Raw genomic sequence first — 144,179 nt, forward strand, 5'->3', positions numbered from 1 at the left:
TTACATAATAAATATGGGCGAAGGATTACGATTACATAATAAATATGGGCGAAGGATTACGATTACATAATAAATATGGGCGAAGGACCACGTTTGTATAATAAATATGGGCGAAGGATTACGATTACATAATAAATATGGGCGAAGGACCACGATTGTAAGATAAATATGGGCGAAGGATTACGATTACATAATAAATATGGGCGAAGGATTACGATTACATAATAAATATGGGTGAAGGATTACGATTACATAATAAATATGGGCGAAGGATTACGATTGTATGATAAATATGGGCGAAGGACCACGATTACATAATAAATATGGGCGAAGGATTACGATTACATAATAAATATGGGCGAAGGATTACGATTACATAATAAATATGGGCGAAGGATTACGATTACATAATAAATATGGGCGAAGGATTACGATAGTGTGATAAATATGGGCGAAGGACCACGATTACATAATAAATATGGGCGAAGGATTACGATTACATAATAAATATGGGCGAAGGATTACGATTACATAATAAATATGGGCGAAGGACCACGATTACATAATAAATATGGGCGAAGGACCACGATTACATAATAAATATGGGCGAAGGATTACGATTATATAATAAATATGGGCGAAGTACCACGATTACATAATAAATATGGGCGAAAGATTGCGATTACATAATAAATATGGGTGAAGGATTACGATTACATAATAAATATGGGCGAAGGATTACGATTGTATGATAAATATGGGCGAAGGACCACGATTACATAATAAATATGGGCGAAGGATTACGATTACATAATAAATATGGGCGAAGGATTACGATTACATAATAAATATGGGCGAAGGATTACGATTACATAATAAATATGGGCGAAGGATTACGATAGTGTGATAAATATGGGCGAAGGACCACGATTACATAATAAATATGGGCGAAGGATTACGATTACATAATAAATATGGGCGAAGGATTACGATTACATAATAAATATGGGCGAAGGACCACGATTACATAATAAATATGGGCGAAGGACCACGATTACATAATAATTATGGGCGAAGGATTGCGATTACATAATAAATATGGGCGAAGGATTACGATTACATAATAAATATGGGCGAAGGATCACGATTGTATGATAAATATCTGCGAAGGACCACGATTACATAATAAATATGGGCGAAGGATTACGATTACATAATAAATATGGGCGAAGGATTAGGATTACATAATCAATATGGGCGAAGGATCACGATTGTATGATAAATATGGGCGAAGGACCACGATTACATAATAAATATGGGCGAAGGATTACGATTACATAATAAATATGGGTGAAGGACCACGATTACATAATAAATATGGGCGAAGGACCACGATTGTATGATAAATATTGGAGAAGGATCCCGATTACATAATAAATATGGGCGAAGGACCATTTTTGTATAATAAATATGGGCGAAGGATTACGATTACATAATAAAAATGGGCGAAGGACCACGATTGTATAATAAATATGAGCGAAGGATTACGATTACATAATAAATATGGGCAAAGGACTACGATTACATAATAAATATGGGCGAAGGACCACGATTACATAATAAATATGGGCGAATGATTACGATTGTATGATAAATATGGGTGAAGGATTACGATTACATAATAAATATGGGCGAAGGATTACGATTACATAATAAATATGGGCGAAGGATTACGATTACATAATAAATATGGGCGAAGGACCACGTTTGTATAATAAATATGGGCGAAGGATTACGATTACATAATAAATATGGGCGAAGGACCACGATTGTAAGATAAATATGGGCGAAGGATTACGATTACATAATAAATATGGGCGAAGGATTACGATTACATAATAAATATGGGCGAAGTACCACGATTACATAATAAATATGAGCGAAGGATTGCGATTACAAAATAAATATGGGTGAAGGATTACGATTACATAATAAATATGGGCGAAGGATTACGATTGTATGATAAATATGGGCGAAGGACCACGATTACATAATAAATATGGGCGAAGGATTACGATTACATAATAAATATGGGCGAAGGATTACGATTACATAATAAATATGGGCGAAGGATTACGATTACATAATAAATATGGGCGAAGGATTACGATAGTGTGATAAATATGGGCGAAGGACCACGATTACATAATAAATATGGGCGAAGGATTACGATTACATAATAAATATGGGCGAAGGATTACGATTACATAATAAATATGGGCGAAGGACCACGATTACATAATAAATATGGGCGAAGGACCACGATTACATAATAAATATGGGCGAAGGATTACGATTACATAATAAATATGGGCGAAGGACCACGATTACATAATAAATATGGGCGAAGGACCACGATTACATAATAAATATGGGCGAAGGACCACGATTACATAATAAATATGGGCGAAGGATTACGATTACATAATAAATATGGGCGAAGGATTACGATTACATAATAAATATGGGCGAAGGATTACGATTACATAATAAATATGGGCGAAGGTCCACGATTACATAATAAATATGGGCGAAGGATTACGATTGTATGATAAATATGGGCGAAGGATTACGATTACATAATAAATATGGGCGAAGGACCACGATTACATAATAAATATGGGCGAAGGATCACGATTGTATGATAAATATGGGCGAAGGATTACGATTACATAATAAATATGGGCGAAGGATCACGATTGTATGATAAATATGGGCGAAGGATTACGATTGTATGATAAATATGGGCGAAGGATTACGATTACATAATAAATATGGGCGAAGGATCACGATTGTATGATAAATATGGGCGAAGGATTACGATTACATAATAAATATGGGTGAAGGATTACGATTACATAATAAATATGGGTGAAGGATTACGATTACATAATAAATATGGGCGAAGGATCACGATTGTATGATAAATATGGACGAAGGATTACGATTACATAATAAATATTGGCGAAGGATTACGATTACATAATAAATATGGTCAAAGGATTACGATTGCATAATAAATATGGGCGAATGATTACAATTACATAATAAATATGTCCGAAGGATTACGATTACATAATAAATATGGGCGAAGGATTACGATTATATAATAAATATGGGCGAAGGATTACGATTGCATAATAAATATGGGCGAATGATTACAATTACATAATAAATATGTCCGAAGGATTACGATTACATAATAAATATGGGCGAAGGATTACGATTATATAATAAATATGGGCGAAGGATTACGATTGTATGATAAATATGGACGAAGGATTACGATTACATAATAAATATTGGCGAAGGATTACGATTACATAATAAATATGGGCGAAGGACCACGATTGTATGATAAATATTGGAGAAGGATCCCGATTACATAATAAATATGGGCGAAGGACCACGTTTGTATAATAAATATGGGCGAAGGATTACGATTACATAATAAAAATGGGCGAAGGACCACGATTGTATAATAAATATGAGCGAAGGATTACGATTACATAATAAATATGGGCAAAGGACTACGAATACATAATAAATATGGGCGAAGGACCACGATTACATAATAAATATGGGCGAAGGATTACGATTGTATGATAAATATGGGTGAAGGATTACGATTACATAATAAATATGGGCGAAGGATTACGATTACATAATAAATATGGGCGAAGGATTACGATTACATAATAAATATGGGCGAAGGACCACGTTTGTATAATAAATATGGGCGAAGGATTACGATTACATAATAAATATGGGCGAAGGACCACGATTGTAAGATAAATATGGGCGAAGGATTACGATTACATAATAAATATGGGCGAAGGATTACGATTACATAATAAATATGGGCGAAGTACCACGATTACATAATAAATATGGGCGAAGGATTGCGATTACATAATAAATATGGGTGAAGGATTACGATTACATAATAAATATGGGCGAAGGATTACGATTGTATGATAAATATGGGCGAAGGACCATGATTACATAATAAATATGGGCGAAGGATTACGATTACGTAATAAATATGGGCGAAGGATTACGATAGTGTGATAAATATGGGCGAAGGATTACGATAGTGTGATAAATATGGGCGAAGGACCACGATTACATAATAAATATGGGCGAAGGATTACGATTACATAATAAATATGGGCGAAGGATTACGATTACATAATAAATATGGGCGAAGGACCACGATTACATAATAAATATGGGCGAAGGACCACGATTACATAATAATTATGGGCGAAGGATTGTGATTACATAATAAATATGGGCGAAGGATTACGATTACATAATAAATATGGGCGAAGGATCACGATTGTATGATAAATATGTGCGAAGGACCACGATTACATAATAAATATGGGCGAAGGATTACGATTACATAATAAATATGGGCGAAGGATTACGATTACATATAAATATGGGCAAAGGATCACGATTGTATGATAAATATGGGCGAAGGACCACGATTACATAATAAATATGGGCGAAGGATTACGATTACATAATAAATATGGGCGAAGGACCACGATTACATAATAAATATGGGCGAAGGACCACGATTGTATGATAAATATTGGAGAAGGATCCCGATTACATAATAAATATGGGCGAAGGACCACGTTTGTATAATAAATATGGGCGAAGGATTACGATTACATAATAAAAATGGGCGAAGGACCACGATTGTATAATAAATATAAATATGAGCAAAGGATTACGATTACATAATAAATATGGGCAAAGGATTACGATTACATAATAAATATGGGCGAAGGACCACGATTACATAATAAATATGGGCGAATGATTACGATTACATAATAAATATGGGCGAAGGATTACGATTACATAATAAATATGGGCGAAGGATTACGATTACATAATAAATATGGGCGAAGGATTACGATTGTATGATAAATATGGGCGAAGGATTACGATTACATAATAAATATGGGCGAAGGATTACGATTACATAATAAATATGGGCGAAGGACCACGATTGTATAATAAATATGGGCGAAGGATTACGATTACATAATAAATATGGGCGAAGGATTACGATTACATAATAAATATGGGCGAAGGACTACGATTACATAATAAATATGGGCGAAGGATTACGATTACATAATAAATATGGGCGAAGGACCACGATTACATGATAAATATGGGCGAAGGATTACGATTACATAATAAATATGGGCGAAGGATTACGATTACATAATAAATATGGGCGAAGGATTACGATTACATAATAAATATGGGCGAAGGATTACGATTGTATAATAAATATGGGCGAAGGATCACGATTACATAATAAATATGGGTGAAGGATTACGATTACATAATAAATATGGGCGAAGGATTACGATTACATAATAAATATGGGCGAAGGATTACGATTACGTAATAAATATGGGCGAAGGATTACGATTGCATAATAAATATGGTCGAATGATTACGATTACATAATAAATATGGTCGAAGGATTACGATTGCATAATAAATATGGGCGAAGGATTACGATTGCATAATAAATATGGTCGAAGGGTTACGATCACATAATAAATATGGGCGAAGGACTACGATTACATAATAAATATGGTCAAAGGATTACGATTGCATAATAAATATGGGCGAATGATTACAATTACATAATAAATATGTCCGAAGGATTACGATTACATAATAAATATGGGCGAAGGATTACGATTATATAATAAATATGGGTGAAGGATTACGATTGCATAATAAATATGAGCGAATGATTGCAATTACATAATAAATATGTCCGAAGGATTACGATTACATAATAAATATGGGCGAAGGATTACGATTATATAATAAATATGGGCGAAGGATTACGATTGTATGATAAATATGGACGAAGGATTACGATTACATAATAAATATGGGCGAAGGATTACGATTACATAATAAATATGGGCGAAGGACCACGATTACATAATAAATATGGGCGAAGGACCACGATTACATAATAATTATGGGCGAAGGATTGTGATTACATAATAAATATGGGCGAAGGATTACGATTACATAATAAATATGGGCGAAGGATCACGATTGTATGATAAATATGTGCGAAGGACCACGATTACATAATAAATATGGGCGAAGGATTACGATTACATAATAAATATGGGCGAATGATTACGATTACATAATAAATATGGGCAAAGGATCACGATTGTATGATAAATATGGGCGAAGGACCACGATTACATAATAAATATGGGCGAAGGATTACGATTACATAATAAATATGGGCGAAGGACCACGATTACATAATAAATATGGGCGAAGGACCACGATTGTATGATAAATATTGGAGAAGGATCCCGATTACATAATAAATATGGGCGAAGGACCACGTTTGTATAATAAATATGGGCGAAGGATTACGATTACATAATAAAAATGGGCGAAGGACCACGGTTGTATAATAAATATAAATATGAGCAAAGGATTACGATTACATAATAAATATGGGCAAAGGATTACGATTACATAATAAATATGGGCGAAGGACCACGATTACATAATAAATATGGGCGAATGATTACGATTACATAATAAATATGGGCGAAGGATTACGATTACATAATAAATATGGGCGAAGGATTACGATTACATAATAAATATGGGCGAAGGATTACGATTGTATGATAAATATGGGCGAAGGATTACGATTACATAATAAATATGGGCGAAGGATTACGATTACATAATAAATATGGGCGAAGGACCACGATTGTATAATAAATATGGGCGAAGGATTACGATTACATAATAAATATGGGCGAAGGATTACGATTACATAATAAATATGGGCGAAGGACTACGATTACATAATAAATATGGGCGAAGGATTACGATTACATAATACATATGGGCGAAGGACCACGATTGTATGATAAATATGGGCGAAGGATTACGATTACATAATAAATATGGGCGAAGGATTACGATTACATAATAAATATGGGCGAAGGACCACGATTACATAATAAATATGGGCGAAGGATTGCGATTACATAATAAATATGGGCGAAGGATTACGATTACATAATAAATATGGTCGAAGGATTACGATTGTATGATTAATGTGGGCGAAGGACCACGATTACATGATAAATATGGGCGAAGGATTACGATTACATAATAAATATGGGCGAAGGATTACGATTACATAATAAATATGGGCGAAGGATTACGATTACATAATAAATATGGGCGAAGGATTACGATTGTATAATAAATATGGGCGAAGGATCACGATTACATAATAAATATGGGTGAAGGATTACGATTACATAATAAATATGGGCGAAGGATTACGATTACATAATAAATATGGGCGAAGGATTACGATTACGTAATAAATATGGGCGAAGGATTACGATTGCATAATAAATATGGTCGAATGATTACGATTACATAATAAATATGGTCGAAGGATTACGATTGCATAATAAATATGGGCGAAGGATTACGATTGCATAATAAATATGGTCGAAGGGTTACGATCACATAATAAATATGGGCGAAGGACTACGATTACATAATAAATGTGGTCAAAGGATTACGATTGCATAATAAATATGGGCGAATGATTACAATTACATAATAAATATGTCCGAAGGATTACGATTACATAATAAATATGGGCGAAGGATTACGATTATATAATAAATATGGGCGAAGGATTACGATTGCATAATAAATATGAGCGAATGATTGCAATTACATAATAAATATGTCCGAAGGATTACGATTACATAATAAATATGGGCGAAGGATTACGATTATATAATAAATATGGGCGAAGGATTACGATTGTATGATAAATATGGACGAAGGATTACGATTACATAATAAATATGGGCGAAGGATTACGATTACATAATAAATATGGGCGAAGGACCACGATTGTATGATAAATATTGGAGAAGGATCCCGATTACATAATAAATATGGGCGAAGGACCACGTTTGTATAATAAATATGGGCGAAGGATTATGATTACATAATAAAAATGGGCGAAGGACCACGATTGTATAATAAATATGAGCGAAGGATTACGATTACATAATAAATATGGGCGAAGGATTACGATTACATAATAAATATGGGCGAAGGACCACGATTACATAATAAATATGGGCGAAGGACCACGATTACATAATAATTATGGGCGAAGGATTGCGATTACATAATAAATATGGGCGAAGGATTACGATTACATAATAAATATGGGCAAAGGATTACGATTACATAATAAATATGGGCGAAGGACCACGATTACATAATAAATATGGGCGAATGATTACGATTACATAATAAATATGGGCGAAGGATTACGATTACATAATAAATATGGGCGAAGGATTACGATTACATAATAAATATGGGCGAAGGATTACGATTGTATGATAAATATGGGCGAAGGATTACGATTACATAATAAATATGGGCGAAGGATTACGATTACATAATAAATATGGGCGAAGGACCACGATTGTATAATAAATATGGGCGAAGGATTACGATTACATAATAAATATGGGCGAAGGATTACGATTACATAATAAATATGGGCGAAGGACTACGATTACATAATAAATATGGGCGAAGGATTACGATTACATAATAAATATGGGCGAAGGACCACGATTGTATGATAAATATGGGCGAAGGATTACGATTACATAATAAATATGGGCGAAGGATTACGATTACATAATAAATATGGGCGAAGGACCACGATTACATAATAAATATGGGCGAAGGATTGCGAGTACATAATAAATATGGGCGAAGGATTACGATTACATAATAAATATGGGCGAAGGATTACGATTGTATGATTAATGTGGGCGAAGGACCACGATTACATGATAAATATGGGCGAAGGATTACGATTACATAATAAATATGGGCGAAGGATTACGATTACATAATAAATATGGGCGAAGGATTACGATTACATAATAAATATGGGCGAAGGATTACGATTGTATAATAAATATGGGCGAAGGATCACGATTACATAATAAATATGGGTGAAGGATTACGATTACATAATAAATATGGGCGAAGGATTACGATTACATAATAAATATGGGCGAAGGATTACGATTACGTAATAAATATGGGCGAAGGATTACGATTGCATAATAAATATGGTCGAATGATTACGATTACATAATAAATATGGTCGAAGGATTACGATTGCATAATAAATATGGGCGAAGGATTACGATTGCATAATAAATATGGTCGAAGGGTTACGATCACATAATAAATATGGGCGAAGGACTACGATTACATAATAAATATGGTCAAAGGATTACGATTGCATAATAAATATGGGCGAATGATTACAATTACATAATAAATATGTCCGAAGGATTACGATTACATAATAAATATGGGCGAAGGATTACGATTATATAATAAATATGGGCGAAGGATTACGATTGCATAATAAATATGAGCGAATGATTGCAATTACATAATAAATATGTCCGAAGGATTACGATTACATAATAAATATGGGCGAAGGATTACGATTATATAATAAATATGGGCGAAGGATTACGATTGTATGATAAATATGGACGAAGGATTACGATTACATAATAAATATGGGCGAAGGATTACGATTACATAATAAATATGGGCGAAGGACCACGATTGTATGATAAATATTGGAGAAGGATCCCGATTACATAATAAATATGGGCGAAGGACCACGTTTGTATAATAAATATGGGCGAAGGATTATGATTACATAATAAAAATGGGCGAAGGACCACGATTGTATAATAAATATGAGCGAAGGATTACGCTTACATAATAAATATGGGCGAAGGATTACGATTACATAATAAATATGGGCGAAGGACCACGATTACATAATAAATATGGGCGAAGGACCACGATTACATAATAATTATGGGCGAAGGATTGCGATTACATAATAAATATGGGCGAAGGATTACGATTACATAATAAATATGGGTGAAGGATCACGATTGTATGATAAATATGTGCGAAGGACCACGATTACATAATAAATATGGGCGAAGGATTACGATTACATAATAAATATGGGTGAAGGATTACGATTACATAATAAATATGGGCAAAGGATCACGATTGTATGATAAATATGGGCGAAGGACCACGATTACATAATAAATATGGGCGAAGGATTACGATTACATAATAAATATGGGCGAAGGACCACGATTACATAATAAATATGGGCGAAGGACCACGATTGTATGATAAATATTGGAGAAGGATCCCGATTACATAATAAATATGGGCGAAGGACCACGTTTGTATAATAAATATGGGCGAAGGATTACGATTACATAATAAAAATGGGCGAAGGACCACGATTGTATAATAAATATAAATATGAGCAAAGGATTACGATTACATAATAAATATGGGCAAAGGATTACGATTACATAATAAATATGGGCGAAGGACCACGATTACATAATAAATATGGGCGAATGATTACGATTACATAATAAATATGGGCGAAGGATTACGATTACATAATAAATATGGGCGAAGGATTACGATTACATAATAAATATGGGCGAAGGATTACGATTGTATGATAAATATGGGCGAAGGATTACGATTACATAATAAATATGGGCGAAGGATTACGATTACATAATAAATATGGGCGAAGGACCACGATTGTATAATAAATATGGGCGAAGGATTACGATTACATAATAAATATGGGCGAAGGATTACGATTACATAATAAATATGGGCGAAGGACTACGATTACATAATAAATATGGGCGAAGGATTACGATTACATAATAAATATGGGCGAAGGACCACGATTGTATGATAAATATGGGCGAAGGATTACGATTACATTATAAATATGGGCGAAGGATTACGATTACATAATAAATATGGGCGAAGGACCACGATTACATAATAAATATGGGCGAAGGATTGCGATTACATAATAAATATGGGCGAAGGATTACGATTACATAATAAATATGGGCGAAGGATTACGATTACATAATAAATATGGGCGAAGGATTACGATTACATAATAAATATGGGCGAAGGATTACGATTACATAATAAATATGGGCGAAGGATTACGATTGTATAATAAATATGGGCGAAGGATCACGATTACATAATAAATATGGGTGAAGGATTACGATTACATAAAAATATGGGCGAAGGATTACGATTACATAATAAATATGGGCGAAGGATTACGATTACGTAATAAATATGGGCGAAGGATTACGATTGCATGATAAATATGGTCGAATGATTACGATTACATAATAAATATGGTCGAAGGACTACGATTGCATAATAAATATGGGCGAAGGATTACGATTGCATAATAAATATGGTCGAAGGGTTACGATCACATAATAAATATGGGCGAAGGACTACGATTACATAATAAATATGGTCAAAGGATTACGATTGCATAATAAATATGGGCGAATGATTACAATTACATAATAAATATGTCCGAAGGATTACGATTACATAATAAATATGGGCGAAGGATTACGATTATATAATAAATATGGGCGAAGGATTACGACTGCATAATAAATATGAGCGAATGATTGCAATTACATAATAAATATGTCCAAAGGATTACGATTACATAATAAATATGGGCGAAGGATTACGATTATATAATAAATATGGGCGAAGGATTACGATTGTATGATAAATATGGACGAAGGATTACGATTACATAATAAATATGGGCGAAGGATTACGATTACATAATAAATATGGGCGAAGGACCACGATTGTATGATAAATATTGGAGAAGGATCCCGATTACATAATAAATATGGGCGAAGGACCACGTTTGTATAATAAATATGGGCGAAGGATTATGATTACATAATAAAAATGGGCGAAGGACCACGATTGTATAATAAATATGAGCGAAGGATTACGATTACATAATAAATATGGGCAAAGGACTACGATTACATAATAAATATGGGCGAAGGACCACGATTACATAATAAATATGGGCGAAGGATTACGATTGTATGATAAATATGGGTGAAGGATTACGATTACATAATAAATATGGGCGAAGGATTACGATTACATAATAAATATGGGCGAAGGATTACGATTACATAATAAATATGGGCGAAGGACCACGTTTCTATAATAAATATGGGCGAAGGATTACGATTACATAATAAATATGGGCGAAGGACCACGATTGTAAGATAAATATGGGCGAAGGATTACGATTACATAATAAATATGGGCGAAGGATTACGATTACATAATAAATATGGGCGAAGTACCACGATTACATAATAAATATGGGCTAAGGATTGCGATTACATAATAAATATGGGTGAAGGATTACGATTACATAATAAATATGGGCGAAGGATTACGATTGTATGATAAATATGGGCGAAGGACCACGATTACATAATAAATATGGGCGAAGGATTACGATTACATAATAAATATGGGCGAAGGATTACGATTACATAATAAATATGGGCGAAGGATTACGATTACATAATAAATATGGGCGAAGGATTACGATAGTGTGATAAATATGGGCGAAGGACCACGATTACATAATAAATATGGGCGAAGGATTACGATTACATAATAAATATGGGCGAAGGACCACGATTACATAATAATTATGGGCGAAGGATTGCGATTACATAATAAATATGGGCGAAGGATTACGATTACATAATAAATATGGGCGAAGGATCACGATTGTATGATAAATATGTGCGAAGGACCACGATTACATAATAAATATGGGCGAAGGATTACGATTACATAATAAATATGGGCGAAGGATTACGATTACATAATAAATATGGGCGAAGTACCACGATTACATAATAAATATGGGCGAAGGACCACGATTACATAATAATTATGGGCGAAGGATTGCGATTACATAATAAATATGGGCGAAGGATTACGATTACATAATAAATATGGGCGAAGGATCACGATTGTATGATAAATATGTGCGAAGGACCACGATTACATAATAAATATGGGCGAAGGATTACGATTACATAATAAATATGGGCGAAGGATTACGATTACATAATAAATATGGGCGAAGGATCACGATTGTATGATAAATATGGGCGAAGGACCACGATTACATAATAAATATGGGCGAAGGATTACGATTACATAATAAATATGGGCGAAGGACCACGATTACATAATAAATATGGGCGAAGGACCACGATTGTATGATAAATATTGGAGAAGGATCCCGATTACATAATAAATATGGGCGAAGGACCATGTTTGTATAATAAATATGGGCGAAGGATTACGATTACATAATAAAAATGGGCGAAGGACCACGATTGTATAATAAATATGAGCGAAGGATTACGATTACATAATAAATATGGGAAAAGGACTACGATTACATAATAAATATGGGCGAAGGACCACGATTACATAATAAATATGGGCGAAGGATTACGATTGTATGATAAATATGGGTGAAGGATTACGATTACATAATAAATATGGGCGAAGGATTACGATTACATAATAAATATGGGCGAAGGATTACGATTACATAATAAATATGGGCGAAGGACCACGTTTGTATAATAAATATGGGCGAAGGATTACGATTACATAATAAATATGGGCGAAGGACCACGATTGTAAGATAAATATGGGCGAAGGATTACGATTACATAATAAATATGGGCGAAGGATTACGATTACATAATAAATATGGGAGAAGTACCACGATTACATAATAAATATGGGCGAAGGATTGCGATTACATAATAAGTATGGGTGAAGGATTACGATTACATAATAAATATGGGCGAAGGATTACGATTGTATGATAAATATGGGCGAAGGACCACGATTACATAATAAATATGGGCGAAGGATTACGATTACATAATAAATATGGGCGAAGGATTACGATTACATAATAAATATGGGCGAAGGATTACGATTACATAATAAATATGGGCGAAGGATTACGATAGTGTGATAAATATGGGCGAAGGACCACGATTACATAATAAATATGGGCGAAGGATTACGATTACATAATAAATATGGGTGAAGGATTACGATTACATAATAAATATGGGCGAAGGACCACGATTACATAATAAATATGGGCGAAGGACCACGATTACATAATAAATATGGGCGAAGGATTACGATTACATAATAAATATGGGCGAAGGACCACGATTACATAATAAATATGGGCGAAGGACCACGATTACATAATAAATATGGGCGAAGGATTACGATTACATAATAAATATGGGCGAAGGATTACGATTACATAATAAATATGGGCGAAGGATTACGATTACATAATAAATATGGGCGAAGGATCACGATTGTATGATAAATATGGGCGAAGGTCCACGATTACATAATAAATATGGGCGAAGGATTACGATTGTATGATAAATATGGGCGAAGGATTACGATTACATAATAAATATTGTCGAAGGATTACGATTACATAATAAATATGGGCGAAGGACCACGATTACATAATAAATATGGGCGAAGGATTACGATTGTATGATAAATATGGGCGAAGGATTACGATTGTATAATAAATATGGGTGAAGGATTACGATAACATAATAAATATGGGCGAAGGATCACGATTGTATGATAAATATGGGCGAAGGATTACGATTACATAATAAATATGGGCGAAGGATCACGATTGTATGATAAATATGGGCGAAGGATTACGAGTGTATGATAAATATGGGCGAAGGATTACGATTACATAATAAATATGGGCGAAGGATCACGATTGTATGATAAATATGGGCGAAGGATTACGATTACATAATAAATATGGGTGAAGGATTACGATTACATAATAAATATGGGTGAAGGATTACGATTACATAATAAATATGGGCGAAGGATCACGATTGTATGATAAATATGGGCGAAGGATTACGATTACATAATAAATATGGGCGAAGGATTACGATTACATAATAAATATGGGCGAAGGACCAAGATTGTATGATAAATATGGGCGAAGGATTACGATTACATAATAAATATGGGCGAAGGATTACGATTACATAATAAATATGGGCGAAGGCCCACGATTGTATGATAAATATGGGCGAAGGATTACAATTACATAATAAATATGGGCGAAGGACCACGATTGTATGATAAATATGGGCGAAGGATTACGATTACATAATAAATATGAGCGAAGGATTACGATTACATAATAAATATGGGCGAAGGATTACGATTGCATAATAAATATGGGCGAAGGACCACGATTGCATAATAAATATGGGCGAAAGACCACGATTGCATAACAAATATGGGCGAAAGACCATGATTGCATAATAAATATGGGCAAAGAACCACGATGATATAATAAATATGAGCAATTCAAAGAACCACGATTACATAATAAATATGGGCGAAGGACCACGATTGCATAATAAATATGGGCGAAAGACCACGATTGCATAACAAATATGGGTGAAAGACCATGATTGCATAATAAATATGGGCAAAGAACCACGATTGCATAATAAATGTGGGCGATGGGCCACGATTACATAATACAAATGGACAAAGCTTTCCTATAATTTATTTCCAGAAAGGGATTAAGGACACTCGCATAGATTATCATTGGATGTTTTGAATGGGAAAACATGTATCCTTCATTTTAGATTTGTCAGTTGTTCGTGGTACTTTTTTACGAATATATTTAAAATAAAACTCTTGTGTTGATCTTACTGCACTGCATACGATCAATTCTTTGGAATTTGAATCAAACCAAGGACCCGGTATTAAGACGGGGTCCAGCAGATTATAATTTCTCGAGTACCTGTCATGTTTCATCTGTCGTAGACGTAGCAGATTCTTTTGTTTCTCCGATTCGTAAACTCGTGTAAAGAGTTCGATGACCTTACGATTAAATGTGTGGAATGATTGCTCATATTTTTCTGCGAAATTTTCTAAACTAGTTTGTCTTTCTTCTATTTCATTTTACACTCTGTCGACTCTTTCGCTTGTATTCGTCTGGTCATTCACTATTTTATATAGGTTAGAATCAATACGCAGGATCGCTTTTTTCATAAAACGTTGGAAGTCCTGATCACTACTATCCCAACTCGCAGTGTCCTTGGCGGTATCCACATAATGCGTAATCGATCTCTGAGTCGAGGGTTTCGGTGTATTCATCGTGTTGTCCTTTTTTGTGTATGCATGCCCTAGTTTCGATTGGCCTCGCTCTTTCGCGTAAAGGTATCACAAAATACCCCGACACTTGTTTAACTTGCAAACTCTACTATATTACTGTAAAACGGAATGTCTCCCGGAGAAGCATGACCTACACGTCGATGATCATGCGCAATGTAGGCATGAAAGTCAAATTATATTTATGTAAAATAATAAGTCTTCCAAAATGACAAGATGAGTATTTTTCAATATTCGAGGTGAATTCACTCCATTATACAAACATTCAGAATACAAGGGAATACTCTCGCGAATAGGGTTTGCTTTTAATGTTTGTATACTTGGAATGGGTTATTGTTTGCGAATGTTGCTAGGAATCCTAAGGCTTTTCTTAAATTCATGTTTGAGCATGATACCAATGCTTTGAGTACACCATCGGGTAGGCAATGAGGTATAAATGCGAAGTAGCGTGACACCGATCACAGCGACCAACATTTTAGCAATCCAACTTTATATATCCTCGCTTTTCGGTGATCTTCGTTAGAAATACCAGTAAATCGGCAAACGATTCTCAGACACTCTCCGAAAAAGTTCCGACATGTATCTTTCTGACTTTGAAATCTTGGCATCACGGAGCAAAGGGCAAAATCGTTTTTAAAATCAGAATGAAAATTAAAAATGTTCAAAACTGAAGTGAAAACACAATATTAGTTTCATTTTTAAAAGTAAAGTGAGTTATAAATAAAAACAAGTTTACAAATGTAAATTGTTTAAAGTGATTTTAATGTTTGCTTATGCATTTAAGTTTAATATCGATTTTAATTTTGAAGCCGGAATAAAATAAGTGTTGATTATGGATAAAAAATATATGAAAAAAAAAATACAAAAAAACATGACCCTCCTCGGTTGCCATATTCCAAACTCTAAATGCAATTCGGTGTTCATATATACAAAACATTTTCTAACATACACTCCCTTCTGGAAAATGAAATCACGTCTTTAAATCTGCTACAAATGGGTCAGTGTTCAAGTCCAACAGTTTTTTTCTGCCGGCGATGTAACCATTTTCTATCATCTACACCAGTCGTTTTTAGGACTTGCAGCGTTCCTGGTGTGTTAACAACATACGTTCTTGTGAAACTGGATTTTAATAGTATAATGTACCGCATCCACATATTACCTTATACGAAAGTGGTGTCTGTTAGTTGCGCCATCAAAAGGCAAATATAGGAATGTTCAGCCAATCAGAATGCTTCTTGAGTCTTTCCTCTTGCGGAGGGAACATACAAAATATATTTTGATGTCCGTGTATGCATATTTTACCTCTATGCTGTATGCAAGAAAGTTCTCATCGGACATAAGGCTGTGTAAACATTTTTGAGTTTTCTCTCAGCTTATTTGTATGGACAGGCGACCTTGTTGTAGTAAATGTACAGTATACAACGACACAGCCAATGCCTGTCTCTGAACACACTCGTGACAGTTACTAGCATGCACTCATCAATTGGTCACACAGGAACAGTTGTTTAATGCCAAGTTGAATTCGGGAGCCACCGATCATCGGTCCGGCGCAACAACCACGTACGATCACCAAGTACGATCACCGTACCAGCGCTGATCGCAGTCGGGGAGACGTTTCCGGGATGTTGAATATGAGCTAAGTGGGGATATACTTCAGTCAGTGAGGATATAGTCGTCGCCACCAGTATGTGTAACAAAATCTGTTTTGTTGATTACTCCAAGTAGATACGACCATAAACATATGAAACACTATTCAAACAAACGATTCTGAATAGAATTACCGCACGGGTTTTAGAAGAGATGGATGAACGGATAACAAAACCGTGCGATCGGGCGATGTGAAACCCCGTGTAATTAATTTTTCCACGTTTTATAATTACACAGCAATGAAAAACAGAAATAATAAAAATATCAAGGATACAGAATAATATTTGCAATACCTCATTATACGTTTCTTTGCATATAAATAATTCCCGTTCTCTGTATTTTTCTAAGCGTATAGGTGAGCATATTACTTCCATGAAGCCCCTGTTATATTTCCCAACTTTTCGTTTATTCTTTTTTTTATCTCAGGCACGCAACATTCTTCATTTTGAATTGGTTTATTCTACAAAGGAGCATGCAGTGGAAATGTTTGTATTCATTGATGTGTATCACGTGCGTGAAATGTATTATTAACGACAGGGTAAACTTAAAGCGGGGAAGTCGTCACCTGCGCATGCGTCAGATGGCCATAGCGTGTCATTGTTTACAAACATGCGTCCACCCATGAGCCTTTGCGTTTTAGCGTGTGTTGTTCAAGTTATCATCGTTTGGAACTCAACCCGCTTTTAAGTTAGTTGCATGTGTAATGTAATTCATAACACGCATTGGACTATTATAAAACTGCTGGTATCCTAATTTATTGCGCATGCTTTTCTGTGACTTTTGACCGAATAACATGATATATTGGCAGCCAGCTGGCAATATATAAAAAAAACATAAAAATAGCGAAACATAAAAATAGACAAAATAGATACATAACATAAAAAGTTTGATGAATTTAAATGAGTATTCAATTACAACTTGTTGACATCTCATTGATATAAATGCTCTCATATTTTTCAATAAAATACTACACTGTTTTATTTTATTCGGTGCAATGACATTTTATTTTTGTACTCTCTCGGCTACACTCCTACCAGTACTTCGCTGACAGAAACAAATTCTTCTCACCATATCACGGGATCCTTTATGGGGTAGTAAAACAAAATGGCAGCAAAGTTAGCATGTGTGAAATGCACGTACAACACGTCTCGTGTAGGAATCTGCCTTGAAACGACTGACGATTGTAAAGCTGAAATTAATACGTGTTATTGAACTATTTTTATTTTGAGATAGATAGATATAGCGTTACAGCATCAAACAAAATAATCTTACTAGTTGTATGTAAATTTGGGTCGTCCTACGCTGTCCTAATAATTTTGAAAGCTATTTTACTGTTAACTCCGAGTTAGTATTCACTAAAAAAACGTATCTCGTATTCAAAGAATGTTATTTCTGTAAATCAACTGTATTGAGAGACACTAAGTGTGATATAATGTTCAAGAATGGAACTGTAGTGTAATCACATCTCATTCATATAATGTAGTCTAGTAGATAAATATGGCGGCATATATTAGTTAATTTTGTTACTTGAGTTCAGGCTATAATTATTGGATTTACCAAAAGAAATTTACTTGGGACCATTCGTAAAGCTAGGCTGACCTTTATGTTTGCCTTGTCTTTCTGTATGTGTGTTTGTAGGGTGAATGTTTTTGATTATAAAGCCACTCATTTAATTGATTAATTTATTTCAAATTCAGACATAGATAAACATAATAAATGGGTATTTTACACGTGTTTAATATTACATATGCGGTCTATGTGCCCTTCTTATGACAAAACATGTTCACATTTGAAAGATGATCTTTCCGGCAATTGTGGGAAATCCGTTAAAACAGCAATTATAGAAACTAATAATCTAATTTGGTGTCGAAGGAATTTCCAGCTGGAAATATCAGGGCATTCTATCCACAACTTATTACAGTTAATAAATTCAATTGTCCGAGTCGTCGACGTGACTATTTACTTTCTATATACACGTGGTATTTTAAGGACTCCCTAATGGGTCTGATATATTTCTGTTGTGAATAACTATCAAGTATTGCCATGACAATTAAATATTTTAAGATCTAAAAATGTCACAACAATGTACTTTGAAATCCGATAGTTGGTGAATTTCAGGTAAATTCAGTACACAAAACTTTCAACAATGTGATTGATCACATCGTTTTGTGATCATACATTAGTTGCAGGAAAACAAATGTATCATTACGTTGCTGAAATGTACACTAGTATTTTGTTTATTTCAGCTAAATACAAAAAAATCGTCAAGCAATATTCATATTCATCAATATTTATACAGACATACTAATTCGGGCAATCGATGATCCTATACAACATTATCATGGTAAACACCCATAAACACAATACTCTGTAAAATCAGTGAATGAATGATACAGGTACCTCAAAGTGTATAGGCAATAAGTGATGTCATGTGTAACCACATAACCATATAAATGTTCAAATATCAAACTAAACCGGCATCATTCAGAGCATCGTTCAATTAACTGAAATGAAAGACGACTGGAAACGTGGTGAGCTTAAACGACTTCATTTCTATAGTGTATTCTTTAGTTTGCTACCCTGGAAAATCAAATTTTATTAATATATTTTACATCCACATATTTAATTCAAGGATTGCCTACAGGAACAATTCCTATTCATAGGGTTCATGAAAAAACAATAAGAACTTAAATATACAAAATGGATTTTACCGATATAAATAATATAGCCATCAACTTATATTTAAAGTACTGAAAACCAAGTATTAAATTTCCAATTACAATGTACTAAAAATATCAATTTCCGAAAATGACAAAAAGCCAAAAATCAATAGTGAACAAAAAGTATTACAATGTTTTTTGGGTGTGGGTGTGCTAGCGTTCACCCTTTATAAGACTGAACACATGGGGTGCCAATTTTCTATTTGTGAACATATCTGTAGAGTAATGTATAATTTCACCACAATCATTACACACCTAACATGTTTCAACATCAATTAAGTGTATAGCAAGGTATAATTTACTTGACTGCGGAACAACGTCATTTCTATCAAACATTTTGAAATATGAAGTTAATGTATTGTGACATGTATAACTTTTCATTGCAATGCCTTTTCCTAATAAACTACTTCAGCATGACTGTAAGGGTATTCCGTAATGTATGCCTGACATAATGGAATACGAGATGTATGGAACGCCCGGTTCTTTTAAAGCTCACATTGTACTTTTAATGTATGGTGAAATGTGTATGGAAGTTCAGCTAAATGCCTGAGACGCCATTTACACCTTTATGTTCGGCTGATTGTCATTTTGCGGAAGGACATGCAGTGCAAATTGTGGCACATGAAACCTATTATTGACGACGATGCGAAATGTCCGGGCAAAATTTGAAGTTAGTTGCATGTGTACTATAATTGACAACACGCATTTTTCTGTTATAAAAATGCTGGTATAACAAGTTTATTGCTAGTGCTTTTATACTACGCTTGAATGTATGGTTACTGACCGAATGTCATGGTTTATTGACAGATGGCAAATATAGAAAAAAACACAAACTAAAATAACACATAACAAACCAAACATTATTCTGATTTTGTTACAATTTTATGATATCTTCTAGAGTGCAATGCTTTCATTATTTCTCTCATTATTTCTCTCACTACATAAATTGCAGTCAGAGTTAGGGCGTCAATTTGACCCCTCAATTCAATATTTATTTATCAGCGCAGAATTTACATAATGACCTAAGAATTATCATCCATATTTCCGTTGACACAATATTCGGATCCACATCGTAGTGAAAATGGTCCGAATTTGGTTTCTCCTCGCAGCAGTCCTCCAGGCACAGGTTAGTGAAAAATGTACTTGGCTTTCTGTAAAAAAAAATACATGTACACTGTTTTGAGATATTGTGTATTAACAGGCATCACTACAGTAACTCTAGTATTGTTATTTGTGTGGTTTCAAATGAGCATCTATAGAAAAGTCAAGTAAAAATTATTTGAATGAGCTATAATGAAGTACTAAACATGTAACAGTTATTACAATTCTGTTCCGAACTGTCTTACGATGTATAATTACAGCCCGACTTTCCTTGGATACAAACTCTGTTGAGATAAAATTTCCATCCCATATACACACAAGATAAAAGAACATAATGAATACTAATTTAACATGACGGCGATCTCGACTGATACAAAAGTAAATACTGACATCGTCGAAGTTAGACCATGATTTCATACTTTACATTTGTGCGACAAATTGAAGTTATCGACGTTCTTTGGATCGAAGCACAATTCCTATGACAAGTAGAGTTAAATATCTGTATTAAACGGAATTTAATGGTAAACCCGAGTACCATTGTACTTCGAAAGTTTATGTATGACGCCCTATTTTAGCAAGTGGTACGGTTTGGTTAAACTATATTATATACAAACATTTCCTTATACATGTTAACCCCGTGCGTCTTCTGGGGAACTTTTCACAATGTATTCTCATCTCCATCTTCTGGGTACTAATTCATACGTTAATTTGATGCGATGCACATGGGCAGTCTTGTGTCCAATAACGAGCGATTACTGGATGGCAAATTATAGAAAATACAGTAGAATTTCTCTGCGTCCTGTATACTGTTCGATGTAAACAAACATGGAACGTCATAGACCAATCATTTCTAGAAGAGCAAATAACCGAATCATTAATCAAAGCAGTTCTGAACGATAGCAGTGTTTTTTTCTCTCGTTAATGTATTCATTTGTTGAGTTAAACTAGAAACTGATATTGGCAAACACTAGCAATCTGCAGTTATTTTGTCGCCACCTTGAACGATTGGTCGGAAAATTCATAACTGTCGCTTTTTGAAACAAGTAACCATTTGAAAAAAAAAATCGCCTACATTCATGCATTCAGCAGTGTTAAAATCCCCGGTGTAGAGTTGATTGGGAATTTTGAATTGTATAATGAATAATGACATGAACAATTTTAGCAATTTTAGAAACTCGCGTGTCGACGTAAATTTGAGTGATGGCAGTAAAAACATGGTACGGGTACATACCGGAACTCAAACAAAACACTTATAAGTGAGATCGACGTTAAGCAATAGACAAGCGAAACCGAGAGAAACGAGTTTTTGAAGTTGGAATGGACAAAACCAACAGTACAAACATTCCAGTCATACTAAACATTTCGTTTACATAACATAACAAAGGCATTATAAGTGTAGCCATCTATTGTTTAGTAACTGTTTAAGGAGGGGGGCAAAGGGGTAGCTGGTACAGATTTACGGGAAATAAAAAGGGTTGTTTACAATTTACAAGGAAAAAAAGGCGTTTTTACAGTTTACAGTGAAAATTGAATTTTGTAGTGAATTGTGTCGTCTAGTCGTTTTACAGTTTCGAAAATGTAATTTCCCTGGATTATTCTTTACGACTTTTTTTATTTGGATGTAAATTCTTGTACGTACCGAGAAAATGACACGTTTTACAATGTACAAAAAAAATATTTGATTGATTACGTTGTACGTCTAACCTGTGATTACCGAATTACGAATTTATTTTTTCAATTTACGTTGTACGAACAAACAAATATTGCAATTACGTTGAACGAAAATAACCCTTGCCCCCCCTCTTTAAGTGGATTATATACATATTTTGGGGAAAGGGACAGGAATAGTATCCCTACTATTTTAAAGTTAGCATTGAATATTCATCAATAAACTGTGGTGCATATTTTCCCCAAAAAAAATTATTAAATAAATTAATCAAATACAATTTTCTGTGAAAATGTTTACGCTATTCTCTTAGTTGAAACATTCTCTATTTAACTCATAAATTGGCTTTAGTTTGTCGAAAGGAAAACAATACCACTGGGTAGCTATTTTCGGTGCACGTTAGTTGAGCTCACACGCACACGGTTTCTTTCAACTAACAGCCTGCAGAACGTGACGCCATTCATACTATTTCCGCCAGAATAACAGGAATAAGGTAGACTTGTATACACACTCGGTCCGAGGTAATACTAAGGACAGTTGGTGTTTAGTGTCTCGTGCTAGACTTCAGAGTACCAGTCGTTATGCACGAGAAGGTGTCCAAAACCACTCGTCAACGTGGTAGCTCATAATCCATTGCCACCGATCAGAAAGTGGCAACCTAGCTAAATTCTGCCTGCGTTTATTGTCTGATTCAACATGTCATATAGACTGCCCAACCATGCAATTTTATTAATATCTTTCTTAAAGCGCGGTGGTCGTCGCGCAGCGCGTGTTCGAATTTCATGTAAATAATTAATGTATTTTACACGCGTTGTATACGTCGCTATATGCCGCCCTTTAAATCGTGGTCCGACGCGAAATTACCACAACTGGTCGATTCTGCAGCATATCCATTGCTATTACTTATTCATGATATGCAGTGACGTTATGGAACCCGGAAGTGGAACACAACAGAGGAAAGTAGGTGTGCAAAAGATTCAACACGTCAGACCTCGCGTGAGTGAGTTGCGTCGGGGGAGGGGTGGAACGAGAGGGCGCCATCCGATCTGAATAGAACGTTCCAGGGGGGTTCACTTTATATGCTGTTACTACCCCATGTGCGTTCCAAATTTAGCGGGAAAGCGGGGTGTTTTTCACCTTCTGAAGCGGGCCTGCGCGGGAGGCAAATAGGTCCCCTTTAAAATGCTAATGTCTGCAATAGGCCCCCAGAAATAAACTCACAGGGTTGCTGCGCCCGCTGTAGGGCCTCTCTTGCAACAACCACTCTCATACACCGCCCTAGGCCCCGAATTGGCGGACCCATAGCCCCGACTAGGCCGCAAACGTCCGCCTGAACTTTCCCACCGGAACTTACTCGCCACTTCCAACACGAGCATACGGAGAAGGCTTATTGTAATCGAAGAAACGAAACTAAACAGGATAACACACCTAATAAAAATTGAACTGTATTCAGTGAATATGGGTTTTGTATGCTCAATATTTACAAAATATTTGCCGAAAATAATAATATTTAATACGTATATGGCTCGTTTCGCTAATTACAGATAATCACAAATCTGTAATCAGCGAAACAAGGTTCTTACACGTACAAAATTTACAACTGTCGATGGAAACTTGACCAGTATATTTACCTTTCAGTAGTGTATACAATAACATAAAACATTTGCCAAAAATAACGGGATTTTAATTAGTGAATGGTTTGCTTCGCTAATCAGATAATCGAAATCTGTAATCAGCGAAACAAGGGTCTTACACTTACAATATTTACAACTGTCGGACGAAACTTGACCAGTATATTCACCTTTCAGTAGAGTATATAACGAAATAAAACATTTGCCGATAATAACAATATAATCAGTAAATGGTTCGTTTCGCTAGCTACAGATAATCAAAAACCTGTAATCAGCAAAACAAGGGTCTGACATATTCACAACTGTCGGACGGAACTTGACCAGTATTTTTATTTATTTATTTAGTTGTTGCTACCTTTTTACATCAGGGGTTCACTAATAAGTAATTAGGAACTGCAATATAATTATTTGAAAAAGCACATACTAAATAAATGAAAAAAGAAACAGACATTTTAAAACTTAAAGGAAGTAAACAAAAATAAATCTTTTTAAAACTTAAAGAAAATACAAAAAGACAAAAAGAATCTTTCGAGCTTAAAGTTAAATACAGGAAATAAATGTAATCTACATAATCTCTTCTATAATCCATGGCATCAATAAGAAGACTTTTCACAATTCTATCAATATATTTACCTTTCAGTCGTATATATAACACCATAAAACATTTTCCGAAAACAGCGGGATATTAATTAGTAAACGGTTCGTTTCGCTAATTACAGATAATCGAAAATATGCAATCATGCGGCGAAACAGAATCTTATTAAATTATACATACAATAATCACAAATATCGGACGAAATACAAGCTCTAAAATTATGTCTATTGCAAAACAATTCAACCGACAACCAGTTTGACGCCACAATTCCTTGCTGGAGCCCGAGTTCTACGCGTGATTTTATTGCGTTCAAAATTGTTCCATTTCAAACTGCGCATGCACACACACTGTGATTTCTCGAAATGCGTAACTTGCTACATCAGGGTAATGAAAAAACCTGTGGTTCTTTCAACAGTTTGCCGGAGTCTTTAAATTGGTTGTTCGTAACGATAGAATCACATATGCTATCGGAATGCAGTTTGGCACAATTTTACTGAACAAAAACGTAAAACGTAAGTTGCGTGAAACAGATCGGACAAAAGCAGCCTTTCTTATCGGTTGGCAGCTATAGCATATTTATCACCACAAAACGTGGGCGTGGTAATTTCGCGTCAATGCGGAAAATTCTACAAACTGGTTCCAAGGGATTTAGCATATAAATCAATACAATTGCCACGACTAAGTTAGTCTACATGTCATGGTTTACCCACAATGGTCGGCTTGATCCACCTTGCATTAGCATGGCCCAAGCACGTGCTGTATGGGTAATTGATTACATGCACTGGACAAGCATAAACTAGACTACCTGTTGTAAATGTAAAAAAATTCCAAAAAATACTAAATACTACGCCACGACTATCAAGAACGTTCCAATGATTCTGTGCACAAAGTTACGCGTGGAGTAAACAGACAGTGTACATCAATAAATCAAATCAATTTGTGTATATTCTCCTTTTTGATCACAGACTACTTACACAGTCCATTGTTGTGCTTCAAAACAAGCAGCATATTGTGATGTTTTTTTATATTATGATTGGATGGAAAAGATGCGCTTTTTTGGCGTTTAACTTTGGGGAGATATTGAATAATCAAATAACAGAATAATTATGGAATTAATCAAATATTATACGTTGAACAGTGTATTGCACCACGAACGTGAACAAGAAAACTTGTACATGAACTCAAGATTGTTGAGACGCAACTTTTCAAAACCCAATTGTGGATGTGAATAGGAGGTAGGGATATAAATATTTTAGCTAAATGTATTGAAAACTAGATGATCTGACAAATGTTCGATCACAACGTGATATTCTGAATCATATATCAGTTTGTAGCTTCTTTTTCCGTTATGAAAAATTAGAGGCTCGCATAAAACAATCACTTAATTCCGTAAGCAGGACAATGTTATTTGTCAATTAAATAGGGGGTTCTATTAATTACGATCTGTTTTCACCATGTTCTATTTCACAACTTGTAGGTCATAGGGAATGAGGGATACACAACTTTCCATGTGCAAAATGTTACTAGTTATGTCTGTAGTCTTGAAAGTCAAATACATGTATATTTCATCAGCATACATATGTAACTCGATGTTGTTTTGTCTGATGATGTCATCTAGTGGTGAAATGTACATGGTGAATAGAATAGGTCCCGAGTGGTACACAATATTTTAGAATGTGAAAGTTTGATGAGATTACATTTATTGCTATAACTTGTTGTTGGTCACAGGCATACGAGAGCATGTAACGGGGATGTGTGATCGTGAAGTCGCTAACATAACACAATCCCCTAGTTCAAGTAAAAAAAAAACTAAAATAACAAACATTACCGAGTTACATATATTTTTTTCTGAATAAACTATGTGTACTGGAGTCACAGTACAAACCTGCCGGATTCTCCACCACGTGTTGTGAACACAGGCGTTGTGTTTGGGGATCGGGAACGTCTTTCTTGGTTGATGTCACTTACACGTAGAGATACCAGATTCGACCCAAATGAATACACATTAGTTCATTACAAATATTCCAGCTTTATTCACACAAGCTGTCAACTGAGGTAACCCCTCGATAGTGTAGACAATTCTAATAAAACTAACATAAAGCCTTTGTGTCAAAGGTTAGGAAATCTATCTTGTTGAATTACGTTTATTGTTTGCATAGAAATACATTTTGCAAGTTGTCTAACAACAGTCACATTAGTGGTATTCATTAAATGAATATTTTTTTCTATTGTGGTAAAAGTAAGAAATTTCTCTGGGATATATGGTACATGTACAATCCAGGTGTGTTACAGAAAAATAAATTCTTATGAACTTGCAGATTGGTGTAAAATATCCTGAATATATTGTCACGGTTTGCAGGGATTCACTATCCTCGCCTGAAAATGTCACACCTGTCTATATGCTACTGGCGAGTTTTTACAGTTGTGCGACTTTCGTCCCAACTTTTGTTGTGTCATACCAGAGATGGTCTTTTGCAAAATTTCCTCTAATGTCCTCGTCTTCTGCCACTTTTTCAACATTTTGGAAAAATATGTCAAAAATTATTGGTTTATTTTACCACACTAGTGGTTCATCTTTGAGCCCCTTTGCTTGGAAACCCCTGAACGCGAAATGTTCAGTGCATCGCAATTTACATTACATTTTGATATATATAACAATGTAACTAGCCCCCAATTGGCAAACAACAAAAAAACTCTTGAAAATCTATTGAGCAGAAGAGGGCGCACATTCCTCAGTAAATTAACTTACATGTGCTTCTATTGGAGATGCTCTTCTAATAGAGCAAATACGGTAACTGTTTTATTTGGAATAAACAGTGATGACATAAATGGTACATTGGTATAAATATGGGTATAGATTTTGCCACTATCCAGGTATAAAATGGTCACACTTTTGAGCTCTCAGGGGCACCACCCTATCCAGCTATTTGTCAACTGCCCCCCCCCCCGGGACGAACTCCTGTTATATCATCACAGGAGTTGAAACTCACTGTCGGTTCAAAGCTTGGATTTTACTAAACCACAACTAACTAATTCAATGAAAGTCGATAAAAGTACACGATTTTTATATTGCACGCAACAAAAACTATCACCAATTTATAGTTTGGCACAGTTTGTTAAATACTCACCAGTGCGAAAAGTTGTTTTCCCGGGATTCTGCTCGCTAAACCGTACGTAACTTTAATGACAGCCATTTTCCTGTCGAACGAGGACAAAATTACTTGGCTAAATGACGTCACTGTGTTAGAACTAAAACGCCGGGGAATGATTGTCTTCTCCTCTTAGTATTTCGCTATAGATTCTGTGGTATTCTTCACTGTTGTTGTCCATTTTCCATGCATCTGTCACACGCAATGTAATATTACCGTAATTGGTATAGTACAGGTGTGATCGTTCAAATACCAAAATGGCAACAGTAACAGAAAGACTTCCCTGGCGGCGATGATAAAATACGAATACGGAGCCAACAGATGAGGTTTCAACTGGTACTGGTATTATTATACTCTGCAAACATCAAGTACAATAACGCGGTAAAACCCCACTACTCCAATAACTAGATACTTAAACTCCAATACAATTCAACGAGATCTCCGATCTGATCTCAGTGCTGAACAACTCCCCTATATATACCCACACTGTCTATAAATAGACCATTACATCAGCATACATAATGAGTCTGGAATTTACTACATATTTCTAGAATGTTCCATTACCTTCTATTGCCTTCTACAGTGTCCTATTACCTATTCAACCAGCTTCTAAAACTTCCACCCAGACACAGTACGGTTCTAGAACATTCTCAGTCACACGGAAGTGGTAAACAAGTCGTATGCGACAGCATCCTACATGGAAAGACATTTATTTGTGCATTTCTGTAAAAAAAAAAAACTGTGGACAGTATACACATGCAGCTAAAGTAGACGACGAGTAGTTCTCTTTCCGGAAGTATCCCACTTGTTATCGGAAATGCCTTCTCCAGTGACGTCAAAATGACCTGAAGAAAATGGCTGTCATCGAAGTTACGTGTGGTTCGGAGCACTAAACCCCGGGAAAAGAACATCAAACTAATGGTTTTTGTCTCGGTTTTGGTTTCGTTGACAGTTTAATAAACACGATATCGATTGGCATTAGCTCCGATGGTGCCAGTGTGATGTGAGAAAAATACTTGCTTTTGTCGACTTGTATTTGGCGTCGCACGTTTGTGTTATAAAAAGCCATAGCTCTTCTGTGTCCATAAAAATCCTAATGTATGAAAATAACAAATTTAATGACACAAAATATATTAGAAATAACTAAAATACCATCACAAAGACCAAAGACTGACACACAAAGAGCTATGGACTGTTAGCTAATTACAGAGACAATACAAATGTTAGTTTATTGTTTCACATTATGTATTAGTTGTAGTATGGGGGTTTATACAAACAAAAACTACACGCCTAATATTTGTTTTCTAAATTATGCCCCTGTGCTTGGGGCAATACAGAAAAGTAAACGCAGGCATGCAGAATTAAACGTTGTGATAAACGCCCCCTCCCCAACGTTCGAATAAAGCCACACGATCAGAGTTCGGGCCGATTAATGTGTCGCCTCTGCATAAACAGTAAGATGAAAACGCTTCTCGTAGGCGGTTGCAGTTGGACCACGTCATAGAAGGACTGTCAGTTGTTGGTCGAATTTTAGTTTTCATGGTTTTTTGTTTAACAAAAATAAAGGGGGGTGTTTGTAAAGATAAGATACTTTCAGTAGTTCGAGCAAGCAATTTTACAAGTTGGGCATCTCAAATCCCTGTTGACATAACAGTGGTGTGTCCTAACTGCCTGACAAAACGTGTAGCCAAAACATTAACATAGTACTAGTAACTACACTTCAAAGGCATAACGTTTGGTCTGTTTCAGTTGTGTCTATGCAAAAGCGCTATGTGTACATTTTGAGATAGATCCAACCGATTTTTTATCACATGTGCTAACCAGCAAATGTGAACGCCCGGGGTTCTGTTGCTGTGATACTTGGCAAGGTGTAATCAGGCGGGGCATTTTCAAATAGTTTTCATATTTTGAGTAGTGTTCTAGAGCTACATGATGATATGTCAACACATATGTTTTATATACTTGGCATATTAGCCAGATAATCTCTAGTGAAAACATAATGCATAAAACGAATTTTATCAAATATATTGTCGATCCGCTCCGCTAGGATTGCCCTTAAATCACCTTTGTGTGTCTGTCTGTGTGAGTGTAATTTACAGTTTTTTCACGTATTTATTCTTCTGTGATTGTTTTGGTTAGGCCGATTTTGCTCGAATTCGGCAGGCAGGTCACACCTTCACTCTAGCTAGGTGGTAAAATCTGAAAAAGATTCTGGCCCACCATTGCCATAGCAATCAAAAACTGATTTTTGAATAGCTTCGCGCCAAATGTAAATCATTCTACAAATTTAAAGTGCTTGTGAAATGGCTTCTATTTTCACGCCTAAAATTATCCATTGATACATAAATATTATTAATTTTTATGTTTCTAAGCATGAATTATTTTTTTAAGTGAAAAAATGTGTTTTAAACTCAGTCTACAGCAACTTTATTTTTGAGTATTTTAAAACGAGGCTCCTCATTAGCTTCTCATTTGCATACAGGAATTACCCTAGTGACGTCAGAAGTGGAAGTCGCATGGCAGCTTGCATTGCCGATACGTGTAAATAAGGCATATTTCTTGTGCAGTTTTCTCGTCTTTGACTAAATTTAAATTTATGTACTTGTTCGTCGAGGAAGAATGGACCATAATTAACACATAGTATCAATTTTTGTTGCATGAGGTTGAATTATATGCGAAATATGTCCGTTCTGGTGCAGCTGGTCACCGTGATCGTCACCGACACCGGCGCACGTTTGTACACTGTCGCTGGACAAAATAGAATTTGACGTCGGAATTATCTCGTTATTTAGCAGGTTACTAGGCACGTCACTACACTGTTTTATTAAAACTTTCAAAATTAAAATAAAAGAGAACATATTTTGACATTATAAACATTAGACTATAGTGATCACTATAAAATAATTAAAAAAATGACAAATCACAGTTACTAAATAAATGACAGCCGCGTGGAAATAAATTGACATTTTGTTAAAATAGGTGAACGCGTCGGGTCACGGCGAGGACAAGTGCTTTAAAAGCGGCGTTTAATTGGATAACAAAAATAATCGAGATCGACACACATACAGATAAATTCAGAGTGGATTCGAGTTAGCGTGATCCATGGCGTAATTGTCTTAATTATAACATCGTATTAAAACTTTATTTGGTGTAAACACATTGACCAAGCCCGGATTCTTATTTCATAAATTATTACCCAGATCAAGCTGCAAGCATGGAGGTAAAAAAAGAACAGGAGGACGTCTCTCTCTCTTCTGAAATCCGCCTCGGTGATCATGGTCTGATCCGGAATCTATTTCTTTCAAAAGTGTTGCGCCAGGTTTACGTTGTCGGCGTTTCTCTTTACACCTAGTCGTTTTTTTTCATGGACGAGGACAGTTTTTCTAAAAATGTATGTTTATCGTTTAAAAGTATACTGAATGACCAGTGTTATTACGGCTCAGGGGTATGACTTCCTCTCACATTTTGGCATTTGGTGGCGTACTTTCGGCAATCCGGAAACAGTCGACCGTTTCACAATAGGTGGGCGTGGCTACAACAAGAGAAATATCCCAAATTCACTTGGATACGAGTAATCATTTTCAGCCAAAAAAATCAATAATCAATAACTACCCATTTCAGTTGGACACAGATATAAAATGGGAAACGTGAGGGGGGGGGGCATGGCACAGGCGGACATAGGTCATTCTACTCCGCTTGAGTGAGAGCACAAAGTTACCATTTAATTTTTTATATCTTTTTTCATTAACGAGAAATTTTATCTCAACGTTGGGGTAACTATTGCGATCGGCCGATATCGCTCAAACTTGGTAGGCTGGCCATAACTTGACTCAAGCTGGGTAGTATCAATTTTTTAAAACTTTCCCACCAACATTTATGACTTCCTACCAGTCTTGTGGTAGAAGTTGCGCACCACAAGAGATCACCAACGCCGACATTGTTACACTGTACCAACGTAACCCCATCACAACTTTGAATGTACTGTAAATGCTGCGTTCAATAAAATAATCTATAAAATACAATCGCGAAACGGTCAGAAATAAAAAGTTTATCATTTTACTGAAATCTAGTTTGAAGAGTCAACTTGCGCCGCGTGAATATAATAACGATAACAGCAAAAGACGCGCTAATAATAAAGTGAAGTGGCTTCCTAATTGCGAACTTCGTTTGCTGCACATTAATGTCCTACCATGCCGGCAGCGGGGCGGAGCGGATCGCCAATCAGTCTACCGGCTTGTCCTGAAACTATTCTTAAACTGGTTGTGATGAATGTTATTTATTAAAGCGGGGGAGTCGTGACTTGCGTATGCGTCATATGGACATAGCGTGTCATTGTTTACAAAAAAGGGTCTACCCATGAGCCTTTGCGTTTTTAGCGTGTGTTGTTATCGTCGCTTGGGACTCAGTTCCCGCGCGTGCGCAGGTGACGACCCTGCCACTTTAAACGGTTCGCATTTTTATTGATATGTTGTACTATTGTCGTGTCCAGACTAACCCTTATATTTTCTCAATAGGCACATAATAGCGGTCGTTTTCCTAGAGACATTGATGGTAAATATGAATTAATTATTAGAATATGCATTGTTATTGTCGTTGAAGGTAACGACGAGTGACATTTGAAGAAGAAAAAATATCGTAATGCAGTATATTCATATTTCAGGCCTTGTGTTTGTTGGTACTGGCGTCGATGAGAAGTTGTACACCAAAAGTTATTCTGACAAAAAGTGGGACGGTCCTTTTGATACTACATGCTGTATGGTAAGAATCGCATTCATGCAAGACGGTAGCTTACTTGGAGTCGGTGAAGACCAACTACTATATACCAAAACGTCATTTGATTCTGGCAGCTGGGAGGTCGTTGAGGACAGTTGTTGCATTCAGGACGTGACTGTGAAGCACGACGGTACAATCATCGGCATATCGAACGAACCGAAACTGATGAGTCGCACCGATCTTTCCCGCCAATGGACAACCATCCTTAAATTCAATGATGCTATCCGTATTGATGTATTACCAGACGACAATCTGTTAGGTGTTACTGCAGACGGCGAACTCAAACGCCGAGAGGGTGGTATTTTTGGTAATTGGGTATGGGAGAAAACCGTTGGTATGAAGGCCGAAGACATCTCGATTCAACCTGATGGCACCGTGTTAGGCATTGAAAAAGGCGGATGCGGTGTTCACGTCCTTGACTTAGAAACTGGTGTATGGGGTGAGGAATTACCTGAATCTCAATGTGTAACAGCTATTGCGTCACCTGGCAATTTGAGTGAGTATTGAACAAAGTGTTTCATTATCAAATTAACAAATAAGAAGTGAAATGTATGACAAAATAATTGCTAACAGTAGTTACATCATTGTGTAATATTAATCTTACGTTTTTCCCCATCAAGTATTCCCTGTGCTCATGGAAAACACTGTAACAGACGCACCACCGAACGGTACGTACTCATTTAAATATTTAAACATATGTAATGAACACATAGGGTCTTGTGTATAGTCATATCTAGAGCACCATTACCGATAGAAATATTCACACAGTGTATTATTGAACACATTACACACTAGATCTGATCAACATACGTCTTGGCACATATGGCCATGTGCAATATTGCAGATACTTGCATTTAATAAGTGTTTTATTGAAGACCTTGGGCTCATACGTATATCTAGAGCACTGTTACAGATTGGGATATTCTACCAGTGCTTTTTTAAAGACATTGGTCCCATCATCAGATCAACATATTCAATAACCATATATGATTACGTGATCTTATTAAAATGCATAAATAGTGTTCCCAACCTTGTATAATGGTCTTACTGATCTGATGAAGACAACGTGTGAAATTGGTAAACTGCTTATGTAAAAAATTATCTCAAGGTTGCGTTGATCTATTCCACGCCACACTATGCTCACAAGACATATCATCTTCAAATTTCTTAATTTTGAATTGTACTTTCAGCTATTTGTCAAAAGCCACACTTTGATACAGTGACACACTGTGAGATATATGCCACATGTTTTATTAGTAGGTACAATACACATGTGTAATATTAGTTAGGTTATTTAGTTGCAACAATATGCCAGGCCTCATTTACATATTTTAGTCCAATTAAATAAAGTAGTAGTTTTTTAATTAGTAAACATATCTGCCCGAAGCTTCAATTCATGTCTGTATGTTATTTAATGTTTATATACCTGTAAAGTTGGTAGTGAAATGATTGGGACCACCGCCAAATCAAGTGCGTTCGGACTAAGACATTCAAACTCTCAGTTATCGTTCAAAAGATAATGATGGTGCGAAATATGTGTGGGTTTTTTACGAAAATGCTTTGTCACAGAATAATAGTCTGTTAAAGGTACCAAGTATGGAATAATTAGGGGACAAAAAACAAACCTGCGTAGAAATCGGAAGAATAGGTCTTTTGACTATCGAAGACGCATTTCAATGGACTTGATTACAGACAATGCCTTGCGCAAATTTCATCCGGAAATTCCGCATTGTGCTCTCGCAATCGAGGACTTAGTAATTTTTACAAGGTTTGCCACTTTTGTGGTCACGTGGTAATTACGTAAACATTAACTCTCCAGTTTGTGCGAACTTGTCCCTCTATACTTAGGATTTTGGAATATATACGCTAAATTACGGTTATGAATGAGACAATAGACAGAGAATGCTTTAATCAAAAACGTCACCAAACCCTTCTCGTTACCTTAATTAAGTTTATGGCACAAGAGCCTATCTACAGATAGACCAAACTGTTGTCGTTGCGAACATATTGTAAAAATGTCTGAAACTATCCACGTGTATGCAATTTACATATCATAGTGTGGAGATATCTAAAACATCACATGTCTGTAATTTACATATCATAGTGTGGAGATATCTAAAACATTACATGTCTGTAATTTACATATCATAGTGATTGTGGAGATATCTAAAACATCACATGTCTGTAATTTACATATCATAGTATGGAGATATCTAAAACATCACATGGTTGTAATTTACATAGTATAGTGTGGAGATATCTAAAACATTACATGTATGCAATTTACATATCATAGTGCAGAAATATTTACCACATGTCTTTAATTTACATAGCTTAGTGTGGAGATATCTAAAACAACATGTTTGTATAATATCACATGGCTATATTTTACATACCACAGTGTGGGCAAATCTAAATATCACATGGTTGTAATTCACATAGCATAGTGTAGAAATATTTCTGTAATTAGCATAGCATTGTGGAGTTATCTAAAAGATCGTATGTCTTTAATTTACATAGAATAATGCGACGATATATAAAATATTAAATTGCTTTAATTTACAAATGGCACTGTAGTGATATCGAAATATCCCACATCTTTAATTTAAATCAGTGTAGAATTACCTGAAACTTCACAGGGCGGTATTCTACATACATAATGTCGAGATATCTAAATCTCGCATGGTTGTAAATGACATAGCATAGTATAACGATATCTTACACATCATACGTATGTAATTTACTTAATATAGTGAGGAAATATCTAAAATTTCACAGCTATTTAAAACATATTATGCCTTTACATAATAATTTACAAAGCACGAAGCAAAGATATCTTTCTATCGAATGACTGTAATTTATATAGTATAGTTTAGATACATCTAAATGACACATGGATGTAATTCGTCGAGTATATATTTTGCAGATATCTAAAACATCACATGACTGTATGTCATTTACATAGAATTAGTATGAGGTTCTATTACAACACTACGTGTCTGTAATTCACATAGCATAGTGTGGAGATGTCCCATATCACATGACTGTATTATATATATAATATTATAAGTGCTTTATTCACATAGCATAGTGTTAGGTATGTAAAACACAACATGTCTGTAATTTACGTAACATAGTGTGTAGATATTATAATTTGCAAGGCACACTGCAGAGTTATCACAGATGTTCGTGAGTTAATATCAATATCTCCACACTGTGCACGTTGTGATTTTGAGTAAATTTATGTCATTCGATTGTCCAATTTAAGCTAATTAGAATTGTCACATCATGGCCAATAATTTATTTATACGATGTTGGTCAAATATGCAATAAACAAATGCAATGATCTAAAGACACTCTAATATTAATATCTATCACAGTGTCATTTAGAAGTGATCTGCGCTGTGGAGCAGGGTATGTAGCCCCGAACGGTGCTGATCCAGCTGAGTGCGACCCTAACGGAGAATTCCCATGTTGTTCTCCCAATAATTGGTGTGGTAACACTGCCGACCATTGTGAATGCAGCGATTGTGTAAATTATGCAACAAGTAAGAGAATTAATAATTTCTATATTGTCGCCTTGACATAGAAATATGATGACAATTACAGTTATTTTTGATATGCATGTTCAGTTAATGTGATTGTTTCGTTTTGTTAAGTTGTTAGACACACGCTCACTCACTCACTCACTCACTCACTCACTCACTCACTCACTCACTCACTCACTCACTCACTCACTCACTCCTCACTACTCACTCACTCACTCACTCACTCACTCACTCATTCACTCACTCACTCACTCACTCACTCACTCACTCACTCACTCACTCACTCACTCACTCACTCACACACTCACTCACTCACTCACCCAGACACACACTCACACAATTATTTACTCAAAATATATCTTAAACTAACAATATTAAATATTTTCCAATTCCTTGCAAAGTAATAAGTAATTTGAATTTGTAATGATAACATTTCAGAACAATACTGAATATGCACATACCTAAATTATCCATAATTTGACTGCTCGGTGCTCACCCCAGGTCATAAAATAATACTGGGTTCAAAAATCAATACAGCGTCAACAATAAAAAGGAGTCGAAATATATCGCGCGGTATGGATTGAATATTGCAATATATTGCAGCAGTGACAATAACTGGACATCACTGATATCATCGATCAATGTTCATGAGTTGACAATCTATATTTCCACACTATACAATCTATTTAAATTTATGTAGTTCGATGGGCCACATCATAGCCAACAATTTCAATATCACAGATGTTCACGAGTTAATATCAATATCTCCATACTATGCACGTTGTAATTTTGAGTAAATTTATGTCATCCGATCGGCCAATTTAAGCTAATTAGAATTGTCACATCATGGCCAACAATTTATATATACGTTGTTGGTCAAATATACAATAAACAAATGTAATGATCTAAAGGCACACTCTAACACTATTATCTGTTACAGTGTCATTTAGAAATGATCTGCGCTGTGGAGCAGGGTATGTAGCCCCGAACGGTGCTGATCCAGCTGAGTGCGACCCAAACGGAGAATTCCCATGTTGTTCTCCCAATAATTGGTGTGGTAACACTGCCGACCATTGTGAATGCAGCGATTGTGTAAATTATGCAACAAGTAAGAGAATTAATAATTTCTATATTGTTGCCTTGACATAGAAATATGATGACAATTAGTTATTTTTGATATGCATGCTCAGTTAATGTGATTGTTTCGTTTTGTTAAGTTGTTAGACACACGCTCACTCACTCACTCACTCACTCACTCACTCACTCACTCACTCACTCACTCACTCACTCACTCACTCACTCCTCACTACTCACTCACTCACTCACTCACTCACTCACTCATTCACTCACTCACTCACTCACTCACTCACTCACTCACTCACTCACTCACTCACTCACTCACTCACTCACTCACTCACTCACTCACTCACTCACACACTCACTCACTCACTCACCCAGACACACACTCACACAATTATTTACTCAAAATATATCTTAAACTAACAATATTAAATATTTTCCAATTCCTTGCAAAGTAATAAGTAATTTGAATTTGTAATGATAACATTTCAGAACAATACTGAATATGCACATACCTAAATTATCCATAATTTGACTGCTCGGTGCTCACCCCAGGTCATAAAATAATACTGGGTTCAAAAATCAATACAGCGTCAACAATAAAAAGGAGTCGAAATATATCGCGCGGTATGGATTGAATATTGCAATATATTGCAGCAGTGACAATAACTGGACATCACTGATATCATCGATCAATGTTCATGAGTTGACAATCTATATTTCCACACTATACAATCTATTTAAATTTATGTAGTTCGATGGGCCACATCATAGCCAACAATTTCAATATCACAGATGTTCACGAGTTAATATCAATATCTCCATACTATGCACGTTGTAATTTTGAGTAAATTTATGTCATCCGATCGGCCAATTTAAGCTAATTAGAATTGTCACATCATGGCCAACAATTTATATATACGTTGTTGGTCAAATATACAATAAACAAATGTAATGATCTAAAGGCACACTCTAACACTATTATCTGTTACAGTGTCATTTAGAAATGATCTGCGCTGTGGAGCAGGGTATGTAGCCCCGAACGGTGCTGATCCAGCTGAGTGCGACCCAAACGGAGAATTCCCATGTTGTTCTCCCAATAATTGGTGTGGTAACACTGCCGACCATTGTGAATGCAGCGATTGTGTAAATTATGCAACAAGTAAGAGAATTAATAATTTCTATATTGTTGCCTTGACATAGAAATATGATGACAATTAGTTATTTTTGATATGCATGCTCAGTTAATGTGATTGTTTCGTTTTGTTAAGTTGTTAGACACACGCTCACTCACTCACTCACTCACTCACTCACTCCTCACTCACTCACTCACTCACTCACTCACTCACTCACTCACTCACTCACTCACTCACTCACTCACTCACTCACTCACTCACTCACTCACACACTCACACACTCACACAATTATTTACTCAAAATATATCTTAAACTAACAATATTAAATATTTTCCAATTCCTTGCAAAGTAATAAGTAATTTGAATTTGTAATGATAACATTTCAGAACAATACTGAATATGCACATACCTAAATTATCCATAATTTGACTGCTCGGTGCTCACCCCAGGTCATAAAATAATACTGGGTTCAAAAATCAATACAGCGTCAACAATAAAAAGGAGTCGAAATATATGGCGCGGTATGGATTGAATATTGCAATATATTGCAGCAGTGACAATAACTGGACATCACTGATATCATCGATCAATGTTCATGAGTTGACAATCTATATTTCCACACTATACAATCTGTATAAATTTATGTAGTTCGATGGGCCACATCATAGCCAACAATTTCAATATCACAGATGTTCACAAGTTAATATCTCCACACTACATCAATATCTCCACACTATGCACGTTGTAATTTTGAGTAAATTTATGTCATTCGATTGTCCAATTTAAGCTAATTAGAATTGTCACATCATGGCCAACAATTTATATATACGTTGTTGGTCAAATTTACAATAAACAAATGTAATGATCTAAAGGCACACTCTATCACTATTATCTGTTACAGTGTCATTTAGAAGTGATCTGCGCTGTGGAGCAGGGTATGTAGCCCCGAACGGTGCTGATCCAGCTGAGTGCGACCCAAACGGAGAATTCCCATGTTGTTCTCCCAATAATTGGTGTGGTAACACTGCCGACCATTGTGAATGCAGCGATTGTGTAAATTATGCAACAAGTAAGAGAATTAATAATTTCTATATTGTTGCCTTGACATAGAAATATGATGACAATTACAGTTATTTTTGATATGCATGCTCAGTTAATGTGATTGTTTCGTTTTGTTATGAAGTTGTTGGACACACGCTCACTCACTGACTCACTCACTCACTGACTCACGCACACACACACACACACACTCACTCACACACTCACTCACTCACTCACTCACTCACTCACTTACTCGGCAATTCTTTCACCCCATCGACTTGCATCCACCCCACACTCACTCCTCCAGTTAATAGTAGTGTAATATTTAGAGGTCATTTGCGGTTAATACGTGAGACTTTACTCGCTTGTGTTGATAACTGTCACATATCAAACAATTTGCTTTGCCTAATTATTTACTCAAAATATATCTAAAACTAACAAATATTAAATATTTTCCAATTAATTGCAAAATAATAAGTAATTTGAATTTGTAATGATAACATTTCAGAACAATACTGAATATGCACATACCTAAATTATCCATAATTTGACTGCTCGGTGCTCACCCCAGGTCATAAAATAATACTGGGTTCAAAAATTAATACAGCGTCAACAATAAAAAGGAGTCGAAATATATCGCGCGGTATGGATTGAATATTGCAATATATTGCAGCAGTGACAATAACTGGACATCACTGATATCATCCATAAATGTTCATGAGTTGACAATCTATATTTCCACACTATACAATCTATTTAAATTTATGTAGTTCGATGGGCCACATCATAGCCAACAATTTCAATATCACAGATGTTCACGAGTTAATATCAATATCTCCATACTATGCACGTTGTAATTTTGAGTAAATTTTTGTCATCCGATCGGCCAATTTAAGCTAATTAGAATTGTCACATCATGGCCAACAATTTATATATACGTTGTTGGTCAAATATACAATAAACAAATGTAATGATCTAAAGGCACACTCTAACACTATTATCTGTTACAGTGTCATTTAGAAATGATCTGCGCTGTGGAGCAGGGTATGTAGCCCCGAACGGTGCTGATCCAGCTGAGTGCGACCCAAACGGAGAATTCCCATGTTGTTCTCCCAATAATTGGTGTGGTAACACTGCCGACCATTGTGAATGCAGCGATTGTGTAAATTATGCAACAAGTAAGAGAATTAATAATTTCTATATTGTTGCCTTGACATAGAAATATGATGACAATTAGTTATTTTTGATATGCATGCTCAGTTAATGTGATTGTTTCGTTTTGTTAAGTTGTTAGACACACGCTCACTCACTCACTCACTCCTCACTCACTCACTCACTCACTCACTCACTCACTCACTCACTCACTCACTCACTCACTCACTCACTCACTCACTCACTCACTCACACAATTATTTACTCAAAATATATCTTAAACTAACAATATTAAATATTTTCCAATTCCTTGCAAAGTAATAAGTAATTTGAATTTGTAATGATAACATTTCAGAACAATACTGAATATGCACATACCTAAATTATCCATAATTTGACTGCTCGGTGCTCACCCCAGGTCATAAAATAATACTGGGTTCAAAAATCAATACAGCGTCAACAATAAAAAGGAGTCGAAATATATCGCGCGGTATGGATTGAATATTGCAATATATTGCAGCAGTGACAATAACTGGACATCACTGATATCATCGATCAATGTTCATGAGTTGACAATCTATATTTCCACACTATACAATCTGTATAAATTTATGTAGTTCGATGGGCCACATCATAGCCAACAATTTCAATATCACAGATGTTCACGAGTTAATATCAATATCTCCACACTATGCACGTTGTAATTTTGAGTAAATTTATGTCATTCGATTGTCCAATTTAAGCTAATTAGAATTGTCACATCATGGCCAACAATTTATATATACGTTGTTGGTCAAATTTACAATAAACAAATGTAATGATCTAAAGGCACACTCTAACACTATTATCTGTTACAGTGTCATTTAGAAGTGATCTGCGCTGTGGAGCAGGGTATATAGCCCCGAACGGTGCTGATCCAGCTGAGTGCGACCCAAACGGAGAATTCCCATGTTGTTCTCCCAATAATTGGTGTGGTAACACTGCCGACCATTGTGAATGCAGCGATTGTGTAAATTATGCAACAAGTAAGAGAATTAATAATTTCTATATTGTTGCCTTGACATAGAAATATGATGACAATTAGTTATTTTTGATATGCATGCTCAGTTAATGTGATTGTTTCGTTTTGTTAAGTTGTTAGACACACGCTCACTCACTCACTCACTCACTCACTCACTCCTCACTCACTCACTCACTCACTCACTCACTCACTCACTCACTCACTCACTCACTCACTCACTCACTCACTCACTCACTCACTCACTCACTCACACACTCACACACTCACACAATTATTTACTCAAAATATATCTTAAACTAACAATATTAAATATTTTCCAATTCCTTGCAAAGTAATAAGTAATTTGAATTTGTAATGATAACATTTCAGAACAATACTGAATATGCACATACCTAAATTATCCATAATTTGACTGCTCGGTGCTCACCCCAGGTCATAAAATAATACTGGGTTCAAAAATCAATACAGCGTCAACAATAAAAAGGAGTCGAAATATATGGCGCGGTATGGATTGAATATTGCAATATATTGCAGCAGTGACAATAACTGGACATCACTGATATCATCGATCAATGTTCATGAGTTGACAATCTATATTTCCACACTATACAATCTGTATAAATTTATGTAGTTCGATGGGCCACATCATAGCCAACAATTTCAATATCACAGATGTTCACGAGTTAATATCTCCACACTACATCAATATCTCCACACTATGCACGTTGTAATTTTGAGTAAATTTATGTCATTCGATTGTCCAATTTAAGCTAATTAGAATTGTCACATCATGGCCAACAATTTATATATACGTTGTTGGTCAAATTTACAATAAACAAATGTAATGATCTAAAGGCACACTCTATCACTATTATCTGTTACAGTGTCATTTAGAAGTGATCTGCGCTGTGGAGCAGGGTATGTAGCCCCGAACGGTGCTGATCCAGCTGAGTGCGACCCAAACGGAGAATTCCCATGTTGTTCTCCCAATAATTGGTGTGGTAACACTGCCGACCATTGTGAATGCAGCGATTGTGTAAATTATGCAACAAGTAAGAGAATTAATAATTTCTATATTGTTGCCTTGACATAGAAATATGATGACAATTACAGTTATTTTTGATATGCATGCTCAGTTAATGTGATTGTTTCGTTTTGTTATGAAGTTGTTGGACACACGCTCACTCACTGACTCACTCACTCACTGACTCACGCACACACACACACACACACTCACTCACACACTCACTCACTCACTCACTCACTCACTCACTTACTCGGCAATTCTTTCACCCCATCGACTTGCATCCACCCCACACTCACTCCTCCAGTTAATAGTAGTGTAATATTTAGAGGTCATTTGCGGTTAATACGTGAGACTTTACTCGCTTGTGTTGATAACTGTCACATATCAAACAATTTGCTTTGCCGAATTATTTACTCAAAATATATCTAAAACTAACAAATATTAAATATTTTCCAATTAATTGCAAAATAATAAGTAATTTGAATTTGTAATGATAACATTTCAGAACAATACTGAATATGCACATACCTAAATTATCCATAATTTGACTGCTCGGTGCTCACCCCAGGTCATAAAATAATACTGGGTTCAAAAATTAATACAGCGTCAACAATAAAAAGGAGTCGAAATATATCGCGCGGTATGGATTGAATATTGCAATATATTGCAGCAGTGACAATAACTGGACATCACTGATATCATCCATAAATGTTCATGAGTTGACAATCTATATTTCCACACTATACAATCTATTTAAATTTATGTAGTTCGATGGGCCACATCATAGCCAACAATTTCAATATCACAGATGTTCACGAGTTAATATCAATATCTCCATACTATGCACGTTGTAATTTTGAGTAAATTTTTGTCATCCGATCGGCCAATTTAAGCTAATTAGAATTGTCACATCATGGCCAACAATTTATATATACGTTGTTGGTCAAATATACAATAAACAAATGTAATGATCTAAAGGCACACTCTAACACTATTATCTGTTACAGTGTCATTTAGAAATGATCTGCGCTGTGGAGCAGGGTATGTAGCCCCGAACGGTGCTGATCCAGCTGAGTGCGACCCAAACGGAGAATTCCCATGTTGTTCTCCCAATAATTGGTGTGGTAACACTGCCGACCATTGTGAATGCAGCGATTGTGTAAATTATGCAACAAGTAAGAGAATTAATAATTTCTATATTGTTGCCTTGACATAGAAATATGATGACAATTAGTTATTTTTGATATGCATGCTCAGTTAATGTGATTGTTTCGTTTTGTTAAGTTGTTAGACACACGCTCACTCACTCACTCACTCCTCACTCACTCACTCACTCACTCACTCACTCACTCACTCACTCACTCACTCACTCACTCACTCACTCACTCACTCACTCACACAATTATTTACTCAAAATATATCTTAAACTAACAATATTAAATATTTTCCAATTCCTTGCAAAGTAATAAGTAATTTGAATTTGTAATGATAACATTTCAGAACAATACTGAATATGCACATACCTAAATTATCCATAATTTGACTGCTCGGTGCTCACCCCAGGTCATAAAATAATACTGGGTTCAAAAATCAATACAGCGTCAACAATAAAAAGGAGTCGAAATATATCGCGCGGTATGGATTGAATATTGCAATATATTGCAGCAGTGACAATAACTGGACATCACTGATATCATCGATCAATGTTCATGAGTTGACAATCTATATTTCCACACTATACAATCTGTATAAATTTATGTAGTTCGATGGGCCACATCATAGCCAACAATTTCAATATCACAGATGTTCACGAGTTAATATCAATATCTCCACACTATGCACGTTGTAATTTTGAGTAAATTTATGTCATTCGATTGTCCAATTTAAGCTAATTAGAATTGTCACATCATGGCCAACAATTTATATATACGTTGTTGGTCAAATTTACAATAAACAAATGTAATGATCTAAAGGCACACTCTAACACTATTATCTGTTACAGTGTCATTTAGAAGTGATCTGCGCTGTGGAGCAGGGTATATAGCCCCGAACGGTGCTGATCCAGCTGAGTGCGACCCAAACGGAGAATTCCCATGTTGTTCTCCCAATAATTGGTGTGGTAACACTGCCGACCATTGTGAATGCAGCGATTGTGTAAATTATGCAACAAGTAAGAGAATTAATAATTTCTATATTGTTGCCTTGACATAGAAATATGATGACAATTACAGTTATTTTTGATATGCATGCTCAGTTAATGTGATTGTTTCGTTTTGTTATGAAGTTGTTGGACACACGCTCACTCACTGACTCACTCACTCACTGACTCACGCACACACACACACACACACACTCACTCACACACTCACTCACTCACTCACTCACTTACTCGGCAATTCTTTCACCCCATCGACTTGCATCCACCCCACACTCACTCCTCCAGTTAATAGTAGTGTAATATTTAGAGGTCATTTGCGGTTAATACGTGAGACTTTACTCGCTTGTGTTGATAACTGTCAAATATCAAAAAAATGTTTTGCCGAATTATTTACTAAAATATATCTAAAACTAAAATATTTTAAATATTGCAAAGTAATAAGTAATTTGAGTTCGTAATGATAACAATTCAGAACAATACTGAATATGCACATACCTAAATTATCCACAATTTGACGATTCAGTGCTCATCCCAGGCCATAAAATAATACTCGGTTAAAAAATGAATACAGCGTCAAAAATAAAACGGAGTCGAAATAAACAATTTCAATATACACTGTTGGTTAAATATATAAATAAACTAATGCAATAATCTGAAACACTCCAACATTAATATCTGTTACAGTGTCATTTAGAAGTGACCTGCGCTGTGGAGCAGGGTACGTAGCCCCGAACGGTGCTGATCCAGCTGAGTGCGACCCAAACGGAGAATTCCCATGTTGTTCTCCCAATAATTGGTGTGGTAACACTGCCGACCATTGTGAATGCAGCGATTGTGTAAATTATGCAACAAGTAAGAGAATTAATATTGTCACCTCGACATAGAAATGTGATGACAATTGTAGTTATTTTGGATCTGCATGCTCAGTTTTAAGTGAGTGTTTCGTTAAGAAGATGTTAAATATTAAATGTTAAATATTTTCAAATTCCTTGCAAAGTAATAAGTAAATTTGAATTTGTAATAATAAAATGCCAAACAATAATGAACCTGTCCACACCTAAAGTATCCATATTTGTAATATTTGTAATGTTGAGCGTTGACCCTGGGTCAAACAGTAATACTGTGATAAATAATGAATACAGGGTGTTATGTTTTGTTAAGAAGATGGTAAATATTAAATGTTAAATACTTTCAAATTCCTTGCAATGTAATAAGTAAATTTGAATTTACAATAATAAAATTCCAAACAATAATGCACCTGTCCATACCTAAATTATCCATATTAGGGCGTTGACCCTAGGTCAAACTGTAATACTGGGATAAAAAATTAATATATGGATTGAAAATAACTTACACAGTGTCAAAGGACATCGCGTCGTGTGGATCGATTATTGCAACACATTGCAGCAGATACAACAATATGACATCGTGGATATAACAGATGTTCATGAGTTAATATCAATATCTCCACACTATGCACGTTGCAATTTTGAGTAAATTTATGTCATTCGATTGTCCAATTTAAGCTAATTAGAATTGTCACATCATGGCCAATAATTTATTAATACGCTGTTGGTCATATATACAATAAACAAATGTAATGATCTAAAGACACTCTAATATTAATATCTATCACAGTGTCATTTAGAAGTGATCTGCGCTGTGGAGCAGGGTATGTAGCCCCGAACGGTGCTGACCCAGCTGAGTGCGACCCAAACGGAGAATTCCCATGTTGTTCTCCCAATAATTGGTGTGGTAACACTGCCGATCATTGTGAATGCAGCGATTGTGTAAATTATGCAACAAGTAAGAGAATTAATAATTTTATATTGTTGCCTTGACATAGAAATATGATGACAATTACAGTTATTTTTGATATGCATGCTCAGTTAATGTGATTGTTTCATTTTGTTATGAAGTTGTTGGACACACGCTCGCTCACTCACTCACTCACTCACTCACTCCTCACTCACTCACTCACTCACTCACTCACTCACTCACTCACTCACTCACTCACTCACTCACTCACCCCCACACACTCTCACTCACTCAATCGGCAACCCTTTCACCCCATCGACTCGCATCTACCCCACACTCACTCCTCCAGTTAATAGTAGTGTAATATTTAGAGGTCATTTGCGGTTAATACGTGAGACTTTACTCGCTTGTGTTGATAACTGTCACATATCAAACAATTTGCTTTGCCGAATTATTTACTCAAAATATATCTAAAACTAACAAATATTAAATATTTTCCAATTATTTGCAAAGTAATAAGTAATTTGAATTTGTAATGATAACATTTCAGAACAATACTGAATATGCACATACCTAAATTATCCATAATTTGACTGCTCGGTGCTCACCCCAGGTCATAAAATAATACAGGGTTCAAAAATTAATACAGCGTCAACAATAAAAAGGAGTCGAAATATATCGCGCGGTATGGATTGAATATTGCAATATATTGCAGCAGTGACAATAACTGGACATCACTGATATCATCCATAAATGTTCATGAGTTGACAATCTATATTTCCACACTATACAATCTATTTAAATTTATGTAGTTCGATGGGCCACATCATAGCCAACAATTTCAATATCACAGATGTTCACGAGTTAATATCAATATCTCCATACTATGCACGTTGTAATTTTGAGTAAATTTTTGTCATCCGATCGGCCAATTTAAGCTAATTAGAATTGTCACATCATGGCCAACAATTTATATATACGTTGTTGGTCAAATATACAATAAACAAATGTAATGATCTAAAGGCACACTCTAACACTATTATCTGTTACAGTGTCATTTAGAAATGATCTGCGCTGTGGAGCAGGGTATGTAGCCCCGAACGGTGCTGATCCAGCTGAGTGCGACCCAAACGGAGAATTCCCATGTTGTTCTCCCAATAATTGGTGTGGTAACACTGCCGACCATTGTGAATGCAGCGATTGTGTAAATTATGCAACAAGTAAGAGAATTAATAATTTCTATATTGTTGCCTTGACATAGAAATATGATGACAATTAGTTATTTTTGATATGCATGCTCAGTTAATGTGATTGTTTCGTTTTGTTAAGTTGTTAGACACACGCTCACTCACTCACTCACTCCTCACTCACTCACTCACTCACTCACTCACTCACTCACTCACTCACTCACTCACTCACTCACACAATTATTTACTCAAAATATATCTTAAACTAACAATATTAAATATTTTCCAATTCCTTGCAAAGTAATAAGTAATTTGAATTTGTAATGATAACATTTCAGAACAATACTGAATATGCACATACCTAAATTATCCATAATTTGACTGCTCGGTGCTCACCCCAGGTCATAAAATAATACTGGGTTCAAAAATCAATACAGCGTCAACAATAAAAAGGAGTCGAAATATATCGCGCGGTATGGATTGAATATTGCAATATATTGCAGCAGTGACAATAACTGGACATCACTGATATCATCGATCAATGTTCATGAGTTGACAATCTATATTTCCACACTATACAATCTGTATAAATTTATGTAGTTCGATGGGCCACATCATAGCCAACAATTTCAATATCACAGATGTTCACGAGTTAATATCAATATCTCCACACTATGCACGTTGTAATTTTGAGTAAATTTATGTCATTCGATTGTCCAATTTAAGCTAATTAGAATTGTCACATCATGGCCAACAATTTATATATACGTTGTTGGTCAAATTTACAATAAACAAATGTAATGATCTAAAGGCACACTCTAACACTATTATCTGTTACAGTGTCATTTAGAAGTGATCTGCGCTGTGGAGCAGGGTATATAGCCCCGAACGGTGCTGATCCAGCTGAGTGCGACCCAAACGGAGAATTCCCATGTTGTTCTCCCAATAATTGGTGTGGTAACACTGCCGACCATTGTGAATGCAGCGATTGTGTAAATTATGCAACAAGTAAGAGAATTAATAATTTCTATATTGTTGCCTTGACATAGAAATATGATGACAATTACAGTTATTTTTGATATGCATGCTCAGTTAATGTGATTGTTTCGTTTTGTTATGAAGTTGTTGGACACACGCTCACTCACTCACTGACTCACGCACACACACACACACACACACACTCACTCACACACTCACTCACTCACTCACTCACTTACTCGGCAATTCTTTCACCCCATCGACTTGCATCCACCCCACACTCACTCCTCCAGTTAATAGTAGTGTAATATTTAGAGGTCATTTGCGGTTAATACGTGAGACTTTACTCGCTTGTGTTGATAACTGTCAAATATCAAAAAAATGTTTTGCCGAATTATTTACTAAAATATATCTAAAACTAAAATATTTTAAATATTGCAAAGTAATAAGTAATTTGAGTTTGTAATGATAACAATTCAGAACAATACTGAATATGCACATACCTAAATTATCCACAATTTGACGATTCAGTGCTCATCCCAGGCCATAAAATAATACTCGGTTAAAAAATGAATACAGCGTCAAAAATAAAACGGAGTCGAAATAAACAATTTCAATATACACTGTTGGTTAAATATATAAATAAACTAATGCAATAATCTGAAACACTCCAACATTAATATCTGTTACAGTGTCATTTAGAAGTGACCTGCGCTGTGGAGCAGGGTACGTAGCCCCGAACGGTGCTGATCCAGCTGAGTGCGACCCAAACGGAGAATTCCCATGTTGTTCTCCCAATAATTGGTGTGGTAACACTGCCGACCATTGTGAATGCAGCGATTGTGTAAATTATGCAACAAGTAAGAGAATTAATATTGTCACCTCGACATAGAAATGTGATGACAATTGTAGTTATTTTGGATCTGCATGCTCAGTTTTAAGTGAGTGTTTCGTTAAGAAGATGTTAAATATTAAATGTTAAATATTTTCAAATTCCTTGCAAAGTAATAAGTAAATTTGAATTTGTAATAATAAAATGCCAAACAATAATGAACCTGTCCACACCTAAAGTATCCATATTTGTAATATTTGTAATGTTGAGCGTTGACCCTGGGTCAAACAGTAATACTGTGATAAATAATGAATACAGGGTGTTATGTTTTGTTAAGAAGATGGTAAATATTAAATGTTAAATACTTTCAAATTCCTTGCAATGTAATAAGTAAATTTGAATTTACAATAATAAAATTCCAAACAATAATGCACCTGTCCATACCTAAATTATCCATATTAGGGCGTTGACCCTAGGTCAAACTGTAATACTGGGATAAAAAATTAATATATGGATTGAAAATAACTTACACAGTGTCAAAGGACATCGCGTCGTGTGGATCGATTATTGCAACACATTGCAGCAGATACAACAATATGACATCGTGGATATAACAGATGTTCATGAGTTAATATCAATATCTCCACACTATGCACGTTGCAATTTTGAGTAAATTTATGTCATTCGATTGTCCAATTTAAGCTAATTAGAATTGTCACATCATGGCCAATAATTTATTAATACGCTGTTGGTCATATATACAATAAACAAATGTAATGATCTAAAGACACTCTAATATTAATATCTATCACAGTGTCATTTAGAAGTGATCTGCGCTGTGGAGCAGGGTATGTAGCCCCGAACGGTGCTGACCCTGCTGAGTGCGACCCAAACGGAGAATTCCCATGTTGTTCTCCCAATAATTGGTGTGGTAACACTGCCGATCATTGTGAATGCAGCGATTGTGTAAATTATGCAACAAGTAAGAGAATTAATAATTTTATATTGTTGCCTTGACATAGAAATATGATGACAATTACAGTTATTTTTGATATGCATGCTCAGTTAATGTGATTGTTTCATTTTGTTATGAAGTTGTTGGACACACGCTCGCTCACTCACTCACTCACTCACTCACTCACTCACTCACTCACTCACTCACTCACTCACTCACTCACTCACTCACTCACTCACTCACTCACTCACTCACTCACCCCCACACACTCTCACTCACTCAATCGGCAACCCTTTCACCCCATCGACTCGCATCTACCCCACACTCACTCCTCCAGTTAATAGTAGTGTAATATTTAGAGGTCATTTGCGGTTAATACGTGAGACTTTACTCGCTTGTGTTGATAACTGTCACATATCAAACAATTTGCTTTGCCGAATTATTTACTCAAAATATATCTAAAACTAACAAATATTAAATATTTTCCAATTATTTGCAAAGTAATAAGTAATTTGAATTTGTAATGATAACATTTCAGAACAATACTGAATATGCACATACCTAAATTATCCATAATTTGACTGCTCGGTGCTCACCCCAGGTCATAAAATAATACAGGGTTCAAAAATTAATACAGCGTCAACAATAAAAAGGAGTCGAAATATATCGCGCGGTATGGATTGAATATTGCAATATATTGCAGCAGTGACAATAACTGGACATCACTGATATCATCGATCAATGTTCATGAGTTGACAATCTATATTTCCGCACTATACAATCTGTATAAATTTATGTAGTTCGATGGGCCACATCATAGCCAACAATTTCAATATCACAGATGTTCACGAGTTAATATCAATATCTCCACACTATGCACGTTGTAATTTTGAGTAAATTTATGTCATCCGATCGGCCAATTTAAGCTAATTAGAATTGTCACATCATGGCCAACAATTTATATATACGTTGTTGGTCAAATATACAATAAACAAATGTAATGATCTAAAGGCACACTCTAACACTATTATCTGTTACAGTGTCATTTAGAAGTGATCTACGTTGTGGAGAAGGGTATGTAGCTCCGAACGGTGCTGACCCAGCTGAGTGCGACCCAAACGGAGAATTCCCATGTTGTTCTCCCAATAATTGGTGTGGTAACACTGCCGACCATTGTGAATGCAGCGAATGTGTAAATTATGCAACAAGTAAGAGAATTTATATTGTCGCCTCGACATAGAAATATATTTTGACAATTGTTGTTATTTTGGATCTGCATGCTCAGTTAAAGTGAGTGTTTCGTTTTGCTAAGAAGATGTTAAATATTAATTGCTAAATATTTTCAAATTCTTTGCAAAGTAATAAGTAAATTTAAAAATATAATAATAATATTTAGCATTGACCCTAGGCCAAACAGTAATAATGGGTTCAAAAATGAATACTAGGATCGAAAATAACACAGTGTCAAAAGATATCGCGTCGTGTGGATCGACTTTTGCAACACATTGCAGCAGATACAACAATATGACATCGTGGATATAACAGATGTTCATGAGTTAATATCAATATCTCCACACTATGCACGTTGTAATTTTGAGTAAATTGATGTCATTCGATTGTCCAATTTAAGCTAATTAGAATTGTCACATCATGGCCAACAATTTATTAATACGCTGTTGGTTAAATATACAATAAACAAATGTGACGATCTAAAAGCACTCGAATATTAATATCTGTTACAGTGTCATTTAGAAGTGATCTGCGTTGTGGAGCAGGGTACGTAGCCCCGAACGGTGCTGATCCAGCTGAGTGCGACCCAAACGGAGAATTCCCATGTTGTTCTCCCAATAATTGGTGTGGTAACACTGCCGACCATTGTGAATGCAGCGAATGTGTAAATTATGCAACAAGTAAGAGAATTTATATTTTCCCCTCGACATAGAAATATTTTGACAATTGTTGTTATTTTGGATCTGCATGCTCAGTTAAAGTGAGCGTTTCGTTTTGTTAAGAAGATGTTAAATATTAATTGCTAAATATTTTCAAATTCTTTGCAAAGTAATAAGTAAATTTAAAAATATAATAATAATATTTAGCATTGACCCTAGGCCAAACAGTAATAATGAGTTCAGAAATGAATACTAGGATCGAAAATAACACAGTGTCAAAAGATATCGCGTCGTGTGGATCGACTTTTGCAACACATTGCAGCAGATACAACAATATGACATCGTGGATATAACAGATGTTCATGAGTTAATATCAATATCTCCACACTATGCACGTTGTAATTTTGAGTAAATTGATGTCATTCGATTGTCCAATTTAAGCTAATTAGAATTGTCACATCATGGCCAACAATTTATTAATACGCTGTTGGTTAAATATACAATAAACAAATGTGACGATCTAAAAGCATTCGAATATTAATATCTGTTACAGTGTCATTTAGAAGTGATCTGCGTTGTGGAGCAGGGTACGTAGCCCCGAACGGTGCTGATCCAGCTGAGTGCGACCCAAACGGAGAATTCCCATGTTGTTCTCCCAATAATTGGTGTGGTAACACTGCCGACCATTGTGAATGCAGCGATTGTGTAAATTATGCAACAAGTAAGAGAATTTATATTGTCTCCTCGACATAGAAATATGATGACAATTACAGTTATTTTTGATATGCATGCTCAGTTAATGTGATTGTTTCGTTTTGTTAAGAAGTTGTTAGATACACGCTCGCTCACTCACTCACTCACTCACTCACTTACTCACTCACTCACTCACTCGCTCGCTCGCTCACTCGCCCACTCACTCGCTCACTCACTCACTCCACTCACTCACTCACTCACTCACTCACTCACTCACTCACTCACTCACTCACTCACTCACTCACTCACTCACTCACTCACTCACTCACTCACTCACTCACTCACTCACTCACTCACTCACTCACTCACTCACTCACTGAATGCAGCGAATGTTTAAATTATGCAAAAGGTAAGGAAATTCATTATTTAAATGGTTTCTTCATAATACATGATGGTATTCATGTTAATTTACCTACTTTCTCGTTACCGAAAGTGTGGCTTGCTGGCACATTGTTTTTAAATATTATTACTATTCATAATACACGGCTTATTATTAGATATTAAAACATCGTCCTTGTGTTCACTCACTATTATGTGTACATAATAGTTTTTTGGCTGGCTGATGTTTCCTGGAATTTGTTACTTGTGTAACTGCTATTCTGTAGCAAAGATCAGTTTAACTCATTTTTGTTATTTGTTATCAGTTTCATTGATATGTGATCTTAATTTTAGTTACTGTAAACCATATTACTGAACATTTTTTGATATTTTATGGGGTACCCTGAAAATAATTTACAAGACCTGCCGCGCAAACTGAAAACATCAATGGCCAATACTAATTCATTACGGTGATTATTATTTTCTGAATGTCGGTTTCCTTAAGTCTCTAATAATAAATTGGATTATAGATGATAGACAAAAATTCACTGGAGCTGGAATACAAGTCTGTTGTTTTTGCTCGATAATAATTGATGTTATTTGGAATCGTCGGTTTTTGACAATGACATTCCTTATGTATTTTTTGGTCACATAGTTAATTACCCTACTAATATTTGGTAATGGTATTTTTGCGATTGTGCATGTATGTTTTGAAAGTATAGTTGAGAATGGAAAAGGCAGTTAAAAACGGTATTGCAAAAGACGCCCGTCGTAAAATATCTGGTAAATGAATAAATAAGTTGAGTTTCTTGGATACTTGTAGAAAAGAAGAGAATTGATTAATTATTATGAAAATTCGATACAGATTTTAACTATTTAGAATATGAGACGTCCGCATTATTCCAGTTGATTTATGTAATAAGATTCACTAACATATTTTGAATGTTTTGTAATATCAGTAGAACAATTGAAAAATTATTCAGCACTATAGATAATACTTGGTTTAACACTGCGATACTGACTTTCTGGTCTCGACATTGTAAAATTCTTTCGTTTTTTGAAAGAAAAAAACGTGAACAAACTGATTTTGTCAAGATAATTCAGGAATTTATATTAAAAACAATTCATAACGAAATGTATTCCCTATGCACCCATAAATAATTTTCATAATTACACAAGAATATTACAGAAAAAAAGATAATTTGCTATATTCTCTATAGTTTTGCATTTTATTTGTTTTGAATTATGACTGAAAGAAGCTGAGTGAAATTACAAACTATGTAGTGTGTTCAACAACTTATGTATAAGCAATAACTTTAATAAATGTAATTTTCTGCATAAAAACAAAAGAATTTACCAATTTTGAAAACGGAAAGTCTTTATCGCAGTTTTCATGTTAAATGAAATAAAATGTCATCAATTTAATCCGATTATTATTAATTGCTTCCTGTGTAACATTTAGTAATATTTGACTGCTGTCAATCTATTGGTGTAAAAACAGTTTCTAGATGTCATTGGCTATCGATTCAAATACGTTATCGCGTCAGTCTGATTTACCACATGTGTTAAACAAAACTGGCTTGCCTCAAAATATTGCTTTGATTCACAAATTCACAATACACCTGGCGCTGAATTAGGTTTACATATACTGATGGGCAGTGTCAATTCTCGCACACTAGAATATATGTTGAAATTGCTCACAAACTGTTGTCTGCCATTACACTATCACATTGATGATTGTACCATCGTTTTTGCTCAAAGTCGCGATCGAGGGCATGTTATGTCAATCATCTATGATAGCCCTCGCATAATTTATTCCACTTTTCATAGACATTTGAGGATTCCAAACTGATATGTGACTTTTTTGGCCCATTTCTATATTTATATTCTATATCTACATTTTTTTAAATGGTTACAACGTCTACTTTTACTTGGATTGCAGATAACCGTTTTCCAATTTGCTGTGCAAATATATTTGAATCATCTGTAATATATTATCTATAATCGAACATATCTAACAAGTCAAACATATCGTTACCACTCACCACTTATAATGTATGCAACATCATTTGATGTAGCAGATACCAATGGTGAATTTCACGGTATAACTATCAGTGTTATTGTATTTTTTCAGAAGACCCAAGTGATACAAAACCTGACGTACCATCCGATGATCCATGCAAAGCACCAGGTGATGCAACAACACCTAAAGGTACATAATCAATTTAAACTTGATTTTGTATAATGTTGGTGTGGCTTTTTCTGTCACATACCAATATTGAATTGTTATTGTTTACAAAATTAGTTGAAGACTTTGGCACAATACAATAATAGTTACTGTATTTGCACCATATGGCCGAACATCATGAAACTGTTCCGGTGTTTGAGTTACAAGTATCGATTAGTATAACTTGATATTTGATTTAGGTCAAGTTACTTCATATTGAAATGGTTTTCAACTTAGTTTCTACAGACAATAAATCTCTTAGAGGGCATTAATGCATACAGGTCAGAACAGAGACTAATTGGACATAGTATATGGCAAGAGAATAATCAACATACGTCAATGGATAGTCACTCTAGTAGTCTAGTGATTTTAATTTAATATATTATCTCATTGAAATAATAAATAAATAAATAAATAAATAAATAAATAAATAAATAAATAAATAAATAAATAAATAAATAAATAAATAAACAGGACAGTAAAAACAAGAAAAAAACGATCACAACAGTAATGACTGGCAATGTAATAATCATGTTAATTGTAGTGAATATCATCACCACCGACTTTGTTTTTCTTTCGGTTAGCCAGTCAGGTCGTAGTAAAACGTGATCGCGCTCTGCATAGTGTGGAACGTTCCAGAGTCGGCGGGCGTTAGCGCTTTTGGTCACGCATTTGGTATTCAACATTCTATAACGAGACGGGTATGACACATCGCATCCCATCTTTGTTCAAACCGCGCACCTCCTGAGTTGTACGCAGTTTTGTTTTTAACAGTCATACAACAAATATTTTGGTCTTCTTCGATTAGTGAAAAAAGAGGAGATAATAATTGTTTCTATTTTCGAAAATCGTTCGTGAATCAAAGACAACAATTTTATGTAATGATTCCATAATTACAGTGAAACGAGTATTTATATATTAATATCATATTTAATACGTGATTTCATTGAAATAAAAACATAGAAAAATGTCGATGCTTATGAACATTGTCAGTAATTGTATTGGTTCTCGTCAGGATGAATGAAATTATGCATTTGAATAATACATTTATAAGTGTGTTTTAAATGCATTTACGTTTTTGCGCTACATAAAACACATGTTTAATACAACAGTATGCGAAATAAAGATATATATTTAAAATTTCCATATTTTTGCCACCTTAAATACGTTAGAAACACGTAACGTTTGAATTGAAAACATGGCACCACAACAAAAATAATTTGTGTCAATGTTAAATTGTTGTATCAATTTGCCGAGTTTCAAATAAAGTTATAAGTATTTACGAGAAATAGGCACAACATTTGCAGAGGATAAGGTCTTTTCACCCCAAACTGCGTTACTTTGATGCGAATTTCCCATGATTTCCACAACATTATTTTAACACCACAGCAGTTATGCACTTGTCGCTATTGTAGTTTTTGTCTATTGATTATTCATCCGAACTGAACAATATAATGACGTAATTATGATCAATGCTATAGGATCTTCATCGCACTTTACATCGACCCTCCCCCCACCCGGATATTACCGTACATAGAACGAAGTTCCATTCCGTACCTTATAAATCGAAGGAAATAGCCCGATCATCCTAACCACGAACCTATAATAAAATAAGAAACCGGAAATAGGGCTTGTTGAATGTTAACGCCAGAACGCAGGACGCTAATTTATAAGATCTCTTCATGTAAACCATATTCTGGACAATGGGGTAATAAGCACGTAGTTAATGCGTGCGCTAAATTTTACACTGAAAAGATGGAATTAATACTTTGAATACATGGAGTGGGTGATTACACAATAGAAGGTTAAAATGAACAAATAAACTAGAAGGTTAACTATTGAAATTTTTATTTTATTTCGTATTCTTTTGATATTTATAACATACTTGTTTTCCAAAGATATCGTTATTACAAGTACCTGTTTAAGTTACGTTCATGTATAAAAATTGGAACGTTTGTGGCCGTTGGTAATGATAAAATAAATGTCTTATGTAGAAGCCTACTTATAATTTTTGAGAAAGTTGACAAAGTCATGACAAAGTCCATTGATTTGTTATGTAAAATCAGTAAGCTAATGTCACATGGCACCATGAAATACCATTCTTTTGAGTGTTACAGTGACCTATTTTAGGAAACTCGTTCTAGTATTGTTCAAAAATCGCTATTTTTAGAACAATTCCATTTTTTGACATTTTTTAAAACCCAGATTTAGGACAACAATTTAGGACAACAATACGTACCCAACGAGACTCCGGACTGACTAACAATCTAATCTATATGTAAATAGCTGATCAGTCTAATCTCATAGCGGAATAGTGCATTAATTGCAATTTATATTGCGGAGTGTAAAAATATCTAAAGCATCATTTGGCTTCAATAGTGTAGAAATAATGGTCACATTACATCACATGGTTAACATAGCATCGCGTGGAAATATCTAAAAAAAATAACATGGCTTTAATTTACATAGCATGGAGTGGAGTGGACATATTTAAAACATCACATAGTGTAGATATATCTAAAACATCACATAGTGTAGATATAACTAAAACATCACATAGTGTAGATATAACTAAAACATCACATGGTGTGGATATATCTAAAACATCACATAGTGTAGATATATCTAAAACATCACATAGTGTAGATATAACTAAAACATCACATAGTGCAGATATATCTAAAACATCACATAGTGTAGATATGTCTAAAACATCACATAGTGTAGATATAACTAAAACATCACATAGTGTAGATATAACTAAAACATCACATGGTGTGGATATATCTAAAACATCACATAGTGTAGATATATCTAAAACATCACATAGTGTAGACATATCTAAACATCACATAGTGCAGATATATCTAAAACATCACATAGTGTAGATATGTCTAAAACATCACATAGTGTAGATATAACTAAAACATCACATAGTGTAGATATATCTAAAACATCACATAGTGTAGATATATCTAAAACATCACATAGTGTAGATATATCTAAAACTTCACATAGTGTAGATATAACTAAAACATCACATAGTGTAGATATAACTAAAACATCACATAGTGTAGATATAACTAAAACATCACATAGTGTAGATATATCTAAAACATCACATGGTGTAGATATAACTAAAACATCACTTAGTGTAGATATATCTAAAACATCACATAGTGTAGATATAACTAAAACATTACATAGTGTAGATATATCTAAAACATCACATAGTGTAGATATAACTAAAACATCACATAGTGTAGATATATCTAAAACATCACATCGTGTAGATATATCTAAAACATCACATAGTGTAGATATAACTAAAACATCACATAGTGTAGATATATCTAAAACATCACATAGTGTAGATATAACTAAAACATCACATAGTGTAGATATATCTAAAACATCACATAGTGTAGATATAACTAAAACATCACATAGTGTAGATATATCTAAAACATCACATAGTGTAGATATATATAAAACATCACATAGTATAGATATATCTAAAACATCACATAGTGTAGATATATCTAAAACATCACATGGTGTAGATATAACTAAAACATCACATAGTGTAGATATATCTAAACATCACATGGTGTAGATATATCTAAAACATCACATAGTGTAGATATAACTAAAACATCACTTACTGTAGATATATCTAAAACATCACATAGTGTAGATATAACTAAAACATTACATAGTGTAGATATATCTAAAACATCACATAGTGTAGATATATCTAAAACATCACATAGTGTAGATATATATAAAACATCACTTAGTGTAGATATATCTAAAACATCACATAGTGTAGATATATCTAAAACATCACATAGTATAGATATATCTAAAACATCACATGGTGTAGATATAAATAAAACATCACATAGTGTAGATATATCTAAAACATCACATAGTATAGATATATCTAAAACATCACATAGTGTAGATATATCTAAAACATCACATGGTGTAGATATATCAAAAACATCACATGGTGTAGATATATCTAAAACATCACATAGTGTAGATATATCTAAAACATCACATAGTGTAGATATAACTAAAACATCACATAGTGTAGATATAACTAAAACATCACATAGTGTAGATATAACTAAAACATCACATAGTGTAGATATAACTAAAACATCACATGGTGTAGATATATCTAAAACATCACATAGTGTAGATATAACTAAAACATCACATAGTGTAGATATTACTAAAACATCACTTAGTGTAGATATATCTAAAACATCACATAGTGTATATATATCTAAAACATCACGTGGTGTAGATATAACTAAATCATCACATAGTGTAGATATATCTAAAACATCACATAGTGTAGATATAAGTAAAACATCACATAGTGTAGATATATCTAAAACATCACATAGTGTAGATATATCTAAAACATCACATGGTGTAGATATAACTAAAACATTACATAGTGTAGATATATCTAAAACATCACATGATGTAGATATATCTAAAACATCACATGATGTAGATATATCTAAAACATCACATAGTGTAGATATAACTAAAACATCACATGGTATAGATATAACTAAAACATCACATGGTGTAGATATATCTAAAACATCACATAGTGTAGATATAACTAAAACATCACATAGTATAGATATATCTAAAACATCACATAGTGTAGATATATCTAAAACATCACATAGTGTAGATATATCTAAAATATCACATAGTGTAGATATATCTAAAACATCACATAGTGTAGATTTATCTAAAACATCACATAGTGTAGATATATCTAAAACATCACATAGTGTAGATATATCTAAAACATCACATGGTGTAGATATATCTAAAACATCACATAGTGTAGATATATCTAAAACATCACATAGTATAGATATATCTAAAACATCACATGGTGTAGATATAACTAAAACATCACATAGTGTAGATATATCTAAAAAAATCACCTGGTTGTATATATAGCATGATATTTAAATCATCACATGGTTGTAATGTACATAAAATAGTGTAGAAATATATAACATTATCACATGGATGTGTTTTTAGCATAGTGTGTACCCAGTCTTATCCCCTCCCGTTAACATATTTTGTTTGGCATACACTTCACTGTAGTTCATACTGATTTTAAAATTGTTGTTTAGTTTCTCTCATATAGTGGGAAATTATATTGAAATCACCCTTTCTAAGATGATTACTTGGGCAGTCACAAGCATTTATGAGTATGAAGAAAACTGACCACTGAACACTTCAGTAAAATTGTTTGTGTTTATTTGAAAGTTAGAATAAGAACAGCCTGGCTATTAGAGGATAAGCTATTTTTGAGGAGAGCTGCATAAAATGATGGTGTTCATTTGTCTAGATTGAACTGCCTGTATGTTAAAATTTTAGCAATAATAATAACGATTCATCATGTTTAATTCATTTCATATACTATTAATACATAATCTTTAAAATAGTTGTTTTCACTTAATGGGATTGTATGTGATAAAGACCGCTTATACAGTGTAACTGCTAGTTTAATCAGTTAGAATGTGTTAAGTAGCACAAGCTTGATTTAACGCCTACGTCAGTGACTTCGACTTCTCTATCCAGTCCCATCATTAACTTTAACTATACTTTATCCATGAATGAACAGATTATCAATATCAGATATGATGTCATTGCAACCGAAAAGCAGAACCTATTGACAAATCAGAAAATTCTGTTTTAAAGAATTATTAATTCTTTGATCATTCATTCGACAAGCAATAGTATTATCAGTTTCATCAACATTCACTCAGAGAACACCCAATCACACTTATAACATTTTGGTGGGAAAAGAAGGTCCAGACATTTACCTGTCAAATTGCTTCTGACATTTTGTGATGTAATGAAATTGGATAATACAGCCATAGATTCACTGACTGGAGTCACGTGACAATAGTCTGGCAATCATGTTGTTATTTAAACTAGAAAATGTCTTCTAATTGTACATATGATGCTTTAATCCTTTAGGACAATCGAAGAAATAAACTTAATCCTATTTTGTTACGTTTGTGTCTATTTATTATGTTTAATTTTAAAGTACAAAACTATCGATTTAGAGTGCCCTTGAGTACATAATCCATCGACAGGAAAGTCTCAACAAGAGAATTTGAAAGGTCGATACACAAATAGAATACAATCATATTTACTGGATACGTATTCATATTTGTTATTTGTAGAATATCAACTCTTTACTGACAAAGTAAAAGGTGACGATGCTTATGGGGAATGTTATAAAAAGGGTATGATGCTTGCTGTCACCAATGACGAGAATGATTATAATCGCATAGTTGACATGATCAAAGCCCAGGGACAAGATAAGAACAGTTTCTGGTTTGGTATGAGGAAGATCGACGGTGACGTCAAAACCATTTATGGAAATGCTGGTTACCAAGTATTTGCACCTAACGAACCTAGTGGTAATGGCGACTGTATCGATCTTTGGTAAGTGATTCCCGTCTACTTTAGTCAAATATGTGGTAACCTTTTATAAACAAAGAAAGGCATAGCATTCGTCGATGGCTGATATTATATCAGCATTATTTTCCCGTATTATTTTACGGTGGTAACACAAAGTAAAATGATAAGAAAAATCAAACGGCGCGTTGTTGACATTATATTTGACAGCGACGGCATAAATAATAACATGCCGAAGTTAAATTAGATTCATTTTCAAAGTGTACGTACCAAAACATCGCAAAGGCTAATAGAATTTGTTGACGCAGTGATGCTCGCAGATTATTAAACTGGTTTCGCTTACTTTATTCGGAAATGTGACTTTCCTTTTAACCAAACTATCTATATGATTGATGATGTCCATCATTTTACTCCGTTTCCCGGTATAAAACAATTTTCGAAAGATATTGATTTCTTATCAATAATTGTGTGCATATTCCGGGACCATAACCCATGGACAACGGTGCATTATGCATACTCCATTCAAACAGGACTTGCATAATTAAAACCATACTAATGTATTCAGAGAATGGATACACTAGTTCAACCGTGTAGCATGAATTGTATTACAAATGCATATATACCAGTCAGCCAGCCAGTTATTTGATCTTTGTTTGGAATGTCTGCAGGAAAGGGGCTTGTTACTTCCTGACTCGTAATGAAGTAATCTTCAGCGTTTTTTGTGTGTGTTTTTCACTTGTTTGACAAATAACTATGGATGGTTGCACCAAAATGAGACCTGCATTGAAGTATTCCCACTGAAACTTTTTGTGTTTAGCGGAGATATTTGGTGTTTTTTTATTAACTGGATACATGTGGGTGTTGGATGAATTTTGATGTCTGTTATTTTTCATAATTTCAATTTCATAATTGACAATCGCACATTGGCACATTTATATTTAGATAGTCAAGATGACTACCCTCTTGAATAATGTTCTAGTAAAAATAATCTTTCAGAATCTCCTACAAACCAATCCAATTGTCCTTATTAAGTACATAGAGATAATGTTAGAATGGCTAATTGTGTTTACTTGCTGATAACAAACAGTCTTTTATTTTATATCAGTGATTTTTAGGTAAGTGGCTAGTATGCGCGTAATTTTTATAGTAAAATGGCATTATACCAATCCATCTAAACGCACCATATTAATCTTAAAAATACTTCTTCACATCTGAGATCAAACACAAATTAATAGTTTTTAATTTCCTTTGCTTCGGTGTCAAAATAGTGTAATGCTACGTGATATTTTAATGCGTGTGTTGCATGTGACATGTTATTTCAAATAATTTATCAAAGATTCTGTCATACTCAATCACTGTAACATATGAATTGTTCATGAATGTATTTTTTATTCCCTTTAAAGGGAGAAACATGACTTCAAGTACGACGACCTCGGCTGTGGAACAAAGCTAATGTACGTATGTGAGCCCCTAGGTAAGAATATTTATATTTTAACATGATTTTCCGTTTTCAATTTTTTAGAACTATTCGCAGCTCCATTATGCAATAACGATTACTTGATTAAACATGTAGCTTTTAATAACACAATAAGCAGCATTAAATTCAATTTCGTGTCGAATTACTTGTTTTTTCAGTCAAGTAATGCATCCATATCTTACTAGAAGAACCTAGAACACTAAGCCGGGGTATTTGAAACCGAAATTGTCATCTAAGCGTTAGGCCGTCGCTGATTGGCTGCTGAGCTGGAATGCCAATTTTTAGTTTTAAATACCCCAAAAAAGTGTTCTAGGTTCTTCGTGTAATTAGGTGTTCGTATGCAAGGGATTTTTCCACTCAAAAACGACGGATTAGGCCGAAGTTTGTTATCGGTTGGCTTAATATAACCCCAACGGACCGTATTTTTGTGAAAGATTGGTATTTTTGTCCTGATTTGTAGGAATCTGAAAAACGCGTTTCACAACTTGTCTCTTATTTAGTTTTATACATCATTCAAGATGGCGGCCCCATATAGTAAATATCGTATTTATTTTATTATCAGCCAGCTAACTGTGAGTGCATATATAGCCGCACAGAGCACATTGACGACTGTACCCCAATTTTATATCGTTTCTCCTAATATATGATAGACATATTAAAGTAATGGCAATTAAACAAGGCTAATACACCAACAAATCTGTAACTAGGATTGTTTTGTATCAATGAAACACATTTAACTGCCGTGTATATATGAACCATACATTCTAATGAGTGAAATTATCACGCGTTACAGCAGTGCTCCAAATAAAAATATCAGTCACGTGATTTGTGTTATATTTCATTTTCACTCTGTGGCTTGCACTGTTTTCACGATTATCATTGAAACAGAACAGTTGGACAGAGTCAATAAACGTAATTCATTTGAAATGTTTCCATTCGGCAGTACTGGTAGCTTCATTACCCCCCTCCCCATCCTGCTGCGGTAAAAGTCTCTAGTTCTCCACCAAATTATATCACAAAACGGCATGTTACCAAATCGCTGTTTTCTGGTTACACAATTAATACCAACATTAATATAAATTCCAAACCAAGCGAGAGAGAAGTAAGCGAGTACATTTTTGTGTTTTTATGGCACAGTGACTTTGATTGAACACCTGACAAAGTGCATTTGTGTTTGATGGACTAATTGTGACCTTAACAATCCATTATTTATATTTACACAATATTATATGAACGCTAGATTATACAAATGTATACTTTTCGATTTTGAATGTTAAATCACCCCTAAATGTAATTTCTTCACGCATTGCAACAGGAAACGCGTGACTCATGACCGTATCAACTGAAATTATATCATGTCCCATGTTGCTTCAGATAAAATAGTGCCGCATTAATGAATATCTTAAATATTTAACGGGGGGCAAGGGTTATTTTCGTTCAACGTAATTGCACTATTTTTTGGTTCGTACAACGTAAATAGAAAAAATAAATTCCGTAATTCTGTAATCACAGGCTAGACGTACAACGCAATCAATCAAATATTTTTTCGTACACTGTAAAAATGTGTCATTTTTCTCGGTACGTACAAGAATTTACATCCAAATAAAAAAATCGTAAAAAATAATCCAGGGAAAATACATTTTAGAAACTTTAAAACGACTAGATGACACAATTCACTGTCAAGACGTAAAAGGCCCTCTAACCGAATGAAGAGCATTACGAGGGTAACATGCGCATGCGTCTTTACACACGGCGCAGTAATGGCGGTGAATTTGAGTCGGAGAGCTCTTCTGACCATTATATGTTCCATTTTTTAACACTGTAAACTGTAAAAATGTCTTTTTTTCCTTGTAAATTGTAAAAAAAACCTTTTTATTTCCCGTAAAACCGTACCAGCTACCCCCTTTGCCTCCCCTCTTTAACTACTCATTCAAGTAAGCATGAAAAACGTTATATATATTGCAACTCTCAACATATCAATTAGTAATGCTATTCAATTCAGCAATGGTCATGTCACGGATGTGTTATACGTCAATCCGCGTATCACAAATTTCATGCCATTTTCATTTAAAGTTGGCCTTCCGAATTCAATCTTCTCTGTTTCAGTTTTAACGCGGCGTATGAGCTGTTGCGTGTATGAAAGAGAGGTTATTCACCATGGAAAAAAAATATGCATTATATTATATTTTTTATGTTCGATATTCTCACTCGTGAGAATATGGAACTTTAAAACTTGCGATATCATATTTTTGAATTACAGATTGTGACATTGCTGCAATGCTACCCAAATACAAACTAATTACAATGAAGAACCCCCGCGAAGAGTCAATTCAAGCATGCGAATCGGCTGGCATGGTACTTGCTAGAGACGAGTGTGAAATATCACATGCTATCATGACATTCAAGATACGGTCACTTGGGTTCTATGACATGAGTTTTCACATTGATGCAATCAAAAGTGGTTCTAACGTGGTATCAAATGATGGCACTATTCTGGATTATCAACCCTTTGCAAAGGGGCAACCTGATGGAAATGGTGACTGTCTATATTTATGGTGGGTATTTATATACGACCATGTTAGCCACTAGCTGGACGTGCTTCATATTTGTTACTAAATTATTTTTGTGAAAGCACTATTTCATTAGTATAATTTGAATTCGATATGCAACCTCACATTTTTATTTTGCTTACGTGAAATCAATTTGTACTCATGTATCCATAGATATTGAGTGTTGTTTAATGGTCTATATATGGTGACCATTTTGTTATCTATGTCTAAGAGAACCATGTTCTAACCTTAGAATATTTAACCATCTTTGTCGTTAATATAGACAATGACATATATACATGGTTTGTTTTGTTTAAGCATAGAAAACTCCCTTTTACACTAGATATTCGCCAAATTATAACATTGACATTTTTGTTTGTACTATATATATGCGTTTGTTTGCTAAAGTCGACGTTATGGTATTCCATATTTACGAACCTATCGAGTATGCATTTAAATGCGATATGAGTAATAGTTAGTTGTTATCTTCGACAGGAAATCAAAAGGATATCAATGGGACGATGACAAATGTAGTACGAAGATGGGATACGTATGCTACGATGGTAAGTTAGCATTGACGTATCAGAAGTTAAACATGATATTATATTTGGGAAAAAGATATCTTTAATATTAGTCTACCAAACACTCATTCACACAGTAGTGCATATGTAAGAAACATACAACTAATAACTTACGCATCTATTTGTTCACAAAGAATCTGCTGTGAGCACACCTATATTTGACAACCAATACCGCATATTCACTGATAAGAAGAAGTACAGAGAAGCAGCCAAGTCCTGCATGGATCAGGGTATGATGCTAACTGACTTGAGAGATGAGAATGTTCATTATACTATACTTGAAAAAATGCAACAACAAGGTATTACCAATCAAAATATCTGGATTGGCCCCAGAACCGTTGGCAGTCTGCTATTGACAATGAGTGGTTCCATGGCTACATATCAACCATTTGCTAAGGGTGAGCCTAATGGTGATGGACCATGTGTACATCTTTGGTAAGTACATTATTACAGTTTACAGCACCCGGAAAATATGCTAACCTGCGCCAAAATCTCATCATTATCAATATCTTTATCAATCCTCAGAGTCGTAATGTAGGCCTTGTGGTTGCATAGTTATAAGCGGGTAAAATGCTTGTTGATTTGGCCACTTTATCCTTTTATCTAAAATTTGATTGCACGGGTAACATGTGTGTAATGTATAGAGCTGTTGTCTATGTTTCGCCTTGAGTTCTATTGCGCTCATGCATACAACATACTTTGTTCTTAAACTTTTGTCCTGTAAATTTAATTGCTTGAAACGCTGCTAAAGTTTGGAGTTTCTAGCTTCCCCAGTTTGGAGTTATATTGATTCATATATACACTCACGCACACACACACTCATATACATCTACGCAGGCGTGCGTAAATGCTATATTGTTAGACTTAATCAATCAACAGCAGTGACCAGCGTTTTTTTATTTCGGTAATATTACGATATTTATATTTAAGTCACATCTTCATTCAGTGTTATAATTCTGCAATAATAATGGTTATTAATCTGCACATGTATATAATTAACTTACATATTTTCTTTTAATTCTTCAGGAATAATTACAACGGCGAGAAAATAAATGATGTATCGTGTAACAACGCTTACATGTATATCTGTGAAGTGCAAGGTTTGCATTTTCAATCTCAAATATCATTAATATGTAAACAATAATGGACGTTCCGCCAACGCACAATAGCCAAAAACAAGCTAATTGTGCGATATACATGGAGCACAAGGTGTGCTTGAGTCTATTATGGGTTGACGTGTAGTTCATTATTATTATTATTTTGTAGCATGTGTACACCTATACTGTTCCTTAGATCTTCACTGCGAACCTGGCTGAAAAACATCATTGACTTGAATTTAATGTGACTGTGTGAATAAAACAGACACATTAAAAAGAGATACTTTCATTTGTTTATGTAAACTGTGACCCCAGAATGTGATTTTTACACATCGGTCTTTTGCAGATCTCGTTTTGCAAATAAGGTAGTAATACGAACGCAATCAACACCGAGAGAGCTGTGAGGAGTTTTGTCATAAAGCTAGGTTAATACAAAATAGTCATAGATAATGGATTCCCTCAAACATACTTGTACTGATTTAAATATTGCTCCCTCTCTGTGCCAGATGATGCAATGAAAAACATGGTGGGACTACTTGATAGCCTCGATGTGAATGAACAAAAAGTTAAGTGGGACGAATCTGGTCCTGCATGTGCCAACAAAGGTATGCAATTAGCCAAAGACAATAGCCAAGTTGCTCACATGAGTCTACTGAATAAACTACTGCTTGAAGATGTCAATAAGGACATGTGGATCGATGTCCGTAAGCAAGGTTCTGATATTATTTCCAGTGACGGGCAAGTACAGAGTTATACAGCGTTTCACACTGGTCAGCCAGACGGTAACGGAGATTGTATCCATTTGTGGTAAGCATTACCCTTCTTTTTTTTTATTTTACATTTAACACATAATGCACGTTAGTTATTATTATGCTAGTGTTCCCGTGTGATGATTTGTTGAGCGATGCATGATAACGTATTTTTATACCAGGTCAGCTCACAAACACCAATGGGACGATGATAGTTGTACCAGGACTAAAGGCTACATATGTGAAGAAGGTAAGACAACTATTTGCCAGGTTTAGCTTCAATATATATAGTAATGGAATAATGCTGGAATTTCGCAAGTTACAGCGCCTACGTTTACAATACCTGTGTAACACATGACAATCCGCAGTGACAATATATTTGACTAACGTGTAATATATAACACTTAGTCATAGTGTATGCATAATCATTTAACGTGGCAATCCCTGGCGATGATAAATCACATTGTATAGTGTAGGTGTAACTGCAAATTGTATTCTACATTTTCAGAAGAATCAAGTGATAAACCAGCAGGCGTAGAATCCGAGGACCCATGTAAAGCACTGGGAGATGCACCTAAAGGTACTTTATCAATTTAAACTATATTATACATCACATGGCTGTAATTTACATAACATGTATGTATATATCTCAAGTATAATATGGTTATAATTTACATATAGTGTGTATATATCTTAAACATCACATGGTTGTAATTTACATATCATAGTGTTGAGATATCTAAACATCACATGATTGAAGTTACTTATCATAGTATTGAGGTATCAAAAACATCACATGATTGTAATTTACATACCATAGTGTGGAAATATCAAAAACATCACATGGCTGTAATTTACATAGCATAGTGTGGAGATATCTTAAACATCACATGGTTGTAATACAATAGAATAGAATATCTTTAATTGAGGAATGAGCAACAGTGCTCAATCTTTCTCACAGCCACCACCTTAAAAAATTGACAAGGTTGAAACAAATTTGGTTTGGCACAGAGCAAACATTATTGTATTGTTAAATTATTGTTGAATTATCATACAAATGTGTGTAATTCTTTTGCGTTTTAACATTGGCATATTACTGTGTTTCGATTACTGAATAACATTAACTAAAGTCTTTTCGAAATATTTACTTTGTTATTTATAGAATATCAACTCTTTACTGACAAAGTAAAAGGTGACGATGCTTATGGAGAATGTTATAAAAAGGGTATGATGCTTGCTGTTCCCAATGACGAGAATGATTATAATCGCATAGTTGATACGATCAAAGACCAGGGACAAGATAAGAACAGTTTCTGGTTTGGTATGAGGAAGATCGACGGTGACGTCAAAACCATTTATGGAAATGCTGGTTACCAAGTATTTGCACCTAACGAACCTAGTGGTAATGGCGACTGTATCGATCTTTGGTAAGTTATTCCCGTCTACTTCATTCAAATATGTGGTAACTTTTTTATAAAACAAAAAGAATTATACAATTCAAATGAAACTCAAGTCAAAAATACTATATTCGTCGCCACTAAGTGAATATCATTATATTTAGTGACGCCTTCATAATGAGTTTCTGGCAATTGCTGTGAACTGACCTTTTGTTATTTTGTTTATTTGTTTTGCTTTTTTATTTCCACCATGGATAACTTAATTGAATATATCACGTAGCTCTAACTAATGAAACATTACATCTCACCATTATAAGAACTTGGAAATACTTCTCAAAGCATTACTTATCATTTCTTATTGTTAATTCTATTATATTCCATCTCTTTAACTAGTAATTTAGTAGGTATATTTTCATGACTATTTTTTTAAGTTGTGTCGAGGGTAATTCTCTTTTATTGGCGATGGTAATGTGTTCCAAAGAACTATGCTTACATTAAGACGAATTTAGCTGACAATCTTTTTTGCATATGAAAAATTGTTTGACTCATATGTCTGACCCCAAATGTCGATACAATACATAAAATATGTATGAATGAGGCAGTTGTACAGCATCACTAATATTTGCCCTCTTTAATGGCGTGTTATCTGAATGAAAATTATTAATTTTGAAAATTGTGAAGCTTTTGTCAATATTATATGTTACCTTATTGGCCTTGCACCAATTAATAATTAATCACCGAATTCAATTTCACTTGGAAATGGTCGTACAAAAGATCTACGTGATATGAGTCGAAAAATTGGAAAATGCTTGTATCATCTGCAGATAACACAAAACTGAATACAGTTGCCGAATTAAAGATATCGCTCATGTATAGCAGAAACATAATATTTGTCAAACCATTCCCTTTAATAAGAGCCGAGTAATTTTTAAGTGATTTGAGGGAAAATATGGAATGAAATATTAATAATATAAGCAAGTGTTTGAAAACTATATAAAGCAGAATGTATCATAAGTCGAGAATACAGATTGTCAAATCAAAAAGATTTTCTTGGATCAAGTATTTTAATTTCGACATGTACATCTGTAATCGGAAAATGATTTTTGTTACAGCACGTTGAAAGTTCAGATTTTATATTTGTAGAGAGTTTTGGGCCAATGTTCTCGGAAATACTGAACTTTTATATTTATTCGTTTCTTGGTCTTGTTATACAAAAAAAAAACATGTGAACGGTTGCACCAAATTAAACCTGTATTAAATAGTCCCATCGTAACGTGTAAAGTTGGGATATTTTTTTTTCCTAGTTTGCATATTTTAATACGCTGTACGATGAAGATCAGTCACACTCAATCAATGTGAAGTTTGAATTGTTTACAAAATTGTATAATTGTATATAATATATCTTATTTTTCTTCCAAAGGGAGAAACATGACTTCAAGTACGACGACCTCGGCTGTGGAACGAAGCTAATGTACGTATGTGAGCCCCTGGGTAAGAATATTAATATGATCTTTCAGTAATTGATACAAATTTATACATACCACTGTAAATGTTAATCAAAGTTCAGTTATGAATATCAATTAACGCCTAAATATAATTCCATTCACGCAAGAAACGCCATATGACTCGTAATCGTATCACCTAAGTTTATGTAATGTCAGTTGCCTTAGATAAAATAATGTCAGTTCTCGCGTCACAACTTTCATGCCGAGTTTCATTTGAAGTCAGCCTTCTCAATTCAAGGCTTGTTTTAGTTTTATCGTTTTATATGGACTGCTGTATATATGTTAAAAAGATTATCCGCGGTAAAGAAACATCCATATCAAAACACAATGAAACACAAAGTACAATAAAACAAATGTTTTAATGTTGTGGGAGATTAAATTCAATCATATGTTATTTTTTTAATTACAGATTGTGACATTGCTGCAATGCTACCCAAATACAAACTAATTACAATGAAGAACCCCCGCGAAGAATCAATTCAAGCATGCGAATCGGCTGGCATGGTACTTGCTAGAGACGAGTGTGAAATATCACATGCTATCATGACATTCAAGATACGGTCTCTTGGGTTCTTTGACATGAGTTTTCACATTGATGCAATCAAAAGTGGTTCTAACGTGGTATCAAATGATGGCACTATTCTGGATTATCAACCCTTTGCAAAGGGGCAACCTGATGGAAATGGTGACTGTCTATATTTATGGTGGGTGTTTATATACGACCATGTTAGCCACTAGCTGGACGTGTTTCATATATTTTACTTTTGTGAAAGCACTATTTCATTAGTATAATTTGAATTCGATATGCAACCTCACGTTTTCATTTTGAGTAATAGTTAGTTGTTATCTTCGACAGGAAATCAAAAGGATATCAATGGGACGATGACAAATGTAGTACGAAGATGGGATACGTATGCTACGATGGTAAGTTAGCATTGACGTATCAGAAGTTAAACATGATATTATACTTGGGAAAAAGATATCTTTAATATTAGTCTACCAAACACTCATTCACACAGTAGTGCATATGTAAGAAACATACAACTAATAACTTACGCATCCATTTTTTCACAAAGAATCTGCTGTGAGCACACCTATATTTGACAACCAATACCGCATATTCACTGATAAGAAGAAGTACAGAGAAGCAGCCAAGTCCTGCATGGATCAGGGTATGATGCTAACTGACTTGAGAGATGAGAATGTTCATTATACTATACTAGAAAAGATGCAACAACAAGGTATTACCAATCAAAATATCTGGATTGGCCCCAGAACCGTTGGCAGTCTGCTATTGACAATGAGTGGTTCCATGGCTACATATCAACCATTTGCTAAGGGTGAGCCTAATGGTGATGGACCATGTGTACATCTTTGGTAAGTACATTATTACAGTTTACAGCACCCGGAAAATATGCTAACCTGAGCCAAAATTTCATCATTATCAATATATCTTTATCAATCCTCAGAGTCGTAATGTAGGCCTTGTGGTTGCATAGTTATAAGCGGGTAAAATGCTTGTTGATTTGGCCACTTTATCCTTTTATCTAAAATTTGATTGCACGGGTAACATGTGTGTAATGTATAGAGCTGTTGTCTATGTTTCGCCTTGAGTTCTATTGCGCTCATGCATACAATATACTTTGTTCTTAAACTTTTGTCCTGTAAATTTAATTGCTTGAAACGCTGCTAAAGTTTGGAGTTTCTAGCTTCCCCAGTTTGGATTTATATTGATTCATATATACACTCACGCACACACACACTCATATACATCTACGCAGGCGTGCGTAAATACTATATTGTTAGACTTAATCAATCAACAGTGACCAGCGTTTTTTTATTTAGGTAATATTACGATATTTCCATTTAAGTCACATCTTCATTCAGTGTTATAATTCTGCAATAATAATGGTTATTAATCTGCACGTGTATATAATTAACTTACATATTTTCTTTTAATTCTTCAGGAATAATTACAACGGCGAGAAAATAAATGATGTATCGTGTAACAACGCTTACATGTATATCTGTGAAGTGCAAGGTTTGCATTTTCAATCTCAAATATCATTAATACGTAAACAATAATGGACGTTCCGCCAACGCACAATAGCCAAAAGCAAGCTAATTGTGCGATATACATGGAGCACAAAGTGTGCTTAAGTCTATTATGGGTTGACGTGTAGTTCATTATTATTATTATTTTGTAGCTGTGCACACCTATAGTGTTCCTTAGATCTTCACTGCGAACATGGCTGAAAAACATCATTGACTTGAATTTAATGTGACTGTATGAATAAAACAGACACATTAAAAAGAGATACTTTCATTTGTTTATGTAAACTGTGACCCCGGATTGTGATTTTTACACATCGGTCTTTTGCAGATCTCGTTTTGCAAATAAGGTAGTAATACGAACGCAATCAACACCGAGAGAGCTGTGAGGAGTTTTGTCATAAAGCTAGGTTAATAAAAAATAGTCATAGATAATGGATTCCCTCAAACATACTTGTACTGATTTAAATATTGCTCCCTCTCTGTGCCAGATGATGCAATGAAAAACATGGTAGGACTACTTGATAGCCTCGATGTGAATGAACAAAAAGTTAAGTGGGACGAATCTGGTCCTGCATGTGCCAACAAAGGTATGCAATTAGCCAAAGACAATAGCCAAGTTGCTCACATGAGTCTACTGAATAAACTCTTGCTTGAAGATGTCAATAAGGACATGTGGATCGATGTCCGTAAGCAAGGTTCTGATATTATTTCCAGTGACGGGCAAGTACAGAGTTATACAGCGTTTCACACTGGTCAGCCAGACGGTAACGGAGATTGTATCCATTTGTGGTAAGCATTACCCTTCTTCTTTTTTATTTTACATTTAACACATAATGCACGTTAGTTATTATTATGCTAGTGTTCCCGTGTGATGATTTGTTGAGCGATGCATGATAACGTATTTTTATACCAGGTCAGCTCACAAACACCAATGGGACGATGATAGTTGTACCAGGACTAAAGGCTACATATGTGAAGAAGGTAAGACAACTATTTGTCAGGTTTAGCTTCAATATATATAGTAATGGAATAATGCTGGAATTTCGCAAGTTACAGCGCCTACGTTTACAATACCTGTGTAACACATGAACATCCGCAGTGGCAATATATTTGACTAACGTGTAATATATAAACCTTAGTCATAGTGTATGCATAATCATTTAACGTGGCAATCCCTGGCGATGATAAATCACAGTGTATAGTGTAGGTGTAACTGCAAATTGTATTCTACATTTTCAGAAGAATCAAGTGATAAACCAGCAGGCGTACAATCCGAGGACCCATGTAAAGCACTGGGAGATGCACCTAAAGGTACTTTATCAATTTAAACTATATTATACATCACATGGCTGTAATTTACATAACATGTATGTATATATCTCAAGTATAATATGGTTGTAATTTACATATAGTGTGTATATATCTTAAACATCACATGGTTGTAATTTACATATCATAGTGTTGAGATATCTAAACATCACATGGTTGAAGTTACTTATCATAGTATTGAGGTATCTAAAACATCACATGATTGTAATTTACATACCATAGTGTGGAAATATCTAAAACATCACATGGTTGAATTTACATATCATAATGTAGAGGTATCAAAAACATCACATGGCTGTAATTTACATAGCATAGTGTGGAGATATCTTAAACATCACATGGTTGTAATACACATGGAATAGAATATCTTTAATTGAGGAATGAGCAACAGTGCTCAATCTTTCTCACAGCCACCACCTTAAAAAATTGACAAGGTTGAAACAAATTTGGTTTGGCACAGAGCAAACATTATTGTATTGTTAAATTATTGTTGAATTATCATACAAATGTGTGTAATTCTTTTGCGTTTTAACATTGGCATATTACTGTGTTTCGATTACTGAATAACATTAACTAAAGTCTTTTCGAAATATTTACTTTGTTATTTATAGAATATCAACTCTTTACTGACAAAGTAAAAGGTGACGATGCTTATGGAGAATGTTATAAAAAGGGTATGATGCTTGCTGTTCCCAATGACGAGAATGATTATAATCGCATAGTTGATACGATCAAAGACCAGGGACAAGATAAGAACAGTTTCTGGTTTGGTATGAGGAAGATCGACGGTGACGTCAAAACCATTTATGGAAATGCTGGTTACCAAGTATTTGCACCTAACGAACCTAGTGGTAATGGCGACTGTATCGATCTTTGGTAAGTTATTCCCGTTTGGGGAGGTGACCATAATTATGCATTGGATATTGTTTTGGATCGTAAAGGGGGGAATCCAAGAGTATGGCGGCGATCATTAGATTGGTATAATAAACTAATGGAAAAATTTAGCCTCATTGATATCTGGCGTATACAAAACCCAAACTCTCGTTGCTTTACATGGAGTCGTTGCAGACCTGAACTCATACAGAGTAGAATCGATTATTTTTTGATTAGTGAATCATTGCAATCTTCTGTATTATCTTCTTCAATGAAACCAGGATTGAAGTCAGATCATTTGGCAATAACTCTCTCCATTTCAATAAAAACATCAAAACGAGGGCCCTCATATTGGAAATTTAACTCTAGTTTAGTGAATGATAGCGTGTATATCGAACAAATCACTTACAATTTTCCATTATGGTTACAAAAATATAACAATCTGAGAAATCCCCTTCTAATTTGGGATTTAATGAAATTTCGTATAAGGGGTCTTACAATTACCTATTCAAAGAAAAGAGCTGCAGAAAAAAGAAAGAAGATTCAGAAACTAAATGTTGAAATACTAGCCTTGGAATTGGAATATAATTCGGATCCATCGGAACAGTTGTTGGATAGGCTTGAAGGCAAAAGAAAATCACTAGAAGAAGAATATGACTATATAACGGAAGGGTGTATAATTAGGTCGAGAGCAGATTGCTACGAATTTGGGGAAAAAAATTCAAAATATTTTTTAGGCCTAGAAAAGACTAACCAGACTAAAATTCAGATAAATAATTTAATTGATATATCAGGAAATATAATACATGGGGAAAAGAATATTTTATCAGATATCGGGAAATTTTATTCAGAATTGTTCCGATCAAAAGTTGTGACTGATAATACAAACATTAAGACATTTTTGAACCCATTGAGACTTCCCCATTTAAAAGAATCTGACAAAAATTTGTGTGAGGGTCCAATTACATTGAAGGAAGCTTACGAGGCTCTGCAAAAAATTCCAAATAATAAAACACCGGGGAATGATGGTCTTAGTGCCGAATTTTATAAAACATTTTGGGCTTTGGTGGGACCCTGTGTGGTGAAAGCATTGAATTATGGGTATGAGGTGGGTAAATTATCAATTACACAAAGACAGGCAGTGATATCATTACTCCCTAAAGAAGGAAAGGACCTCAGATACATTAAAAATTGGCGCCCCATATCGCTGTTAAATTTGGATTATAAGATTGCGGCTAAATGTGTTGCCTTGAGAGTGGAGAAAGTATTACCCTCCCTTATTTCTGAACTCCAGTCTGCTTTTGTTAAAGGTAGATATATAAGTGACTGTGCACGTCTGATAGATGACCTTATGAACTACACAAAAGACAGGAATATACCTGGAATTTTATTTTGCATTGATTTTGAAAAGGCATTTGACTCTTTGGAATGGCAATACATTTTTGCTGTTCTAAAGAAATATAATTTTGGGGAGTCATTTATTAACTGGATTCATTGTTTCTACTCTGATATCTCAAGTTGTGTAATGAACAAAGGCTTTTCAACTGGGTATTTTAACATGAATCGAGGTGTAAGACAAGGTGACCCTTTATCTCCTGCTTTGTTTATTTTAAGTTTGGAACCTTTACTAAATGCTATATCTGAAAATAATAAAATAATTGGTATTCAGATTGGTCCAAATCAAGTGAAATACACTGCTTATGCAGATGATCTCACCACTTTTGTTAGAGACTTGGCTTCTGCTACGGAACTATTTAGCAAATTGAACTGTTTTAGTACTGTATCTGGGCTGAGGGTAAATGCGGATAAATCGGAAGCAATGTGGATAGGTAGCTGGAGACACCGAAAAGACGAACCTTTAAAATTAAAATTGTGTTCAGATTGTGTTAAAATTGTCGGTATATATTTTTCATATAACGATGATCTTGCGACTTCAATGAATTGTGAAAATTATCTTGTGTCAGTTGGAAAGCTTTTAAAATTTTGGGTTTGTCGTAATTTATCTTTACTCGGTAAAATACAAGTTATTAGATCCTTAGCTATTTCCAAATTACTGTATACGTTTAACCTTATTTCCGTTCCTAAATCAGTATTAGTTAAACTCAACTCGATGTTTTATAATTTCCTCTGGAACGGTCCTGATAAGATCGCCAGAAACACTGTGATTGGTAATATGTTAAAGGGGGGTTTGGCTATGCCGGATTTATTGAGCATGTGTGTTGGAGCAAAAGCAAATTGGGTTAAAAAATTTTTTGATAAAAATTACCATCCATGGAAACAAGTTTTTGATTGGTATCTTAATTCGGTAGGTGGAGCAAATTTGTTGTTCCAGTGTAATTTTAATAGGGAAATGTTATCGATAAACTTGCCACCCTTTTATGAGTCTGTTCTTCATGCATGGTCGTCAGTAAATTTACATAAACCCCCGGAAAATCTTCAAGAAATTGCAAGTGAGATTATTTGGAACAATCAAAATATTATTATTCAAGGAAAATCTATCTTTTATAGGGAATTGTATAACATAGGTATAGTTTATATTACGGATTTATATGATAAGAATGGTAAAATTCTGTCTTGGGATCTATTGATTAATCGTTTGGAAGGCACGACAATTTTTTTAAAATGGTTTGGTCTTGTGGATGCAATTCCGAAAACTTGGTATATTAAACGTTCTTATGTTGTTAGACCCACTCTCCCGGTAAGTGTTCCTAGTGATGGTAAAATTATAGTTATTAGCAAAATGTCTACGAGAATATTTTCCCAAATACTAGTTAAAAGGAAATTCCCCCCCGAAAAGCGAAATATACTACCAAAATTTGTTTCCTACTATAACTTTAGACTGGAAAAAATTGTATGCACTTCCGTACAAGGTTACAATAGAATCCAAGTCACGTGCATTTTATTGTAAAATTTTGAGAAATATTCTATATATTAATTTTATTTTATTTAAAATGTCCCCAGCTTATGCATCATCTCCCCTGTGTACTTTTTGTAAAAAAACAGATGAAACTTTACTACATTTATTTGTAGACTGCCAATATTCAAAGGAGCTTTGGGGTAAAGTATTTCATAACTGGGGCAAATTTTTAAATCTAAACAGTCTTCCAGATAAACATCAATTACTACTTGGGGATGGAAATTTTAGTACTGTTACAAATCAGGTTATATTACTTGCTAAACGGGCTATATACACTGCTAGGTGTCAAGATACCTTACCCAGTTTCATAGTATTAAAACATTTAGTGTTGAATATTTATAAAATTGAAAAATATATTGCAACTCGTAAAAATATTATGGAGCATCATGTTAATAAATGGAGTGATTTTCCAGTCGAATAGGTCAAATTTTATGTACTTTACCTTACTCTGATAATTTGTTGTATTTGTGATTGTGTTGTACTTTTAGTTCTGTTTCCTTTTCATGTATTGTTAATTGTATAATAATAAAAAAAAAAAATAAAAAAAAAAAAGTTATTCCCGTCTACTTCAGTCAAATATGTGGTAACTTTTTTATAAAACAAAAAGAATTATACAATTCAAATGTAACTCAAGTCAAAAATACAATATTCGTCGCCACTAAGTGAATATCATTTATATTTAGTGACGACTTCATAATGAGTTTCTGGCAATTGCTGTGAACTTACCTTTTGTTATTTTGTTTATTTGTTTTGCTTTTTTATTTCCACCATGGATAACTTAATTGAATATATCACGTAGCTCTAACTAATGAAACATTACATCTCACCATTATAAGAACATGGAAATACTTCTCAAAGCATTACTTATCATTTCTTATTGTTAATTCTATTATATTCCATCTCTTTAACTAGTAATTTAGTAGGTATATTTTCATGACTATTTTTTTAAGTTGTGTCGAGGGTAATTCTCTTTTATTGCCGATGGTAATGTGTTCCAAAGAACTATGCTTACATTAAGACGAATTTAGCTGACAATCTTTTTTGCATATGAAAAATTGTTTGACTCATATGTCTGACCCCAAATGTCGATACAATACATAAAATATGTATGAATGAGGCAGTTGTACAGCATCACTAATATTTGCCCTCTTTAATGGCGTGTTATCTGAATGAAAATTATTAATTTTGAAAATTGTGAAGCTTTTGTCAATATTATATGTTACCTTATTGGCCTTGCACCAATTAATCACCGAATTCAATTTCACTTGGAAATGGTCGTACAAAAGATCTACGTGATATGAGTCGAAAAATTGGAACATGCTTGTATCATCTGCAGATAACATAAAACTGAATACAGTTGCCGAATTAAAGATATCGCTCATGTATAGCAGAAACATAATATTTGTCAAACCATTCCCTTTAATAAGAGCCGAGTAATTGTTAAGTGATTTGAGGGAAAATATGGAATGAAATATTAATAATATAAGCAAGTGTTTGACAACTATATAAAGCAGAATGTATCATAAGTCGAGAATGCAGATTGTCAAATCAAAAAGGTTTTCTTGGATCAAGTATTTTAATTTCGACATGTACATCTGTAATCGGAAAATGATTTTTGTTACAGCACGTTGAAAGTTCAGACTTTATATTTGTAGAGAGTTTTGGGCCAATGTTCTTGGAAATACTGAACTTTTATATTTATTCGTTTCTTGGTCTTGTTATACAAAAAAAACATGTGAACGGTTGCACCAAATTAAACCTGTATTAAATAGTCCCATCGTAACGTGTAAAGTTGGGATATTTTTTTTCTAGTTTGCATATTTTAATACGCTGTACGATGAAGATCAGTCACACTCAATCAATGTGAAGTTTGAATTGTTTACAAAATTGTATAATTGTATATAATATATCTTATTTTTCTTCCAAAGGGAGAAACATGACTTCAAGTACGACGACCTCGGCTGTGGAACGAAGCTAATGTACGTATGTGAGCCCCTAGGTAAGAATATTAATATGATCTTTCAGTAATTGATACAAATTTATACATACCACTGTAAATGTTAATCAAAGTTCAGTTATGAATATCAATTAACGCCTAAATATAATTCCATTCACGCAAGAAACGCCATATGACTCGTAATCGTATCACCTAAGTTTATGTAATGTCAGTTGCCTTAGATAAAATAATGTCAGTTCTCGCGTCACAACTTTCATGCCGATTTTCATTTGAAGTCAGCCTTCTCAATTCAAGGCTTGTTTTAGTTTTATCGTTTTATATGGACTGCTGTATATATGTTAAAATGATTATCCGCGGTAAAGAAACATCCATATCAAAACACAATGAAACACAAAGTACAATAAAACAAATGTTTTAATGTTGTGGGAGATTAAATTCAATCATATGTTATTTTTTTAATTACAGATTGTGACATTGCTGCAATGCTACCCAAATACAAACTAATTACAATGAAGAACCCCCGCGAAGAATCAATTCAAGCATGCGAATCGGCTGGCATGGTACTTGCTAGAGACGAGTGTGAAATATCACATGCCATCATGACATTCAAGATACGGTCACTTGGGTTCTTTGACATGAGTTTTCACATTGATGCAATCAAAAGTGGTTCTAACGTGGTATCAAATGATGGCACTATTCTGGATTATCAACCCTTTGCAAAGGGGCAACCTGATGGAAATGGTGACTGTCTATATTTATGGTGGGTGTTTATATACGCCCATGGTAGCCACTAGCTCGACGTGTTTCATATATTTTACTTTTGTGAAAGCACTATTTCATTAGTATAATTTGAATTCGATATGCAACCTCACGTTTTCATTTTGCTTATGTGAAATCAATTTGTACTCATGTATCTATAGATATTGTCTGTTGTTTAATGGTCTATATATGGTGGCCATTTTGTTATCTATGTCTAAGAAGACCATGTTAGAACATTTAACCTTAGAATATTTAACCATCTTTTTTCGTTAATATAGACAATGACATATATACATGGTTTGTTTTGTTTAAGCACAGAAAACTCCCTTTTACACTAGATATTCGCCAAATTATAACATTGACATTTTTGTTTGTACTATATATATATGCGTTTGTTTGCTAAAGTCGACGTTATGGTATTCCATATTTACGAACCTATCGAGTATGCATTTAAATGCGATATGAGTAATAGTTAGTTGTTATCTTCGACAGGAAATCAAAAGGATATCAATGGGACGATGACAAATGTAGTACGAAGATGGGATACGTATGCTACGATGGTAAGTTAGCATTGACGTATCAGAAGTTAAACATGATATTATATTTGGGGAAAAAGTGTCTTTGATATTAGTCTACCAAACACTCATTCACACAGTAGTGCATATGTAAGAAACATACAACTACTAACGTATGCATCTATTTGTTCACAAAGAATCTGCTGTGACCACACCTATATTTGACAACCAATACCGCATATTCACTGATAAAAAGAAGTACAGAGAAGCTGCCCAGGCTTGCATGGATCAGGGTATGATGCTAACTGACTTGAGAGATGAGAATGTTCATTATACTATACTTGAAAAGATGCAACAACAAGGTATTACCAATGAAAATATCTGGATTGGCCCCAGAACTGTTGGCAGTCTGCTTTTAACAATGAGTGGTTCCATGGCTACATATCAACCATTTGCTAAGGGTGAGCCCAATGGTGATGGACCATGTGTACATCTTTGGTAAGAACATTATTACAGTATACAGCCCTATTACATTCAACCGAGTTGAAATAGCAAGTATGCAATAACCCGTGGTATACAGACAGTGGTGGTTTATTCCTTACAGTTGGAAGCTGTGATCAGTGGTTTTGATATATTTATTCTATGATGGTATATGCATTTAATTCACATCTTTATTAAATGAAATACTTATTCAAATGTACGTGCACATAATTATCATTATAAACACGGCTCTTAATTTATACAGGAATAATTACAACGGCGAGAAACTGAATGACGTATCGTGTAACAATAAGTACATGTATATTTGTGAAGAGCAAGGTTTGTATTGTATTGTATTGTATTGTATTGTATTGTATTGTATTGTATTGTATTGTGATTTTTGATTTACGGGTATGTAAAACGAAATTACATTAACGGATGTAACTGATAACTTTTCCAATGAAATCCTTAGCACCCCGTTGGCAGGCCAGTCACACTGGTTCTCACCACAAGAGGTTACGATCCCCCCTGCCAAATGCTAAGTACAACTGAAACTAATATCTACATATTTACATGAAAAATTGTCCACCTGTGCGGATCTATTTGTGCAGGAGTTTTACGACCGTATGCCCTTACTGACGTCAACCGAACTTGTTATGTGGGAAGTTGGCACCCAAGGCTCACAGGTGCTACACCTTGCCCAAGGGTGACCTGGAGGTAGTTGCGGCAAAGGGTAACCTCATTCTCCCGAGTACAAAAACTCCGCAACCGGATGCAATTTTAACGTCGTACCCAGGACATAAAAAATATGTTTTAAAGCTGAGAGGTTACGATCCCCCCCCCCCCGCCAAATGCTAAGTACAACTGAAACTATTGTATTGTATTGTTTTGTATTGTTGTTGTCATTGACATAACTAACATACTTAATATGACTGAATCAAATATCACATCAACGAACAAAATGTCACTAATGTTGTTTGTATGGACATGTATCATCAAAATTCGATGATTCTGGAGAACTATAAAAAAGTGTTATGACGCTAGGTTAATAGGAAATAATATCATCTGATTGTTGCCTATGTTAGAGATAATGACTAGTCTTCCAAAGATTTGCAGCTTGTACTGATTGAAACATTTTTGTCTCTGTGCCAGATGATGCAATGAAAAACATGGTGGGACTACTTGATAGCCTCGATGTGAATGAACAAAAAGTTAAATGGGACGAATCTGGTCCTGCATGTGCCAACAAAGGTATGCAATTAGCCAAAGACAATAGCCAAGTTGCTCACATGAGTCTACTGAATAAACTACTGCTTGAAGACGTCAATAAGGACATGTGGATCGATGTCCGCAAACAAGGTTCTGATATCATTTCGAGTGACGGGCAAGTGCAGAGTTATACAGCGTTTCATACTGGTCAGCCAGACGGTAACGGAGATTGCATCCAGTTGTGGTAAGCATTACCTGTGTTCTTTTTTATTTTTACATTACACTGGTGGTATATATAATTTGATTCACGTTAATTAATAATGGTTCACGTGTGATGATTTAATGAATGGATGTATGATGTATCTTTATACCAGGTCATCTCACAAACACCAATGGGACGATGATAGTTGTACCAGAACGAAGGGATACATATGTGAAGAAGGTAAAAAAACAACTATTTGTCATGATTTGCTAACACAATGGCTTTTTGAATGATTAGGAAGTCGAACTTATATATAATTTGATTACACATCATAGTTATCTAATTTTAAATATCTGCATAATGCATATTATACCACATCATCAAATGCAAAGACATTGGATTTAGAAGTCATACTTATGTATACATCTGTCACTCCCTATAACTATTAGAGTAACTACCAGTATATTTATACATTGTCAGGTTACTAATTTTATTTATCCCATATATCTTACAGACATTTAATCTACGGAAAAGCCAACCTGCCCAGTACCAACCAAAGCATATCACCCTATCGCGGGTAAAATTATGCATTGCATGAATCAATATAAAGAAATAAATACATTGTATTAATTGCATAACAAGTGTATACATCGTGATTATTTCTAACCTAAAATGAGAATACCAGCCTTGTAAATTTCACTACGTGGAACGTACATAATATACGCATAATACATGTGCTAAAGATTACCCTGCCGTGGAATAACATTGGGATTGTCTATCACTATGCAAATGTTCCTATCGAAAATTGTGATTTTTGTTGGCATTTGCTGTATAACTGAATTGTCACGGTGCATGAATGAATGAATGAATGAATGAATGAATGAATGAACGAACGAACGACATCTCAAAATAGTTGAATAGGTAGGTTAATAATAAAGACAAATCTGAAATAAGTTGATTATGGGAGGATCACGGGAATAATTTTTATGCACTGGTCTAGTCCCTTCAAAAATAAATATAATAAGTTAATAATCCTAAAGTAATAAACAATAATAATAATAATAATAATAATAATAATAATAATAATAATAATAATAATAATAATAATAATAATAATATTAATAATAATAATAATAATATTTATTATACATCTGTCACCGTAACGCCATAAGTTACAGCGTGCCATAATTTTGCGGTATTTTACGGGTTTTTTTCATACTACCATATTTGGAAATGCGAATTCCAAATATGGAATGATTATGCGCGTAAGCGTCCTTTAATAATAAAAACAGCCACCAGGATTTGACCGGACTCCATACAAAGAAGTTCGCTGATTCTGTTCTAAACTTTTGGGATTTCGGCATTTCCATGATGTATCCTTGAAGGGAAAAGATGTATAATAATAAGGTTATTACAAAGATACCTCAAAGTATGCACTCAGACAGTACGCCTTCGCATCGACCTCCGCTGTGCGTCGGTCGATACTGCCGGTGTACTGTCTTCGTGCATACTTTGAGGTATCTTCGTAATAACCTTATAATAATAACACAATAATATAAATAAAAAAAATGGAGATATCTAAAACATCAAATGGCTATAAATTATATTATAGTATAGTATAGTATAGTATGGAAATATCTAAAACATCAAATGGCTGTGAATTATATCTTAGTATGGTGATATCTAAAACATCAATGGCTATAAATTATATTATAGTATGGAGATATCTAAAACATCAAATGGCTATAAATTATGTTATAGTATAGAGATATCTTAAACATCAAATGGCTGTAAATTATATCATTGTATGGAGATATCTAAAACATCAAATGGTTGTAAATTATATTATAGTATAGTATGGAGATATCTAAAACATCAAATGGCTATAAATTATATCATTGTATGGAGATATCTAAAACATCAAATGGTTGTAAATTATATTATAGTATAGTATGGAGATATCTAAAACATCAAATGGCTATAAATTATGTTATAGTAAAGAGATATCTAACACATCAAATGGCTGTAAATTATATTGTAGTATGGAGATATCTAAAACACCAAAATGCCTGTAAATTATATTGCAGTGTGGAGACATCTAAAACATCAAATGGCTATAAATTATATCATTGTATGGAGATATCTAAAACATCAAATGGCTATAAATTATGTTATAGTATGGAGATATCTAAAACATCAAATGGCTATAAATTATATCAATGTATGGAGATATCTAAAACATCAAATGGCTATAAATTATATCATAGTATGGAGATATCTAAAACATCAAATGGCTATAAATTATGTTATAGTATGGAGATAACTAAAACATCAAATGTCTGTAAATTATATCATAGTATGGAGATATCTAAAACATCAAATGGCTATAAATTATATCATAGTATGGGGATATCTAAAACATCAAATGGCTATAAATTATATCATAGTATGGAGATATCTAAAACATCAATGGCTATAAATTATGTTATAGTATGGAGATAACTAAAACATCAAATGGCTATAAATTATATTATAGTATGGAGATATCCAAAACATCAAATGGCAATAAATTATGTTATAGTATAGAAATATCTTAAACATCAAATGGCTGTAAATTATATCATTGTAGAGATATCTAACACATCAAATGGCTGTAAATTATATTGTAGTATGGAGATATCTAAAACACCAAATTGCTATAAATTATGTTATAGTATGGAGATAATTAAAACATCAAATGGCTATAAATTATATTATAGTAGGGAGATATCCAAAACATCAAATGGCTATAAATTATATCATAGTATGGAGATATCTAAAACATCAAATGGTTGTACATTATGTTATAGTATGGAGATATCTAAAACATCAAATGGCTATAAATTATGTTATAGTATGGAGATATCTAAAACATCAAATGGCTGTAAATTATATTATAGTATGGAGATATCTAAAACATCAAATGTCTGTAAATTATATCATTGTATGGAGATATCTAAAACATCAAATGGCTGTAAATTATATCTTAGTATGGTGATATCTAAAACATCAATGGCTATACATTATATTATAGTATGGAGATATCTAAAACATCAAATGGCTATAAATTCTGTTATAGTATAGAGATATCTTAAACATCAAATGGCTGTAAATTATATCATTGTAGAGATATCTAACAGATCAAATGGCTGTAAATTATATTGTAGTATGGAGATATCTAAAACACCAAAATGCCTGTAAATTATATTGCAGTGTGGGGATATCTAAAACATCAAATGGCTATAAATTATATCATAGTATGGAAATATCTAAAACATCAAATGGCTATAAATTATGTTATAGTATGGAGATATCTAAAACATCAAATGGCTGTAAATTATATTATAGTATGGAAATATCTAAAACATCAAATGTCTGTAAATTATATCATTGCATGGAGATATCTAAAACATCAAATGGCTGTAAATTATATCTTAGTATGGTGATATCTAAAACATCAATGGCTATAATTTATATAATAGTATGGAGATATCTAAAAAATAAAATGGCTATAAATTATGTTATAGTATAGAGATATCTTAAACATCAAATGGCTGTAAATTATATTGTAGTATGGAGATATCTAAAACACCAAAATGCCTGTAAATTATATTGCAGTGTGGAAATATCTAAAACATCAAATGGCTATAAAGTATATCATAGTATGGAAATATCTAAAACATCAAATGGCTATAAATTATGTTATTGTATGGAAATATCTAAAACAACAAATGGCTATAAATTATATCATAGTATGGAGATAACTAAAACATCAAATGGCTATAAATTATATTATAGTATGGTGATATCTAAAACATCAAATGGCTATAAATTATGTTATAGTATGGAGATATCTAAAACATCAAATGGCTATAAATTATGTTATAGTATGGAGATATCTAAAACCTCAAATTGCTATAAATTATGTTATAGTATGGAGATAACTAAAACATCAAATGGCTATAACTTATATTATAGTATGGACATATCCAAAACATCAAATGGCTATAAATTATATTATAGTATGGAGATATCCAAAACATCAAATGGCTATAAATTATATCATAGTATGGAGATATCTAAAACATCAAATGGTTATAAATTATGTTATAGTATGGAGATATCTAAAACATCAAATGGCTGTAAATTATATTATAGTATGGAGATATCTAAAACATCAAATGTCTGTAAATTATATCATTGTAGAGATATCTAACAGATCAAATGGCTATAAATTATGTTATAGTATGGAGTTAACTAAAACATCAAATGGTTGTAAATTATATTATAGTATGAAGATATCTAAACATCAAATGTCTGTAAATTATATCATTGTATGGAGATATCTAAAACCACAAATGGCTGTAAATTATATCTTAGTATGGTGATATCTAAAACATCAATGGCTATAAATTATATTTTAGTATGGAGATATCTAAAACATCAAATGGCAATAAATTATGTTATAGTATAGAAATATCTTAAACATCAAATGGCTGTAAATTATATCATTGTAGAGATATCTAACACATCAAATGGCTGTAAATTATATTGTAGTATGGAGATATCTAAAACACCAAATGGCTATAAATTATGTTATAGTATGGAGATAACTAAAACATCAAATGGCTATAAATTATATTATAGTAGGGAGATATCCAAAACATCAAATGGCTATAAATTATATCATAGTATGGAGATATCTAAAACATCAAATGGTTGTACATTATGTTATAGTATGGAGATATCTAAAACATCAAATGGCTATAAATTATGTTATAGTATGGAGATATCTAAAACATCAAATGGCTGTAAATTATATTATAGTATGGAGATATCTAAAACATCAAATGTCTGTAAATTATATCATTGTATGGAGATATCTAAAACATCAAATGGCTGTAAATTATATCTTAGTATGGTGATATCTAAAACATCAATGGCTATACATTATATTATAGTATGGAGATATCTAAAACATCAAATGGCTATAAATTCTGTTATAGTATAGAGATATCTTAAACATCAAATGGCTGTAAATTATATCATTGTAGAGATATCTAACAGATCAAATGGCTGTAAATTATATTGTAGTATGGAGATATCTAAAACATCAAATGGCTGTAAATTATATCTTAGTATGGTGATATCTAAAACATCAATGGCTATACATTATATTATAGTATGGAGATATCTAAAAAATAAAATGGCTGTAAATTATGTTATAGTATAGAGATATCTTAAACATCAAATGGCTGTAAATTATATTGTAGTATGGAGATATCTAAAACACCAAAATGCCTGTAAATTATATTGCAGTGTGGAAATATCTAAAACATCAAATGGCTATAAAGTATATCATAGTATGGAAATATCTAAAACAACAAATGGCTATAAATTATATCATAGTATGGAGATAACTAAAACATCAAATGGCTATAAATTATATTATAGTATGGTGATATCTAAAACATCAAATGGCTATAAATTATGTTATAGTATGGAGATATCTAAAACATCAAATGGCTATAAATTATGTTATAGTATGGAGATATCTAAAACATCAAATTGCTATAAATTATGTTATAGTATGGAGATAACTAAAACATCAAATGGCTATAACTTATATTATAGTATGGACATATCCAAAACATCAAATGGCTATAAATTATATTATAGTATGGAGATATCCAAAACATCAAATGGCTATAAATTATATCATAGTATGGAGATATCTAAAACATCAAATGGCTATAAATTATGTTATAGTATGGAGATATCTACAACATTAAATGGCTGTAAATTATATTATATTATAGTATGGAGATATCTAAAACATCAAATGGCTATAAAGTATATCATAGTATGGAAATATCTAAAACATCAAATGGCTATAAATTATGTTATAGTATGGAGATAATTAAAACATCAAATGGCTATAAATTATATTATAGTAGGGAGATATCCAAAACATCAAATGGCTATAAATTATATCATAGTATGGAGATATCTAAAACATCAAATGGTTGTACATTATGTTATAGTATGGAGATATCTAAAACATCAAATGGCTATAAATTATGTTATAGTATGGAGATATCTAAAACATCAAATGGCTGTAAATTATATTATAGTATGGAGATATCTAAAACATCAAATGTCTGTAAATTATATCATTGTATGGAGATATCTAAAACATCAAATGGCTGTAAATTATATCTTAGTATGGTGATATCTAAAACATCAATGGCTATACATTATATTATAGTATGGAGATATCTAAAACATCAAATGGCTATAAATTCTGTTATAGTATAGAGATATCTTAAACATCAAATGGCTGTAAATTATATCATTGTAGAGATATCTAACAGATCAAATGGCTGTAAATTATATTGTAGTATGGAGATATCTAAAACACCAAAATGCCTGTAAATTATATTGCAGTGTGGGGATATCTAAAACATCAAATGGCTATAAATTATATCATAGTATGGAAATATCTAAAACATCAAATGGCTATAAATTATGTTATAGTATGGAGATATCTAAAACATCAAATGGCTGTAAATTATATTATAGTATGGAAATATCTAAAACATCAAATGTCTGTAAATTATATCATTGCATGGAGATATCTAAAACATCAAATGGCTGTAAATTATATCTTAGTATGGTGATATCTAAAACATCAATGGCTATAATTTATATAATAGTATGGAGATATCTAAAAAATAAAATGGCTATAAATTATGTTATAGTATAGAGATATCTTAAACATCAAATGGCTGTAAATTATATTGTAGTATGGAGATATCTAAAACACCAAAATGCCTGTAAATTATATTGCAGTGTGGAAATATCTAAAACATCAAATGGCTATAAAGTATATCATAGTATGGAAATATCTAAAACATCAAATGGCTATAAATTATGTTATTGTATGGAAATATCTAAAACAACAAATGGCTATAAATTATATCATAGTATGGAGATAACTAAAACATCAAATGGCTATAAATTATATTATAGTATGGTGATATCTAAAACATCAAATGGCTATAAATTATGTTATAGTATGGAGATATCTAAAACATCAAATGGCTATAAATTATGTTATAGTATGGAGATATCTAAAACCTCAAATTGCTATAAATTATGTTATAGTATGGAGATAACTAAAACATCAAATGGCTATAACTTATATTATAGTATGGACATATCCAAAACATCAAATGGCTATAAATTATATTATAGTATGGAGATATCCAAAACATCAAATGGCTATAAATTATATCATAGTATGGAGATATCTAAAACATCAAATGGTTATAAATTATGTTATAGTATGGAGATATCTAAAACATCAAATGGCTGTAAATTATATTATAGTATGGAGATATCTAAAACATCAAATGTCTGTAAATTATATCATTGTAGAGATATCTAACAGATCAAATGGCTATAAATTATGTTATAGTATGGAGTTAACTAAAACATCAAATGGTTGTAAATTATATTATAGTATGAAGATATCTAAACATCAAATGTCTGTAAATTATATCATTGTATGGAGATATCTAAAACCACAAATGGCTGTAAATTATATCTTAGTATGGTGATATCTAAAACATCAATGGCTATAAATTATATTTTAGTATGGAGATATCTAAAACATCAAATGGCAATAAATTATGTTATAGTATAGAAATATCTTAAACATCAAATGGCTGTAAATTATATCATTGTAGAGATATCTAACACATCAAATGGCTGTAAATTATATTGTAGTATGGAGATATCTAAAACACCAAATGGCTATAAATTATGTTATAGTATGGAGATAACTAAAACATCAAATGGCTATAAATTATATTATAGTAGGGAGATATCCAAAACATCAAATGGCTATAAATTATATCATAGTATGGAGATATCTAAAACATCAAATGGTTGTACATTATGTTATAGTATGGAGATATCTAAAACATCAAATGGCTATAAATTATGTTATAGTATGGAGATATCTAAAACATCAAATGGCTGTAAATTATATTATAGTATGGAGATATCTAAAACATCAAATGTCTGTAAATTATATCATTGTATGGAGATATCTAAAACATCAAATGGCTGTAAATTATATCTTAGTATGGTGATATCTAAAACATCAATGGCTATACATTATATTATAGTATGGAGATATCTAAAACATCAAATGGCTATAAATTCTGTTATAGTATAGAGATATCTTAAACATCAAATGGCTGTAAATTATATCATTGTAGAGATATCTAACAGATCAAATGGCTGTAAATTATATTGTAGTATGGAGATATCTAAAACATCAAATGGCTGTAAATTATATCTTAGTATGGTGATATCTAAAACATCAATGGCTATACATTATATTATAGTATGGAGATATCTAAAAAATAAAATGGCTGTAAATTATGTTATAGTATAGAGATATCTTAAACATCAAATGGCTGTAAATTATATTGTAGTATGGAGATATCTAAAACACCAAAATGCCTGTAAATTATATTGCAGTGTGGAAATATCTAAAACATCAAATGGCTATAAAGTATATCATAGTATGGAAATATCTAAAACAACAAATGGCTATAAATTATATCATAGTATGGAGATAACTAAAACATCAAATGGCTATAAATTATATTATAGTATGGTGATATCTAAAACATCAAATGGCTATAAATTATGTTATAGTATGGAGATATCTAAAACATCAAATGGCTATAAATTATGTTATAGTATGGAGATATCTAAAACATCAAATTGCTATAAATTATGTTATAGTATGGAGATAACTAAAACATCAAATGGCTATAACTTATATTATAGTATGGACATATCCAAAACATCAAATGGCTATAAATTATATTATAGTATGGAGATATCCAAAACATCAAATGGCTATAAATTATATCATAGTATGGAGATATCTAAAACATCAAATGGCTATAAATTATGTTATAGTATGGAGATATCTACAACATTAAATGGCTGTAAATTATATTATATTATAGTATGGAGATATCTAAAACATCAAATGTCTGTAAATTATATCATTGTAGAGATATCTAACAGATCAAATGGCTATAAATTATGTTATAGTATGGAGATAACTAAAACATCAAATGGTTGTAAATTATATTATAGTATAGTATGGAGATATCTAAAACATCAAATGGCTATAAATTATGTTCTAGTATGGAGATAACTAAAACATCAAATGGCTATAAATTATATTATAGTATGGTGATATCTAAAACATCAAATGGCTATAAATTATGTTATAGTATGGAGACATCTAAAACATCAAATGGCTATAAATTATGTTATAGTATGGAGATATCTAAAACATCAAATGGCTATAACTTATATTATAGTATGGACATATCCAAAACATCAAATGGCTATAAATTATATCATAGTATGGAGATATCTAAAACATCAAATGGCTATAAATTATGTTATAGTATGGAGATATCTAAAACATCAAATGGCTGTAAATTATATTATAGTATGGAGATATCTAAAACATCAAATGTCTGTAAATTATATCATTGTAGAGATATCTAACAGATCAAATGGCTGTAAATTATGTTATAGTATGGAGTTAACTAAAACATCAAATGGTTGTAAATTATATTATAGTATGAAGATATCTAAACATCAAATGTCTGTAAATTATATCATTGTATGGAGATATCTAAAACCTCAAATGGCTGTAAATTATATCTTAGTATGGTGATATCTAAAACATCAATGGCTATAAATTATATTTTAGTATGGAGATATCTAAAACATCAAATGGCAATAAATTATGTTATAGTATAGAAATATCTTAAACATCAAATGGCTGTAAATTATATCATTGTAGAGATATCTAACACATCAAATGGCTGTAAATTATATTGTAGTATGGAGATATCTAAAACACCAAATGGCTATAAATTATGTTATAGTATGGAGATAACTAAAACATCAAATGGCTATAAATTATATTATAGTAGGGAGATATCCAAAACATCAAATGGCTATAAATTATATCATAGTATGGAGATATCTAAAACATCAAATGGTTGTACATTATGTTATAGTATGGAGATATCTAAAACATCAAATGGCTATAAATTATGTTATAGTATGGAGATATCTAAAACATCAAATGGCTGTAAATTATATTATAGTATGGAGATATCTAAAACATCAAATGTCTGTAAATTATATCATTGTATGGAGATATCTAAAACATCAAATGGCTATAAATTATATCATAGTATGGAAATATCTAAAACATCAAATGGCTATAAATTATGTTATAGTATGTTGATATCTAAAACATCAAATGGCTGTAAATTATATTATAGTATGGAAATATCTAAAACATCAAATGTCTGTAAATTATATCATTGCATGGAGATATCTAAAACATCAAATGGCTGTAAATTATATCTTAGTATGGTGATATCTAAAACATCAATGGCTATAATTTATATAATAGTATGGAGATATCTAAAAAATAAAATGGCTATAAATTATGTTATAGTATAGAGATATCTTAAACATCAAATGGCTGTAAATTATATTGTAGTATGGAGATATCTAAAACACCAAAATGCCTGTAAATTATATTGCAGTGTGGAAATATCTAAAACATCAAATGGCTATAAAGTATATCATAGTATGGAAATATCTAAAACAACAAATGGCTATAAATTATATCATAGTATGGAGATAACTAAAACATCAAATGGCTATAAATTATATTATAGTATGGTGATATCTAAAACATCAAATGGCTATAAATTATGTTATAGTATGGAGATATCTAAAACATCAAATGGCTATAAATTATGTTATAGTATGGAGATATCTAAAACATCAAATTGCTATAAATTATGTTATAGTATGGAGATAACTAAAACATCAAATGGCTATAACTTATATTATAGTATGGACATATCCAAAACATCAAATGGCTATAAATTATATTATAGTATGGAGATATCCAAAACATCAAATGGCTATAAATTATATCATAGTATGGAGATATCTAAAACATCAAATGGCTATAAATTATGTTATAGTATGGAGATATCTACAACATTAAATGGCTGTAAATTATATTATAGTATGGAGATATCTAAAACATCAAATGTCTGTAAATTATATCATTGTAGAGATATCTAACAGATCAAATGGCTATAAATTATGTTATAGTATGGAGATAACTAAAACATCAAATGGTTGTAAATTATATTATAGTATAGTATGGAGATATCTAAAACATCAAATGGCTATAAATTATGTTATAGTATGGAGATAACTAAAACATCAAATGGCTATAAATTATATTATAGTATGGTGATATCTAAAACATCAAATGGCTATAAATTATGTTATAGTATGGAGACATCTAAAACATCAAATGGCTATAAATTATGTTATAGTATGGAGATATCTAAAACATCAAATGGCTATAAATTATGTTATAGTATGGAGATATCTAAAACATCAAATTGCTATAAATTATGTTATAGTATGGAGATAACTAAAACATCAAATGGCTATAACTTATATTATAGTATGGACATATCCAAAACATCAAATGGCTATAAATTATATTATAGTATGGAGATATCCAAAACATCAAATGGCTATAAATTATATCATAGTATGGAGATATCTAAAACATCAAATGGCTATAAATTATGTTATAGTATGGAGATATCTAAAACATCAAATGGCTGTAAATTATATTATAGTATGGAGATATCTAAAACATCAAATGTCTGTATATTATATCATTGTAGAGATATCTAACAGATCAAATGGCTATAAATTATGTTATAGTATGGAGTTAACTAAAACATCAAATGGTTGTAAATTATATTATAGTATGAAGATATCTAAACATCAAATGTCTGTAAATTATATCATTGTATGGAGATATCTAAAACCTCAAATGGCTGTAAATTATATCTTAGTATGGTGATATCTAAAACATCAATGGCTATAAATTATATTTTAGTATGGAGATATCTAAAACATCAAATGGCAATAAATTATGTTATAGTATATAAATATCTTAAACATCAAATGGCTGTAAATTATATCATTGTAGAGATATCTAACACATCAAATGGCTGTAAATTATATTGTAGTATGGAGATATCTAAAACACCAAATGGCTATAAATTATGTTATAGTATGGAGATAACTAAAACATCAAATGGCTATAAATTATATTATAGTAGGGAGATATCCAAAACATCAAATGGCTATAAATTATATCATAGTATGGAGATATCTAAAACATCAAATGGTTGTACATTATGTTATAGTATGGAGATATCTAAAACATCAAATGGCTATAAATTATGTTATAGTATGGAGATATCTAAAACATCAAATGGCTGTAAATTATATTATAGTATGGAGATATCTAAAACATCAAATGTCTGTAAATTATATCATTGTATGGAGATATCTAAAACATCAAATGGCTGTAAATTATATCTTAGTATGGTGATATCTAAAACATCAATGGCTATACATTATATTATAGTATGGAGATATCTAAAACATCAAATGGCTATAAATTCTGTTATAGTATAGAGATATCTTAAACATCAAATGGCTGTAAATTATATCATTGTAGAGATATCTAACAGATCAAATGGCTGTAAATTATATTGTAGTATGGAGATATCTAAAACACCAAAATGCCTGTAAATTATATTGCAGTGTGGGGATATCTAAAACATCAAATGGCTATAAATTATATCATAGTATGGAAATATCTAAAACATCAAATGGCTATAAATTATATTGTAGTATGGAGATATCTAAAACACCAAAATGCCTGTAAATTATATTGCAGTGTGGAAATATCTAAAACATCAAATGGCTATAAAGTATATCATAGTATGGAAATATCTAAAACATCAAATGGCTATAAATTATGTTATTGTATGGAAATATCTAAAACAACAAATGGCTATAAATTATATCATAGTATGGAGATAACTAAAACATCAAATGGCTATAAATTATATTATAGTATGGTGATATCTAAAACATCAAATGGCTATAAATTATGTTATAGTATGGAGATATCTAAAACATCAAATGGCTATAAATTATGTTATAGTATGGAGATATCTAAAACATCAAATTGCTATAAATTATGTTATAGTATGGAGATAACTAAAACATCAAATGGCTATAACTTATATTATAGTATGGACATATCCAAAACATCAAATGGCTATAAATTATATTATAGTATGGAGATATCCAAAACATCAAATGGCTATAAATTATATCATAGTATGGAGATATCTAAAACATCAAATGGCTATAAATTATGTTATAGTATGGAGATATCTACAACATTAAATGGCTGTAAATTATATTATAGTATGGAGATATCTAAAACATCAAATGTCTGTAAATTAAATCATTGTAGAGATATCTAACAGATCAAATAGCTATAAATTATGTTATAGTATGGAGATAACTAAAACATCAAATGGTTGTAAATTATATTATAGTATAGTATGGAGATATCTAAAACATCAAATGGCTATAAATTATGTTATAGTATGGAGATAACTAAAACATCAAATGGCTATAAATTATATTATAGTATGGTGATATCTAAAACATCAAATGGCTATAAATTATGTTATAGTATGGAGACATCTAAAACATCAAATGGCTATAAATTATGTTATAGTATGGAGATATCTAAAACATCAAATTGCTATAAATTATGTTATAGTATGGAGATAACTAAAACATCAAATGGCTATAACTTATATTATAGTATGGACATATCCAAAACATCAAATGGCTATAAATTATATTATAGTATGGAGATATCCAAAACATCAAATGGCTATAAATTATATCATAGTATGGAGATATCTAAAACATCAAATGGCTATAAATTATGTTATAGTATGGAGATATCTAAAACATCAAATGGCTGTAAATTATATTATAGTATGGAGATATCTAAAACATCAAATGTCTGTAAATTATATCATTGTAGAGATATCTAACAGATCAAATGGCTATAAATTATGTTATAGTATGGAGATAACTAAAACATCAAATGGCTGTAAATTATATTATAGTATAGTATGGAGATATCTAAAACATCAAATGGCTATAAATTATGTTATAGTATGGAAATATCTAAAACATCAAATGGCTATACATTATATCATAGTATGGAGATAACTAAAACATCAAATGGCTATAAATTATATTATAGTATGGTGATATCTAAAACATCAAATGGCTATAAATTATGTTATAGTATGGAGATATCTAAAACATCAAATGGCTATAAATTATGTTATAGTATGGAGATAACTAAAACATCAAATGGTTGTAAATTATATTATAGTATAGTATGGAGATATCTAAAACATCAAATGGCTATAAATTATGTTATAGTATGGAGATATCTAAAACATCAAATGGCTATAAATTATGTTATAGTATGGAGATATCTAAAACATCAAATGGCTATAAATTATGTTATATTATGGAGATAACTAAAACATCAAATGGCTATAACTTATATTATAGTATGGAGATATCCAAAACATCAAATGGCTATAAATTATATTATAGTATGGAGATATCCAAAACATCAAATGGCTATAAATTATATCATAGTATGGAGATATCTAAAACATCAAATGGCTATAAATTATGTTATAGTATGGAGATATCTAAAACATCAAATGGCTGTAAATTATATTATAGTATGGAGATATCTAAAACATCAAATGTCTGTAAATTATATCATTGTAGAGATATCTAACAGATCAAATGGCTGTAAATTATATTGTAGTATGGAGATTTCTAAAACACCAAAATGCCTGTAAATTATATTGCAGTGTGGGGATATCTAAAACATCAAATGGCTATAAATTATATCATAGTATGGAAATATCTAAAACATCAAATGGCTATAAATTATGTTATAGTATGGAGATATCTAAAACATCAAATGGCTGTAAATTATATTATAGTATGGAAATATCTAAAACATCAAATGTCTGTAAATTATATCATTGTATGGAGATATCTAAAACATCAAATGGCTGTAAATTATATCTTAGTATGGTGATATCTAAAACATCAATGGCTATAATTTATATAATAGTATGGAGATATCTAAAAAATCAAATGGCTATAAATTATGTTATAGTATAGAGATATCTTAAATATCAAATGGCTGTAAATTATATCATTGTAGAGATATCTAACACATCAAATAGCTGTAAATTATATTGTAGTATGGAGATATTTAAAACACCAAAATGCCTGTAAATTATATTGCAGTGTGGAGATATCTAAAACATCAAATGGCTATAAAGTATATCATAGTATGGAAATATCTAAAACATCAAATGGCTATAAATTATGTTATAGTATGGAAATATCTAAAACATCAAATGGCTATAAATTATATCATAGTATGGAGATAACTAAAACATCAAATGGTTGTAAATTATATTATATTATAGTATGGTGATATCTAAAACATCAAATGGCTATAAATTATGTTATAGTATGGAAATATCTAAAACATCAAATGGCTATAAATTATATCATAGTATGGAGATAACTAAAACATCAAATGGTTGTAAATTATATTATATTATAGTATGGAGATATCTAAAACATCAAATGGCTATAAAGTATATCATAGTATTGAAATATCTAAAACATCAAATGGCTATAAATTATGTTATAGTATGGAAATATCTAAAACATCAAATGGCTATAACTTATATCATAGTATGGAGATAACTAAAACATCAAATGGTTGTAAATTATATTATAGTATAGTATGGAGATATCTAAAACATCAAATGGCTATAAATTATATTATAGTATGGTGATATCTAAAACATCAAATGGCTATAAATTATGTTATAGTATGGAGATATCTAAAACATCAAATGGCTATAAATTATGTTATAGTATGTAGATAACTAAAACATCAAATGGTTGTAAATTATATTATAGTATAGTATGGAGATATCTAAAACATCAAATGGCTATAAATTATATTATAGTATGGAGATATCCAAAACATCAAATGGCTATAAATTATATCATGGTATGGAGATATCTAAAACATCAAATGGCTATAAATTATGTTATAGTATGGAGATATCTAAAACATCAAATGGCTGTAAATTATATTATAGTATGGAGATATCTAAAACATCAAATGTCTGTAAATTATATCATTGTATGGAGATATCTAAATCATCAAATGGCTGTAAATTATATCTTAGTATGGTGATATCTAAAACATCAATGGCTATAAATTATATTATAGTATGGAGATATCTAAAACATCAAATGGCTATAAATTATGTTATAGTATAGAGATATCTTAAACATCAAATGGCTGTAAATTATATCATTGTAGAGATATCTAACACATCAAATGGCTGTAAATTATATTGTAGTATGGAGATATCTAAAACACCAAAATGCCTGTAAATTATATTGCAGTGTGGAGATATCTAAAACATCAAATGGCTATAAATTATGTTATAGTATGGAGATATCTAAAACATCAATTGGCTATAAATTATATCAATGTATGGAAATATCTAAAACATCAAATGGCTGTAAATTATATTATAGTATGGAGATATCTAAAACATCAAATGTCTGTAAATTATATCATTGTATGGAGATATCTAAAACATCAAATGGCTGTAAATTATATCTTAGTATGGTGATATCTAAAACATCAATGGCTATACATTATATTATAGTATGGAGATATCTAAAACATCAAATGGCTCTAAATTATGTTATAGTATAGAGATATCTTAAACATCAAATGGCTGTAAATTATATCATTGTAGAGATATCTAAAACACCAAAATGCTTGTAAATTATATTGCAGTGTGGGGATATCTAAAACATCAAATGGCTATAAATTATATCATTTTATGGAAATATCTAAAACATCAAATGGCTATAAATTATGTTATAGTATGGAGATATCTAAACATCAAATGGCTGTAAATTATATTATAGTATGGAAATAGCTAAAACATCAAATGTCTGTAAATTATATCATTGTATGGAGATATCTAAAACATCAAATGGCTGTAAATTATATCTTAGTATGGTGATATCTAAAACATCAATGGCTATAATTTATATAATAGTATGGAGATATCTAAAAAATCAAATGGCTATAAATTATGTTATAGTATAGAGATATCTTAAACATCAAATGGCTGTAAATTATATCATTGTAGAGATATCTAACACATCAAATAGCTGTAAATTATATTGTAGTATGGAAATATCTAAAACATCAAATGGCTATAAATTATATCATAGTATGGAGATAACTAAAACATCAAATGGTTGTAAATTATATTATAGTATAGTATGGAGATATCTAAAACATCGAATGGCTATAAATTATATTATAGTATGGTGATATCTAAAACATCAAATGGCTATAAATTATGTTATAGTATGGAGATATCTAAAACATCAAATGGCTATAAATTATGTTGTAGTATGGAGATAACTAAAACATCAAATGGTTGTAAATTATATTATATTATAGTATAGTATGGAGATATCTAAAACATCAAATGGCTATAAATTATATCATAGTATGGAGATAACTAAAACATCAAATGGCTATAAATTATATTATAGTATGGTGATATCTAAAACATCAAATGGCTATAAATTATGTTATAGTATGGAGATATCTAAAACATCAAATGGCTATAAATTATGTTATAGTATGGAGATATCTAAAACATCAAATGGCTATAAATTATGTTATAGTATGGAGATATCTAAAACATCAAATGGCTATAAATTATGTTATATTATGGAGATAACTAAAACATCAAATGGCTATAACTTATGTTATAGTATGGAGATATCCAAAACATCAAATGGCTATAAATAATATTATAGTATGGAGATATCCAAAACATCAAATGGCTATAAATTATATCATAGTATGGAGATATCTAAAACATCAAATGGCTATAAATTATGTTATAGTATGGAGATATCTAAAACATCAAATGGCTGTAAATTATATTATAGTATGGAGATATCTAAAACATCAAATGTCTGTAAATTATATCATTGTAGAGATATCTAACAGATCAAATGGCTGTAAATTATATTGTAGTATGGAGATTTCTAAAACACCAAAATGGCTGTAAATTATATTGCAGTGTGGGGATATCTAAAACATCAAATGGCTATAAATTATATCATAGTATGGAAATATCTAAATCATCAAATGGCTATAAATTATGTTATAGTATGGAGATATCTAAAACATCAAATGGCTGTAAATTATATTATAGTATGGAAATATCTAAAACATCAAATGTCTGTAAATTATATCATTGTATGGAGATATCTAAAACATCAAATGGCTGTAAATTATATCTTAGTATGGTGATATCTAAAACATCAATGGCTATAATTTATATAATAGTATGGAGATATCTAAAAAATCAAATGGCTATAAATTATGTTATAGTATAGAGATATCTTAAATATCAAATGGCTGTAAATTATATCATTGTAGAGATATCTAACACATCAAATAGCTGTAAATTATATTGTAGTATGGAGATATCTAAAACACCAAAATGCCTGTAAATTATATTGCAGTGTGGAGATATCTAAAACATCAAATGGCTATAAAGTATATCATAGTATGGAAATATCTAAAACATCAAATGGCTATAAATTATGTTATAGTATGGAAATATCTAAAACATCAAATGGCTATAAATTATATCATAGTATGGAGATAACTAAAACATCAAATGGTTGTAAATTATATTATATTATAGTATGGTGATATCTAAAACATCAAATGGCTATAAATTATGTTATAGTATGGAGATATCTAAAACATCAAATGGCTATAAATTATGTTATAGTATGGAGATAACTAAAACATCAAATGGTTGTAAATTATATTATAGTATAGTATGGAGATATCTAAAACATCAAATGGCTATAAAGTATATCATAGTATGGAAATATCTAAAACATCAAATGGCTATAAATTATGTTATAGTATGGAAATATCTAAAACATCAAATGGCTATAAATTATATCATAGTATGGAGATAACTAAAACATCAAATGGTTGTAAATTATATTATAGTATAGTATGGAGATATCTAAAACATCGAATGGCTATAAATTATATTATAGTATGGTGATATCTAAAACATCAAATGGCTATAAATTATGTTATAGTATGGAGATATCTAAAACATCAAATGGCTATAAATTATGTTATAGTATGGAGATAACTAAAACATCAAATGGTTGTAAATTATATTATAGTATAGTATGGAGATATCTAAAACATCAAATGGCTATAAATTATGTTATAGTATGGAGATATCGAAAACATCAAATGGCTATAAATTATGTTATAGTATGGAGATATCTAAAACATCAAATGGCTATAAATTATGTTATAGTATGGAGATAACTAAAACATCAAATGGCTATAAATTATATTATAGTATGGAGATATCTAAAACATCAAATGGCTATAAATTATATTATAGTATGGAGATATCCAAAACATCAAATGGCTATAAATTATATCATGGTATGGAGATATCTAAAACATGAAATGGCTATAAATTATGTTATAGTATGGAGATATCTATATCTAAAACATGAAATGGCTATAAATTATGTTATAGTATGGAGATATCTAAAACATCAAATGGCTGTAAATTATATTATAATATGGAGATATCTAAAACATCAAATGTCTGTAAATTATATCATTGTATGGAGATATCTAAAACATCAAATGGCTGTAAATTATATCTTAGTATGGTGATATCTAAAACATCAAATGGCTATAAATTATGTTATAGTATAGAGATATCTTAAACATCAAATGGCTGTAAATTATATCATTGTAGAGATATCTAACACATCAAATGGCTGTAAATTATATTGTAGTATGGAGATATCTAAAACACCAAAATGCCTGTAAATTATATTGCAGTGTGGAGATATCTAAAACATCAAATGGCTATAAATTATGTTATAGTATGGAGATATCTAAAACATCAAATGGCTATAAATTATATCAATGTATGGAAATATCTAAAACATCAAATGGCTGTAAATTATATTATAGTATGGAGATATCTAAAACATCAAATGTCTGTAAATTATATCATTGTATGGAGATATCTAAAACATCAAATGGCTGTAAATTATATCTTAGTATGGTGATATCTAAAACATCAATGGCTATACATTATATTATAGTATGGAGATATCTAAAACATCAAATGGCTATAAATTATGTTATAGTATAGAGATATCTTAAACATCAAATGGCTGTAAATTATATCATTGTAGAGATATCTAAAACACCAAAATGCCTGTAAATTATATTGCAGTGTGGGGATATCTAAAACATCAAATGGCTATAAATTATATCATTGTATGGAAATATCTAAAACATCAAATGGCTATAAATTATGTTATAGTATGGAGATATCTAAACATCAAATGGCTGTAAATTATATTATAGTATGGAAATAGCTAAAACATCAAATGTCTGTAAATTATATCATTGTATGGAGATATCTAAAACATCAAATGGCTGTAAATTATATCTTAGTATGGTGATATCTAAAACATCAATGGCTATAATTTATATAATAGTATGGAGATATCTAAAAAATCAAATGGCTATAAATTATGTTATAGTATAGAGATATCTTAAACATCAAATGGCTGTAAATTATATCATTGTAGAGATATCTAACACATCAAATAGCTGTAAATTATATTGTAGTATGGAGATATCTAAAACACCAAAATGCCTGTAAATTATATTGCAGTGTGGAGATATCTAAAACATCAAATGGCTAATAAGTATATCATAGTATGGAAATATCTAAAACATCAAATGGCTATAAATTATGTTATAGTATGGAAATATCTAAAACATCAAATGGCTATAAATTATATCATAGTATGGAGATAACTAAAACATCAAATGGCTATAAATTATATTATAGTATGGTGATATTTAAAACATCAAATGGCTATAAATTATGTTATAGTATGGAGATATCTAAAACATCAAATGGCTATAAATTATGTTATAGTATGGAGATAACTAAAACATCAAATGGTTGTAAATTATATTATAGTATAGTATGGAGATATCTAAAACATCAAATGGCTATAAATTATGTTATAGTATGGAGATAACTAAAACATCAAATGGCTATAAATTATATTATAGTATGGAGATATCCAAAACATCAAATAGCTATAAATTATATTATAGTATGGAGATATCCAAAACATCAAATGGCTATAAATTATATCATAGTATGGAGATATCTAAAACATCAAATGGCTGTAAATTATATCATTGTAGAGATATCTAAAACATCAAATGGTTGTAAATTATATCATAGTATGGAGATATCTAAAACATCAAATGGCTATAAATTATGTTATAGTATAGAGATATCTAAAACATCAAATGGCTGTAAATTATATCTTAGTATGGTGATATCTAAAACATCAATGGCTATACATTATATTATAGTATGGAGATATCTAAAACATCAAATGGCTATAAATTCTGTTATAGTATAGAGATAACTTAAACATCAAATGGCTGTAAATTATATCATTGTAGAGATATCTAACAGATCAAATGGCTGAAAATTATATTGTAGTATGGAGATATCTAAAACACCAAAATGCCTGTAAATTATATTGCAGTGTGGGGATATCTAAAACATCAAATGGCAATAAATTATATCATAGTATGGAAATATCTAAAACATCAAATGGCTATAAATTATGTTATAGTATGGAGATATCTAAAACATCAAATGGCTGTAAATTATATTATAGTATGGAAATATCTAAAACATCAAATGTCTGTAAATTATATCATAGCATGGAGATATCTAAAACATCAAATGGCTGTAAATTATATCTTAGTATGGTGATATCTAAAACATCAATGGCTATAATTTATATAATAGTATGGAGATATCTAAAAATAAAATGGCTATAAATTATGTTATAGTATAGAGATATCTTAAACATCAAATGGCTGTAAATTATATTGTAGTATGGAGATATCTAAAAATACCTAATTGCCTGTAAATTATATTGCAGTGTGGAAATATCTAAAACATCAAATGGCTATAAAGTATATCATAGTATGGAAATATCTAAAACATCAAATGGCTATAAATTATGTTATTGTATTGAAATATCTAAAACAACAAATGACTATAAATTATATCATAGTATGGAGATAACTAAAACATCAAATGGCTATAAATTATATAATAGTATGGTGATATCTAAAACATCAAATGGCTATAAATTATGTTATAGTATGGAGATATCTAAAACATAAAATGGATATAAATTATGTTATAGTATGGAGATATCTAAAACATCAAATGGCTGTAAATTATATTATAGTATGGAAATATCTAAAACATCAAATGTCTGTAAATTATATCATAGCATGGAGATATCTAAAACATCAAATGGCTGTAAATTATATCTTAGTATGGTGATATCTAAAACATCAATGGCTATAATTTATATAATAGTATGGAGATATCTAAAAAATAAAATGGCTATAAATTATGTTATAGTATAGAGATAACTTAAACATCAAATGGCTGTAAATTATATCATTGTAGAGATATCTAACAGATCAAATGGCTGAAAATTATATTGTAGTATGGAGATATCTAAAACACCAAAATGCCTGTAAATTATATTGCAGTGTGGGGATATCTAAAACATCAAATGGCAATAAATTATATCATAGTATGGAAATATCTAAAACATCAAATGGCTATAAATTATGTTATAGTATGGAGATATCTAAAACATCAAATGGCTGTAAATTATATTATAGTATGGAAATATCTAAAACATCAAATGTCTGTAAATTATATCATAGCATGGAGATATCTAAAACATCAAATGGCTGTAAATTATATCTTAGTATGGTGATATCTAAAACATCAATGGCTATAATTTATATAATAGTATGGAGATATCTAAAAATAAAATGGCTATAAATTATGTTATAGTATAGAGATATCTTAAACATCAAATGGCTGTAAATTATATTGTAGTATGGAGATATCTAAAAATACCAAATTGCCTGTAAATTATATTGCAGTGTGGAAATATCTAAAACATCAAATGGCTATAAAGTATATCATAGTATGGAAATATCTAAAACATCAAATGGCTATAAATTATGTTATTGTATGGAAATATCTAAAACAACAAATGGCTATAAATTATATCATAGTATGGAGATAACTAAAACATCAAATGGCTATAAATTATATAATAGTATGGTGATATCTAAAACATCAAATGGCTATAAATTATGTTATAGTATGGAGATATCTAAAACATCAAATGGCTATAAATTATGTTATAGTATGGAGATATCTAAAACATCAAATTGCTATAAATTATGTTATAGTATGGAGATAACTAAAACATCAAATGGCTATAACTTATATTATAGTATGGACATATCCAAAACATCAAATGGCTATAAATTATATTATAGTATGGAGATATCCAAAACATCAAATGGCTATAAATTATATCATAGTATGGAAATATCTAAAACATCAAATGTCTGTAAATTATATCATAGCATGGAGATATCTAAAACATCAAATGGCTGTAAATTATATCTTAGTATGGTGATATCTAAAACATCAATGGCTATAATTTATATAATAGTATGGAGATATCTAAAAATAAAATGGCTATAAATTATGTTATAGTATAGAGATATCTTAAACATCAAATGGCTGTAAATTATATTGTAGTATGGAGATATCTAAAAATACCAAATTGCCTGTAAATTATATTGCAGTGTGGAAATATCTAAAACATCAAATGGCTATAAAGTATATCATAGTATGGAAATATCTAAAACATCAAATGGCTATAAATTATGTTATTGTATGGAAATATCTAAAACAACAAATGACTATAAATTATATCATAGTATGGAGATAACTAAAACATCAAATGGCTATAAATTATATAATAGTATGGTGATATCTAAAACATCAAATGGCTATAAATTATGTTATAGTATGGAGATATCTAAAACATAAAATGGCTATAAATTATGTTATAGTATGGAGATATCTAAAACATCAAATGGCTGTAAATTATATTATAGTATGGAAATATCTAAAACATCAAATGTCTGTAAATTATATCATAGCATGGAGATATCTAAAACATCAAATGGCTGTAAATTATATCTTAGTATGGTGATATCTAAAACATCAATGGCTATAATTTATATAATAGTATGGAGATATCTAAAAAATAAAATGGCTATAAATTATGTTATAGTATAGAGATATCTTAAACATCAAATGGCTGTAAATTATATTGTAGTATGGAGATATCTAAAAATACCAAATTGCCTGTAAATTATATTGCAGTGTGGAAATATCTAAAACATCAAATGGCTATAAAGTATATCATAGTATGGAAATATCTAAAACATCAAATGGCTATAAATTATGTTATTGTATGGAAATATCTAAAACAACAAATGGCTATAAATTATATCATAGTATGGAGATAACTAAAACATCAAATGGCTATAAATTATATAATAGTATGGTGATATCTAAAACATCAAATGGCTATAAATTATGTTATAGTATGGAGATATCTAAAACATCAAATGGCTATAAATTATGTTATAGTATGGAGATATCTAAAACATCAAATTGCTATAAATTATGTTATAGTATGGAGATAACTAAAACATCAAATGGCTATAACTTATATTATAGTATGGACATATCCAAAACATCAAATGGCTATAAATTATATTATAGTATGGAGATATCCAAAACATCAAATGGCTATAAATTATATCATAATATGGAGATATCTAAAACATCAAATGGCTATAAATTATGTTATAGTATGGAGATATCTAAAACATCAAATGGCTGTAAATTATATTATAGTATGGAGATATCTAAAACATCAAATGTCTGTAAATTATATCATTGTAGAGATATCTAACAGATCAAATGGCTATAAATTATGTTATAGTATGGAGATAACTAAAACATCAAATGGTTGTAAATTATATTATAGTATAGTATGGAGATATCTAAAACATCAAATGGCTATAAATTATGTTATAGTATGGAGATATCTAAAACATCAAATGGCTATAAATTATGTTATAGTATGGAGATATCTAAAACATCAAATGGCTATAAATTATGTTATATTATGGAGATAACTAAAACATCAAATGGCTATAACTTATATTATAGTATGGAGATATCCAAAACATCAAATGGCTATAAATTATATTATAGTATGGAGATATCCAAAACATCAAATGTCTGTAAATTATATCATTGTATGGAGATATCTAAAACATCAAATGGCTGTAAATTATATCTTAGTATGGTGATATCTAAAACATCAATGGCTATAAATTATATTATAGTATGGAGATATCTAAAACATCAAATGGCTATAAATTATGTTATAGTATAGAGATATCTTAAACATCAAATGGCTGTAAATTATATCATTGTAGAGATATCTAACACATCAAATGGCTGTAAATTATATTGTAGTATGGAGATATCTAAAACACCAAAATGCCTGTAAATTATATTGCAGTGTGGAGATATCTAAAACATCAAATGGCTATAAATTATGTTATAGTATGGAGATATCTAAAACATCAAATGGCTATAAATTATATCAATGTATGGAAATATCTAAAACATCAAATGGCTGTAAATTATATTATAGTATGGAGATATCTAAAACATCATATGTCTGTAAATTATATCATTGTATGGAGATATCTAAAACATCAAATGGCTGTAAATTATATCTTAGTATGGTGATATCTAAAACATCAATGGCTATACATTATATTATAGTATGGAGATATCTAAAACATCAAATGGCTATAAATTATGTTATAGTATAGAGATATCTTAAACATCAAATGGCTGTAAATTATATCATTGTAGAGATATCTAAAACACCAAAATGCCTGTAAATTATATTGCAGTGTGGGGATATCTAAAACATCAAATGGCTATAAATTATATCATTGTATGGAAATATCTAAAACATCAAATGGCTATAAATTATGTTATAGTATGGAGATATCTAAACATCAAATGGCTGTAAATTATATTATAGTATGGAAATAGCTAAAACATCAAATGTCTGTAAATTATATCATTGTATGGAGATATCTAAAACATCAAATGGCTGTAAATTATATCTTAGTATGGTGATATCTAAAACATCAATGTCTATAATTTATATAATAGTATGGAGATATCTAAAAAATCAAATGGCTATAAATTATGTTATAGTATAGAGATATCTTAAACATCAAATGGCTGTAAATTATATCATTGTAGAGATATCTAACACATCAAATAGCTGTAAATTATATTGTAGTATGGAGATATCTAAAACACCAAAATGCCTGTAAATTATATTGCAGTGTGGAGATATCTAAAACATCAAATGGCTATAAAGTATATCATAGTATGGAAATATCTAAAACATCAAATGGCTATAAATTATGTTATAGTATGGAAATATCTAAAACATCAAATGGCTATAAATTATGTTATAGTATGGAGATAACTAAAACATCAAATGGTTGTAAATTATATTATATTATAGTATGGTGATATCTAAAACATCAAATGGCTATAAATTATGTTATAGTATAGAGATATCTAAAACATCAAATGGCTATAAATTATGTTATAGTATGGAGATAACTAAAACATCAAATGGTTGTAAATTATATTATAGTATAGTATGGAGATATCTAAAACATCAAATGGCTATAAATTATGTTATAGTATGGAGATATCTAAAACATCAAATGGCTATAAAGTATATCATAGTATGGAAATATCTAAAACATCAAATGGCTATAAATTATGTTATAGTATGGAAATATCTAAAACATCAAATGGCTATAAATTATATCATAGTATGGAGATAACTAAAACATCAAATGGTTGTAAATTATATTATAGTATAGTATGGAGATATCTAAAACATCGAATGGCTATAAATTATATTATAGTATGGTGATATCTAAAACATCAAATGGCTATAAATTATGTTATAGTATGGAGATATCTAAAACATCAAATGGCTATAAATTATGTTGTAGTATGGAGATAACTAAAACATCAAATGGTTGTAAATTATATTATATTATAGTATAGTATGGAGATATCTAAAACATCAAATGGCTATAAATTATGTTATAGTATGGAGATATCTAAAACATCAAATGGCTATAAATTATATCATAGTATGGAGATAACTAAAACATCAAATGGCTATAAATTATATTATAGTATGGTGATATCTAAAACATCAAATGGCTATAAATTATGTTATAGTATGGAGATATCTAAAACATCAAATGGCTATAAATTATGTTATAGTATGGAGATAACTAAAACATCAAATGCTTGTAAATTATATTATAGTATAGTATGGAGATATCTAAAACATCAAATGGCTATAAATTATGTTATAGTATGGAGATATCTAAAACATCAAATGGCTATAAATTATGTTATAGTATGGAGATATCTAAAACATCAAATGGCTATAAATTATGTTATATTATGGAGATAACTAAAACATCAAATGGCTATAACTTATATTATAGTATGGAGATATCCAAAACATCAAATGGCTATAAATAATATTATAGTATGGAGATATCCAAAACATCAAATGGCTATAAATTATATCATAGTATGGAGATATCTAAAACATCAAATGGCTATAAATTATGTTATAGTATGGAGATATCTAAAACATCAAATGGCTGTAAATTATATTATAGTATGGAGATATCTAAAACATCAAATGTCTGTAAATTATATCATTGTAGAGATATCTAACAGATCAAATGGCTGTAAATTATATTGTAGTATGGAGATTTCTAAAACACCAAAATGCCTGTAAATTATATTGCAGTGTGGGGATATCTAAAACATCAAATGGCTATAAATTATATCATAGTATGGAAATATCTAAAACATCAAATGGCTATAAATTATGTTATAGTATGGAGATATCTAAAACATCAAATGGCTGTAAATTATATTATAGTATGGAAATATCTAAAACATCAAATGTCTGTAAATTATATCATTGTATGGAGATATCTAAAACATCAAATGGCTGTAAATTATATCTTAGTATGGTGATATCTAAAACATCAATGGCTATAATTTATATAATAGTATGGAGATATCTAAAAAATCAAATGGCTATAAATTATGTTATAGTATAGAGATATCTTAAATATCAAATGGCTGTAAATTATATCATTGTAGAGATATCTAACACATCAAATAGCTGTAAATTATATTGTAGTATGGAGATATCTAAAACACCAAAATGCCTGTAAATTATATTGCAGTGTGGAGATATCTAAAACATCAAATGGCTATAAAGTATATCATAGTATGGAAATATCTAAAACATCAAATGGCTATAAATTATGTTATAGTATGGAAATATCTAAAACATCAAATGGCTATAAATTATATCATAGTATGGAGATAACTAAAACATCAAATGGTTGTAAATTATATTATATTATAGTATGGTGATATCTAAAACATCAAATGGCTATAAATTATGTTATAGTATGGAGATATCTAAAACATCAAATGGCTATAAATTATGTTATAGTATGGAGATAACTAAAACATCAAATGGTTGTAAATTATATTATAGTATAGTATGGAGATATCTAAAACATCAAATGGCTATAAAGTATATCATAGTATGGAAATATCTAAAACATCAAATGGCTATAAATTATGTTTATAGTATGGAAATATCTAAAACATCAAATGGCTATAATTATATCATAGTATGGAGATAACTAAAACATCAAATGGTTGTAAATTATATTATAGTATAGTATGGAGATATCTAAAACATCGAATGGCTATAAATTATATTATAGTATGGTGATATCTAAAACATCAAATGGCTATAAATTATGTTATAGTATGGAGATATCTAAAACATCAAATGGCTATAAATTATGTTATAGTATGGAGATAACTAAAACATCAAATGGTTGTAAATTATATTATAGTATAGTATGGAGATATCTAAAACATCAAATGGCTATAAATTATGTTATAGTATGGAGATATCTAAAACATCAAATGGCTATAAATTATGTTATAGTATGGAGATATCTAAAACATCAAATGGCTATAAATTATGTTATAGTATGGAGATAACTAAAACATCAAATGGCTATAAATTATATTATAGTATGGAGATATCTAAAACATCAAATGGCTATAAATTATATTATAGTATGGAGATATCCAAAACATCAAATGGCTATAAATTATATCATGGTATGGAGATATCTAAAACATGAAATGGCTATAAATTATGTTATAGTATGGAGATATCTAAAACATCAAATGGCTGTAAATTATATTATAATATGGAGATATCTAAAACATCAAATGTCTGTAAATTATATCATTGTATGGAGATATCTAAAACATCAAATGGCTGTAAATTATATCTTAGTATGGTGATATCTAAAACATCAATGGCTATAAATTATATTATAGTATGGAGATATCTAAAACATCAAATGGCTATAAATTATGTTATAGTATAGAGATATCTTAAACATCAAATGGCTGTAAATTATATCATTGTAGAGATATCTAACACATCAAATGGCTGTAAATTATATTGTAGTATGGAGATATCTAAAACACCAAAATGCCTGTAAATTATATTGCAGTGTGGAGATATCTAAAACATCAAATGGCTATAAATTATGTTATAGTATGGAGATATCTAAAACATCAAATGGCTATAAATTATATCAATGTATGGAAATATCTAAAACATCAAATGGCTGTAAATTATATTATAGTATGGAGATATCTAAAACATCAAATGTCTGTAAATTATATCATTGTATGGAGATATCTAAAACATCAAATGGCTGTAAATTATATCTTAGTATGGTGATATCTAAAACATCAATGGCTATACATTATATTATAGTATGGAGATATCTAAAACATCAAATGGCTATAAATTATGTTATAGTATAGAGATATCTTAAACATCAAATGGCTGTAAATTATATCATTGTAGAGATATCTAAAACACCAAAATGCCTGTAAATTATATTGCAGTGTGGGGATATCTAAAACATCAAATGGCTATAAATTATATCATTGTATGGAAATATCTAAAACATCAAATGGCTATAAATTATGTTATAGTATGGAGATATCTAAACATCAAATGGCTGTAAATTATATTATAGTATGGAAATAGCTAAAACATCAAATGTCTGTAAATTATATCATTGTATGGAGATATCTAAAACATCAAATGGCTGTAAATTATATCTTAGTATGGTGATATCTAAAACATCAATGGCTATAATTTATATAATAGTATGGAGATATCTAAAAAATCAAATGGCTATAAATTATGTTATAGTATAGAGATATCTTAAACATCAAATGGCTGTAAATTATATCATTGTAGAGATATCTAACACATCAAATAGCTGTAAATTATATTGTAGTATGGAGATATCTAAAACACCAAAATGCCTGTAAATTATATTGCAGTGTGGAGATATCTAAAACATCAAATGGCTATAAAGTATATCATAGTATGGAAAAATCTAAAACATCAAATGGCTATAAATTATGTTATAGTATGGAAATATCTAAAACATCAAATGGCTATAAATTATATTATAGTATGGAGATATCCAAAACATCAAATGGCTATAAATTATATCATAGTATGGAGATATCTAAAACATCAAATGGCTATAATTTATGTTATAGTATGGAGATAACTAAAACATCAAATGGCTATAAATTATATTATAGTATGGAGATATCCAAAACATCAAATGGCTATAAATTATATTATAGTATGGAGATATCCAAAACATCAAATGGCTATAAATTATATCATAGTATGGAGATATCTAAAACATCAAATGCCTATAAATTATGTTATAGTATGGAGATGTCTAAAACATCAAATGGCTATAAATTATGTTATAGTATGGAGATAACTAACACATCAAATGGTTGTAAATTATATTATAGTATAGTATGGAGATATCTAAAACATCAAATGGCTATAAATTATGTTATAGTATGGAGATATCTAAAACATCAAATGGCTATATATTATGTATTAGTATGGAGATATCTAAAACATCAAATGGCTATAAATTATGTTATAGTATGGAGATAACTAAAACATCAAATGGCTATAAATTATATTACAGTATGGAGATATCCAAAACATCAAATGGCTATAAATTATATTATAGTATGGAGATATCCAAAACATCAAATGGCTATAAATTATATCATAGTATGGAGATATCTAAAACATCAAATGGCTATAAATTATGTTATATTATGGAGATATCTAAAACATCAAATGGCTGTAAATTATATTAAAGTATGGAGATATCTAAAACATCAAATGTCTGTAAATTATATCATTGTATGGAGATATCTAAAACATCAAATGGCTGTAAATTATATTATAGTATGGAAATATCTAAAACATCAAATGTATGTAAATTATATCATTGTATGGAGATATCTAAAACATCAAATGGCTGTAAATTATATCTTAGTATGGTGATATCTAAAACATCAATGGCTATAATTTATATAATAGTATGGAGATATCTAAAAAATCAAATGGCTATAAATTATTTTATAGTATAGAGATATCTTAAACATCAAATGGCTGTAAATTATATCATTGTAGAGATATCTAACACATCAAATAGCTGTAAATTATATTGTAGTATGGAGATATCTAAAACACCAAAATGCCTGTAAATTATATTACAGTGTGGAGATATCTAAAACATCAAATGGCTATAAAGTATATCATAGTATGGAGATATCTAAAACATCAAATGGCTATAAATTATGTTATAGTATGGAGATAACTAAAACATCAAATGGCTATAAATTATATTACAGTATGGAGATATCCAAAACATCAAATGGCTATAAATTATATTATAGTATGGAGATATCCAAAACATCAAATGGCTATAAATTATATCATAGTATGGAGATATCTAAAACATCAAATGGCTATAAATTATGTTATATTATGGAGATATCTAAAACATCAAATGGCTGTAAATTATATTAAAGTATGGAGATATCTAAAACATCAAATGTCTGTAAATTATATCATTGTATGGAGATATCTAAAACATCAAATGGCTGTAAATTATATCTTAGTATGGTGATATCTAAAACATCAATGGCTATAAATTATATTATAGTATGGAGATATCTAAAACATCAAATGGCTATAAATTATGTTATAGTATAGAGATATCTTAAACATCAAATGGCTGTAAATTATATCTTAGTATGGTGATATCTAAAACATCAATGGCTATAAATTATATTATAGTATGGAGATATCTAAAACATCAAATGGCTATAAATTATGTTATAGTATAGAGATATCTTAAACATCAAATGGCTGCAAATTATATTGTAGTATGAAGATATCTAAAACACCAAAATGCCTGTAAATTATATTGCAGTGTGGAGATATCTAAAACATCAAATGGCTATAAATTATATTTTAGTATGGAAATATCTAAAACATCAAATGGCTATAAATTATGTTACAGTATGGAGATATCTAAAACATCAAATGGCTATAAATTATATCTTTGTATGGAGATGTCTAAAACATCAAATGGTTGTAAATTATATCATAGTATGGAGATATCTAAAACATCAAATGTCTGTAAATTATATCATTGTATGGAGATATCTAAAACATCAAATGGCTGTAAATTATATCTTAGTATGGTGATATCTAAAACATCAATAGCTATAAATTATATTATAGTATGGAGATATCTAAAACATCAAATGGCTATAAATTATGTTCTAGTATAGAGATATCTTAAACATCAAATGGCTGTAAATTATATCATTGTAGAGATATCTAACACATCAAATGGCTGTAAATTATATTGTAGTATGGAGATATCTAAAACACCAAAATGCCTGTAAATTATATTGCAGTGTGGAGATATCTAAAACATCAAATGGCTATAAATTATGTTATAGTATGGAGATATCTAAACATCAAATGGCTGTAAATTATATTATAGTATGGAAATATCTAAAACATCAAATGTCTGTAAATTATATTATTGTATGGAGATATCTAAAACATCAAATGGCTGTAAATTATATCTTAGTATGGTGATATCTAAAACACCAATGGCTATAATTTATATAATAGTATGGAAATATCTAAAAAATCAAATGGCTATAAATTATGTTATAGTATAGAGATATCTTAAACATCAAATGGCTGTAAATTATATCATTGTAGAGATATCTAACACATCAAATAGCTGTAAATTATATTGTAGTATGGAGATATCTAAAACACCAAAATGCCTGTAAATTATATTGCAGTGTGGAGATATCTAAAACATCAAATGGCTATAAAGTATATCATAGTATGGAAATATCTAAAACATCAAATGGCTATAAATTATGTTATAGTATGGAAATATCTAAAACATCAAATGGCTATAAATTATATCATAGTATGGAGTTAACTAAAACATCAAATGGCTATAAATTATAGTATAGTATGGTGATATCTAAAACATCAAATGGCTATAAATTATGTTATAGTATGGAGATATCTAAAACATCAAATGGCTATAAATTATGTTATAGTATGGAGATAACTAAAACATCAAATGGTTGTAAATTATATTATAGTATAGTATGGAGATATCTAAAACATCAAATGGCTATAAATTATGTTATAGTATGGAGATATCTAAAACATCAAATGGCTATATATTATGTATTAGTATGGAGATATCTAAAACATCAAATGGCTATAAATTATGTTATAGTATGGAGATAACTAAAACATCAAATGGCTATAAATTATATTATAGTATGGAGATATCCAAAACATCAAATGGCTATAAATTATATTATAGTATGGAGATATCCAAAACATCAAATGGCTATAAATTATATCATAGTATGGAGATATCTAAAACATCAAATGGCTATAAATTATGTTATATTATGGAGATATCTAAAACATCAAATGGCTGTAAATTATATTAAAGTATGGAGATATCTAAAACATCAAATGTCTGTAAATTATATCATTGTAGAGATATCTAACAGATCAAATGGCTGTAAATTATATTGTAGTATGGAGATATCTAAAACACCAAAATGCCTGTAAATTATATTGCAGTGTGGGGATATCTAAAACATCAAATGGCTATAAATTATTTTATAGTATGGAGATATCTAAAACATCAAATGGCTGTAAATTATATTATAGTATGGAAATATCTAAAACATCAAATGTCTGTAAATTATATCATTGTATGGAGATATCTAAAACATCAAATGGCTATAAATTATATCATAGTATGGAGATAACTAAAACATCAAATGGCTATAAATTATATTATAGTATGGTGATATCTAAAACATCAAATGGCTATAAATTATGTTATAGTATGGTGATATCTAAAACATCAAATGGCTGTAAATTATATCTTAGTATGGAGATATCTAAAACATCAATGGCTATAATTTATATAATAGTATGGAGATATCTAAAAAATCAAATGGCTATAAATTATGTTATGGTATAGAGATATCTTAAACATCAAATGGCTGTAAATTATATCATTGTAGAGATATCTAACACATCAAATAGCTGTAAATTATATTGTAGTATGGAGATATCTAAAACACCAAAATGCCTGTAAATTATATTGCAGTGTGGAGATATCTAAAACATCAAATGGCTATAAAGTATATCATAGTATGGAAAAATCTAAAACATCAAATGGCTATAAATTATGTTATAGTATGGAAATATCTAAAACATCAAATGGCTATAAATTATATTATAGTATGGAGATATCCAAAACATCAAATGGCTATAAATTATATCATAGTATGGAGATATCTAAAACATCAAATGGCTATAATTTATGTTATAGTATGGAGATAACTAAAACATCAAATGGCTATAAATTATATTATAGTATGGAGATATCCAAAACATCAAATGGCTATAAATTATATTATAGTATGGAGATATCCAAAACATCAAATGGCTATAAATTATATCATAGTATGGAGATATCTAAAACATCAAATGGCTATAAATTATGTTATAGTATGGAGATGTCTAAAACATCAAATGGCTATAAATTATGTTATAGTATGGAGATAACTAACACATCAAATGGTTGTAAATTATATTATAGTATAGTATGGAGATATCTAAAACATCAAATGGCTATAAATTATGTTATAGTATGGAGATATCTAAAACATCAAATGGCTATATATTATGTATTAGTATGGAGATATCTAAAACATCAAATGGCTATAAATTATGTTATAGTATGGAGATAACTAAAACATCAAATGGCTATAAATTATATTACAGTATGGAGATATCCAAAACATCAAATGGCTATAAATTATATTATAGTATGGAGATATCCAAAACATCAAATGGCTATAAATTATATCATAGTATGGAGATATCTAAAACATCAAATGGCTATAAATTATGTTATATTATGGAGATATCTAAAACATCAAATGGCTGTAAATTATATTAAAGTATGGAGATATCTAAAACATCAAATGTCTGTAAATTATATCATTGTATGGAGATATCTAAAACATCAAATGGCTGTAAATTATATTATAGTATGGAAATATCTAAAACATCAAATGTATGTAAATTATATCATTGTATGGAGATATCTAAAACATCAAATGGCTGTAAATTATATCTTAGTATGGTGATATCTAAAACATCAATGGCTATAATTTATATAATAGTATGGAGATATCTAAAAAATCAAATGGCTATAAATTATTTTATAGTATAGAGATATCTTAAACATCAAATGGCTGTAAATTATATCATTGTAGAGATATCTAACACATCAAATAGCTGTAAATTATATTGTAGTATGGAGATATCTAAAACACCAAAATGCCTGTAAATTATATTGCAGTGTGGAGATATCTAAAACATCAAATGGCTATAAAGTATATCATAGTATGGAGATATCTAAAACATCAAATGGCTATAAATTATGTTATAGTATGGAGATAACTAAAACATCAAATGGCTATAAATTATATTACAGTATGGAGATATCCAAAACATCAAATGGCTATAAATTATATTATAGTATGGAGATATCCAAAACATCAAATGGCTATAAATTATATCATAGTATGGAGATATCTAAAACATCAAATGGCCATAAATTATGTTTTATTATGGAGATATCTAAAACATCAAATGGCTGTAAATTATATTAAAGTATGGAGATATCTAAAACATCAAATGTCTGTAAATTATATCATTGTATGGAGATATCTAAAACATCAAATGGCTGTAAATTATATCTTAGTATGGTGATATCTAAAACATCAATGGCTATAAATTATATTATAGTATGGAGATATCTAAAACATCAAATGGCTATAAATTATGTTATAGTATAGAGATATCTTAAACATCAAATGGCTGTAAATTATATCTTAGTATGGTGATATCTAAAACATCAATGGCTATAAATTATATTATAGTATGGAGATATCTAAAACATCAAATGGCTATAAATTATGTTATAGTATAGAGATATCTTAAACATCAAATGGCTGCAAATTATATTGTAGTATGAAGATATCTAAAACACCAAAATGCCTGTAAATTATATTGCAGTGTGGAGATATCTAAAACATCAAATGGCTATAAATTATATTTTAGTATGGAAATATCTAAAACATCAAATGGCTATAAATTATGTTACAGTATGGAGATATCTAAAACATCAAATGGCTATAAATTATATCTTTGTATGGAGATGTCTAAAACATCAAATGGTTGTAAATTATATCATAGTATGGAGATATCTAAAACATCAAATGTCTGTAAATTATATCATTGTATGGAGATATCTAAAACATCAAATGGCTGTAAATTATATCTTAGTATGGTGATATCTAAAACATCAATGGCTATAAATTATATTATAGTATGGAGATATCTAAAACATCAAATGGCTATAAATTATGTTCTAGTATAGAGATATCTTAAACATCAAATGGCTGTAAATTATATCATTGTAGAGATATCTAACACATCAAATGGCTGTAAATTATATTGTAGTATGGAGATATCTAAAACACCAAAATGCCTGTAAATTATATTGCAGTGTGGAGATATCTAAAACATCAAATGGCTATAAATTATGTTATAGTATGGAGATATCTAAACATCAAATGGCTGTAAATTATATTATAGTATGGAAATATCTAAAACATCAAATGTCTGTAAATTATATTATTGTATGGAGATATCTAAAACATCAAATGGCTGTAAATTATATCTTAGTATGGTGATATCTAAAACACCAATGGCTATAATTTATATAATAGTATGGAGATATCTAAAAAATCAAATGGCTATAAATTATGTTATAGTATAGAGATATCTTAAACATCAAATGGCTGTAAATTATATCATTGTAGAGATATCTAACACATCAAATAGCTGTAAATTATATTGTAGTATGGAGATATCTAAAACACCAAAATGCCTGTAAATTATATTGCAGTGTGGAGATATCTAAAACATCAAATGGCTATAAAGTATATCATAGTATGGAAATATCTAAAACATCAAATGGCTATAAATTATGTTATAGTATGGAAATATCTAAAACATCAAATGGCTATAAATTATATCATAGTATGGAGTTAACTAAAACATCAAATGGCTATAAATTATAGTATAGTATGGTGATATCTAAAACATCAAATGGCTATAAATTATGTTATAGTATGGAGATATCTAAAACATCAAATGGCTATAAATTATGTTATAGTATGGAGATAACTAAAACATCAAATGGTTGTAAATTATATTATAGTATAGTATGGAGATATCTAAAACATCAAATGGCTATAAATTATGTTATAGTATGGAGATATCTAAAACATCAAATGGCTATATATTATGTATTAGTATGGAGATATCTAAAACATCAAATGGCTATAAATTATGTTATAGTATGGAGATAACTAAAACATCAAATGGCTATAAATTATATTATAGTATGGAGATATCCAAAACATCAAATGGCTATAAATTATATTATATTATGGAGATATCCAAAACATCAAATGGCTATAAATTATATCATAGTATGGAGATATCTAAAACATCAAATGGCTATAAATTATGTTATATTATGGAGATATCTAAAACATCAAATGGCTGTAAATTATATTAAAGTATGGAGATATCTAAAACATCAAATGTCTGTAAATTATATCATTGTATGGAGATATCTAAAACATCAAATGGCTGTAAATTATATCTTAATATGGTGATATCTAAAACATCAATGGATATAAATTATATTATAGTATGGAGATATCTAAAACATCAAATGGCTATAAATTATGTTATAGTATAGAGATATCTTAAACATCAAATGGCTGTAAATTATATCTTAGTATGGTGATATCTAAAACATCAATGGCTATAAATTATATTATAGTATGGAGATATCTAAAACATCAAATGGCTATAAATTATGTTATAGTATAGAGATATCTTAAACATCAAATGGCTGCAAATTATATTGTAGTATGAAGATATCTAAAACACCAAAATGCCTGTAAATTATATTGCAGTGTGGAGATATCTAAAACATCAAATGGCTATAAATTATATTTTAGTATGGAAATATCTAAAACATCAAATGGCTATAAATTATGTTATAGTATGGAGATATCTAAAACACCAAATGTCTATAAATTATATCTTTGTATGGAGATGTCTAAAACATTAAATGGTTGTAAATTATATCATAGTATGGAGATATCTAAAACATCAAATGTCTGTAAATTATATCATTGTATGGAGATATTTAAAACATCAAATGGCTGTAAATTATATCTTAGTATGGTGATATCTAAAACATCAATGGCTATAAATTATATTATAGTATGGAGATATCTAAAACATCAAATGGCTATAAATTATGTCCTAGTATAGAGATATCTTAAACATCAAATGGCTGTAAATTATATCATTGTAGAGATATCTAACACATCAAATGGCTGTAAATTATATTGTAGTATGGAGATATCTAAAACACCAAAATGCCTGTAAATTATATTGCAGTGTGGAGATATCTAAAACATCAAATGGCTATAAATTATGTTATAGTATGGAGATATCTAAACATCAAATGGCTGTAAATTATATTATAGTATGGAAATATCTAAAACATCAAATGTCTGTAAATTATATTATTGTATGGAGATATCTAAAACATCAAATGGCTGTAAATTATATCTTAGTATGGTGATATCTAAAACACCAATGGCTATAATTTATATAATAGTATGGAGATATCTAAAAAATCAAATGGCTATAAATTATGTTATAGTATAGAGATATCTTAAACATCAAATGGCTGTAAATTATTTCATTGTAGAGATATCTAACACATCAAATAGCTGTAAATTATATTGCAGTGTGGGGATATCTAAAACATCAAATGGCTATAAATTATATCATAGTATGGAAATATATAAAACATCAAATGGCTATAAATTATGTTATAGTATGGAGATATCTAAAACATCAAATGGCTGTAAATTATATTATAGTATGGAAATATCTAAAACATCAAATGTCTGTAAATTATATCATTGTCTGGAGATATCTAAAACATCAAATGGCTGTAAATTATATCTTAGTATGGAGATATCTAAAACATCAATGGCTATAATTTATATAATAGTATGGAGATATCTAAAAAATCAAATGGATATAAATTATGTTATAGTATAGAGATATCTTAAACATCAAATGGCTGTAGATTATATCATTGTAGAGATATCTAACACATCAAATAGCTGTAAATTATATTGTAGCATGGAGATATCTAAAACACCAAAATGCCTGTAAATTATATTGCGGTGTGGAGATATCTAAAACATCAAATGGCTATAAAGTATATCTTAGTATGGAGATATCTAAAACATCAATGGCTATAATTTATATAATAGTATGGAGATATCTAAAAAATCAAATGGCTATAAATTATGTTAGAGTATAGAGATATCTTAAACATCAAATGGCTGTAAATTATATCATAGTATGGAGATAACTAAAACATCAAATGGCTATAAATTATATTATAGTATGGTGATATCTAAAACATCAAATGGCTATAATTTATGTTATAGTATGGAGATATCTAAAACATCAAATGGCTATAAATTATATTATAGTAAGGAGATATCCAAAACATCGAATGGCTATAAATTATATCATAGTATGGAGATATCTAAAACATCAAATGGCTATAAATTATGTTATAGTATGGAGATATCTAAAACATCAAATGGCTGTAAATTATATTATAGTATGGAGATATCTAAAACATCAAATGTCTGTAAATTATATCATTGTAGAGATATCTAACAGATCAAATGGCTGTAAATTATATTGTAGAATGGAGATATCTAAAACACCAAAATGCCTGTAAATTATATTGCAGTGTGGGGATATCTAAAACATCAAATGGCTATAAATTATGTTATAGTGTGGAGATATCTAAAACATCAAATGGCTGTAAATTATATTATAGTATGGAAATATCTAAAACATCAAATGTCTGTAAATTATATCATTGTACGGAGATATCTAAAACATCAAATGGCTGTAAATAATATCTTAGTATGGTGATATCTAAAACATCAATGGCTATAATTTATATAATAGTATGGAGATATCTAAAAAATCAAATGGCTATAAATTATTTTATAGTATAGAGATACCTTAAACATCAAATGGCTGTAAATTATATCATTGTAGAGATATCTAACACATCAAATAGCTGTAAATTATATTGTAGTATGGAGATATCTAAAACACCAAAATGCCTGTAAATTATATTGCAGTGTGGAGATATCTAAAACATCAAATGCCTATAAAGTATATCATAGTATGGAAATATCTAAAACATCAAATGGCTATAAATTATGTTATAGTATGGAAATATCTAAAACATCAAATGGCTATAAATTATATCATAGTATGGAGATAACTAAAACATCAAATGGCTATAAATTATATTATAGTATGGAGATAACTAAAACATCAAATGGCTATAAATTATATCATAGTATGGAGATAACTAAAACATCAAATGGCTATAAATTATATCATAGTATGGAGATATCTAAAACATCAAATGGCTATAAATTATGTTATAGTATGGAGATAACTAAAACATCAAATGGTTGTAAATTATATTATAGTATAGTATGGAGATATCTAAAACATCAAATGGCTATAAATTATGTTATAGTATGGAGATATCTAAAACATCAAATGGCTATAAATTATGTTATAGTATGGAGATATCCAAAACATCAAATGGCTATAAATTATATTATAGTATGGAGATATCCAAAACATCAAATGGCTATAAATTATATCATAGTATGGAGATATCTAAAACATCAAATGGCTATAAATTATGTTATAGTATGGAGATATCTAAAACATCAAATGGCTGTAAATTATATTATAGTATGGAGATATCTAAAACATCAAATGTCTGTAAATTAAATCATTGTATGGAGATATCTAAAACATCAAATGGCTGTAAATTATATCTTAGTATGGTGATATCTAAAACATCAATGGCTATAAATTATATTATAGTATGGAGATATCTAAAACATCAAATGGCTATAAATTATGTTATAGTATAGAGATATCTTAAACATCAAATGGCTGTAAATTATATCATTGTAGAGATATCTAACATATCAAATGGCTGTAAATTATATTGTAGTATGGAGATATCTAAAACACCAAAATGCCTGTAATTTATATTGCAGTGTGGAGATATCTAAAACATCAAATGGCTATAAATTATGTTATAGTATGGAGATATCTAAACATCAAAATGCCTGTAAATTATATCATAGTATGGAAATATCTAAAACATCAAATGTCTGTAAATTATATCATTGTATGAAGATATCTAAAACATCAAATGGCTGTAAATTATATCTTAGTATGGTGATATCTAAAACATCAATGGCTATAATTTATATAATAGTATGGAGATATCTAAAAAATCAAATGGCTATAAATTATGTTATAGTATAGAGATATCTTAAACATCAAATGGCTGTAAATTATATCATTGTAGAGATATCTAAAACATCAAATGGCTATAAATTATATCATTGTATGGAGATATCTAAAACATCAAATGGTTGTAAATTATATCACAGTATGGAGATATCTAAAACATCAAATGGCTGTAAATTATATCATTGTAGAGATATCTAAAACATCAAATGGTTGTAAATTATATCATAGTATGGAGATATCTAAAACATCAAATGGCTATAAATTATATCATTGTATGGAGATATCTAAAACATCAAATGGTTGTAAATTATATCATAGTATGGAGATATCTAAAACATCAAATGGTTGTAAATTATATCATTGTATGGAGATATCTAAAACATCAAATGGCTATAAATTGTATCACAGTATGGAAATATCTAAAACATCAAATGGCTATAAATTATGTTATAGTATGGAGATATCTAATACATCAAATGGCTATAAATTATGTTGTAGTATGGAGATATCTAAAACATCAAATGGCTGTAAATTATATTATAGTATGGAAATATCTAAAACATCAAATGTCTGTAAATTATATCATTGTATGGAGATATCTAAAACACCAAATGGATGTAAATTATATCTTAGTATGGTGATATCTAAAACATCAATGGCTATAATTTATATAATAGTATGGAGATATCTAAAAAATCAAATGGCTATAAATTATTTTATAGAAAGAGATATCTTAAACATCAAATGGCTGTAAATTATATCATTGTAGAGATATCTAACACATCAAATAGCTGTAAATTATATTGTAGTATGGAGATATCTAAAACATCAAATGGTTGTAAATTATATCATAGTATGGAGATATCTAAAACATCAAATGGTTGTAAATTATATCACAGTATGGAGATATCTAAAACATCAAATGGCTGTAAATTATATCATTGTAGAGATATCTAAAACATCAAATGGTTGTAAATTATATCATAGTATGGAGATATCTAAAAACATCAAATGGCTATAAATTATATCATTGTATGGAGATATTCTAAAACATCAAATGGTTGTAAATTATATCATAGTATGGAGATATCTAAAACATCAAATGGTTGTAAATTATATCATTGTATGGAGATATCTAAAACATCAAATGGCTATAAATTGTATCACAGTATGGAAATATCTAAAACATCAAATGCTATAAATTATGTTATAGTATGGAGATATCTAATACATCAAATGGCTATAAATTATGTTATAGTATGGAGATATCTAAAACATCAAATGGCTGTAAATTATATTATAGTATGGAACTATCTAAAACATCAAATGTCTGTAAATTATATCATTGTATGGAGATATCTAAAACATCAAATGGCTGTAAATTATATCTTAGTATGGTGATATCTAAAACATCAATGGCTATAATTTAAATAATAGTATGGAGATATCTAAAAAATCAAATGGCTATAAATTATTTTATAGAAAGAGATACTTAAACATCAAATGGCTGTAAATTATATCATTGTAGAGATATCTAACACATCAAATAGCTGTAAATTATATTGTAGTATGGAGATATCTAAAACACCAAAATGCCTGTAAATTATATTGCAGTGTGGAGATATCTAAAACATCAAATGGCTATAAAGTATATCATAGTATGGAAATATCTAAAACATCAAATGGCTATAAATTATGTTATAGTATGGAAATATCTAAAACATCAAATGGTTATAAATTATATCATAGTATGGAGATAACTAAAACATCAAATGGCTATAAATTATATTATAGTATGGTGATATCTAAAACATCAAATGGCTATAATTTATGTTATAGTATGGAGATATCTAAAACATCAAATGGCTATAAATTATATTATAGTAAGGAGATATCCAAAACATCGAATGGCTATAAATTATATCATAGTATGGAGATATCTAAAACATCAAATGGCTATAAATTATGTTATAGTATGGAGATATCTAAAACATCAAATGGCAGTAAATTATATTATAGTATGGAGATATCTAAAACATCAAATGTCTGTAAATTATATCATTGTAGAGATATCTAACAGATCAAATGGCTGTAAATTATATTGTAGTATGGAGATATCTAAAACACCAAAATGCCTGTAAATTATATTGCAGTGTGGGGATATCTAAAACATCAAATGGCTATAAATTATGTTATAGTGTGGAGATATCTAAAACATCAAATGGCTGTAAATTATATTATAGTATGGAAATATCTAAAACATCAAATGTCTGTAAATTATATCATTGTACGGAGATATCTAAAACATCAAATGGCTGTAAATAATATCTTAGTATGGTGATATCTAAAACATCAATGGCTATAATTTATATAATAGTATGGAGATATCTAAAAAATCAAATGGCTATAAATTATTTTATAGTATAGAGATATCTTAAACATCAAATGGCTGTAAATTATATCATTGTAGAGATATCTAACACATCAAATAGCTGTAAATTATATTGTAGTATGGAGATATCTAAAACACCAAAATGCCTGTAAATTATATTGCAGTGTGGAGATATCTAAAACATCAAATGCCTATAAAGTATATCATAGTATGGAAATATCTAAAACATCAAATGGCTATAAATTATGTTATAGTATGGAAATATCTAAAACATCAAATGGCTATAAATTATATCATAGTATGGAGATAACTAAAACATCAAATGGCTATAAATTATATTATAGTATGGAGATAACTAAAACATCAAATGGCTATAAATTATATCATAGTATGGAGATAACTAAAACATCAAATGGCTATAAATTATATCATAGTATGGAGATATCTAAAACATCAAATGGCTATAAATTATGTTATAGTATGGAGATAACTAAAACATCAAATGGTTGTAAATTATATTATAGTATAGTATGGAGATATCTAAAACATCAAATGGCTATAAATTATGTTATAGTATGGAGATATCTAAAACATCAAATGGCTATAAATTATGTTATAGTATGGAGATATCCAAAACATCAAATGGCTATAAATTATATTATAGTATGGAGATATCCAAAACATCAAATGGCTATAAATTATATCATAGTATGGAGATATCTAAAACATCAAATGGCTATAAATTATGTTATAGTATGGAGATATCTAAAACATCAAATGGCTGTAAATTATATTATAGTATGGAGATATCTAAAACATCAAATGTCTGTAAATTAAATCATTGTATGGAGATATCTAAAACATCAAATGGCTGTAAATTATATCTTAGTATGGTGATATCTAAAACATCAATGGCTATAAATTATATTATAGTATGGAGATATCTAAAACATCAAATGGCTATAAATTATGTTATAGTATAGAGATATCTTAAACATCAAATGGCTGTAAATTATATCATTGTAGAGATATCTAACATATCAAATGGCTGTAAATTATATTGTAGTATGGAGATATCTAAAACACCAAAATGCCTGTAAATTATATTGCAGTGTGGAGATATCTAAAACATCAAATGGCTATAAAGTATATCATAGTATGGAAATATCTAAAACACCAAAATGCCTGTAAATTATATTGCAGTGTGGAGATATCTAAAACATCAAATGGCTATAAATTATGTTATAGTATGGAAATATCTAAAACATCAAATGGCTATAAATTATATCATAGTATGGAGATAACTAAAACATCAAATGGCTATAAATTATATTATAGTATGGTGATATCTAAAACATCAAATGGCTATAATTTATGTTATAGTATGGAGATATCTAAAACATCAAATGGCTATAAATTATATTATAGTAAGGAGATATCCAAAACATCGAATGGCTATAAATTATATCATAGTATGGAGATATCTAAAACATCAAATGGCTATAAATTATGTTATAGTATGGAGATATCTAAAACATCAAATGGCTGTAAATTATATTATAGTATGGAGATATCTAAAACATCAAATGTCTGTAAATTATATCATTGTAGAGATATCTAACAGATCAAATGGCTGTAAATTATATTGTAGTATGGAGATATCTAAAACACCAAAATGCCTGTAAATTATATTGCAGTGTGGGGATATCTAAAACATCAAATGGCTATAAATTATGTTATAGTGTGGAGATATCTAAAACATCAAATGGCTGTAAATTATATTATAGTATGGAAATATCTAAAACATCAAATGTCTGTAAATTATATCATTGTATGGAGATATCTAAAACATCAAATGGCTGTAAATTATATCTTAGTATGGTGATATCTAAAACATCAATGGCTATAATTTATATAATAGTATGGAGATATCTAAAAAATCAAATGGCTATAAATTATTTTATAGTATAGAGATATCTTAAACATCAAATGGCTGTAAATTATATCATTGTAGAGATATCTAACACATCAAATAGCTGTAAATTATATTGTAGTATGGAGATATCTAAAACACCAAAATGCCTGTAAATTATATTGCAGTGTGGAGATATCTAAAACATCAAATGGCTATAAAGTATATCATAGTATGGAAATATCTAAAACATCAAATGGCTATAAATTATGTTATAGTATGGAAATATCTAAAACATCAAATGGCTATAAATTATATCATAGTATGGAGATAACTAAAACATCAAATGGCTATAAATTATATTATAGTATGGAGATAACTAAAACATCAAAAGGCTATAAATTATATCATAGTATGGAGATAACTAAAACATCAAATGGCTATAAATTATATCATAGTATGGAGATATCTAAAACATCAAATGGCTATAAATTATGTTATAGTATGGAGATAACTAAAACATCAAATGGTTGTAAATTATATTATAGTATAGTATGGAGATATCTAAAACATCAAATGGCTATAAATTATGTTATAGTATGGAGATATCTAAAACATCAAATGGCTATAAATTATGTTATAGTATGGAGATATCCAAAACATCAAATGGCTATAAATTATATTATAGTATGGAGATATCCAAAACATCAAATGGGTATAAATTATATCATAGTATGGAGATATCTAAAACATCAAATGGCTATAAATTATGTTATAGTATGGAGATATCTAAAACATCAAATGGCTGTAAATTATATTATAGTATGGAGATATCTAAAACATCAAATGTCTGTAAATTAAATCATTGTATGGAGATATCTAAAACATCAAATGGCTGTAAATTATATCTTAGTATGGTGATATCTAAAACATCAATGGCTATAAATTATATTATAGTATGGAGATATCTAAAACATCAAATGGCTATAAATTATGTTATAGTATAGAGATATCTTAAACATCAACTGGCTGTAAATTATATCATTGTAGAGATATCTAACATATCAAATGGCTGTAAATTATATTGTAGTATGGAGATATCTAAAACACCAAAATGCCTGTAAATTATATTGCAGTGTGGAGATATCTAAAACATCAAATGGCTATAAATTATGTTATAGTATGGAGATATCTAAACATCAACATGCCTGTAAATTATATTATAGTATGGAAATATCTAAAACATCAAATGTCTGTAAATTATATCATTGTATGAAGATATCTAAAACATCAAATGGCTGTAAATTATATCTTAGTATGGTGATATCTAAAACATCAATGGCTATAATTTATATAATAGTATGGAGATATCTAAAAAATCAAATGGCTATAAATTATGTTATAGTATAGAGATATCTTAAACATCAAATGGCTGTAAATTATATCATTGTAGAGATATCTAAAACATCAAATGGCTATAAATTATATCATTGTATGGAGATATCTAAAACATCAAATGGTTGTAAATTATATCACAGTATGGAGATATCTAAAACATCAAATGGCTGTAAATTATATCATTGTAGAGATATCTAAAACATCAAATGGTTGTAAATTATATCATAGTATGGAGATATCTAAAACATCAAATGGCTATAAATTATATCATTGTATGGAGATATCTAAAACATCAAATGGTTGTAAATTATATCATAGTATGGAGATATCTAAAACATCAAATGGTTGTAAATTATATCATTGTATGGAGATATCTAAAACATCAAATGGCTATAAATTGTATCACAGTATGGAAATATCTAAAACATCAAATGGCTATAAATTATGTTATAGTATGGAGATATCTAATACATCAATTGGCTATAAATTATATCATAGTTCGGAGATATCTAAAACATCAAATGGCTATAAATTATATCATAGTATGGAAATATCTAAAACATCAAATGGCTATAAATTATGTTATAGTATGGAGATATCTAAAACATCAAATGATTGTAAATTATATCATTGTATGGAGATTTCTAAAACATCAAATGGCTGTAAATTACGTTATATTATGGAGATATGTAAAACATCAAATGTCTGTAAATTATATCATTGTATGGAGATATCTAAAACATCACATGGCTGTAAATTACATCATAGTATGGAGATATCAAGAACATCAAATGGCTATAAATTATGTTATAGTATGGAGATATCTAAAACATCAAATAGCAATAAATTATATTATAGTATGGAGATATCTAAAACATCAATGGCTGTAAATTATATCATAGTATGGAGATACCTAAAACATCAAATGTCTATAAATTATATTATAGTATGGTGATATCTAAAACATCAAATGGCTATAAATTATATTATAGTATGAAGATATCTAAAACATCAAATGGTTGTAAATTATATCATAGTATGGAGATATCTAAAACATCAAATGGCTATAAATTATGTTATAGTATGGAGATATCTAAAACATCAAATGGTTGTAAATTATATTATAGTATGTAGATATCTAAAACATCAATGACTGTAAATTATATTATAGTATGGAGATATCTAAAACATCAAATGGCTATAAATTATATCATAGTATGGAGATATCTAAAACATCAAATGTCTGTAAATTATATCAATGTATGGAGATATATAAAACATCAAATGGCTGTAAATTATATCATAGTGTGGATTTATCTAAAACATCAAATGGTTGTAAATTATATCATAGTATGGAGGTATCTAAAATATCAAATGGCTATAAATTATGTTATATTATGGAGATATCGAAAACATCAAATGGTTGTGAATTATATTATAGTATGGAGATATCTAAAACATCAAATGGCTATAAATTATATCATAGTATGGAGATATCTAAAACATCAAATGGCTATAAATTATATTATAGTATGGAGATATCTAAAACATCAATGACTGTAAATTATATTATAGTATGGAGATATCTAAAACATCCAATGGCTGTAAATTATATCATATTATAGCAATATCTAAAACATCAAATGGCTATAAATTATATCATATTATAGCAATATATAAAACATCAAATGGCTATAAATTATATCATTGTATGGAGATATATAAAACATCAAATGGCTGTAAATTATATTTTAGTATGGAGATATATAAAACACCAAATGGCTATAAATTATATCATAGTATGGAGATATCAAAAACATAAAATGGCTATAAATTATATCAATGTATGGAGATATCTAAAACATCAAATGGTTGTAAATTATATTATAGTATGGGGATATATAAAACACCAAATGGCTATAAATTATACCATAGTATGGAGATATCTAAAACATAAAATGGCTATAAATTATATCAATGTATGGAGATATCTAAAACATCAAATGGTTGTAAATTATATTATAGTATGGAGATATATAAAACACCAAATGGCTATAAATTATACCATAGTATAGAGATATCTAAAACATCAAATGGTTGTAAATTATATCATTGTATGGAAATATCTAAAACATCAAATGGCTATAAATTATATCATATTATAGCAATATCTAAAATATCAAATGGCTGTTAATTATATCATATTATAGTGATATCTAAGACATCAAATGGCTATAAATTATATCATATTATAGCGATATCAACAATATCAAATGGCTGTTAATTATACCATAGTATAGTGATATCTAAAACATCAAATAACTATAAATTATATCATAGTATGGATATATCTAAAACATCAAATGTCTGTAAATTATATCATAGTATGGAGATATATAAAGCACCATATAGCTATAAATTATATCATAGTATGGAGATATCTAAAACATCAAATGGTTGTAAATTCTATTATAGTATTGAGATATATAAAACACCAAATGGCTATAAATTATATCAATGTATGGAGATATCAGAAACATCAAATGTCTGTAAATTATATCATTGTATGGAGATATCTAAAATATCAAATGGCTGTAAATTATATTATAGTATGGAGATATATAAAACACCATATAGCTATAAATTATATCATAGTATGGAGATATCTAAAACATCAAATGGCTATAAATTATATTAATGTATGGAGATATCTAAAACATCAAATGGTTGTAAATTCTATTATAGTATGGAGATATATAAAACATCAAATGGCTATAATTATATCATGGTATGGAGATATCTAAAACATCAAATGATTGTAAATTATATCATTATATGGAGATTTCTAAAACATCAAATGGCTGTAAATTATGTTATAGTATGGAGATATCTAAAACATCAAATGTCTGTAAATTATATCATTGTATGGAGATATCTAAAACATCAAATGGCTGTAAATTACATCATAGTATGGAGATATCAAAAACATCAATTGATTGTAAATTATATCATTGTACGGAGATTTCTAAAACATCAAATGGCTATAAATTATATCATTGTGTGGAGATATCTAAAACATCAAATGGCTATAAATTATATCATAGTATGGAGATATCTAAAACATCAAATGGCTATAAATTATGTTATAGTATGGAGATATCTAAAACATCAAATGGCTAGAAACTATATCATTGTACGGAGATTTCTAAAACATCAAATGGCTATAAATTATATCATTGTGTGGAGATATCTAAAACATCAAATGGTTGTAAATTATATCGTAGTATGGAGATATCTAAAACATCAAATGGCTATAAATTATATCATAGTATGGAGATATCTAAAACATAAAATGGCTATAAATTATGTTATAGTATGGAGATATCTAAAACATCAAATGGCTATAAATTATATCATTCTATTTAGATATCTAAAACATCAAATGGTTGTAAATTATATTATAGTATGGAAATATCTAAAACATCAAATGGCTATAAATTATTTTATAGTATGGAGATATCTAAAACATCAAATGGCTATAAATTGTATCATTGTATGGAGATATCTAAAACATCAAATGGTTGTAAATTATATAATAGTATAGTATGGAGATATCTAAAACATCAAATGGCTATAAATTATATCATTGTATGGAGATATCTAAAACATCAAATGGTTGTAAATTATGTTATAGTATGGAGATATCTAACACATCAAATGGCTGTAAATTATATTGTATTATGGAGATATCTAACACACCAAAATGCCTGTAAATTATATTGCAGTGTGGAGATATCTAAAACATCATATGGCTATAAATTATGTTATAGTATGGAGATATCTAAAACATCAAATGGCTATAAATTATATCAATGTATGGAGATATCTAAAACATCAAATGGTTGTAAATTATATTATAGTACAGTATGGAGATATCTAAAACATCAAATGGCTATAAATTATATCATAGTATAAAGATATCTAAAACACCAAATGGCTATAAATTATGTTATAGTATGGAGATAACTAAAATATCAAATGGCTATAAATTTTATTATAGTATGGAGATATCCAAAACATCAAATGGCTATAAATTATATCATTGTGTGGAGATATCTAAAACATCAAATGGCTATAAATTATATCATTGTATGGAGATATCTAAAACATCAAATGGTTGTAAATTATATCATAGTATGGAGATATCTAAAACATCAAATGATTGTAAATTATATCATTGTATGGAGATATCTAAAACATCAAATGGCTATAAATTATATCATAGTATGGAGATATCTAAAACATCAAATGGCTATAAATTATGTTATAGCATGGAGATATCTAAAACATCAAATGGCTATAAATTATATCATTTTATTTAGATATCTAAAACATCAAATGGTTGTAAATTATATTATAGTATGGAAATATCTAAAACATCAAATGGCTATAAATTATGTTATAGTGTGGAGATATCTAAAACATCAAATGGCTATAAATTATATCATTGTATGGAGATATCTAAAACATCAAATGGTTGTAAATTATATTATAGTATAGTATGTAGATATCTAAAACATCAAATGGCTATAAATTATATCATTGTATGGAGATATCTAAAACATCAAATGGTTGTAAATTATATTATAGTATAGAGATATCTAACACATCAAATGGCTGTAAATTATATTGTATTATGGAGATATCCAAAACACCAAAATGCCTGTAAATTATATTGCAGTGTGGAGATATCTAAAACATCAAATGGCTATAAAATATGTTATAGTATGGAGATATCTAAAACATCAAATGGCTATAAATTATATCAATGTATGGAGATATCTAAAACATCAAATGGTTGTAAATTATATTATAGTATAGTATGGAGATATCTAAAACATCAAATGGCTATAAATTATATCATTGTATGGAGATAACTAAAACATCAAATGGCTATAAATTTTATTATAGTATGGAGATATCCAAAACATCAAATGGCTATAAATTATATCATAGTATGGAGATATCTAAAACATAAAATGTCTGTAAATTATGTTATAGTATGGAAATATCTAAAACATCAAATGGCTCTAAATTATGTTATAGTATGGAGATATCTAAAACATCAAATGGCTGTAAATTATATTATAGTATAGAGATATCTTAAACATCAAATGGCTGTAAATTATATCAATGTATGGAGATATCTAAAACATCAAATGGTTGTAAATTATATTATAGTACAGTATGGAGATATCTAAAACATCAAATGGCTATAAATTATATCATAGTATAAAGATATCTAAAACACCAAATGGCTATAAATTATGTTATAGTATGGAGATAACTAAAACATCAAATGGCTATAAATTTTATTATAGTATGGAGATATCCAAAACATCAAATGGCTATAAATTATATCATTGTGTGGAGATATCTAAAACATCAAATGGCTATAAATTATATCATTGTATGGAGATATCCAAAACATCAAATGGCTATAAATTATATCATAGTATGGAGATATCTAAAACATCAAATGGCTATAATTTATGTTATAGTATGGAGATAACTAAAACATCAAATGGCTATAAATTATATTATAGTATGGAGATATCCAAAACATCAAATGGCTATAAATTATATTATAGTATGGAGATATCCAAAACATCAAATGGCTATAAATTATATCATAGTATGGAGATATCTAAAACATCAAATGGCTATAAATTATGTTATAGTATGGAGATATCTAAAACATCAAATGGCTGTAAATTATATTATAGTATGGAGATATCTAAAACATCTAATGTCTGTAAATTAAATCATTGTATGGAGATATCTAAAACATCAAATGGCTGTAAATTATATCTTAGTATGGTGATATCTAAAACATCAATGGCTATAAATTATATTATTGTATGGAGATATCTAAAACATCAAATGGCTATAAATTATGTTATAGTATAGAGATATCTTAAACATCAAATTGCTGTAAATTATATCATTGTAGAGATATCTAACATATCAAATGGCTGTAAATTATATTGTAGTATGGAGATATCTAAAACACCAAAATGCCTGTAAATTATATTGCAGTGTGGAGATATCTAAAACATCAAATGGCTATAAATTATGTTATAGTATGGAGATATCTAAACATCAAATGGCTGTAAATTATATTATAGTATGGAAATATCTAAAACATCAAATGTCTGTAAATTATATCATTGTATGGAGATATCTAAAACATCAAATGGCTGTAAATTATATCTTAGTATGGTGATATCTAAAACATCAATGGCTATAATTTATATAATATTATTGAGATATCTAAAAAATCAAATGGCTATAAATTATGTTATAGTATAGAGATATCTTAAACATCAAATGGCTGTAAATTATACCATTGTAGAGATATCTAACACATCAAATAGCTGTAAATTATATTGTAGTATGGAGATATCTAAAACATCAAATGTTTGTAAATTATATCATAGTATGGAGATATCTAAAACATCAAATGGTTGTAAATTATATCACAGTATGGAGATATCTAAAACATCAAATGGCTGTAAATTATATCATTGTAGAGATATCTAAAACATCAAATGGTTGTAAATTATATCATAGTATGGAGATATCTAAAACATCAAATGGCTATAAATTATATCATTGTATGGAGATATCTAAAACATCAAATGGTTGTAAATTATATCATAGTATGGAGATATCTAAAACATCAAATGGTTGTAAATTATATCATTGTATGGAGATATCTAAAACATCAAATGGCTATAAATTGTATCACAGTATGGAAATATCTAAAACATCAAATGCTATAAATTATGTTATAGTATGGAGATAACTAATACATCAAATGGCTATAAATTATGTTATAGTATGGAGATATCTAAAACATCAAATGGCTGTAAATTATATTATAGTATGGAAATATCTAAAACATCAAATGTCTGTAAATTATATCATTGTATGGAGATATCTAAAACATCAAATGGCTGTAAATTATATCTTAGTATGGTGATATCTAAAACATCAATGGCTATAATTTATATAATAGTATGGAGATATCTAAAAAATCAAATGGCTATAAATTATTTTATAGAAAGAGATATCTTAAACATCAAATGGCTGTAAATTATATCATTGTAGAGATATCTAACACATCAAATAGCTGTAAATTATATTGTAGTATGGAGATATCTAAAACATCAAATGTTTGTAAATTATATCATAGTATGGAGATATCTAAAACATCAAATGGTTGTAAATTATATCACAGTATGGAGATATCTAAAACATCAAATGGCTGTAAATTATATCATTGTAGAGATATCTAAAACATCAAATGGTTGTAAATTATATCATAGTATGGAGATATCTAAAACATCAAATGGCTATAAATTATATCATTGTATGGAGATATCTAAAACATCAAATGGTTGTAAATTATATCATAGTATGGAGATATCTAAAACATCAAATGGTTGTAAATTATATCATTGTATGGAGATATCTAAAACATCAAATGGCTATAAATTGTATCACAGTATGGAAATATCTAAAACATCAAATGCTATAAATTATGTTATAGTATGGAGATATCTAATACATCAAATGGCTATAAATTATGTTATAGTATGGAGATATCTAAAACATCAAATGGCTGTAAATTATATTATAGTATGGAAATATCTAAAACATCAAATGTCTGTAAATTATATCATTGTATGGAGATATCTAAAACATCAAATGATTGTAAATTATATCATTGTATGGAGATATCTAAAACATCAAATGGCTATAAATTATATCATAGTATGGAGATATCTAAAACATCAAATGGCTATAAATTATGTTATAGCATGGAGATATCTAAAACATCAAATGGCTATAAATTATATCATTTTATTTAGATATCTAAAACATCAAATGGTTGTAAATTATATTATAGTATGGAAATATCTAAAACATCAAATGGCTATAAATTATGTTATAGTGTGGAGATATCTAAAACATCAAATGGCTATAAATTATATCATTGTATGGAGATATCTAAAACATCAAATGGTTTTAAATTATATTATAGTATAGTATGTAGATATCTAAAACATCAAATGGCTATAAATTATATCATTGTATGGAGATATCTAAAACATCAAATGGTTGTAAATTATGTTATAGTATAGAGATATCTAACACATCAAATGGCTGTAAATTATATTGTATTATGGAGATATCCAAAACACCAAAATGCCTGTAAATTATATTGCAGTGTGGAGATATCTAAAACATCAAATGGCTATAAAATATGTTATAGTATGGAGATATCTAAAACATCAAATGGCTATAAATTATATCAATGTATGGAGATATCTAAAACATCAAATGGTTGTAAATTATATTATAGTATAGTATGGAGATATCTAAAACATCAAATGGCTATAAATTATATCATTGTATGGAGATAACTAAAACATCAAATGGCTATAAATTTTATTATAGTATGGAGATATCCAAAACATCAAATGGCTATAAATTATATCATAGTATGGAGATATCTAAAACATAAAATGTCTGTAAATTATGTTATAGTATGGAAATATCTAAAACATCAAATGGCTCTAAATTATGTTATAGTATGGAGATATCTAAAACATCAAATGGCTGTAAATTATATTATAGTATAGAGATATCTTAAACATCAAATGGCTGTAAATTGTATCATTGTAGAGATATCTAACACATCAAATGGCTATAAATTATGTTATAGTATGGAGATATCTAAAACATCAAATGGCTATAAATTATATCATTGTATGGAGATATCTAAAACATCAAATGGTTGTAAATTATATTATAGTATAGTACGGAGATATCTAAAACATCAAATGGCTATAAATTATGTTATAGTATGGAGATATCTAAAACATCAAATGGTTGTAAATTATATCATAGTATGGAGATAACTAAAACATCAAATGGCTATAAATTATGTTATAGTATGGAGATAACTAAAACATCAAATGGTTGTAAATTATATCATAGTATGGAGATATCTAAAACATCAAATGGCTATAAATTATATTATAGTATGGAGATATCCAAAACATCAAATGGCTATAAATTATATCATAGTGTGGAGATAACTAAAACATCAAATGGCTATAAATTATATTATAGTATGGAGATATCCAAAAAATCAAATGGCTATAAATTATATCATAGTATGGAGATATTCAAAACATCAAATGGCTATAAATTATATCATAGTATGGAGATATCTAAAACATCAAATGGCTATAAATTATGTTATAGTATGGAGATATCTAAAACATCAAATGGCTGTAAATTATATTATAGTATGGAGATATCTAAAACATCAAATGTCTGTAAATTATATCATTGTATGGAGATATCTAAAACACCAAAAGGCCTGTAAATTATATTGCAGTGTGGAGATAACTAAAACATCAACTGGCTATAAATTATATTATAGTATGGAAATATCTAAAACATCAAATGGCTATAAATTATATCATTGTGTGGAGATATCTAAAACATCAAATGGTTGTAAATTATATTATAGTATAGTATGGAGATATCTAAAACATCAAATGGCTATAAATTATATCATAGTATAGAGATATCTAAAACATCAAATGGTTGTAAATTATATCATAGTATGGAGATATCTAAAATATCAAATGGCTATAAATTATGTTATATTATGGAGATATCTAAAACATCAAATGGTTGTGAATTATATCATAGTATGGAGATATCTAAAACATCAAATGGTTGTAAATTATATCACAGTATGGAGATATCTAAAACATCAAATGGCTGTAAATTATATCATTGTAGAGATATCTAAAACATCAAATGGTTGTAAATTATATCATAGTATGGAGATATCTAAAACATCAAATGGCTATAAATTATATCATTGTATGGAGATATCTAAAACATCAAATGGTTGTAAATTATATCATAGTATGGAGATATCTAAAACATCAAATGGTTGTAAATTATATCATTGTATGGAGATATCTAAAACATCAAATGGCTATAAATTGTATCACAGTATGGAAATATCTAAAACATCAAATGCTATAAATTATGTTATAGTATGGAGATATCTAATACATCAAATGGCTATAAATTATGTTATAGTATGGAGATATCTAAAACATCAAATGGCTGTAAATTATATTATAGTATGGAAATATCTAAAACATCAAATGTCTGTAAATTATATCATTGTATGGAGATATCTAAAACATCAAATGATTGTAAATTATATCATTGTATGGAGATATCTAAAACATCAAATGGCTATAAATTATATCATAGTATGGAGATATCTAAAACATCAAATGGCTATAAATTATGTTATAGCATGGAGATATCTAAAACATCAAATGGCTATAAATTATATCATTTTATTTAGATATCTAAAACATCAAATGGTTGTAAATTATATTATAGTATGGAAATATCTAAAACATCAAATGGCTATAAATTATGTTATAGTGTGGAGATATCTAAAACATCAAATGGCTATAAATTATATCATTGTATGGAGATATCTAAAACATCAAATGGTTGTAAATTATATTATAGTATAGTATGTAGATATCTAAAACATCAAATGGCTATAAATTATATCATTGTATGGAGATATCTAAAACATCAAATGGTTGTAAATTATGTTATAGTATAGAGATATCTAACACATCAAATGGCTGTAAATTATATTGTATTATGGAGATATCCAAAACACCAAAATGCCTGTAAATTATATTGCAGTGTGGAGATATCTAAAACATCAAATGGCTATAAAATATGTTATAGTATGGAGATATCTAAAACATCAAATGGCTATAAATTATATCAATGTATGGAGATATCTAAAATATCAAATGGTTGTAAATTATATTATAGTATAGTATGGAGATATCTAAAACATCAA

The 144,179-nt window shown here is 30.6% G+C and overlaps 3 protein-coding genes across 3 annotated transcripts; all 3 read left to right on the forward strand.

Annotated features, from left to right (window-relative positions):
• Positions 1 to 21,822: 21,822 nt before the first annotated feature.
• LOC102805741 (uncharacterized) lies at positions 21,823 to 38,395 on the forward strand. The gene is made up of 6 exons (XM_085508564.1): positions 21,823 to 21,909; positions 33,440 to 33,476; positions 33,586 to 34,194; positions 34,319 to 34,366; positions 37,079 to 37,246; positions 38,187 to 38,395. Exons 1-6 carry the CDS (start codon positions 21,865 to 21,867, stop codon positions 38,393 to 38,395), a joined length of 1,116 nt encoding a protein of 371 aa, XP_085364690.1. The 5' UTR covers positions 21,823 to 21,864.
• A 6,080-nt stretch (positions 38,396 to 44,475) lies between these two features.
• Positions 44,476 to 56,752, forward strand: LOC102805753 (uncharacterized). The gene is made up of 13 exons (XM_085508565.1): positions 44,476 to 44,554; positions 44,712 to 44,879; positions 45,707 to 45,874; positions 46,547 to 46,714; positions 47,501 to 47,668; positions 48,673 to 48,840; positions 49,648 to 49,815; positions 50,478 to 50,645; positions 51,432 to 51,599; positions 52,613 to 52,780; positions 53,315 to 53,482; positions 54,015 to 54,182; positions 56,667 to 56,752. The coding sequence occupies exons 1-13, from the start codon at positions 44,476 to 44,478 to the stop codon at positions 56,750 to 56,752; spliced, it is 2,013 nt and encodes a 670-aa protein (XP_085364691.1).
• LOC100378888 (macrophage mannose receptor 1-like) lies at positions 54,045 to 85,531 on the forward strand. Its single transcript, XM_085490688.1, has 29 exons — positions 54,045 to 54,182; positions 56,667 to 56,744; positions 63,002 to 63,266; positions 64,643 to 64,713; positions 66,977 to 67,271; positions 67,761 to 67,828; positions 67,981 to 68,281; positions 68,873 to 68,946; positions 69,450 to 69,750; positions 69,875 to 69,942; positions 70,201 to 70,272; positions 70,855 to 71,119; positions 72,510 to 72,580; positions 73,004 to 73,298; positions 73,451 to 73,518; positions 73,671 to 73,971; positions 74,562 to 74,635; positions 75,138 to 75,438; positions 75,563 to 75,630; positions 75,889 to 75,960; positions 76,590 to 76,854; positions 81,697 to 81,767; positions 82,191 to 82,485; positions 82,977 to 83,044; positions 83,197 to 83,497; positions 83,745 to 83,818; positions 84,632 to 84,932; positions 85,063 to 85,130; positions 85,405 to 85,531. The coding sequence occupies exons 3-29, from the start codon at positions 63,067 to 63,069 to the stop codon at positions 85,410 to 85,412; spliced, it is 4,416 nt and encodes a 1,471-aa protein (XP_085346814.1). The 5' UTR covers positions 54,045 to 54,182; positions 56,667 to 56,744; positions 63,002 to 63,066; the 3' UTR covers positions 85,413 to 85,531.
• The last annotated feature ends 58,648 nt before the right edge of the window (positions 85,532 to 144,179 follow it).

Source organism: Saccoglossus kowalevskii, chromosome 15, assembly GCF_978046115.1.
Source record: "Saccoglossus kowalevskii chromosome 15, keSacKowa6.1, whole genome shotgun sequence".
In the NCBI taxonomy this organism is placed as follows: Eukaryota; Metazoa; Hemichordata; class Enteropneusta; family Harrimaniidae; genus Saccoglossus; species Saccoglossus kowalevskii.

What these genes read in the sequence shown, in the direction of transcription:
- LOC102805741 (XM_085508564.1), top strand. Translation starts at nt 21,865, where the DNA reads ATGGTCCGAATTTGGTTTCTCCTCGCAGCAGTCCTCCAGGCACAG. An exon ending in TTTTCCTAGAGACATTGATG is followed by an intron (nt 33,477 to 33,585) that starts GTAAATATGAAT and finishes TTCATATTTCAG; the next exon opens with GCCTTGTGTTTGTTGGTACT. An exon ending in TGCGTCACCTGGCAATTTGA is followed by an intron (nt 34,195 to 34,318) that starts GTGAGTATTGAA and finishes TTCCCCATCAAG; the next exon opens with TATTCCCTGTGCTCATGGAA.
- LOC102805753 (XM_085508565.1), top strand. Translation starts at nt 44,476, where the DNA reads ATGGGCCACATCATAGCCAACAATTTCAATATCACAGATGTTCACGAG. An exon ending in ATCTCCATACTATGCACGTT is followed by an intron (nt 44,555 to 44,711) that starts GTAATTTTGAGT and finishes TATCTGTTACAG; the next exon opens with TGTCATTTAGAAATGATCTG. An exon ending in TTGTGTAAATTATGCAACAA is followed by an intron (nt 48,841 to 49,647) that starts GTAAGAGAATTA and finishes TATCTGTTACAG; the next exon opens with TGTCATTTAGAAGTGATCTG.
- LOC100378888 (XM_085490688.1), top strand. Translation starts at nt 63,067, where the DNA reads ATGATGCTTGCTGTCACCAATGACGAGAATGATTATAATCGCATAGTT. An exon ending in GGTGACTGTCTATATTTATG is followed by an intron (nt 67,272 to 67,760) that starts GTGGGTATTTAT and finishes TATCTTCGACAG; the next exon opens with GAAATCAAAAGGATATCAAT. An exon ending in GGACCATGTGTACATCTTTG is followed by an intron (nt 73,972 to 74,561) that starts GTAAGTACATTA and finishes TTAATTCTTCAG; the next exon opens with GAATAATTACAACGGCGAGA.